At 39.1% G+C, this 144,179-nt stretch overlaps 6 protein-coding genes across 7 annotated transcripts; 2 read left to right on the top strand and 4 right to left on the bottom strand.

The window, feature by feature from the left end:
• Positions 1-60,633: 60,633 nt before the first annotated feature.
• Positions 60,634-62,440, bottom strand: LOC129721975 (retinol dehydrogenase 13-like). Its single transcript, XM_055675120.1, has 3 exons — positions 62,224-62,440; positions 61,891-62,157; positions 60,634-61,722 (listed from the first exon to the last, which is right to left on the bottom strand). Exons 1-3 carry the CDS (start codon positions 62,292-62,294, stop codon positions 61,071-61,073), a joined length of 990 nt encoding a protein of 329 aa, XP_055531095.1. The 5' UTR covers positions 62,295-62,440; the 3' UTR covers positions 60,634-61,070.
• An 8,102-nt stretch (positions 62,441-70,542) lies between these two features.
• On the top strand, positions 70,543-115,562 carry LOC129720707 (uncharacterized). Of its 2 annotated transcripts, none has more exons than XM_055672312.1 (7): positions 70,543-71,644; positions 109,353-111,037; positions 111,102-111,349; positions 111,412-111,606; positions 111,661-112,048; positions 112,920-112,945; positions 113,012-115,562. In XM_055672312.1, the coding sequence occupies exons 1-7, from the start codon at positions 71,479-71,481 to the stop codon at positions 113,316-113,318; spliced, it is 3,015 nt and encodes a 1,004-aa protein (XP_055528287.1). In that variant the 5' UTR covers positions 70,543-71,478; the 3' UTR covers positions 113,319-115,562. The 2 variants fall into 2 exon arrangements, with proteins under 2 accessions (XP_055528287.1, XP_055528286.1); XM_055672311.1 differs by having other exon boundaries at positions 112,851-112,945.
• Positions 115,563-118,645: 3,083 nt separating this feature from the next.
• LOC129720708 (protein lethal(2)denticleless) lies at positions 118,646-121,417 on the bottom strand. The gene is made up of 3 exons (XM_055672313.1): positions 121,230-121,417; positions 120,529-121,164; positions 118,646-120,469 (listed from the first exon to the last, which is right to left on the bottom strand). The coding sequence occupies exons 1-3, from the start codon at positions 121,270-121,272 to the stop codon at positions 118,980-118,982; spliced, it is 2,169 nt and encodes a 722-aa protein (XP_055528288.1). The 5' UTR covers positions 121,273-121,417; the 3' UTR covers positions 118,646-118,979.
• An 8,179-nt stretch (positions 121,418-129,596) lies between these two features.
• Positions 129,597-131,611, top strand: LOC129720710 (lethal(2)neighbour of tid protein 2). The gene is made up of 2 exons (XM_055672314.1): positions 129,597-130,007; positions 130,096-131,611. The coding sequence occupies exons 1-2, from the start codon at positions 129,713-129,715 to the stop codon at positions 131,349-131,351; spliced, it is 1,551 nt and encodes a 516-aa protein (XP_055528289.1). The 5' UTR covers positions 129,597-129,712; the 3' UTR covers positions 131,352-131,611.
• On the bottom strand, positions 131,596-132,541 carry LOC129720711 (L-seryl-tRNA(Sec) kinase). The gene has a single exon (XM_055672315.1). It carries the CDS (start codon positions 132,539-132,541, stop codon positions 131,630-131,632), a length of 912 nt encoding a protein of 303 aa, XP_055528290.1. The 3' UTR covers positions 131,596-131,629.
• Positions 132,112-133,147, bottom strand: LOC129720712 (mitochondrial import inner membrane translocase subunit Tim10B). The gene is made up of 2 exons (XM_055672316.1): positions 133,013-133,147; positions 132,112-132,940 (listed from the first exon to the last, which is right to left on the bottom strand). Exons 1-2 carry the CDS (start codon positions 133,031-133,033, stop codon positions 132,590-132,592), a joined length of 372 nt encoding a protein of 123 aa, XP_055528291.1. The 5' UTR covers positions 133,034-133,147; the 3' UTR covers positions 132,112-132,589.
• Between the last annotated feature and the right edge of the window lie 11,032 nt (positions 133,148-144,179).

Raw genomic sequence — 144,179 nt, 5'->3', positions numbered from 1 at the left:
ACGATGTCAGCATTGCAAATTGTTTCTCTTAAAACGCTCTGAAAGTCATTTAGAGACAATTTTGAGATGAAACTTGAAATAAAAAAGTTAGAGCACAAAATGTGTTTTTTGTTTTTTCAATATAAATCGGTTGTTTTCAAAGATAGAGAAAAACTTTTCTCTACAAAGTCACTTAAAATAAATGAAGCTATAACATTGCAGAACAAGTTTTTCTTCTATCTATAAAGATAACAAAGTTAGATACTTGATTGCATCGAAAATGTTGGTCACCCTAATTTTTGATAATTTTTCAATAAGCACTTTATCATATGTAACAACTTTGTAGAAAAAAGTTTTTCTCTGAAATGTTTCTATAGAGCTCTAGACCCAAATTTCCCCCTAAATTTGGTTTCAGGACCTTTGTGCATTGTGCAGTGGGGCGACTTTATGCAAAGGCTGGCCAAGCAAAATAGTAGGAGAGTGGTATTCAAGACACGACCGCATGACGTTGACTACCGTATTCTTATATTCCATTAAAACAAATAGTAGAGGGAATTGCAACGCTCCTATTACAAAACTTCGAGGCACCAAAAGGTGCCAGTTGCCGATTATATTCTTGTTTTCTGGGTAGTCCGTCCAGAATTCCAGCCATTTTAGTATTTTGTAGTAGCCATGTACTACTAACAGCCACCAGCATTACGGGTGAAACCGGCACGAGATGACCGGTACTCTTTTGTCTTTCCTCCTTTCAGCTGCTAACACCTGGCGTCCGTATGTAATCGGTACGGTTTAGTAATGAAACTGATGGGGTGAAATGTTCGAACGGTACCTTTTATACCAAGGCTTCGTCAGTTAGTTAGAAAGAAGGAGGGGCTAAGTAGATAATGGATTGACAAGGAACGCAAAAAAACATCGGAAACAGAAAGTGACAACAACAATAACAACAAAGTCAGATCGATTGTATCCGTTAGTGTCGACTGTGCTTGGGAAGGGAGGTAGTGATAGGCTGCACGGTAGACAATCGATATTAATTATTCATTAATTTTTCAATAGTGTATCTCAAAAAATAGTTTGTTTTCGTTACATAAATTTAACCGTAAAAGAAATTCTGATCGATTGATGCCAAAACCTCGAAAACCTGATTATAGATGACTGCAAAATAAGCGTTCAAAACGTGACCACTTTTCCCTGGTTTTCCCTGGTTGAATTACTAGATTTTCAAATTCAGGCGCCTAACTTCGATATAGACGTTAGTCAACGTCAAAAAGTATCGATAAATGCGACAGAACCATGGTATCTACATAATTTTGGAGTGCTGAACATGAATCCGGCGTCCATTATTAATTTGGGGCCGTCGTGCTCCATGTAATCCAATTTTTAATTATTTTTTTTTGCACTTCCCCTTACGTTTTCATCAAATAAAATTATATGATCTTTCACCACAAGCAACGCCACTAGACGTCCTCCTCATTGAAAAAGATTACATAATTTTTGGACGACCCCAAACCAAATAAAAATTTAACTGATTTTTGTATTAAATCTAAAACAACTTTAGTAATACAAACTAATTACAAATCAAAACAGTCATCGTCTTTCTCTTTTTTCTTAATCTTTATAACTGTGTTCATCTTCCTCATAAGCTCTCCCTGATTCAACAATTGTTTTTTTCAATAGAAATATTACTTTATCTGGAAGTTTCTTACAATTACTTTTTATCTTTTCAAAATAAGTGTTAACTATTGGGGAAGAAAGGCGTGAATGTCTGATACGAGGCGATAACGGTATGATGCCTGTACTGAAGTTGTCAGAGCAGAGCAGACTAAAACCGACGTTAAATAGTGGCTACCAAGGAGGCAGAAGTGGATAGGATAAGTACTATGGATCTTGAACTTTTTGCATTTTTATAATGGTTAGGGGAAAACGGAGCAAGGTGACTTACAGACGGATAGCGGTTCGGTGAAATCATGCTGACCAAATCATACACTACACAATCACATCAAAAATCGCTTTTATAAGCCTTACTAAACATAACGGAGATGTTCTTTTGGTACCTCATCTTGCTCCGTATTCCCCTGTGTGGAAAGGTTCTGAATGCGAGCTTTGCTCAAGAGAAATCAGAATATGTATCCGTGTGGTTGTAAGAATTACGTGAGAGATACACAGACGAACTGGCCTTGTAATCTAATTAGTGAGCCTGTGTGTTGAAAGTAGAGATGGTCGGGTTTGATGTTTTTTAAACCCGTACCCGACCCGAACCCGATTTTTTTTTTCGGTCGAAACCCGAGCCCGACCCGAACCCGAAACTTTTTTTTTTGTTCAAACCCGAACCCGACCCGAACCCGAAAATTTTATTTCTTTGAAACCCGAACCCGAAATTGTTAAACCCGAACCCGACCCGAACCCGAGATTTCATAGATTTTATAGTCGGGTTTCGGGTTTTCATACCCAAACCCGACCTGAACCCGACATTTTCAAACCCGTACCCGACCCGTACCCGAAAATATATTTTGCACAAAACCCGAACCCGACCCGTACCCGACACTTTCAAAAAATCGAACCCGTCGGGTACGGGTCGGGCTCGGGTTTCGGGTTTGAAAACCCGAAACCCGACCATCTCTAGTTGAAAGATCGGCGGGGCGCACGCCGATGGGGCGGCTGCCACACCAAAAATTGTACAGCTCGCCTGTTTTGATGTTGACGGTTGCCTTGACGGTGGGTGCCTTGTTGGTTCTCTGACATACAGGTTCACTATGATCTAATGAATGCGTGAGGGTGTTGTGTGAAGTGACTAGCGAACCTATACATTAGAGAAATGACAAGACACTCACCGTTAAGACAACTGTCAACATCAAAACGGGCGAGTTGTATCATTTTGCATTGCCGTTATCCGTTTTGATGTTGACAGTAGCCTTAACGGTGAGTGTCTTGTCATTTCTCTAATGTATAGGTTCGCTAGAAGTGACTGATGTTGGTGTGCGTTGCGTTGCAGATTTTGCTTTCGTAGCGTGCTAGATGAGAGGTTTTTTTTTGAGCAGCAGTTGCAAACAACATCCGCTTGCTAGCTGTGTGGATTTGTCCGCAGATCACAGGTTATATATTTATATACATTCAAATGCAGATATTTGCAGTTTTTCTTTTGGATCTTAAGCAGATTCTTTCTAATTTTGAATTATTGAAGATCTTTCTAAAGCATATCTGGCACATTTGGCAGCAATGTGGCATGAAACATAAAAAAAATCAATCCTGCTACCTTTCTTGAAATTTACCTCTCAAATATAAGAATGCCATGGTATAATCTGCGCTTCTCATATCTTTATGATATTTTCATCATTCAGCAAACTCAAAACAAGGCAAAGGTTGTGGGTATTTCGTCAAGTTTCATGATTTTTCTAGCTTTTGAAAAATACTGTTACATATATTAAATTTTTAAGTGATTATCTGATGTCTCGTAAGTCTGCGTGTTACGAGCCTATGCCGGTCGGATTCCGATAATGACAATTTTGGCATTTAAAAAAAAACCATGCAATTTTTTTTTTTTAATTTAATGGGCTTTGGATGCATGTAAATTTGCCAGTTTTTGAATTCATTAGGATACTTAGCTCATTCCAAATTATATCACAAGAGAAAAACGCTTTGTAGATCTTATATCCTCTAAAATTGCGGTCGGCTTACAGTTTCCGAATAATGTTTAACGTCTTACGAAATAAAGCTACTCATTGATTCGTGAATGGGTAAATTAAGGTGTTCATGAGCAGAAACGCGTAGAGTCGTACGATACGTAAGGTAACCGAAATTACTTAACCTCCACGATTCGCTTGTATCTCGTCACTGCAAATATGATGAGGTTTCAAACATGTTGGCACCTGGCGCGCTTTCGTGACTTCATATATCAAAGATCGCACCACTTACCTCGGGAAAGTGCGTGCACGTCGGGTTCAAAATTAGAAGAGTCGGTCAGTTCCTCCATTAGTACAAAGCTCGTTATTCCCGTCGTACTCCTCAAATCCTTAATCAATGAAACAAAACGTCTTTGATACATAGAAGATAGGTTCGCGAAAAATATCTTAGTGGACGAGGGCCCATAAAAACCGCCAAGAGTTTTATCGTATGTAGAGAAGAAACGCGGCAAACAACTAACACAAAATTCCTATACCCGTGATGCTTGTGGAGTGTGCAGGAGTATATCCGGCCTCTAGTAACAACAAGTATCGAACTAACACCCCTTTCCTTCCTTCCTTTGATCTACGTTCTGGACCGGCAGGCGTCGGTACTGATCAGCATGCAGGGGTTATTGGAGATGCACATCGAAAAGCTAAATCCCAAGCAGGAATCACTAAATTCGATTTACAACTCCAATCGATCCTGATCAGTAACGAAGTGGCAACCGGTGGTGATCAATCAAGCTCAAGCTAAAGCTCAAGCTCAAAATAAGTGTTAACTATTGGATCGGTAGAAATAATAAAACGATTGAATTTGTCATGATTAGTATATGTTCGACAATATTTGCGAGACTTTTATGAGTTGCAGATATAACGAAGAAAACCGCCCTAAATTTTTTTAACCTCGTTTGAATATGATAGTGGTCAATCTAGAGACCAAGATGCAATATTTTAAATTTTGAGTATTTTCACCAAAAATTGTGAATTTTTTTGAAAACTGATATATGATTACTGGTGGCCTAAAACGGAAAAGATGATTGGAATGAGATCGACATCTCTTACCATTTTTGAGTAATGGGAGCAAGCAACCCGCGTAAAATAGACTTTACTTTTCGCCGATCCAAAAATTTAAAGAATTAAATGCTTTTTTTTCACACGCGACGGATCATCTCGAATGGTACGGAGTTTCTTCGAAAAAAAACTAGAAAATAAGCAGAACGATTTTTTTCCCGTAATTTTATCGCGGCCGTGCTGACAGTTCAGCTGTTACACTTTTGATATTCTGTAAACAAACACACTTGTGCATGGCTTTAACATTCACTGTTTGTTGTTGATTGTAAGGCGAATATTTTTTTTTTATTTTAGGCACATTTGTGCATGGCCCCAACAGCTTGCCTATGATATGTTGGTTTAAGTCCAGATTGTGTAGTAAATTTAGCATTTCACTGAAATAAGCCGCCCCTGTGTGTGGCCCAATAGCATTCTATTGTCTGAAGGTTTGATTCTGTCTTAATTCGCACACTTGTGCGCAGTCCCAACAGCATTCTTGCTGTCTGTTGTTCTAAATCGGTATTTGTGCAATCAGTCGACCGAACAAAGAATAATTCGGAAATAGCTGAAAAAGACGGGTAGGAACTACATATATGATCGCATTCAACGTATTTTCCTCTACTGACAAAAATCTCCTTCTGAAATAACCGATTTTTCAAAGTCACTCTCAGTTTCCAAATTTATTTATTTTCCATTGTAAAATCTTAAACCATTTTTTTCAGTAATTCTAAAGTTCAGGTAATCCCCTAGCAGTCATCTATTGGCAACTTTTCTCTATCTCTTGTCATTATTAAGATAAATCGAATTAAAAAAAAACTTCAAATCTTTTCACACGTTAAACTTGATACTTTTTGATTAAAAAAAGTATGCAAATCTTCTTGGTTTAGTAAGGTCTACACTCCCACAAAGTTTCTTCGAATTCTAAGAGAGTGCTATCAACATCTGATCTGGTTGGCGAGAAATCCATTTATTTCTTCGTATTTCATTGAATATTATTTTTCAAAATAAGTAAAATAAAATGGTGAGAATCATACAAGTAACGAAAAACTGTAGGAGAGCAAGATCGTGCCAAATCACCGATGGTCGAATATCGACCATTTTTGATTTGAATAAAACTTTGCACACGTATTTGGCTTAGCAAACTGAGCATTTTCCACAGATGGAGCGATTTTTCACACCCATGAGTTACATTCTAAAAGGGCGTATGCCTTTTGGCATAGGTTTTATTCGAAGCATTGTAGCCCAGAAACCGTTGGTTGTATAGAAAAACTGTCTGAGAATGAGTTGTAGGGAATTAAAAATGCACCATAAAATAAATATACACTGTAAAAAAAACTTTTTTTCCGACCAAAAAAAATTAAAAATAAACATTAAATTTCAATTTGAAAAAAAAAGAGTTGAGTTTTTTTTATTTTTTTTTTAAAGAAACTTGACGTTAATACGCAACTTTGAAAAAAAGTCCAGGATGGAGAAATGAAAAATAATTTTTTATGGTAGATTAATTTTTTTATAAAAATTTTAATTTAAACATTTTTCAAAATATTTGTATTCTGATGACCTTAAAAGATGCAGAGAGTCATTTTGAATCAAAAAGCTCTTGGTAGTAAACATTCTAAAGGCATCGGTTTTCGAGTTATTTTAAATTTAAGCTCAATAAATTATTACTTACTTTTACTTTACTTTTTCGGCTAACGGACCGTTCACCGGTCCAGGGCCGAACGAATTAGAGATGTCCAGCTTCTTCTGTCTTGGGCAGCCGTTCTCCAGTCTCCCCGTACACCAGCAGATCGTGCATCTTCTTTCACCGCGCACATCCACCGCGTGCGAGGCCTACCACGGAGTCGACGGCCTCTTCCCGGTTCTCTACTGAAGATAGTTTTGGCGGCTCTCTCGTCAGGCATCCTGGCTACATGTCCAGCCCACTGAAGCCTGCCTCGCTGTATTACCTTCACTATATCAGCATGTTTGTATACCTGGTACAACTCGTAATTCATGCGTCTGCGTCACACTCCATCTTCCAGTTTACCGCCAAGTATCGATCGCAGAACTTTACGCTCAAAAACTCCGAGCACTCGTCGATAAGCTTCCTTCAGCGTCCATGCTTCATGTCCGTAAAGGGCCACCGGGAGTATCAGCGTCCTATACAGCGCTAGTTTTGTGCGAGTTTGCAAACTACGGTTACGCAGTCCGTAGCAAGCCCTGTTCGCAGCTGCAACTCGTCGTTTCACTTCACGGCTCATAACGTTGTCACATGTCACAAGCGTACCAAGATAAACGAATTCGTCAACCACTTCAAATCGTTCCCTATCTATCTCCACCTCAGCACCAACACCACGGGGACTCCCACGCTCTCTGCCAGCTACCATGTTCTTCGTTTTGGCAGAGTTAATGACAAGTCCCAATCTCGCTGCTTCTCTCTTAAAAGGTACGAAAGCCTCCTCCACGGCCTTACGGTTGATACCGATGATATCGACGTCGTCCGCAAAACCAAGAAGCATGTGAGATTTCGTGATGATCGTACCGTTTCTTTCGACGTTTGCTCTTCGTACTGCACCCTCAAGAGCGATGTTAAACAGCAGGTTGGAGAGCGCATCCCCCTGCTTCAGTCCATCCAACGTTACGAGAGCGGCTGATGTCTCGCCAGCTATCCGCACGCACGATTTTGATCCCTCCAGTGTCATACGACTCAGCTTTATTAGTTTCGTAGGGAAGCCGTGTTCCAGCATGATCTGCCACAGCTCGTTTCTTTTCACTGAGTCGTATGCCGCCCTGAAGTCCACAAACAGATGGTGTGTCGGTAAGTTGTACTCCCGGAACTTATCGAGGATCTGGCGCAGGGTGAAAATGTTGTTCTGACGCGTAGCCGCAGTGAGCATGCGGCTCCTGGCACGGTTCTTCTCATCTGTCGCTCTCTGGCACTCGGCATCGAACCAGCCGTTAGGCTGTCTACCACGCGTCGTACCTACCACCTCTCTCGCAGTCGTTTCGATGGCGCCGTGAATACTGCTCCACAGCCCATTTATGTCTTCCACTCCTTCCTCCTGCTGTTCTGCGATCCGTTGATCCAGCTCTCTGGCGTATTCTGCTGCCACGCCATCAGCTTTCAACCGCTGAATGTTGAAACGCGTCGTCCTCTCTGTGCAAGATTTCAGCACGTTCGACAACCGTGCGCGGATCTTACAAACGACGAGATAATGGTCAGAGTCAATGTTTGGTCCCCGAAAAGACCTAACATCAGTAACATCCGAAAAGTGCCGACCGTCAATCAGTACGTGATCGATCTGGGAGCAGGCTTCTCCATTTGGATGCCTCCAGGTGTGTTTCCGAATATTCAAACGTGGAAAATAGGAGCTACATTTGGCCATTCCTCTGGCCGCGGCAAAGTTTATCAGCCTCAGGCCGTTTTCATTGGTTGACGAGTGGAGGCTATGCCTTCCAATGACCGGACGGAATAATTCCTCCCTCCCAACCTGTGCGTTTGCGTCTCCGATGACGACTTTTACGTCGTGTTTTGGGCACTCGTCATAGATTCGCTCAAGCTTGTCATAGAACTCATCTTTGACTTCATCGGATTTGTCGTTTGTCGGTGCGTAGGTGTTGATTAAACTGTAGTTGAAGAATTTGCCCTAAACACGCATATACGGTCATCTACGGTCATCTATTTCCCAGCACTACGAAACCGACGCCCCGTTCCGCTGCTTTGCCGCCACTGTAGTAGATGTGGTACTTTAAAGAAGTGCGTGCAATAGGGTCTACTGCACGGAATTCCCTTTCTCCGGAATTTGGCCACCGAACCTCCTGAATCGCTGCGATCTCGACTCCCTGCCACTGTAGTTCTCGAGCAAGCAAGCCAGCCCGCGCCGGTTCATTGAGAGATCGGACGTTCCAAGTACCCAATTTCCAATCGTTTACCTTAATCTTTTTCCGTGTTCGTAGCCTAGGTCTTTGCCGATTGATCCGTTCCGTATTTCAAAATTCGTTGTTCGTGGTTGATGAAAGGTTTCGGTATGCTACCTTACCAGGGTCGCGATACCTACATCCTGCTGATGGGGCTGCCATCTTAGGTGTAGCTGGCGGGATACAGCATTCCATTATTCAGCCGCCCGCTCCGGGTCAGACGCTGTTGTACGCCACCCCTATGGGGATACAGCCGCGTACGACCCCCTTCCCAGTCAGCATACGACCATAGTTTCCACCGGGGTTGGTTACCCGAGCTCCGCTAAGGTTACTCGTATTCCGGTCGGCACCACGTGGAGGTTGGGATAGGAGTTGCTGGACAGAGGTGAATGGCCACATTAGGGTCTCAAGTTACACGTGTCCAACCTTTTACCAACCCAATAAATTATTAATATTTCGGAAAATACACTTTTTTTATTTGTCCTTGGTTCTCCAGCAAAAACCATACGTTCATTGGAATGCCTCATCAAAAATAAACAATTCATTCTTTGACAACAAAACGATTAGGCGAACGGTTATCAAGAAAAGAGTTAAATGTTCTAAGTGATATAAATATATATAAGAATCAAATATTTGTTTTCGAGTTTTATTATCTTAGGAACATATTTTTTATGACATAGATACTTTACAGAACTAGTTTCTCCTTATATTTTATATACATGATAAGTTTGTTCGAATGTTTCATAAAAATGTTTTATAAAATAATATGTTTGTCGTGCAACACTACCTACTTGTTTACTAACAATAACTGTTTGTAAAGTACGCAACCAATAACTACTGGGTCACCTATAATATCTGTTTTCGTATATAAATACGATTGCACTATTCCAGATGTGTAAGTAACAGTTTGCATTTTGTGAAGATGAATAAAGTGAAAATGGAATACACCAAGCCCAAATGCTGTAAACCCTTTCCTGATCATCAGTGCTCATCAAGCTTACGCAAATTAAACGAAAACGTTATTGCAAAATTAAAAATATTTTACAGTCAAGCTCATTTTGATACGTCTTTATCAATTTGTGATTCGTGTAGTTATTGGAATGATAGTCAAGTCACCATTCATCCCTTCGTTGTTTACTATTCAGAATCTGGAACACTTAAGAATATCAGCTTCATCATAATATCGGAAGTACTCCATCATGATACTGTTGCGGTTCAGGTGTTCATTGCCAAATTAATGAGTTTTTTGAAAACAACAATAGAGTGGAAAAAAGCGATATTAATGTCTGATGGAGCTGCCTCACAATATAAAAATAGAAAAAACTTTGCAACAAAATATAACGTCGATGCAGAGTGGCATTTTTTGCGACTTCTCATGGTAAAGGCCCATGCGATGCAATTGGTGGCATATTAAAACGAATGGCAGGAAATGCAAGTTTAGCTAAAGAACATGAACATCCCATTACAAAACGCAAAAGAATTGTATGATTGTAATAAAAATTCATCAAAAATGTCATTTAGTTGGGTATCATATAAAGAATATGAACAAGGAGTAACATAATGGAGCAATATTTTCAAAAAATCTATAATAATAGCTGCCACACAAAAGTATTACTCTTTTGTTCCGATTTCAGAAAATAAGATACAAACGAAGCTGTTTTCAAAAGATGATTTACTTATGTTGTATATAAAATATAAGGTGGGCTATATATATATATATCTATATATATATATATATATATATATATATATATATATATATATATATATATATATATATATATATATATATATATATATATATATATATATATATATATATATATATATATATATATATATATATATATATATATATATATATATATATATATATATATATATATATATATATATATATAGATATAGATATAGGCTATATATATATATATATATATATATATATATATATATATATATATATATATATATATATATATATATATATATATATATATATATATATATATATATATATATCTGATTCTTATATATATTTATATCACTTAGAACATTTAACTCTTTTCTTGAGAACTGTTCGCCCAATCGTTTTGTTGTCGAAGAATGAATTGTTTATTTTTGAGCAAGCATTCCAATGAACGTATGTTTTTTTCTGGAGAACCATGGACAAATTAAGAGAAACGTGTATTTTCCTAAATAATATAATTTTTCGAGCTTAAATTAGAAATAACTCGAAAACCAATGCCTTTAGAATGTTTACTACTAAGTGCTTTTTGGTTTTAAATGACTCTTTGCATCTTTTAAAATCATCAGAATACAAATATTTTGAAAAATGTTTAAATTAGAATTTTTATAAAAAAATTAATCTACCATAAAAAATTATTTTTCATTTCTCCATCCTGGACTTTTTTTTGAAAGTTGTGTATTAACGTCAAGTTTCTTTAAAAAAAAATAAAAAAAAATTCAACTCTTTTTTTTTAATTGAAATTTAATGTTTATTTTTAATTTTTTTTGGTCAAAAAAAATTTTTACAGTGTATATTTTTTTATGGTGCATTTTCAATTCCCTACAACTCATTCTCAGACAATTTTTCTATACAATCAACGGTTTCTGGGCTTTATGTGAAGAAAAAAAAAAAACGGTTTCTGGGCTACAATGCTTCGAATAAAACCTATGCCAAAAGGCATACGCCCTTTTAGAATGTAACTCATGGGTGTAAAAAATCTCTCCACCTGTGAAAAATGCTCAGTTTGCTAAGCCAAATACGTGTGCAAAGTTTCATTCAAATCAAAAATGGTCGATTAAATTTTCGCGTATTTCTAGGCGATTTGAAATGATTTTGCTCAGGAGCCTCTTCTTTTCAAAAGCACTATACCATTTGAGGTACTACCATATTCACTTTTTGCTCAAAATACCATTCTATAGGAACTCTGTTACGATACACCCTCTTGACGCTTGTTATTAGAATTGGAAATTAATACGACCTTGCGACCCTTCATCATCACAAAAAAACCATCGATCAATTTTATTATTCCAGTTCACTAATTACGCCTTAGTAGGTCAGTCAGATGCTGAAGGGACGGTGACCGTCTGATCAAATTAGAATTTTTTGTTGTGTTCGTTAATCTGAATACAAAAATAAACCATTCCACCTGTGCCCTCGGAAGTTGAAACGGAAAAGAAGCTGGTCGGCCTTGCAGTATCTTTCCATAACCGATGCGTAGCTATTAATTCGAATTTCGCTCTCTTGCCAGCTAATCATTTCCGTGTATCATTTGGCCTATCTATGCGATACACAGCTTCATCCAACGCCGGGGGCCACCGAGTGAACGAGACGTAAATTGTCAGTCCCTTACGAAGATGGCGAAGGTCGCGCGGCTTCCAGTTTAACAAAAATATATGTATGATTGGGGGCGTTCATTTCAATGATAGAAATAGTAATTACCAGCAGCGTGGTTTACGGTGTGCGTGGGAAAATCAGATTCGATTGAGCACACCGTCAGCATCCATCTTCCCCGGAGGAACGGCCCATGCTGATGTGTAGCTTTAGTATGACTTTGCAGTTTTAATGTTCACAATTCAAGTGATGGCAAGCATTTGTTGTTTCTCAAAAGATAACTTTTTATTATTGTAGATCTGTGTACGGGTAGAATGGCGTAGCACGATCTACATCTACTTTCAAAACGAAGGCAGAACATGTATTGCGAAAGTTATCAAGTCGCAAATTGTGGCTCTGTACATTGGCATCAACATCATTATTGTTAGTGTTAAAAACATGTTGATGGGCTCAAAATATTGCACCACACCAATAATCCACCGTTCATCTTTATATTAATCAAGCGTCATAATAAGTAGTTTCATTTTCTTTATAGTTCTAAATCGACACCCTCCACTGGCTAACAGCCGCATAAAAACAGCATTCAAAGCAATTGCTGCAATTGTAGCTCTTCGCTGCATACACGTAAATTGACGCTTTTCATCTCAAACAGGCCGCACAATCGGTGAGAGCGACCTGGTCAAAGCCACATAGAAAAAAAATGAAACTATTTCCTCCACCAACCGAAAAGCCCACAGCAGCATCATACGGTGTGGTGTAGAATTTTCTCATGGCCCCGCAAGAAGCTTGCAATGAATGGCGAACAAATTGCAATGCACAGCCTCTGTAGGTACGATCGTGCATGCTTTTCATCGCCAGCCAGCACGTGAGAGATTGCACACTGAACCGAAGAAGTCCAACATTTTTGAAGTAGAATACTTCTCTCAGGAAGTTCGGCTACATAGGTATGTGAAATGAAAATCTAAAACCGAAAAAAGTGAAAAATATGTCCAATTTCAAATGCTAATAAATCGGTTAGTATTCGATGGATTTCCTTCGTTCTGGCAGCAATAGATTGGAAAATCTTCCAAGATTCTTCCCAAATGAAGAGAATTGTAATTTTATTATTCAAACTATTGTACTATTGGAAATAGTCAAGCCTTGTCTAAACGAAAAATTCAACCTCTGGTTGGTCGTTATATGATTGCTTCCCAAGCACGGTCGACATAATTATATACCTTGCAGTTTAAAATAATATGCTATTTGGCCTATATAAGAGCCTGTTTTAGCCGAAGCCGCTCATAATAGTTCTAGACAGCGACAACAGCAGTCATCCCTTAGCAGCAGCAGTAGCAGAGCAGTGGATATCAGCGTTAGCGGATAGCGACCACAGCACAGCTGTGGAGTAGCAATGGATACCGCACTAGTTGCAGCGGATCTCAGCATCGATAGCAGCTGGACCAGCTGATGCAGGGACAGCGGATACCAATGGCAGCGTATAGCGGCCACAACTGTGGCATGGCTACGAATAGCGTAGCAGTTGCAGCGGGTATATCTGACCATGAAGCATTTATGCAATAATTGAATGAAAATTGCAATTGCAGCAATCGGCCTTTTTCAAGGCTACTAAATGTTTTTGGAAGAGCATAGTGAATGGTTATTAATAAACTGCAACTGAGGTTTGATGCTGGCAAATGCACAATAATGTGATGTTTATTACGATTTGTTGATACTGTGCATAACAAGCGGTATATACGAAACAAATCCGATTTCAAACAGAAAATTTCGGTACGTTCTGCTCACGATGCTGAGTCTGTTTTAGAAAATTCACAACACTTCATTAACAAGGATGTAGCGCCTTGAAGAAAACGGTTATGGTTATACATCACAGCAGAATTTCGACCTTTATACTCATGTCTACCATCGGCAATATCAAACACGCAACAATTTACTTCCATGCGACACGGGGACGGGAACATTTTCTTCTTCCAAGCCGCACAAAACGACACAATACATATTATAGCTTAATGAATTGCCTTAATGAGAGCTCTATCGGTCCGGCTCGAAATAATGTCCACAAGAAATCGTTTTTGTATATCTGTGTTGCGAAACTGAGAAAATCTGTAGGAACTGAAAATAAACTGAAATGAATGAGATGTATTTTTCGTACATGAGTATTACGCCATAGGAAATAAAATTTTTCGAACGTTGTAGAATGGTATAACTGGAAACAATTTAGCCACACCTATTTTTCCAGTTATATCATGCAACTGAAGTTTGATGCTGCTGCAAATGCACAGCAGTGTGATGTTTATTACGATTTGTTGATACTGTGCTTAACAAGCGGTATATACGAAACAAATCCGATTTCGAAATGACTGACACGCAAGCAGCCAAGTTATCTTTCTTGTAAAAGTATTCTACTTCAACCTTGCGGTCGTGGCTTAGCACACAACCCTCCTGTGATTTTTTTTCTTTGTTTCTCCACTAATATTTCAAACGCATTTTGCAATTGAAATTTTTAAATTGCACAAATCTATCTATTAATTATATATCTCATTTCACTTTTGTTTGGCGTTTGACTCACCTCACCATCACCATTTAAGATTCCGCCTCGTTCCATTCGGTTGATTTCACCAGCTCTTCAGCGCATCCGAACCGACTGATTCGCGCGGGTGGCCGGGAGGGGGACTCATCTCTGTTGTATGTGGCGATAATTGCTGCATGTGATTGAAACTGGATAGTTTAACAATGCCAGAGATCAATTGCATCGGCGGTGTTCCGCATCTTCTTCTGCGGGTGAAAGCGGTTTCAACATTAACCCTCGAGGGCGCAAAATGGAAGACAAGGATATCATTTTAGTCCGTGAAATAAGCCGAGGCCTTTTTATCATTCGTTGAGTGACGCTGGTGATTTATTTTTATGATAAAACTTGAAAGAAAATGTCACATTCAGTGTTTATTTTTAGCATATTTTGTTTTATTGGTGTCATATCAATTTAATTTATTTTGAAACGAAACTTTTTAACGGTATCAGTTCACACCTCACGGTTTGGTACTGAAACACATTATCTCATTGGCAGGTGGGTGCTAATTTTTTTTGGTGAGCTTCGCAGATCATAATCCAGCACTGCAGACCATAGCCGTGTGCAGTTTGGGGAAGGAAGGCGGTTTTTTCGGTTCGTTGGGTGCTAATAAACAGAAACCAATCAAAAAAAGTAATAACAATAAAAAGAGCTAAAACAAAAATAGTATTGAGTAGACATTTCCACATTCGATCAAGACACTAGAAAGTGGGGTTAAGAAGAAAAAGAATCAGCATATAAAAAAATTAGAGCAATTATAACGCTGATCGATAAAAACGAAAAATATTGACCCGAGGCTCAAAATAGTTGCCTAAAAAGATTGTAGTCTTTTTAATCATGTGTGTGAATTTAGTAGCCTCTAGTGTATGCAAAAGTGTGTCAAAGTTCGCAGAAAAATTGCTCGCCGGTTTCGTCGCTTCTATGTTGGCTTACTGGCTTTCCAGTTTAAGCTCTGAAGCAAAACCTATGTAACCCTGCGCAATTTGAAATACAAAACAAATTAGAAAAAACCTGAAATTGAAACTTTTAAATCCTTTTAGAATACTGGAAATAAGAAATAAAATTTTTAGGCACTAACTAGTCCGTATAAAATACAAAGTGCGAGGAAAAAAATAAACAAAACTCACCAGGAGTTAACAGACCGTAAATTGGCAGGAATTTAAGCAAATTCAGTAAGGCCCTTACGGGAGTACATCAAAGACACGAATGCTAAATTATTGAGCGAAAACTTTACAAACTAACAAATAAAATTAGAGCACGCTGCAAATAGGTAGAGTTATCAGTTCTTGGCAGTCTAGTAAAATGTTACCGTGTGTTCGATCTCCCTAATTGATTACTATTTTTTTATGGTGAGGACAATTGGATGCAGATGAGCAGCAGAAATAACATTTGAGGCATTTAACACTTTTGTGTAAAATCTCGCTCCTAGGCGCCTTCCACCAATTCGGGAAATGGCTAAGCTCGTATTTAGGAAGAAGATTTCATCGCAATTTAATAACAAGTCAGGAATTCCTCAAGGAAGCAAAATGGGGCCCTTGTTATTTGCATTTTCTTTTCAATGACGTGTCATTGCTGCTAGGCGATGGTTGCAAGCTGGTGTATGCAGATGACTTGGAATGTTTCTGGCCGTTCGAACTATCGAAGACTGCCATCGTCTACAAAAAATTTTTGAATATGTTTACTAGCTGATTTCGAAAGAACTGGCTCATGGTTAGTATAACCAATCGCGAAGTTATAATTTCCATCGTATTTTAAAACCGGAACTAAAGAGGGTCGATCATGTAAAATATCTAGGTGTTCTTCTTGTCACTAAACTAATATTCCACCTACATCACGCAACGATAACTACACAAACATCAACTCAGAAAAAGCTGGATAAGCTACAACGTCTGGCATGCCTATCAATAACTGGAGCATTGGCCAGCGCACCATTCAAAGCCTTAGAAGCTCTTTTGTATCTTCTACTTTTGCATCAATATGTGCAACTTGAAGCGGAAAAAGGTGCTCTCAGACTCAAACGCGTTAAACTTCTTCAGGAAGGGGATCTAGAAGGACACTTACGAATCCTTGAAGATTTTCAACTGAACAACTTAGTAACAATGTATGAAGACTGGATGGAATCCAAGACTAACTTTAATATTCCCTTCAAAGTGATTGAATCCTCTCGCAGCGAATGGGAAGAAGGGGGTCCTAAAACTCGCCCAGGATCACTCTTGTTTTTCACAGATGGCTCTGAAATGGGTGAGTCTACTGGTGCTGGAGTTATTGGACCAGGAATTAATATATCAATTCCAATGGGACAGTGGCCCACAGTCTTCCAAGCTGAAATAAATGCTATCCTAACATGCACAAATATTTGTTTGGCTAGAAAATATAGATATGCCAATATCTGTATTTTGTCTGATAGTCAAGCAGCTCTTAATGCACTCAAAGCCTACGCATGCCAGTCAAAGTTAGTTTGGGATTGTATTTTATCCCTACGACAACTAACTGTAACAAACTATGTAAATCTATACTGGATGCCTGGTCACTATGGTATAGAAGGAAATGAACAAGCCGATCTCTTAGCAAGAATTGGCTCTTCAACTGCATTCGTCGGACCGGAGCCATTCTGTGGGGTTTCTACATCCTGCCTGAAATCAGAGCTCAGAGGCTGGGAAGCAATGATGATTGGTGCCAACTGGAGGGCTACCTCCAATGCAAGACAATCTAAACTATTCATTACACCTTGTTATAGAATCACCCGCAACCTCCTCAGTACAAATGAAGCTTATCTGAGTACGTTGACTGGCCTACTGACTGGACACTGTCCGAGTAGGTATCACCGTAAAAAATAGGTAAACTGACAGAAGACATATGTCGCTTCTGTAATCTTGAAGTTGAAACTGCGGAACACCTACTGTGCCAATGCGGCGCATTATTTCAGCAAAGATAGCGTATTTTTGGAAAAGGTGTCCTTACGCCTAACGAGGTATGGAATGCTGAACTAACAAAGGTAATGAACTTTATCAAAGAGGGCATTCCTTCTTGGGGGAAATGCAAAGTCCTAGGGCGACTGTCACTGATACCCATAGTGATGGAACGAACTGACAGCGCATATATATTAACGCGGAGTATACCACAATATATCTAACTAATGATAGCAGTGGTCATAAGCTCCTACAAGGGGAAAAACGATGATTTCAAAAGCTACACGCCAGTTTGGTTTCATATCGAAAGTAGCCCGTGTTTTCAATGATCCGCATTGCCTAAAGGCGCTTAACTGTTTATTAGTACGTCCGGTCTGCTTTCCACACCAGTTAACTTGGATCTTGCGGATTGAGCGTATTCAAAAACGATTCGTCCGTATTGCACTACGCAATCTCCCCTGTCGTGATCCTGCTATCTTACCTCCGTATCTAGACCGCTGCCTCTTGACTGGTGTTGATACACCTGGGTGCCGTCGTCGATTGCATTAAGCTGTGTTTATAGTCAAATTTCTCCTTAAAGAAATTGACTCACCGAAGCTTTTTTCTCGAAGCACAAACTTTCATGTATCACGGTCAACTGGGTTTCTGCAGGCCTCTTGTCATCGCGCATCGCTTGGTTATAATGAGCCCGTCACCGCCTGTATTAGAACTTTTGCTTGTTTTGAACACTTGTTTGACGTCAACGAATCCTTGTATGAATTCGTACAGAAGCATGAAAGAACGAATATTTCATGAACTTGACACTCGAATATTGTTGTATATCTTAAGATCTTGGTTAGATAAACTGTAGAAATAAATAAGCATAATAATGAACGTTCCCGTACCACCGGAGCTGGTTCCTGGTTATTTTTGTACTAGGAGGAGAGCGGTTAGTAAAGTCAAGTAGTTTTCGACCGGATCGTTTCTACATTTGAGTTTCCATGGTTTGATTTTCCTGCCCATGGTGCACACGGTGAAGACAAGCATTTTTTTTTTTTTTGATTACGGAGGTGGATTCCCGTTGATTTCTCTGCCTGATTACAGGATTTTGAGAGTCGAAAAGGAGCCTCACAGGAACTGATTCATTTTATGCAACTATATACGGAAGGATCGACGGGACTGTGGGTTGTGTTTTTTCGGCCGAAAGCGAAGGTATCGAATACAATGCAAATTTCCAGTGATCTGGTTAAATGATTTTCAATCGTAACCGAGATTACCAAAGCCCGACCGAGCAAACTGTGTATTTCGGTGTCAAGCCTCAAGCAATCGTAAGAGATTGCTAATGCTTTTGAGTTTTTTACGAAGGAGCAGCATCATGTGTACATTTCAGCTAGCGTAGTAGAGATCGATGGCTTGTTCACTGAGTCGTTCCAAAACTTCCAGCGCCACCAAGCGCTTTAGATTTATCTTCGGTTGGATTATTCATGGAGGAAATTCTGTGATTATCTTCCTGCAGTAATATCAATTACCAATAGATCAATTCGCATACAAGCAACTGAGCCGTTGAGAGCAAAAGTAGTACATGTGCCATTTTTTCACTTTTTGTTTTTTTTTTTTGTATAAATAATATACCATATCAAAAAAAAGCCGAGATTTGGTAACTTATACCAAAGTTATATCCACAATAATTTTCAGGTTTTCCTCTCCTACGGTATTTATGGATCCGTAGGGCAACTGGTAGTCTACCGATAGTTGAACCGTGTAGTTATTATCGGCCCAACAACAATCCTATAGATACCAGGGTATTTTCCAAATACCAGGTTTACCAAACGCATATACACTAGCGCCACGAAGTGACAGAATTCCTTAACAAACAGATCATCATCCTATACTGTCCATAATTCAAAAATTGGATAATATGCCAGAGGCATTAAATCGAGAAAAACGAGAAAAAATTAGGATGAAGGTAACAGGCGCTGTGGACCTAAGTTCTACTTTTCGTCCTATTCGACCACTTATTTGCCGCCGAGCGCTAGTTAGATTTAAACTACTGATCGTTTTCCATGGATTTAGTTTTTTTGAGATTTCGTTTGAACTAAGGTCCAATACCATTATAGGACGAAGTTCTGGGCTGTAGGAAGACTTGTGGTCGTTGGGTACCACAGCCACATTGTTCGCAACGTACTACTTGACTGGCGAGTAACAGCACAGGTAGGTCGTAGCCGCTATACCAGTTTCCGTTGCGAGTTGATGGTTTTCGTAGTGATGAAAATATATTTTTTCAGACCACACGTGCATACTGCATATGGCATGCCAGACGAGGTATTTTTCAGAAACTTCGATAGTATGACGATTTTGAAAGTTTTAGTACCCTGCTTTTCTCCTGCTGCTGTATAAAACTCCTGTTCCGGATCCCGCCTTCACATAACTTTCGTCGTCCATGACAACACAGTCAAACTTTGTGTGCAGATTCGTTCGCAGCATTCGGCACCGTTGCTTTGCCGACAATCGTCAACAACCCGGCTCGGTTCTTGGCCCGCTGCACAGTAGGTTGGGATTTCGCTCATATTTCATCGCCACCTTTTTCGTCGTCGTTGCCACGTCCGCTGTCACAATTGCTTCCAGGTTTCCTAGAGGCCGACAGACGCTCCCCGAAAACTTTTAACGGTTTGCCACGGTCGATTTGGCCACTCCTCTTGCTTGGACGTCATTTTGAAAACTGGATAGCCAACAATAAAAACTCATCGTAGAAACCATTGTATATACAGGGGGTAGACAAAATGATTGAGACAGGCAAAATTTTGTCAATCTTTAAATAGTCAGAGCTTCACGAAAAATGAACCAATTTAGATGTAACCAGTTTCATTTACTGGAAAACTATTCTAGTTTCCAAAAATTACTAGGGAATTCAACGGGACCAACGGACACCGAAAATATTTCGGATTTTAGAAGTGTGTGTCAAAATGTGCATTTTTGCAACTCTTAGAACTTTTTCTGACATCTTGTTTCTTTTAGGTTTATATGTTTTCAATAAACTAGCATTTATTCCGAGTTCATTGGTACCCGAAGGTTGAAAATCTGTCGAGAAACCATCGAAATATGAATTAAGAATAGTATGTTTTTTGCAGTTTTTTCGCTGTTGGGTACATAGTGCACGAAAAAGTGTTTGTTAGAAAAACTTTTTCTCTTTAAGAGTTTGCACTGTGGTTTGTTCTGAAGAGTTTTAGGCCACTAAATTGTCTATCTAAAAACCTTCATTTTAAAAAAATCTCAAATAACCGATATTTCTAATATCAGTTTTTGTTTTTTCAAATTTTTATATTTTCAGTGTATGATCCAAAATTTAATTTTTCAATATTTTTAAATAAAATTTGAGATAATTTTCTAGAAGTTATCCATTGACAATCATTCTCTACCTCTCGTCATTATTTAGATATGTTGATTTATAAGAAAGAAGTTTAAATACTTCAAACCTTTTCAAATGTTAGTCCAGATAAATTTTCAAAAAAATGTTTGCAGAGTTGTTCTTTTACTAAGGCTTACACACCCACAAAGTTTCATTGAGTTCTGCTAGGGTGTCCAAGGAAAATTGTACGCAACAAGAGAAAAAACAGCCAAAAACAATACCCATACTTAATCAATCCATATCTCGATGGTTCTTCGACAGATTTTCAACCTTTGGGTACCAATGAACTCGGAATGAATTCTATTTATTGGAAACATATAAACCTAAAAGAAACCAAATGTCAGAAGAAGTTCTAAGCGTTGCAAGAATGCAAATTTTGACATACACTCCTAAAATCCGGATTATTTCCGGTAGCCGTTGGTCCCGTCGAATTCTCTTATAATTTTTGGAAACAAGAATAGTTTTTCAGTAAAATAAAACCGGTTTCATCAAAACTGGTTTATTTTTCGCGAAGTTCTGGCTATTTAAAAATTGACAAAATTTTGCCTGTCTCAATCACTTTGTCTACCCCCTGTACCTACCTTCCAATTTCAGGTTTTATTGATGCTTTTTTAACAGAAATAGGGCAATTCCACTGCAATATTACACGAAATACTTACTTTTTAGGGTAAATTAGGTTCCAATCGTTTCTATTTTACATTATTAACACGTGTGGATCATATTAGCCTTCAATATTGCATAAATCCTACGAAAATTGAAAAATACATTTGGGGCCATTTTATATAACTCGTTTCGTAAAAAACAATATTACGTACCAGTAAGGCGGCATCCATAAATTATGTAACGCTCAAAGGGGGAGGGGGCTATCCTTGAACGTTACGATTTGTTACAAAAAATCTCTGGAGAGACTCTCCAAAAACTAGCATTTTCATCAAGCAAATTCTTCTACAACGTTACGTAATTTTTATTGGGGGGTTGGTTTTTGCGTTACGTTTCGTTGCATATGGGGGGTGGGGTTCAAAAATTGGGTGTTTTACGTTACGTAATTTATTAATGTCACCTAAAGTACTTTTCCTACGAGCAAAGGTCTTGGAATTCAGCAGTTACGTAAAATTACTTGATCAATTTACTATTCAAATCATTTGAATGATTTTTTTGAACCTTAGTCGAGGCGGGTCAAAATAAGCCATGAGAAGATAAACAAACGTTGAAACTATGTGAAAACTGTTTTTAAATTCAAGCGACTAAAATGATTAATTTTGAAAGGATGAATACTGTTTTTTAGCATCAGTTTAATAATAATTAAAATTGCCACCAATAAAACGATTGTCGATCTAGTTGCACTGCGCATAACAACACATTTGCGCATGCGCTGGTTAACAATTGTCATAGCAATAGACTTGCGCATGCCCTTTGTTGCGGCTAATTTTCACCCTTTGCTGTGAGGCTTTTTATACACACATATGCTGTTTTAACTTCAATCTAAAGTCTTTCTTGAATAACATTGTCCATCCTCGATCATCTATTGATAGCTTCTTTCAAACGTTGGTATATTTCCTCCACTCTCCCTACACCAGTTTAAAGTCGTCTAATTTTTACGCGTTGCGGACCTTCGTCACTACGGACAGTTTCAGTTCTATTAAGGCCCGCCGATCGATGAAAAATGCAAAGCATCCTGTGAAATATAAGGGAACCTTTCAGTAATTCATCCGAAAAATCTATTTAGATTACATTGGTGCGGATCCCTTCTTACTGTTACCAGTTACCTTCAATGAGTTCTTCACGTTAGAGTACGATTGCCAACTCTTAGATCTGGTGGTATAAGTGAGAATTGAGAAGGCTGCGAGCTTGGTTCAAGGAAATTCTGAAAAAAGTTGCCCTCAACATTCAACATTGCAATTAAAAAAGAGAAGATTTTTTAGAACAATAGAGGCAGCAAAATGATATATTATAGGTCGAAAGATTACACTGGTCGACAAAAAAAAATTCATTCCAAAAGCTCAAACCGGAAAAAATGAAAGATTACAGCTATTCAACCATTCCTATGAATTTTGGTGCCTCTAGCCATTACCAAAACGCGGAAAGATCGAAGCAATCCATGCTTCGCGAAAAGACGTCTTTTTTCCGCGTCCGCGTTTTACTGAAAAAAATGATGGAATTCGATGGAAAAAGTGAAAATGTGAACAGTTCACTAGAAGTGTTTTAAACAAACGACGCGATCAGTTGAAAGATGAAAACGAGGTGAGCTGGTGGAATAAAGAATTTCGCTTATAGAAGAACTGCGACTTTAAACTATCCGTGTGTGTAATCATCTGACTGTATACTCTGAGGCGATGTAAACAAAACAGTGGTTCGCGAATAACAAAGTTGAGAAAAAAGTTCGTAAAGGAGTTTGTGCCTAGTTTGCTGCTCGCCCAAGAGCCCGTAAAACAAATTGCAACGATTGTAGGATGCCACCACCGTTCATCGTATCCAACGTTCACTCCTTGATGGACCACGTCCACGGAACCCGGGAAGTGGCCGTTCATGGTCCGCTCGCACACCGAAGGTCATCAGATCAGTGAGAGACAAAGTGAGGCGAAATCTGATACTTCAAAATGAGAGTCAATCCTGTATCGGCTCGTAAAAAAACTAATTTTAGTGGTGCAATTGGGACTACGGAATCCCGTGTGATAGAGGAAGTGAACATTAAAACGAAACGTAAGGTAGGGAACATATTCTAAGCAGCTTTAGGAACCGCCTGTGTATTCAGACAAAATACTCGAAATGTGTTGGGTGAAACTCAAACAGTAGTATATCAATCTTTTCGCTATCGTTTTCTCTGTCGAAACTTGTTTTCAGATTGTAAAACTAAGTTAGCAAACTTTAACAATCATCAATCGAAGTTACCAATCGAGGGACACTATTCCAATCACCCCGAACCTATTTTAAGCAGTTTCCATCTGTTTTGCAGGTGTTTTTTTAAAGCACCCGAAGTGGCTCCTGTATGGCTGCAATATAGGTCGATTTGTTTCAATTGCAATTGTTCACAGATTTCTTTGTGTATAACGGTATTACTTATATTCGTGAGGCAGCTAGACAATCAAAGTTTTCGTTTCCATCATTGAAATTGTCGATATTGATCAAAATGCAGGAGTTTGAGGCCTGTTTTCTTCGACTGATTAAAATAGGCGCTACTGCTTAAGCCGTTCCCTACCCTAGTTTAAAAGTGATAATTTTGTTACATTCAAAATTGTTCATGCATAGAAAGTGACAATTGAAAGTAGCGTCGCTTGCTTTCCACATTAAGACTTGCATGGAAGCTTGTGTGCAGGCCGAGTGGACAGACAGTGCGACTGTTTACATCGTAAATGGAGCAAATGCATTGCAAATAAAGTTTAATTTTTTTTTTGCTTATATTTTTAAATTTATCATTATTATTTTATGTTTGATTTTCTCAGTGTTGCAATTGCGAAGGCGACCGATTGACACATTATTTATTACAAGTTTAGCAATTTGTCATCAGGTTTTAGGTAATATTTTGGTACATACATAGGTTATATTTTGGTACGTATAAATGGTAAGATTTATTCATTTTACTATTTAGCACTCCTCTTGTCAATAAATGCTATTAAATACGGATCAATTTTTTTGATACAAATGTATCAAACGAATTGAAAGTCTGATAATAATAAAATCATTGAGATTCTAATATTATTTTGAGGCGGGGCTTACCGATTGGAAAATTACTCCGGAATGTACTGCAAGTACTCAGTCATTCTGTAAAGGGTCTTTGGAAGGTCGGTAGTGCTAACACCTTCTAGAACCCGAAACTAAGATAGATGCAGAAATGAAAGATAATTGCAACTGTCTTTTTTTCACTATATCACTGCCAGACAGTGGGATCTAGAAAGGTTCCACACACACATACACTCTAGCCGTTACCAAAACGCGTCAACTTACGTGAGAGTTCGCATAGTAATTGTTCACCGGGTTCGTCGCTTTAACTTTATGTTAACGAGAAAACTTATTTAAGTCTCTGAAAAAAGTTCAAGCTGGGGCTGAGAACACAAAAATTCAAAAAAAAGGTTGAATATTCCTTTATTTTTTCCGGTTTGAGCTTTTGGAGTGCATCTGCTTTGACCAGTGCTGGAGTAAGAACATTGTGAAGAACAACAACATTTTCGTGCGTCATTCCAGACGTCATATCGATTGTCTAAAAGAAACGTGAATGCAATTAAACCTCATGAGAAAATCTGAAACGTCAGCAACCATTCTAGTAAAAAGTTTAAATCGAGAAAAAAATGGTTTATCTTCGTGTGAAACTACTCACGAATTTAATATTTTCCAAACATTATTCTAAACGCCAGTTGTTTTTGTTGTTGTGCTTCCAGTTGTTACAAATAGAAAACAACACAACCAGCGTCATTGTTGAATAATCATAAATCAGCCGCTTTTTATGGTTTGTCCGTCCGCAATTGTATTTTTACCTCATTTCTCAGACTTTGTTTACGAAAACCGATCCAAAGCAGACAGATCCGGCCGGCCCGGACCGTGTACAGCTCGAAATAATTTATAAGACAATTTTCTTGTGAATTCCTTCATTAGCCTTATTTGTGCATCGATCGCACAGGCCCCGAGGGGTTTGGTTTATTTTTAGCCACGAGTAAGATCCGGTCCGCTCTTTTTTGGGACGCTCTTATCCCACAGCTAATGGCTCTGTGCTGTCCAATGGATGCAATCAATTACCAGACGGTGCCGGCAGCAAGTTGCAGAAGTGTCATGGAATGGATTGAAATACGAATTCCTTCAACAACGGTTGATTTTTGATTAAATTTCTTCTGTTAACTATAGTTTATAGTTGCTTTACATTACTTGAGAGCAGAAACCTCAATTTGGCTCAACATACTGTATAATTAATTAAATTACAATTGCAGACAAGCTCTGTCCCGTCCGGTGCTTTCGTACTGCACAGTGGATATAGCACTTGAGCGCTGCTGGAGCGTGAAATTATTCCGAAAATAAAGGATTCACCAATAAAACGAGAGACAAGAATTCGACGCAAGTGAGTTTTCGGTCGCCAGCCTCCGCCGGGCCACGTTTGCAATAAATTTCGTCAAGACCGGAGCTAAAAATAGCCCCCGAACTGCCTTGAAGACAGGCCTATCAGAAGGTAAAACTTGTTTTCTCGCTTCCCGTTTACAGACCAAATATTATCGCGAAGGTGCGCTGCAGAATACAAACGAAAAATCGAAGAAAAAAACGAACAACGTTGTTGGCCGTTGTTGTATTCTTCGTCTCATAGTGACGCACTGAGTGGTCACAATTTCCCATGCCTCGAGTTCCGATGTAAGTTTATCTATCTAAAACAATATTGTGATTCATTTAATTTCTCCACTACTAGAAGCTCAATAAAACAATACTTGTTAGTTTGGTGTCCAAATACATAATGCTTTTATTTTCTAAACGGGTTGCTATGCTCAACATTCTACTACACCTCTTCCTTAATGTAAATTTAAAAATTATTTATGATCTAGATTATTTCAATTCAATTACGTAACATAATCTTTCAGTTGTTCTGGCTTCTGATGTTTCCGTACATGGCGATGTCGTATTGGTCCCAATGAAGTTTTAGAGTATTCCAATCTTCCATATTGAGAACATCCTCATCGGCTCCCGTATCGATGATAAAGCGAAGATGTACTCCTCCAACTGCTGCGATTGTTGTACGCTTTCCGCGAAGATGAAAGAGCTCTCGAATCTCTAAATTTTTGGTAACGTCGTCGACTTCCCTTACAAACTTAGGCTTTTGATCTCCAAGGTTTCCATGATTACGTCGATCGATAGGTTTCTGAATTCGTTTATTGTTTGTAAACGGATTAGACTGTTGAAGATGGTTAGATGGTTTCCCATACACCTGGAACACGATAAATTGAACTTATTTCCGGTTTTCTGCAGCGTGTTGATCTCAGTTCCGTCAGCTGATTTGAAACGGAATTCTTGAACCTGCTTATTGACTGTCTCATATGTACGTCCAATTTGCAGCATCTCGTCCAGAGTAGTTTTTCGTTCCAAGTACTTTGCCCTCAACTTATCGGTTTGTGTCGCAAAAACAATTTGTTCCATAATCATGTTGTCCAATTGATTGTCGAAACTACACACTTCTGCCTGAGCTTTCAAGCGCAGCATTGTCGGAACTTGAACCTCTCGTAGCGTAATAACATGCGTGGCGAATAAAAATCTTGCTTGCATTGCCACTTGATATGGATCTTCCAGCGCACCGCCATATTTTTGGCAATTTTCCTGACATCTGGTCCTCCAAAGCATACTAATGTTTTGTTTTTCGTTTGTATCTTGTACTCCCTTAAGATCCAGGTAAGCTACAAACTACGCTTTCCATTCTTCCCAATGAGAACTGGTGGATCCTTCTCCGAATTTGCAAAACGGAACGATGTTGAAAGTTAATTGTGAAAATCGTGAAAATATAAAACGCATTCAACAGTGTGACCAACCGCGAATGTTTTGCTGTGACTATGGTAACCATGGCATATCTTGCAAGGTCCAAAATTGAGCAAACATTACATTTTCCAATCAACATGATAGCGATGTTTTGCTGTTTCTATGGTAACGAATTTTTTTCGTTGTTTGTTGATTCCCTCCAAATGTGAACAGATGTGAACTATCATTTTCGTGAAATTTCCTTCATTTTACTGAGAATCAAACTGAAACTCCTTTGAACTTTCTTTAATTCTTACAGCGGCCTGGAACCTGTAATTCCCTTCGCCTATACTTTTATCTCAGTGAACTAGAATCTATCGTTCCTTGCACTGGATGCAATTCCGCTCATCTCAACGGACTAGAACTTCACGTTTTATAAGCTGAATGAAATTTCTACTCTTTTTTCCGAAAAACCATTTTTCTTAGTTCTAGAACCAGAACTTCCAATCCAACCAAACCAAACCAACCAAAGCCAAACAAACGCTAATCGAATGTTGGACACAAACTCACACTCACTCACACACTCAGAGTTTTCTCCTTGTATGTTAGTCATAATTTACGGTGATATTAAATGCCTACTGTTGACATCCTGCTGAACACTGAATAGCTGCTTCACGGTTCTTCCGAAAAAATGTTCTCAGTTCAAAGAAAACCTTTTCTTCTTGATCCTCGTCGCCAAATGTAGAAACTCAATAAAACAATACTTGTTAATTCGGTGTCCAAATACAGAATGCTTTTATTTTCTAAACGGGTTGCTATGCTCAACATTCTACTACAATGATTGGTTTTAAAAATCTCTTTACAGAGATTTTTTTTTTATTCTCACTTATTTTCCGTCGGTCTAGTTCCGCCACTGTTGTGGCCAATCACCGACGCCCAGGGAGGCGACTCCACACCCAGTACCCTAACTCACGACCCGTTTATTAACGGACCGGCGCCAACGGCTTTACTTCTTCATGCGATGGAAGGCGTGATCCCAGAGATTTTTCGCCTCAGAAAATCTCCCGGTGTCGGCTAGGATTGAATCTAGACCAGTTGGGTTGATTGTGAGTGGATCACGCCACCTCACAACCATCGACACCTATGTCGGCGGTGGGATTCGAACCCAGGCGTCGAGCGTGGTTCTTTACAGAGATGTCATCCGGAATCCGTACCCAAATGATATCAATCTTAGCGGTGTGGATGATTCCATTCTCCATTCTCCATCTGCATTCCACCGAGGAGGGTACGCAACATCTTCCGCTCGAAAACCTCAAGTCTCATTGCCGTAGAGGACTACCGGCCTAATAAATGTCCTTTAGGTGGTCAATTTGGAGCGGTGGAAAATTCTACTAGATCGGAGCATTCGAGCACATTACGCGATTTCCGGAAATTATGCATAATCTGCCATAGCGATGAAAAGCTGATGTGTAGGCATGCAAGTATTTGAGAGAGTACCGTGTAGGCAGCGTTCAGCAGAGTTATTACCCGGTAATTGGGGCAGTCGCCTTCTTTGTAGATGGGGCGCACAATACCTGCTATCCACTCCTCTGGTACTCATTATTCCTCCCAAATCTTGGCAATGACCCAGTGCACGAATCTAGCCAATGTTACTCCACCGTATTTCAACAGCTTGCTGGGAAGTTGATCCACTCCAACAGCACTATTGTTGTTCAACCGGCCAATCTCCTCCTCCACCTCCAGGAGATCAGGGGCTTGAATCCTAATGTCTGCTGCTCGTGTACCAAAAACAATTAACATATCGTCCTCGTGACCTTCCGATCACCTCACACTCGGCCGTCCGTCCGAGTTCCTTCATATATCGACTTTTGACATGTAGCCTTTGCGGAGACTGTTCAGCATCTGGAAGAACTTCAGAGCTTCATGCGCTACAACTCTTCCATGGCTACGCGAGCTCGGTTCTCTTGTTGGCGCTTGTCCTTCGGGGCTGAGTTTTGGCTGTTCCGTGCTCATCGGTATTGTACCACGTTCGCTCGCGTACGGTGTTGCAGCATTCTCGTCTGTGCTGTGTTCTTCTCCTCGATTAACTTTTTGCATTCGCCGTCAAACCAGTCGTTTCTATAATCCGAATCCAAAGGCCTTATATATAATAGCAGTACTACCTATGTCGGATCAAATGCTCCTCTAGTCATCTTCAAGAAAAGTTGTGTCAAGCTGCTCTCCGGGAGTAGCGCTGCCTCAAACTGTTGCCTGTATTCCTTTGTAACTCCGACAGTTGCTCAATATTTGGTTACAGCGTTCGACTACTAGGCTAGCTATTTCGTGTTCGTGAAGAACCTGCCGTCGATGTGATTCTCTCTCTGTTGGTCAAGTGATCTCCACGTTTTGTGAATATCTTTGCGGGGAAAAAGGTACTTCGGACTATCATAACATTTGCGGTAAAAAAGGAATCTTTTCGGATGGTGATAAAAAATAACTATGACAGATTATTGAATTTGATAAATTTCATATGGAAGGTAATTATGCTAGCTTACTTGCAAAAAAAATCTACACCCTTGCGAGCGGCCTTCTGCCAGTTAACTGGATTCGTCATGGCGGACAAAACACGCATGAAAGCTTCAGGTTTGCACAGAAATCTTCGATTTGCTGTACGTATTTGGAGACTTTAGGCGGGCTCGCCTAACGTCCCTAAGTATAATTCGCCGTTTATCTCCTCGGACGATCGCTTCGAGTAATGGGCCGACGTCAGACCCGGGCAAAACACCGCGTCTTCGGCCTTATGGTATTTCTGGATGAACGACGCAACTTCCGACAGGCACTTTGTACTATAAATTTCCCCGTTCACGGTCAATCCGGAGTGAAAAAAGAGCGATTGTCAGCCACAGCAGCACCTCTTGGGGAACTTGATGTGTGGAATGAACGTCATCTCAATGCTCACTTCCTTCGTGGAGGAAGTAAAATTCGAAGTGCCCTGCCAGTCGTTGCCATCCAGGGTGAGACAGGTCTCGTCTTTCGTCACCACCGCGACGTCGCGATTTGCCGGAAAAATCGACTTTACTATCTTATTTAGGCGCTGTTGTTGCGTCATTGTTTGCAGTTTTGAGACCAATGGACGGGACAGCCGCTTGCCAACATGTATGTCCATGTTCGCCAGGTACTTTTTCACTGTTTGGTCGGTTGCACCGACCTCCCGGCCAATTTTCCCTCGGTCTTCCTCTTCAGCATCCTTTGGAGCTTTTTGTCGCTCAGAGTAGTCGGCCGTCCGAAACCGGGCTGTCTTTCGATGCTCTGTTGTCCAATAGTGCCAATATTTTGTAGATGCCAGAATGGGCGTATCCGGCGTCCAAAAAGTGCCACACGATGTCCATTTTCGACGCGGCGGGGTACCGTTCTTTGAACGCGCACAATTCTGAACAGAGTAGCTTCACTTTTTTCGCCATCAAGGTTAGAGTTCGACCGATAGAGCTGTCTATTTTATACTGTTGACTCATGGGTTACTATGATTGATACTGCATGGATAGTTTCGTCAGTACGAATGAAGGTAAACCCATGAAAAGTCGGCAATTTTCGTCCATTTTTCTACCGTATACGTTACTACGAGAGGCTGCAAAGTTCACGCACCGATGGCCATTACTAAAGATAGTCAGTGGTAATAAGCGGCAAAAAAATTGAAAATTCGCGGGTGACAAAATAGAAAACATTCAAAATTCGCGGTAATTTCGCGGTAACTTTTTTTTCAGCGGATACTACAGAGGTGATTTTTTTGGTAGAAACAAGAAACAAATGTTTTTTTTAATTTATTATTCGGTCATTTAACCGTACGATCCATGATTTTTCGCATTATTGACTAAAAATACATAGTGTGTCAAATTGTCTTCAGTCATATTTTCATATCTACAGTTTCCGGAAATCGATAAGGAAATCGGAAATCCGGGAATCGATTGCTAACCGGAAAAGGAAAACGTCCACGATCCGAATACCCAGCAATTTAATAATACCAATCTCACTGTCAGGTATTTTTGAACATGCTTGTTTGTACTTTGTTCATCTTGCAACTTCGATTCGACTGCACACTTTGGAATTCTGTCATGCAGGTCACAACCGTAAGCGAACCGTCCGAAACAATTTGACCCAGGCTGACAAATTCGCATTGTAAGAGAGTAATAGTACTGTTTCATCTCCTTGGTTATGCCGGAAAAGGCTTTCCTTTGTCATAGCGATGCCCATTAATCTTCAGCTTTGTGTGTATTGCTGGTTACCATGAATTTCGCAGGTTTCAAATTGGTATGTTTCATGATAAACGTAAATTGTTGCTGTTTATCATTACTTTCGCGGCATTTCGCGATTTATTGTAAGTTTCGCGGCCGATGCTGGATTTCACGGAATTCACGAAATCGCGATTTACCACTGTCCCTAGCCATTACCATTAGACACGGCGTGCAGCCTTTCTAGCCGGATTACCGATCTTACTTTGCCTTCTGTCTTACCTGAACATTAATATCCACGATGACGATTTTCACGTCCCGTCGCGAGTAACTATCGTAGACTTGCTTCAGCTGCGCATATAACGCTTTCTTCTCGTCGTAGGGTCACCTTCAACATTTATATCAACATATTATTATCATAAATCGCCTCTAACACCTATTACGGGAGCATCCTCGTCGACATCACACATCTAGAGATGGTCGGGTTTGATGTTTTTCAAATCCGTACCCGACCCGAGCCCGATATTTTATTCCGGTCGAAATTCGATCCCGGAACTTTTTTTCGATCAAAGCTGAACCCAAAAATTTTTTGTTCATAAAATCCAAACGCCGACCTGACGTTATGAAACCCGAACCCGAGATTGAATAGATTGAAACCAAACCCGACGTGAACTCGACATTTTCAAAACCAAGCCCGATAGCACATAAACTGTACAAGAAAGAAAATCTAGAACCAATTTCAAAAACTACCAAGACATATGCAGCCAACTTAACCTTGCCATTCATCCCGCACAGGAAGAATTTAATCGTAAAATCGAACCACAAAACTGAAAAGTAATAATTTCCCAACACGAATGCATTTTGATGGAAATGTAGGCGATAACTCATCCGAAATTTGTAATCTTTTTGCAAACTTCTTTCAGGAAGTCACACTACATTCTTCGAAGAAGATCGCGACCGTGAGTTCTTTGCGTTCATCCCCGAAATCTGCAATCATGTGTCTGTCAATCAACTTTCTCAACACGAAGTCTTAAACGCATTTGAAAGCTTAGACGCATCAAATGGGCCTGAACCTAACGGAATTACTCCCATGTTCTTGAAGAATCTTTCTGAAGAACTCACAGTTCCAATAGAACGTTTTTTCAATTCATCTTTGAAAAACGGGAAATTCCCTGAGGGATAGTTTATGTGGTGCGTGTTTTGAAGGTGTTTTTTAATGTTTAATCTTGAAATCAAAGTGATTGTTGATGTTAGAAGGCAAAAATGCAGAGTGACGTTGCTGTGTGAAGTGAAGAATAGGTTAAATCATCGAATCATCGACAGGAATTCGATAAAGTTTAGAACTGCTTTCGGCCTTTAAAAAGCCATCCTGCAGTAGCTTCATGGAAAATATAACGAGGGATAAGTATCATGTTGCAATATGTTTTTTTATCTGATAAAAATTTCGCTAAAGACTTAGTTAATTTTTTACCGGTTTTACTGCTGTTATTGCCATGACCTGTCTTATAGAGTAAAATTGGTTATATATAATACAGTAATTGTTGTCAAGTTGTAGTGGCGGCAGATTTATTCAAAATGCGCTTTTGGCGGTGTAATTTCAGATTCCCGTTATTTGAACTCAGTAATTACATATGCGCAAATATTGAGCAGCAGCGCGCCCCTCGATTTGCAACTTGCTGCGATCGCAAATGTCTCTCACGCAGGATCAGGGATGCCGGTTTTGCACCGATTTCTTTTCAGTTCAAACAACTTATGAATAAGCGAAATGAATACTTTGTAATTTCGAGCAAAAGCATCTGGCATCTTTTCGCAAGATTGATCCGATGTAACCTGAGTTCGTTTCTTTCCGCACAGGCTTTCAGCCCTCGTACTGTCTTTGTTGTGAGTGGGAAAAAGATAGTGAGAACGTTTTCGAGTCTTGCTCTCTTGCTTTGGGAACCCCTTTTTTCTCACTCACTGCTTCGACCGGTCGGTCCATGTCAGAAAATGATTTTCTCTCTGATGTGTAATAGCAATGGATGTGAATGATGTGATGTGAGATGTGAAATAATCTGAAAAGTAGCAACAATACTGACACAGAGAATAATTATATCGTTCGGATTGACAAGTTAAAATTACGCGTAAGGCGAGTGTGCGGTGTTTTGCCCACGGACAAAACAAATTTTCATAGTTTTGTTTTGTTTTGTATTGAAACCTGTGAGGCATATATGAAAGAATTGCTTGTGTGATAATATCCTGGAAGATTAAGACATAAGTTTTCAGGTACAGCAGCGGATTCGATGGGACAAACTTTATTTATTTCATCTCAAAGCGACCGAATCATGAACACCATACACTTTTAAATAATTTGAGATTACATATCTAAATGTTGGTTATTTTTTGACTAATGTTGTTATACTAAGACAATTTGGATGATTAGGCTGGGGTTTTGTAAGTTAGCATAGAACGAATCTACGACAACAAAAGTAAATAAGATTAGACTGGCATTTTACAATAATTGAAACTTTATTTTTGGCGTTTCTTCGTCCTACTGGGTCAATGCGGATCTGTACAGAAATAGAGAATCGATATAAAGAATAAATCGCATGCGGTGTAGGGCTTGAACTGGCAGATTTTACGGTGCGCCTCGGATTTTTTGATTTGTTGGGCTTTGGATGCACGGAGCCTGTCAGTTTTGTGCATTTGGTAGGTGACTGAGATAAATGTATAGATTGGAGTATGTTACATACTTTAAATACCCAACGCTGTAAGTTGGCCGTTTTATAACCAATTGGTAGATGCGTATTCAGTAGTTGGCTCTCTAGAGATTTGTGTCGCCACCGTGTTCTTTAGACTAACTATACTGGATTAGATAAATTTGTACAGTTTGATAAGTTGGGAGTTATTAATCTTCAAACACGCTCACTCTTACAAGACAGAATAGGCAGTTTTACAATATAGTTTAAAAAATTTGATAATTTAATATTCGCACACGACTAGTATTTGATCGTATTGCCTACCATGCCCTAACTGGTCGGTTACAGACATTTTACCCAGTTCTATGCTTTTATTTTATGATTTTTCTAGCTTTTGGACAATTGTAATACACATTAACAATTTTTATTTAATTGCACTGTAACCGTTATGGTCGGGCTGACGAAAGTCCACGACTAAATTTTGATTGCGCTGGTTTTGGCATTTTTTAATGAACTTAACACTCTGTTTTGTTCGATATGCATACTTGCACTTTTCCTAATTTTTAGGCTTTGAAGGCATGAAACTTTGCCAGTTTCCATATTCAGTAGGTATCTTAGTTTATTTACTTAAAAATGACATCACCAAAACTTCCGGCATCGGTAGTATTTGGCATGCCGTTAATTTATTTATTTTTCTTACAAATCCCCTAGCTTTTGACAAATATTACTATACAAAAACGTTATTCAGTTGCGCTGAAATCATGTATGGCGAAGTGACGACCTCAACGACATTATCTTTATTGTGATTAGTTCGGTGTTTTGTGATTTAATTTGGAACTAGCATATGTTTCATTTGCACAAGTTTCACAGGCTTCGAATTCATGCAACTTTGCCATTTTACAGATTAGATTTAGAACGCGTCGAGCCTGTTTTCGCAATAAGCGGTCTGTCGGGGATTTCGCGCGCACTCTCGTGGTTGTGCACAGTATGCCTCTTCGAGTACGACGGCTTTACCTTTCAATGATCGCACGGTGTAACAGTGAGATGTTCGGGAGGTCTTAGAGATTCCGTCCGAGTTGTTTTCTATTTAGCACCAACTCTCGAAAAATTATATTACAAGAGAAAAATCACAGGAGGGTTGTGTGCTAAGCCACGACCGCAAGGTTGAAGTAGAATACTTTTACAAGAAAGATAACTTGGCTGCTTGCGTGTCAGTCATTTCGAAATCGGATTTGTTTCGTATATACCGCTTGTTAAGCACAGTATCAACAAATCGTAATAAACATCACACTGCTGTGCATTTGCAGCAGCATCAAACTTCAGTTGCATGATATAACTGGAAAAATAGGTGTGGCTAAATTGTTTCCAGTTATACCATTCTACAACGTTCGAAAAATTTTATTTCCTATGGCGTAATACTCATGTACGAAAAATACATCTCATTCATTTCAGTTTATTTTCAGTTCCTACAGATTTTCTCAGTTTCGCAACACAGATATACAAAAACGATTTCTTGTGGACATTATTTCGAGCCGGACCGATAGAGCTCTCATTAAGGCAATTCATTAAGCTATAATATGTATTGTGTCGTTTTGTGCGGCTTGGAAGAAGAAAATGTTCCCGTCCCCGTGTCGCATGGAAGTAAATTGTTGCGTGTTTGATATTGCCGATGGTAGACATGAGTATAAAGGTCGAAATTCTGCTGTGATGTATAACCATAACCGTTTTCTTCAAGGCGCTACATCCTTGTTAATGAAGTGTTGTGAATTTTCTAAAACAGACTCAGCATCGTGAGCAGAACGTACCGAAATTTTCTGTTTGAAATCGGATTTGTTTCGTATATACCGCTTGTTATGCACAGAATCAACAAATCGTAATAAACATCACATTATTGTGCATTTGCCAGCATCAAACCTCAGTTGCAGTTTATTAATAACCATTCACTATGCTCTTCCAAAAACATTTAGTAGCCTTGAAAAAGGCCGATTGCTGCAATTGCAATTTTCATTCAATTATTGCATAAATGCTTCATGGTCAGATATACCCGCTGCAACTGCTACGCTATTCGTAGCCATGCCACAGTTGTGGCCGCTATACGCTGCCATTGGTATCCGCTGTCCCTGCATCAGCTGGTCCAGCTGCTATCGATGCAGAGATCCGCTGCAACTAGTGCGGTATCCATTGCTACTCCACAGCTGTGCTGTGGTCGCTATCCGCTAACGCTGATATCCACTGCTCTGCTACTGCTGCTGCTAAGGGATGACTGCTGTTGTCGCTGTCTAGAACTATTATGAGCGGCTTCGGCTAAAACAGGCTCTTATATAGGCCAAATAGCATATTTTAAACTGCAAGGTATATAATTATGTCGACCGTGCTTGGGAAGCAATCATATAACGACCAACCAGAGGTTGAATTTTTCGTTTAGACAAGGCTTGACTATTTCCAATAGTACAATAGTTTGAATAATAAAATTACAATTCTCTTCATTTGGGAAGAATCTTGGAAGATTTTCCAATCTATTGCTGCCAGAACGAAGGAAATCCATCGAATACTAACCGATTTATTAGCATTTGAAATTGGACATATTTTTCACTTTTTCCGGTTTTAGATTTTCATTTCACATCCCTATGTAGCCGAACTTTCTGAGAGAAGTATTCTACTTCAAAAACGCATTGTAGATCTTATATCCTCTAAAATTGCGGTCGGCGTACAGTTTCCGAATAAAGTTTAACGTCTTACGAAATAAAGCTACTCATTGATTCGTGAATGGGTAAATTAAGGTGTTCATGAGCAGAAACGCGTAGAGTCGTACGATACGTAAGGTAACCGAAATTACTTCACCTCCACGATTCGCTTATATCCCGTCACTGCAAATATGATAAGGTTTCAAAAATGTTGGCACCTGGCGCGCTTTCGTGGGTTCATATATCGAATATCGCACCACTAACCTCGGGAAAGTGCGTGCACGTCGGGTTCAAAATTGGAAGAGTTGGTCAGTTCCTTTGTTAGTACAAAGCTCGTTATTCCCGTCGTACTCCTAAAATCCTTAATCAATGAAACAAAACGTCTTAGATACATAAAAGATAGGTTCGCGAAAAATATCTTGGTTGACGAGTGCCCCTAAATACCGCCAAGAGTTCTATCGTATGTAGAGGAAAAACGCGACAGACAACTAACACAAAATACCTATACCCGTGGTGCTTGTGGAGTGTGCAGGAGTATATCCGGCCTCTAGTAACAACAAGTATCGAACTAACACCCCTTTCCTTTCTTCCTTTGACCTACGTTCTGGACCGGCAGGCGTCGGTACTGATCAGCATGCAGGAGTTATTGGGGATGCACATCGAAAAGCTAAATCCCAAGCAGTAATCACTAAATTTGATATACAACTCCAATCGATCCTGGTCAGTAACGAAGTGGCAACCGGTGGTGATCAATCAAGCTCAAGCTCAAGCTCAAAAATGGGAAATTCCCTGAAACCTGGAAATGTTCTCTTGAATTCCAAAACTTTTTGAATCACTTTTAAATGACAAAATTTCTCAGCAAATAGAAAACCATATCACTAGTAAACAGCATGGCTTCTTTAAAGGTCGTTCAACGACCTCGAATCTTTTGGAATTTGTAACTTTTATTCTCAATGCAATGGATAATGTTAGGCACGTAGAAGCCCTTTACACTGACTTCAGTAAAGCATTTGACCGAATCGACATATTATTATAAATCTTCAAATTGCAAAAAAAATGGATTGGCGCCTTAACTTGAGAGTTGGATCCAGTCATATCTAACAAATCGCAAAAAAATAGTGCGCTTCCAAAACAAAATTTAAAACCCATTTTATTCACCTCTGGGGTGCCCCAGGGTTCGCATTTTGGTCCACTTCTTTTCGTATTGTTTGTAAATGACATTTTACTCATACTCAAAAAAATAAACATATTAATCTACGCAGATGACATGAAACTCTTCAGGGAAATCAGAAACTATAGCGACGCAGAAGCATTCCAGAAAGAATTAATGTCTACACTTGGTGCAATATAAGCGTACTCCAACTCAATGTCAAGAAATGTAGCACAACAACATTTAGTCGAAAAATTCAAATACCACTTATTGTAACATCTCTAGGAACTCTAACTATACAATAATGCAAGATTGTTGGGGCTTAGGAGTAATCTTAGACACCAAGCTAACCTTTACAGAACACTATAACTCCATCATAAGTAAAGCAAATGATATGTTGGGCTTTATTAAGCGTTTCAGCCACAATTTTTGAGACCCGTTCACTATCAAACTGTATATAACATATGTTAGACCTCTTGTAGAATATTGTAATCTCATACGGAATCCTTATGCTGCTGCACACGAAGAACGTGTAGAATCAGTCCAGAAACAGTTCTTTCTATACGCGCTTCGCAGCTTGAATTGGACTGCATTCCTTCTGCCATCGTATGAAGCACGTTGCATGCTCATTGATCTGCAAACACTTATACAACGCCGCAAATTTGCAATACTATTCTTCGTTAATGACATTGTTTTAAATCGTATACACTCATCTGCATTACTGTCACAACTAAGCTTTCATACACTTTCACGGCATCTTAGAGCAAAAAAACTTTTTTCAGAAAAACAGTGCAGAACTAATTATGCAAAAAATGGTCCCATAAATCGAATGATTTATGGTGAAACACTATAAATAACAACTGTAATGAAATATTGTATGTAGTCTACATTTGCTTGACGAAATAAATAAATAAATGATTATCTTTTATTCGCCAAACCCGAAGCCAACGCACACACGACACTTTCAAAAATTTCCAACCTGACGGGTACGATCTACATTGTCGCACATCACCAATGTACCCGGAAAATCAATTCGTCGACTATTTCAAATGATTCCCCATCTATCACCACCATAGCACCAACATCGGGCAACTTTGCAATCATTATTGCATAATTTAACCCTCTAGTGCCCAAGTTAATTTCTAGACGGGCTTCGGAAAATTCACTATGAATCATTATAAACACTTTTTAAGTATTTATTGAAGCTTTTTAGAGGTTTGACTGAAGCCCGCCAAATGGCGGCATTGGGCACTAGAGGGTTAATGCGCCTCGACAGTCGCATAGATAGTGTTGCGATGAAATATTGTTCTCTGCGTTGAAATATGATATATTTTCATGTCATGATAATATACAAATTCATAAAATCAACGGGCGCAACGAAGAATGGACACGATATTGGATTTGAAAGCATGTCTTCCCAAATGTTTAAATGGATGAAACACCTCGCAGGAGATTACCGGTTTCTTCCCCTCTGGAATTGCTATATTTTTTCTCAAGCTAAGCCCATTCTTCTCGTTCTCGTTCATTTTTGTCGTAAAACAACCAAAAAATTAAACTAGTTCATAAAACACGGACATTTAGTTTTATTGAGATAATGTACCTATATGAAATAAAATAATATCTAACAGACAAGTTGACTTTTATATACGCCTGTTGGAGATCCCACACTTACGACTTGGGTTTATAATTTTCCAAGTCAAGCAAATGAATTACACTAAGTCACTTTTTACGCGTTTTTTTACGCGGATCCTGGAATTTACGCGGTTTTTTTACGCGGATTCCGGAATTTAGGCGGTTTTTTAACGCGGATTCCGGAATTTACGCGGTTTTTTTTTTACGCGGAACGTATCCTCCGCGTAAAAAGCGACTTTAGTGTATTGAGAAGAAGAGCATCTAAGAACCTGGGTCTTGTACATATTGATGATCCGTCTATGTCTAATATAATTTTAAAGGAGATAAAATCAATACGAGTAGAAGTTTTCACAGGCTCCTACTGGGTTTTTAGTCATATTGCATTCTCAATAAATTGTTTAATTCACAAACTCTTTAAGTAAATGCTCTCTTCTCGTACATACATTCGACTGAAATTTCAATAAGAATTTTTGTTGCAAATTGAACTCCGCGTTTAATTTTTTTTTAAGTTTATCGCCAAATATCCATTACCCAATGTGAAAATACATCATCAAAAAATCTCAATTATTTTGCCTATTTGTACTTGTGTAAAAATTTGATAAATAATAAAATATATAAACGACTTCTGACAGTTTTAGTCGCTCAACAAGTTGATTTTCTTCCGACAGTTTGCGGTTCACACGACCACTGTGCGCTGAGTCCGTTTGTTCACCCCGTCCGGATACGAACAGTACAAACCGATGGGCAAAGTTATTCTGGGGTTTCTCGTTCGGTTGCGTTGAAGTCTTCTGTGACCGATTGGTGCTAATGATAAACTTGTACCAAGCTCTGGAGTTAATTTAGGGTAGGGAACGGCTTAAGCAGTAGCGTCTATTTTAATCAGTCGAAGAAAACAGGCCTCAAACTCCTGCATTTTGATCGCTATCGACAATTTCAACGATGAAAACGAAAACTTTGAATGTCTAGCTGTCTTACGAATATTAGAAATACCGTTAATCACAAAGAAATCTGTGAACAATTGCAATTGAAACAAATCGACCTATATTGCAGCCATTCACGAGCCACTTCGGGTGCTGAAAAAAAAACGCCTGCAAAACATATGGAAACTGCTTAAAATAGGCTCGGGGTGATTGGACACTATTCCAATCACCCCTCGATTGGTAACTTTGATTGATGATTGTTAAAGTTTGCTAACTTAGTTTTACAATCTGAAAACAAGTTCTGACAGAGAAAACGATAGCGAACAGATTGATATACTACTGTTTGAGTTTCACCCAACATATTTCGAGTATTTTGTCTGAATACACAGGCGGTGCCTAAAGCTGCTTAGAATATGTTCCCTACCCTAGGTTGAAATTTCAATCGTTTCGTTATTTATACAACTGTTGTTTTTAAGTTTCATCTGACGGCATAAAACGTCAATGGAAACACCAACACTGAGAGTAAACAATCCTTGACCTGATCGTGAGTTTAAAACGATATTTCTATTGTGTGGGAGCCGGTCGATAGACACGCCGATCATCACATGAATGTAATTATTATGCGTTCTAAATAGGTCTCGTTAGACAAGCCGATCCTACCCGCGATCAATCGTAAATGTCAGTTTGCTCCAGGGTGGCACGATTTCCCGTGCAATGAGGAAGTACATGACTTTAAATACTGCCACCAATTACTGACGCTTATCGACAATCGGCGGCCATCCCGGAGTGCAGGGTGTTATCTTTTAATCGGCTGAAGCTAAAAGTAAGCATCTGCCTGTCCGTGACTAGCTCCTTTGGAAGCACATACAAACGAGTGCACAATACTAAGTACTTCCAGCTCGGTGGTTCGCAATTTGAATTGTATTCAATTAGCTAAACGTTTGCTATAGACATGGCGGCTGCTGTGGAAGAGAAGGCAAGCGTGCACAACCGAGGGGAGATGTTCCTTAATGTCTTCCTGGTTTAGATGATGCGCTAGGGAAGCTGCTGGTGCTGTTGAAGATCTATGCTTTAGGATCACGCGCTCGGCGAATGTTCACCTCCGCGCTCAGTGACAATAGTGCCTTTAAATGATGGGAGAAAATCTATCATTTGATTGCTGTGTGCGAGCACCTGTTTAACTGCTTGTCGAAACTGGAAATAGACTCCGGAGTGGTTCGATTTGATTACCACTAGAACTGACCGGTCAGCTCGGTGACACACATGTTGGATAAGTAAATGCATTTTTTATGATGTACGCATTCTGGTTCAATACCGCCACCGTCCAACGACACCGGTTTTCCATGAACCACAACCGAATGCCGTCATGGGCATTTGCAAAGATATTCATTACTCGTCGCCGTATTCCAATCATCATCTCGTGGATATTAACCATACAAGATTGTAGCTAAGCACTGGCCGCGTACCATCATCTACTTGTTCACACCTAGAAGGTGTCTGCGGAGAGTTTCCACCGCAACGCGATTCTACACGGTAAATCATTTAATATTCGATCGAATTGAGTGGGCAACGACTGGGATTCTTTACACTGTGGTCTTATTGGGATTTTTTTTCACCTACGTGACGTGGATTTCTCCGTTGTTGAACATTAGAGATTTCCCGAAGCTTCGAGATTAAATTCATGTATTTTCTTTGCTAACTAGTTCTGAAGGCCAATCACGCCACGATTCACGGAACCTGCAAGGGGAAGCTACCTGCCATCCGATTACAGCAAAGCGACAAACACGCGTGACGTGTTGCTCTCAAGATCGGATCGAATAAATTCCTGATTACGGTGATAACTTAACCTGCATAGTAGATCACAATCGGTAATTGCAGCTTAAGCCTGAACAATTGCCTTCTTTCTCTCTCTCTCTCTCTCTCTCTCTCTCTCTCTCTCTCTCTCTGCGCTCGCGTTGTGTTGAGATAGGTCAAGTGGTTGCCACGATGCACAAAAGCCTCACGTTGTTTCGCGAAATGTATCCGTATAAATCTATCATCCTTAACTTGTGTCTTAAACACAATAAACCTGCCATAGAGCGACACATTATATACGGAATTCATCACCGGTAGCTAACACGCGGGGCAAACAGGAACGATCAGTCGTATGTATTCCTTGATTGGCGACTCCGTGACGTCCAAGTTTTGACACCCTGTCGCTAGCTGATTACTGTAAGGTCACCTGGGCTGAGGAATTTGAAAAATGTTGAAGCACAAATAGTGCCGAGCTGCTTACCTTTTCGAATATCTCAAAATGCACACACGTTGCTTCTTCCTCCGGACAAACTGATCGGTTAGGAGCGAGTCTCGATTTGAATAATCGAGAAAATTTTTATGCTAATCGCGCTTTTTGCACATCGGTTGCTGCAGACAGAGAATGGACGCCGTGCGAGGCAACTGGAGGTGCACCAAAGCCAGCGGATGGTGACTTCCAACATTTCGCGTGTCTCTTTTTTTCGGGGGAATTTTTTCACGTACTATGACGCTTTGGATATAGTTTCACCGCGACATCACGATCTTCCTCTATGTCGCGTCGTCAAGGTCACTGGGATGATGGAGCCAATAAACTATTCGCGAGCGTTTCGATTGGTTTTGATTGGAATTTCAAAATTCGTCGGTGGCCCAGAAATATCGCCAGTGTAGCGCCAACTTATGCAGTTTATTTGTTTACCGTCAATGGACAATATAGTTTATGTAGAATGATGTTCATCGAGTACGATATAGCTGATCTAACTTTGCTCACCTTACCTAAACTGTCAAACAAGATAATCATAATGATCGGTAAAAACCACCCATTAGTCGATTTAACGCTTCCACGGTCCTTTGGGTCCCTTCCGGTAACGTAAACAAATTAGTCATTTGTTTGTGATAGTTCCCAAAACAGGCATTCGACTACGATTTAACACAAAACAGTGCTAACTTTTTGGGAAAATTCCATACGCTCTTTAGAATCTAAGAAGCGGCAGCCCCTCTGCATCCGCATCCGCCGCTGACATTTTGATGATCAGATATTTTACTGTTGCCACTCCCTCCTGCGCTTGTGACTTTATTGTTTGTGAGTTTCGAGCGGAAAGAGGTTACGTAGGTCATAACAATTGCTTCTATTCGATAATAAATTATACCTACTATCGATTCGATCGGATATATAAGCAATTCAGAGCGAAATGGAGAAGTTTAATTATTTGCAACTGATTTTATATTTTTTTTTTATTCTCGCTTATTTTCCGTTGGTCTTGTTCCGCCACTGTTGTGGCCAATCACCGACGCCCAGGGAGGCGACTCCACACCCAGGACCCTAACTCACGACCCGTTTATTAACGGACCGGCGCCAACGGCTTTACTTCCTCATGCGATGGAAGGCGTGATTCCAGAGATTTTTCGCCTCAGAAAATCTCCCGGTGTCGGCTAGGATTGAATCTAGACCAGTTTGGTTGGTTGTGAGTGGATCACGCCACCTCACAACCATCGACACCTATGTCGGCGGTGGGATTCGAACCCAGGCGTCGAGCGTGGTTGGCGGAGACGTTACCAACCACCTTAGGCCCCCGCCCTATCGATAGGCATGATATAATTTTTATGGTTTAATGTTCAATTTCATTATTTAATCGTCTAAATTTTTGCTAAAACTTTACATAAATGTTCCTGTACGTTTAAGATGAGGATTCGTGCTATTAGAAATTGTTTTTATCACGACTAACTTTTCAAAATTATTGTTGTTACAGCAGTTAACATCATAAAATCACAATTTTTTGCATTTTGGTGTACGATTAGCTAATGTTTTAATTGGCTACTGCAAGAATAAAAGAAGTTCTTCAAAAAATGACTGAGTTATTAGCATTTAAAATTAGCCACAAATTCGGAATTTCAATTTGCACTCCTATACCAAAAGACGTAATTATACGTCAAAATTCTAATAGTCCAAAATCTTCAGTGTATATAAACCACTGCGCCAAGTTTCAACTAAATTAAAAAAGACAAACAAACAGACAGACAGACAGACAGACAGACAGACAGACAGACAGACAGACAGACGGACAGACAGACAGACGGACAGACAGACAGACGGACAGACAGACAGACAGACAGACAGAAAGACTGACAGACAGACAGACAGACAGACAGACAGACAGACAGACAGACGGACGGACGGACAGACAGACAGACAGACAGACAGACAGACAGACAGACAGACAGACAGACAGACAGACAGACGGACGGACAGACAGACAGACGGACAGACAGACAGACAGACAGACAGAAAGACAGACAGACAGACGAGTTGTAGTAGATCTCACACTTCAGGTTTGCTCAAAAAATTTTCGATGGGACACATCTGGGGGACGCTGGGCGGTTTCGCCGACTTGGGTACTACATAGATATCCATCTCCTCTAATTGCAACTTCGAGTAGTGGGCCGACACCAGATCCTGCCAGAACACCGCGTTTTCACCCTTATGGTATTTATTGATGAACGACGCAACTTCGGCTATCTGGCTATCGGCTATCCCCTTCTCACTGATTGTCAGTCACAGCAGCAACTTCTTGGCGAACTTGGTGTGAGAAATGAACTTCAGCTCGGAGCTCACTTCTTTGGTGGAGAAGTAAAATACGAGGTGCCCTGCCAGTCGTTGGCATCCGTTTTCGACGCGACGGGGTACTGTTCTTCGAATATGCACACTTTTAAACGGAGTAGCTTCACTGTATTCACTATCACGGTTAGAGCTCGACTGATAGCGCTGTCAAATTTCTGCTGTTAACTCATGGGTTGCTGTATTGATGCTGCATTTGTAGTTTCATCAGCGCGTGAAGGAAAATCTATAAAAGAATCGTCCATTTTTTAATGCGAACATTAAGTAAGTAACCACAGATAAACAGACGTGCCACTTGATGACGATTTCTGCGTCCAGAAAATAACGATCACACTAAAATCATTATTTTCGCGGGGAATACGTAGCGCGTAAATTCCAAAATCCGCGTAAAAAGTGCGTAAATTCTGAGATTCACGTAAAAAACACGTGACATCTGAAATCCGCGTCAAAATGCTTCATTTGCTAAAGGTTTTTAATCACTCCTTCAAATACTTTTGAAAAAGAATTAATAGCAATATTTTTTCCACCTGCGAATCGAGCTGAAAATCAAGGAAAAAAATATAAAAAGTTAGGCCAAATCAGTGAATATTCAGTGATTGGATTAAGTAAACTCACAACAAGAGTTCACACCATTGGGCAACGTAATGCTACTCCCCAAACAAAACTAAACTCATCGGACACTCTAATTAAACTATTTGAAGATGAAAAACCATTGAGAACTGCCTCGTGAAAAAAAAACTTTTCTAGGAAATCCGTGTATAAAAACCGTGTATATTCCGAAATTCATAATCTTTTAGCTCTTCGGTTTTTGCTATTTTTCTACCTCGCTTTACTTATTCAATACTTATGATCAACAGTTTATTAAAAAGCTGTTAATTTTGAAGAAAAAGGTAGGCTGAGAAAGAGTAACCTAAATCAACGACAATTATATAGCACTCTGACGTCACGCACTCTCAGGCTAAGTATTCTCTTTATTATGTGAGATAAGCAGAGCGAATATTTACCGTTTACTTCCTGTCATCATGAGCGCTGCGTGTAGCAATTTTGTAGATTACACTTTTGTTTTCTCTTTTGTGCTGTGTTTCTGCTGCTCGCAGAAAAACTAACACACTTGCTGCTTACACCACAGCTGAGCGAACCAAGAGTGCAAAATCACTCTAGAGAGAATACAGAGAAGTACTCCGCGGTGTGCACTGCTGAAAAACATTCGATAGCATTCGTAGAGCAAACACGCTTGACGGACGGCTTGATTTAATTTTTTTTAGTTTCGAGGTACAAAGTAAACAACGCAAAATACTTTCCTACCTAGATTTTTTTAAAGCATTACCAATTTTTTATCTCTCAGTAGTAATATTTCAGATTACACTTCCGTGTTTTTGCATGCTCTTCATATACACACAATTCGCTGTTTACTTCAAGCTAGTGCGTCACTTTGCTCACCAATGTGAGAGCAGTTGATTACGCAATGTAAATTAATCTTCTACACGACAATGTTTTTCTGAAGAGAAAAGACGCTGTAGTAGGGATATGTATCGGGAAAGTAATGAAGAGAGAGAATAGGAGAGAACATCGTAAAAGATTAGGTGTTTTCCTGCTATCATCAGCGATGCCGCTTACTATCTGAATAAACCGATGCATAGATTAGTCAATAACCAATTCAAGAACAATATTAGAATTGTTGTTTATCGCATGACATAAACAGCAGGGTGTCAATGAAAATCGACTTTTGAGTTTCGTTTAGCGTTAGATCCCGTCACCATTTGAGCTGCCTATGTTATTTTTCATCGGTCGAAAAATGACAATTTGACCGTTTAGAGGCACGACCTCCCGAAGTCAGATTGAGCTAAACTTTACATGGAAACTTTTTTCGAAAAAGCTAACTTGTAAACCCTACCGATGAACGAAATTCGAAGATAAAAATTTTTCCATACATTCAATTGGCACCCTAATAAATAGTAATGCAGATTGCAGAACCCTTACTTTGAGAAAAAATTTGAAAATCGAAGGCTTGGGTAGTTGGAACCGCGAAAACAACACTTACACTTGACACCCAAACTATCCCAAAACACACAGATGGTATTGAGATTTACTCGAAGATGCATGCATGGATAATTCTTCCTTCTTCTTAGCGCAAATAAAATAAAGGAGTTCAAAAGGTCAAACCAATCAAATTCCTAATTCACACCATATGAAAGATCGCCATCAGTATGCCGCCGTGTCGAAGATACCTGTCGCCAAAAGCCTTCGGCATGAATCTCATCCGCGTCAATAATGGCATTAATCGGCAATTCGGGCCAGATGAACTTGCCGCCACATACAGGCGAAATGCTTCCGCCATCGCCGAACTACACAAGAAGCCATGTCAGAGATGCCATATTATATTATCAGTGTAATCCGACAATCTGTCGCCACACGATAGGCGAGACGATGCGGTTTTAGCAGCGGGGTTTGGCCATACAACAATGGCAAACATCAACAACCGGGTTCGTCGTCTTCTTGCGGTGCGCAAATATTCCAGCACTCGGGCGAGTGTTGTTATAAAAATCTTAACGAATTTATAAGCGCGATTAAGCCAGAACCGCGCTGGAAAGTATCGCGTCGCCGCTTGCGATCGGCAACCAAAATGCCGAAATTACTTTAAATTTACATAAATATTCGGCGCGTCGTAGCTAGTTTCGTGCTCATCACCGGGAAGAAATGGGCGCCTTCTGTTGTGACGTAGGAATGCAGACTCACCGGAGACCGGAATTCGTGTGGTTATTATGTTGACGAAGAACTGGCGTCAACCGCTTTCGGCGGGTGTCATCTTGAAGGGTGTGGTAGGAATTCTTCGCGATGCATCAGTTATTTGTTTGTTTTGAACTAACTCACAAACTTACGAATTGTGGACCAGTTTGAGGAAAAAGTACCGTAACTGATTCGATTGATATCTAACATCAATTTAATCCATCTAATAAACATGAGAAGGAAAGAATGTATGTATTGTAATTTGAAAGGAATTTTAGCAGCTTTCTATCAAAATTTCAACGCGAGAATATAAATTTCATAATCCCATGTCTGGTGATCATTAGCATCATTTTAAAATTCAAACAAAAAATCAATCATTTAAACGCGCGCACTTAATCATAAAATCATCCCAACTAACCATCAGCTATTTAATCGGCGGACGTGCGGTCAACCCATGCTGTCATGCATATTTATTCAAAGAAGCTTCAACAATCCAGATGAACGGCGCCTCTTGAGTGAAATTTATTGTCGCCGCCATTAAACTTCAGGACGTTTCGTCCATCACCATTTTCACTCTTCGTAAAACTGCGAATTATTAGCGGAATGGAACTATAAAAAAGCTAGTGCCCTGAAAAATGGGATGTTTTGAGTTATAAAATAAATCTTCAGGTAGTTAGTGTGACTGTTTTGTAGCAAATTTCAATTGTAAAATGCTTCACAAATCGTAGAATACTTAACTCTATGTTCAAAATATATTAAACTTTTTGTTTCATACATGCATCGTAAACAACGTATTCAGACCAGCAAATTGAGGAAGTAGAAAATATTATTACATCGATAAGCAGTTACTTATACTTTACTAAATATTATGGGTATTCATGTCGACCTCGTAAACAAATACCCAGCCGTAAAAATACTCACCTCCATTGACGAGTAATGGAAGATACACAGTTTACGGCTGGGTATTCGTATACGAGCTCGATGTGAAGACCCCTATTATCTGGCACCAACCCGCCAAACAAACCACCACCTAAATATGATATATCGACCATTTCGTCGCGCCCCAGATGACGATTTGGCCTTTCCAACACTCCCGGTTGGGTGTTTGCAGCGCAGTATTTTGTGATTCCGGCTATTTACCGGTCGCCACCAATATCGCATTAAGCGATAAATCTATAAATCGGTGAATCCCAAAGAAGCTTTCAAATTATTATAATGGTGCCGAAAGTGTGTTTCCTATGGTTTCCATACCATCAAAACCCGCGCCTGATTGCTGGCCTACAAACTTTTGGTATTCTATATGCAAAAATTTCAACCTAACAGAATATTTTACCATACTCACATCACATCAGAACACCGAACACCTCCGCTGGGATTCCGACTGCTGTGGAATGCATCCAATACAATATAGGCACAAATCGAGCACGTCAATCGATCAAGCCGCATCCATCAAGCGGCTCAGAAACAGGAACCGGTTCGAGTTGATCCGGTCGTGTCCGCGTTCTTGCGATCGGAGAGGTGATAATGTTCTAGATGAAAAAAAAAATGCGACCTTACCACCCGCAGCTACGTTTGTCGTCAACAGGATCATCTTCGCGAAAAGGTCACCAGGGGCGTTTTGCGGCACTATCATCGGCCCCCCAAAAGCGTTTCCGCACGCGGTATCAAGATGTAAACGAAGACTAGCAGTAGAAAATTATTAAATTGAGGTGTCTAGACTTCAGTTCTGACTGAGTATTATTGTTAATTTACAGCAAAACTCTACCAGTTATAGGGTAAGCGCTCCATTATTCATCTCAACAGCTAGCTGCACCTATATTCATCTTGTTTCTCTTATTTGTCCATTTACCGTCAAATTTCTACAACTTTTTGGAAGTAAATCTATTTGATTCCCGATTGTGTCAAGTGGTTGAAAGTTTTTCGTTGAAAATATGGTGAAATTTGACGATAAATTGATCAAAAAGGCGTGATGAGATTAATATAGGTACTGAGATGAATACAGGAGCGACGAAAAATGAGAAGAAAACGGATTTATACGGCACGGAAAATGCTGTATCAAAGTTATTTTAATTATAGGCTTTGACATTCATTCAGAGGTCGACTGTAGATTTTAATATGTCGTGATTACGGCTTATCATCAAAAAACCCATCTAGAACGACTCTTTTTTGATTCGTCCCGACGTTTGTTTTGCGTCTTTTTCAAGAGAATTTTTTTTTTATTTATTATTTTTCCCTTGAAAAAGACGCAAACCAAGCGTCGATACGTCGGGACGAATTAAAATAGAGTCGTTCTAAATGAATTTTTTGACTGCTAAGCCGTAATCACGACATATAAGCTTTGCAATTCGGAAGCCGTTGTGGTGAAAATTATTATCATTTATATTATTTATAGGCTATGAATTATAGTATAGCATTTTTACCATTTTCCACTATTTTAGTATTTTTAAAAGCTTCAGTTAGAGCTTTTGAGGCTTGTTACAGGGTCAGGTAGTTGAACTGCTACATTACTTCAACACTCATTATTACGTTGCGCACAAAACTTCTTTTTCTACTTCTTCTATCGAAGCAGCTGATATTTTTTGTTTTTTGAAGTAGAATACTTCTCTCAGGAAGTTCGGCTACATAGGGATGTGAAATGAAAATCTAAAACCGAAAAAAGTGAAAAATATGTCCAATTTCAAATGCTAATAAATCGGTTAGTATAAGATGGATTTCCTTCGTTCTTGAAGCAATAGATTGGAAAATCTTTTAAGATTCTTCCCAAAAGAAGAAAATTGTAATTTTATTATTCACACTATTGTGCTATTGCAAATAATCAAGCCTTGTCAAAAAGAAAAATTCGACCTCTGATTGGTCGTTATATGATTGCTTCCCAAGCACGGTCGACAGAATCATACACCTTGCAATTGAAAACATGCTATTTGGCTTATATAAGAGCCTGTTTCAGCCGAAACCGCTCATAATAGTTCTAGACAACGACAACAGCAGTATTCCTTCCTTAGCAGCAGTACTAGCCCTGTGGTTGGTTACCACGTCTCAGGAGCAGTGCGGTTCTTCTCAGCGTGTGTCGCCAGACTGCCATTATTCCCCCCGTGTTGGGGCAGCATGAAGATTGCCATCAGGAAATCCAATTTTGAAAATCAAAATGCCTTTTTCAAGGCAAATAAACAAGTCATTGGAAGTTAATAATTTTTTAGGGATGGGAAATATCGACTAAAATGGCTATCGATAATTATCGATAAATTTCCTAATACCATCGATAACTATCGATAATTATCGATAGTTTGACAACTAGAACCTGATGAAGAAAAACAACAAAATGTTGCTCCCGTTGTGGACAGGAACAATATTTAAAAGTTTATTCGCACACATAATTCGCACTTAGGCGAAATCCTGTCGTTGTCCGTATAAGGTAGAGTGAGCGAAAATGAGTATCCCTCAATTTTCTAACAATTTTAAAGAGGATTTCATGTGAAAGCAAACAATCATCGAATTCTCTTTAAACAAAGTCTAGGCCAATATATTTTTTCAGTTCTGGCATCATTGTGGAGTATAAATGCCAATGCGAGGAAAAGATCAATAACTATCGATAACGCGGAAAACTTAACGATTCTATCGATAGCCGGCAACTATCGATACTATCGATAATTATCGATAGGTTTCCCATTCCTATTTTTGACAACGCAAGCAAGCATTCTGTGTTGAATCCTAGCAATTTTAATCTGTCACACCCGTCTAATTTACTGAATTTAAAATTGCTTCCACAGTGCATGCTGTCCGTATATCTTAATTCCCCCACTGTTAGGGCAGCTCAAAGGTTGCGATCAGCATCCGATTTTGAAATGCCTTTTTCAAGGCATAATAATTGAAGGTTAATAATTTTCTGGCATCAACACAAGCGGACATTCTGTGCGGGATGCAATCAAATTTTGATGTAGTTGTCCAATTTTCACTTTAGTTAGTAAACCCCCCACTGTAGGGGCAGCGCAAAGGCTGCGATCAGCATAACCGACTTTGAATAACAAACTGCCCTGTTAGAACGCATACACAAAGACAGTTAGTTCGACTATGCAGAGCTAATATGAAGTCGATTAAATCAATCAGCATGAACAGAAATCGTCGTCTCCCAGCTGTCAAGTTGCAACATGATGCAACACGCAACAGCGAGCAAACGAAATCACTTGATGTTACAAACCGCAATAAGATACGGGTAAAAACAGATGCGTGAGTGAGAGCACCATCGGTGTTTATTCGCTGGATACAAAAATCAAATGCGAATTGTGGAATAATTCGTCTGAAGAACATTAGAGAATGGTAAAACTGAACAGAAAGGCGTGGCCTATCTCGTAGCACCCTTCGGCTATAAAAGAGTTTTTTTCTGGGAAAACTAGCTACATTCATCAGTCGGATGGTGAGCTGGATGAACCGTCCACAACGTTGACAGCAGTAGCAGCAGATATAAGCACTCAGCAGTAACAGAAGATAGCAGCGGGTTGCGCCTGTGGCTGCCTTCAAATTAAACAAATCACTTGCCCTGTGGTTGGTCACCACGTCTCAGGCCTCTGCCAGGCTGAACGCCAACGCGAGCGATCGGGCGAGATTTTTGCCGTACATCAGCCGGTACTTCCTCTAATGGAAAAGTTGGATCATTTTGTTCAGAAGAATATTACTGTCGGTAATATTACACAGATGCGATTGCATTATATCCGATATGGAATTGAACAATTGTTCTTTTGAGGACAAATCAAACACTTAAATTGAAGAGTTAATAGCTTTGGGTACCAGTAGTAGTATGGTAACAGCCTCAGCGGTGTGGGCAGTCGGTACTTCCCTAAGGCCGATGTTATAAGGAAGTAAATGGAAGCGGCACGGCGAAACAGTTCGGGTGTGCTTAGACGCGCGTCATTTTTCGTTGTTGATATTATTCCCCACATGAAACGACGCGCTTTCGTACGATAGCGGCGGTATTAGCGGTAGATGCATTTGCCAACACTTACTCCAGTAAAGCCGTGTCTAATTTTCAATGTGAAAACACCTTTCTATTGTATTGACCGTGCGCATTAGGCCTCTGCCAGGCTAAACGCGAAAAGCTGCGCGAACCGATTCGCCCGGCCGTAGGTTAATGTACAGCCGTAAGTGGAGCTGTGTAAAAGTATTCTACTTCAACCTTGCGGTCGTGGCTTTGCACACAACCCTCCTGTGATTTTTTTTTTGCATAAGAGACTAAAGGAAAAAAATAATTCTTAGAATTTATATGGGCAGTTGTCCACGGAGGGGGAGGGGGGGGGTCAAATAAGTATAAGGATGAAATAAGTAGGCGACAAAAAAAGGATAGCGATAAAGTTTCTTTTCTTGGTAACTATAGATGACAGAAACAGAGCCAAGAAAGAATTAAATAGAGATATCGGAAAGGTGAATTTTTTCTGTCCGAGGTTTGAGAAGATTTGGTTTAAGTAGAATTTGTTTAATAAAATCAATCTAGCAACCGAATTGATTCTGGCAAAGGTCTTAAAGCCTTTGTGATCGGACTTCTGGAAGTCGTGCCTCAAAGCTGTAATAGTTTCACTTTTTTTAACGATGAAAATAAGTATGAAATTTCCGATATCGAATTTTTTATGTCAATGCCCAAATGTCAAATGAAATGCATGAATCGTCGAAATCTGGTGCTGTCTTGTGGTCTCTAAACATGTTTGTTTGAAGAATCGACGTTTTAGGAGTCAGAAAGCTTTCGGACTGGAAAACTTCAAGGATTTTGACATAGGAATACATCTTTGTTTTCTATACTAGAGTATATTTTTTAAAATTGAAAATATGTGATAATTGTTTTATATAATGTTTGACAAACATTGTTACTTTACTGCTTAGTGGTGAAAATAGGTGAAAAGTTCCAAGGTCGAGGATTCCTATACACTTTCCTCGCTATTGCCTTACTTCTCGAGCAGGGATAACAATAACGTGGACGGAATAAATTAGGCATATTTTACATATTTTGACTCAGCAAAATGTTTTGTTTCGTTTCTCATTCTCGAGTCTGCGTCGCTAGGCATATATTGCGAAAAACTACTCTTAACTCGAGATTAATGACTGTGTGTAGAAAATTCAACTCCATTCTTATTCGTCACACGGTAGCGAGTGGAGCCTACAGTATAGCTGTTAGAGGTACGCGACATCAGGAAAATAGAGCACTGCGGAACTCCTTACCTTTATTCTGCATACTGCAGCAAGAGGTACCATCGAATACTGCGGGATATTTTGCTGTCACAGCTACCGGAGGGCAGAGCGGAGAGCAAATTTATTATGTGCGGCCACGGGAAATATGCAATGTTTCCGGTGGTGCGATCATCAGCGTTCTGTAACACACATTTCTAGCTAAAAATTATGGAATCGGTTCTTTTCAGAACTATGAATGGTTGAAGATAAAAGTTTCACTGCGAAATTGAGTGATTTTTCGGTTCAATTGTTCCTTTGTGCCTGGTCGAACACCGTTTTCGATCCAGTATCACAAATTAGGTAATCTAGAACCAGGGTGATTTTCGCATCAGGAAAGCACAATTTTTTTTTTTTTTTGTGCTCATGTCAATCACTCAGTAGAATCCAAGGTGTTTTGTTTCATTTCTCATTCTCGAGTCCGCGTCGCTCCGCCTACATTGCAAAAATCTACGCTCAACTCGATACACAAGCGTGTAGAAAATTCAACTTAATTCTTGTTCTTGACACGATAGCAAGTGGAGATACACGGTATATAACAGGCGTAGTGAAATATGTTAAACAAGAGTTAAAATCAATATATATTTGTCCTACATCACCATTTCATGCAACCCCTAGGGCGTACTGCATAGTATTTTATTCAATTTTTGAGACCACACTAGATCTCAAAGTTATATGCATTTTCAATACACTTGGATTCAAGAACAAATTCGATTTCGACAAATTCATATCGACAATTTCTTTGCTTTTTTTCACCGGTCAAAAAAGTCAGTTTATAATGAATTGCAGGTCAAGTTTCGAATCGGAATGTAGCACCAAGGCTTTGCTTTGCTTTATTTTGAAGAAAAATCACTATCATTTATTACCCTACTTCTCAATCACCATGGATCACTCCAATGCTTTGATCAATTGCATACTTTGATTTATGCGATACGAAACTATAAACACAGACAGACGTCCAAGCTGAGTTCCAAACTTGTGTAAAGTTTTTTGTAGTAGCAATCCGTAACCAGATAGCGCTACCAGTGCCGCCAGCCTCGTACACCAGTGAAAAAAAATGTATTGTAGCGATAAGGTCACCAGGCAGCGCTAGTGTACAAGTGATTCATAACGCAATTTACTTTGAAAATTTACACGGAAATTTTGATCAATGTTGTTCTTGCTTGGACGTCTGTCTGTGCTATGAATTAAGATAAAACGCCTAGGGGCTAGACACCTTTTTTCTCACGAAAAATATTTCGATAATATTACTCGATATTGGTTGATATATTTTGATATTTATCGTTTATCTGTCAATTGGGTCCTGAAGCTGTACCAGTTTTTATATATCATTTAAAAAAAAAACCGCTTTTTCTGAGCAAAACGTGATTTTTAAAAAATGTTTATCGTATTCCTTTGATTTTAAAAGAAGAATGAAAAAACTGCTCGAAAGATCTTAGTTGACGTTTCGCCCATGTACGGTATATGAGAGAACTGTCATTCAAGGCATTTCGAGCAGTTTTTATTATTCATTTAAAAATCGAAGGAAAACGATAAACATTCTTTTTTAAATCACGTTTTGCTCAGAAAATTGCACTCTTCAGCTGATATATAAAAATCAGAAAATCGTTTAAAACTTTAGGACCCAATTGACAACCCTCCAACGATAAATTGAATATTGGGAATATTTCGCAATACATTGGATAGTGTCTTGCCCCAAGTAAAAAGCATTATCTTTGCGGCAATTCCGGAAGGCAAGTCATCCGTTTTCCTGAAAAACTGCCTCAGCAGTAGGGTGTCCCAAAAAAAATCGATGTTGAAAAAGTCAATTGAAAGATAATGTTATTTATAGCATTTTTGTAGAACATTTCGACTTTCTAAAAAATTGTTTTCAGGTTGCCCAAACGTGATTTATAAAAAAATGACATTTTTCAGCTACAAACCCACTCTTTTGCACTTTTTTCAATTCTGTTCGATTGCTTAATTTTTCCATATATTTTTTTATTTTTGTGGGGTTGTTTTTGAATATTTTGCATGGTTCAGTTCAGCATTGCATTCAGTTTTTTGTCTCCCAGAGCCCATTAAACATCGCAAAAAAATTAATTTTTCTAATAATTTTCAGATAAAACCTTTCAAAACACAAATAAAAGAAAACTTGAGCTAGAACTGAAATTTTCATTGCAAAGCGGGATTTACCACGAAAATTTACATGAAAAAAGATACTTGCTATCTTATCGGGGAGCTGAGATATTGGCATTTTTCTATGTGATGGAAAACTATGCATTTCAACAAACATGTTAAATAACTGTTTTATTTTGGGAGATAAAAAATAACAATGTTCAGAAAACAAATGCATTTTTGGATGGCTGATAACTCAGTAGAAGGTTTCAAAACATGGAAAAATCTGCGAAAAAAGTTAGAACGAAAATTATGATTTTTCGTGCCTTCTAATAGAAAACTCAATGTTGCTCGTAATATGTAAGAGATAGAAACATGATGTCTCCGGTAAAGTTTCTTGTTTTAAGATAACCTAAAGCTTTGTCGAAGACACCTTGTGTCTATCTTATTCTGATTAAAAAGTAAATTTTTTATCTCACTTATTGGTGGATTGATCATCCTTTTTTTAAATATCCTGAAACTTCTCCGAACATACCTCACGGCTATAATCAACATTTCAATCACTATTTAGGAAATTATACGCACAAACGGCAAAATAAAACACTGTGCAATGGAGATATTGAGCTTTAGCGGCGTTTTTGACAAAACGCATAGTTTTCCATCACATGTAAAAACACCGATATGTCAGCCTCCCGATAAGATATCAAAGATCTTTTTTCATGTAAACTTTCGTCTTGAATTCCGCTTTGCAGTAAAAATTTCAGTTTTTGATCAAAAAAAAAATTTTATATGTGTTTTGAAGGGTTTTATCTGAAAATTGTAAGGAAAATTCACTTTTTTGTGATGTTCAGTGGGCTCTGTGAGTCAAATAATCGAATGCGATGCTGAACCAAACCATGCAAAATATTCAAAAACAACCCCACAAAAAAAAAATATATGTAAAAATTTAGGAATCGAACAGATTTGGAAAAAGGGCAAAAGAGTGATTTTGTAGCTTGAAAAAGTCCTTTTTTAATAAATCACGTTTGGGCAACCTGAAGACGACTTTTTAGAAAGTCTTAATGTTAATGCTATAAATAACATCTTTCAATTTAAGGCTGAGCTGCCGGTATCCGCATAACTGTCCCATACTGATTTTGGTCACTTTTGAGTTATCATCGGGAATCGACTTAATTGTTATCATATTTTCTGGGGAAAAATTAAAATTGATACTTTTGTATGGAAAAACATGGAAAAAATACCAAGTTGTTTTTGTCCCATATTGAAAGTACCCGCATTACAGTCCCACTGCATAGTGGTACAAACTGCAAACATATAATTTTGCTCCAGATTGGTGTATATCGGATTATTTTAGGCATATAGAAGTATGTCATTTAATTAACTAAACTAATGTTGTTTTTCTGTAGTACAATCTACGTTGCCAATGATACTGCCGGTTGCTGGTTGAATTTATATGTGATGGGATAAAATATGCGAGTACATTTGAAATGTACCCGCGTATTTTGTCCCATTTTGTCTTTTTTTCAAGTTATGTAACGTAAAACCGATTCCATCCATGGTTTTTTGTTCTCAACGATAAACTTGTGGTGCCATGAAACTGTTATGGTCATTGGTTCTGGATGTAAATGCTGCAAATCCGAAAATTCACGGATAATATTAAATCGCCGTTTTCTCAACATGTTGTTTTTCATTATGGGACAGTTATCCGGGTACCGGCAGTAGAGCACCTTGACTTTTTCAACATCGATTTTTTTTTTGGGACAGCCTACTCAGTAGTCTAGCTTCACCCCCTGGCATCGTAATCTTACTACCTATAGTTTGACAGTACTTCCATTATGACAAGCCTCATGATGCTGAGCCCCAAAAAACAATGACCGCAAAGGGAAGACAGCAGACGTATCACTGTACATTCGCGGTTACGAAGCTAAAGAAAATTTGAAGGCTGTTTGCACCTACTTGAACTCTCATAAACGATTGTTAAAATGTGTGTGATGACAAAACCATTTCCTTCCTTCTTTTTCTCATGCAAAAATCCATCAAATATCACCTTCGAGCTCTCGAATAGCAGTGTGAAGCACAGCACTGTAACATGCTATTTCATTCCCACCTATACAAGTCCGCACGCAGATTACGAACGTGCCAGGGAAGTGAGCTATAGTCGTAGACCCGACGACATACCATCCGTTTGCCTGCTAAACTGCATCAGTAGTCTGGATTCTCCAATCTTTTCACCAAATCCATTAGCTTGGGTGTCTTTTCCTCGATCTTGAAATTGTCGTGCTTGATTCCAGTGGGAACATAAAAAAGCGAATAGAAGAAACGCGAGAAAAGGTTTATAAATACCAACCTAGGAATATCAGCTCTTTGCTCTATCCTGAAGCTCTTTGAGCTTGTCGTGTTTGAACCCACTTTCTCGTTCTTCAAGCAGTTTATCGCAGACGAACAACATTATTTCATACCTGAGTGATTACGGCCACTAATCTCCTGACTGATCGGCATTCAGCAGTGAACATTGACTTCGTTTTCAGCTTACTCTGACATCCCGCAAGGTAGCCTATTCGGTCCATTGATTTTTATCGTTTAAAATCTGTCCACGTGGTATGTGGATGGCCCCATACCAGCTTGGAACTCTAAACAGAGACAGGGGTTCGGAGACAATTGGCATGGACCTAAGCAACGAAATAAGGACTACGTTCAGAAACTCGGGATATGGAACTGCAAATCGCTCTTCTTACCAAGATGCAACAGGATAATCTATAATAAGCTATATTCACGCAACTTCGAAGTCCTAGCTTTGGAACTTTGTTGAACGGGACAGAGAGTATGGAAAAGCGGGCACAGAACGGCTACTTTCTACCAGAGTTGTGGAACCACCAACTAGCTAGGAACGGGCTTCTAGTGTTGGGCAAAGTACTCATTTCCCCCGCAAAGATATCCAAAAAACAAGCTGGAAATCACCCGACTACCAGACATCGTCGGCAAATTCTTCTCTGATGTCATCAACATCCGCACCTACCGCAGTGCGAATTTAGATTCGGACCACTTCCCTAGTAGCTATATGCATGCGCTCAAAATTATCGTCACGCCAACGCCTGAGTTGAGCGCCGCGACCAAATAACGAGCAACTGCAGGACGCCGGAGTTGCACAGGAATACGCACAGCAGCTGAAGGCAGCGTTATCAGGGAAGAGCAGTTTGGTGCAGCTACTCTTGAAGATGGCTGGAGGAACACTCGATCTATCATAGGTAGCACTGCTGTAGCGCTACTAGGTACACGGGCTCCAAATCATAGAAATGACTGGACTGCAACACTGTACGAGAGCGATCGAGGAACAATACCAAAGAGCACTCAGTTTTCCAAAGAAAGAAGCGCCAACAAGATCGCGTAACAATGGAAGAGCTGTACCAAGCTAATGAAACTCCGAACTTTCACGCGAAGTTGAACAGTACCCGCGAAGGCTACGTGTCGCAAGCCGATATGTGGACGGCAACCAGAACCACCATCCGGAGGAGTGTGAGGTGATCGAAAGGTGTAAACAGCACTTCAATGAGCATCTGAACGGTGCGAGGACGGTATAGAAATTGATTTATGTGCCAGTGCCGAACGCAGCAGGATTCCAGCCCCTTATCACCTGGAGGCGGAAAAGAAGATTGGCTGGCTGATAAACAATAAAACTACTGGAGTGGACCAACTTCCCAGCGAGCTGGTGGAGAATTCACCGCCGCATGAAGTACTCCCCGTGGCCCTGTGGTTAGCGATGTCGATCAGCTGGCTAGTTGACCTTCTACAAAACACTGATCAGACCGGTAGCCCTCACGGCCACGAAAATTAGACCATGCTACAGGTGGACCAATGCGCCCTTGGGGTCTTCGGAGTGCAGGTGAATGGTAGATCGAGGCGGATGCAGATGAACCACGCGTTGCATCCACATGAACCACACGGAGAACCACACATCGTCCAAACAGTGAACATCAGGAGACCGAATTGAATGGAAACGACTTCTTCGGACAACAAGGGGTACTTCGGTTTGGAGCGAACTGGTAAGGTAAAGCATCTATAAGTTTCAGTTAATAGTAGCTTCTTTGCTACTTTTGTTACATTTTACATTGCTTCTTAAATTTGCTACTGTTTTTATTATATCTAAAACCCAAAAGGTTATATGTTACTAAAATTGAGAGGTTAGAAAATTTTCAAAAAAGAACTTATTTGAGTATTGTTTCCTGGAATCAAAAGGAATAGAAAAAGGTGGTTCAAAGAGCGGTGGGACAAAACATGCAATTTACAATCATCCATTAATTTTATTTTAAAATGTTATGGTCTGGTGCCACCACCACAGACCAATGAAAGAAATAACATTGTCTTCCCTTTCCGTTATCAAAAATGGTGTTGCCAAGTCCACACGATTAGGAATCCCGGAAAAAGCTACTTTTCGCTTATGTGTAAAAAACAAAATCTCCTTCCAAACACAAAAATTAGTGCCAAATGCAAAGGTTTTGAAATCCATACGATAAAATTCAGTTTACACTTTTATTTCACCAGATTCACTAGTACTCAACACGTTACGGTTACAGGTTATTTTTAACAACGCCCAATCACTACAGTTTTAAAAACAATAAGCGAAATTTTGCAAAACAGGCTGCAAGCTAAAAATAGCGATTCTTAACTTATGCAAATTGGTGCTCTTTTGCCGACACCATCATTTCAAATCTACCAAAAAAAAAGATAAATTCTACGGCTCAAGAATTCTGGTTTAGTTATTTTTACCGCCCATTCTGGCGCCAGTATGCGCTGCATATTTAACAGGGAGACGCAAGCACCGAAATTAGCCGATCTCAAGGTGATATTTGTTAATTTCTTCCATCCACCTAAACACCGTTCGCGTTATTTCTGCAAATTTGGTTCACTAAAAATGATTATGTCTTTGCTGCCTTTCTTCTTGATGATCCGCTGTCAGGAAACCGCAGCCGTTCCAGTTAGGGTACCAGTCCACTTCTCGCTAACAGCCCACAGCCATTGTGCTAGTTTATCATCTTTGGCCTGATCGGCGACATCTTTCGGGGCACAATCGCTAAAATACTGGCCTGATACTTTTTCCAAATCCGGATCCAATGCAGCATACACCGATGTCTGAGCGCCGAAAATTGGCGTCTTTAGGAATGGCCAAGCAAACGGTTTAATCAGTATGCTCGAAAACCAGCTGTTGAAAAGACCCATGTGTCTCATCAACTCCGTATCTACAACCCCTGGATGGACAGCATTAACGGTCACTCCAGTTCCTTGTAATCGTTTGGCCAATTCTCTTGTAAATAGAATATTGGCTAACTTACTCTGCTCGTAAGCAGTGGCTGGATCGTAACTTTTTTCACTATTCAAATCCTGCACGTTTATTTTGCCACGTGTATGGGCAAGACTAGAAACCACAACAATTCGGCTAGGTGCCGATAACTTGAGCATATCTAAAAGCAAATTTGTTAGCAGGAAATGTCCCATATGGTTGACACCCAGCTGTAATTCGATCCCTTCCTTCGTAAGGGACCGGGGACAGCGCATAACGCCTGCGTTGTTGATTAATATATCCAAACGATTTTGTTCCTGTTTAAATCTGAAATAAAAGGATCCTTATGTAAAAAATAATATGATAACAGAATTCAGCTATAGAATTATGGAAGCGAATTCTTAGATCTTTAATGGTATGCTGAATTAGTTGCCTTCTCAATTTTTGTTAAGTATAAACCTAGTTCCAAGTAAGTATTCATAAATCTATACTCACTGTTCCGCAAACTTGCGCACCGATTGCAGCGAGGACAAATCGCACTGTCGACAGTACACGTTAGCATTTTTCGTCTCCAAGACCACTTCCTGGCGTGCTGTTTCGCATCTTGTCATATCTCGACAGGCCATATAAACGTGAGCGCCCCGGCGGGCCAGAAACATCGCGGTTTCTTTACCAATGCCGGTGTTGGCTCCCGTAACGATTACAACCTTTCCATCTGCCCGAACGTCACCACGCTTGAATCGACCGCCTTGCATGTAGTCCCTTAAAATGGCCCAAAAACAGATTTCGCAATATCCTGCTTTACATATTATCTCGATTTTTACTTACTTCAACATCACAGCACCACCAACGAGAGTCCCGGTGACGCTCATTCCTAGTACAAGCTTGCTCCGAAACATTTTTAGTTCTTATTCACATGAATTATCTGGTTATTTTACTATCAGAAACATTGTTTTTCAACAGTTATCCACATGAAAAATCGATTTGGTTTCGTAATTTGCAGGTTCGCACTGATTGTTTTGAACTTTCACGTTATACTGACGTTTCTCCGGCTCACGATTTTTTTGGTTACGTAAATTGTTGCAAACATTTATTGAAATATTTCATTGTACAGTTAACTCTTTTTCAGGCTAGTATGCATCTGATCGAAAATTGGGGAATGTAAAATTCCCTGTGGTAGGCACGATGCGTCTACACGGAAGGCAGTGAAAAACGCAGCAGAAGGCGGTAGGCGACTGCCTTTTTTGGTAGAAGGCGAAGTTGGAAGGTTTTGGTTAGAAGGCGTCCCAACGCCAGGCGCGATTACGCCTTTTAAGGTGGAAGTGCGTCGAAGCCATAAATGGCCGACTTCAAGCCACCACGTGGTCAACTTCGAATTTACAAATGCTAACCACTCGGGAATAGGTGCATTTACCTACTTGTGGAAACATATCATCATGTTTGTTATGGAAAAAATAAAATAGTGTTTAGATAACGCATTAACTATTCTTTTTACGCGGCTTTCTTTACGCGGATTCCGGAATTTACGCGGTTTTTTTACGCGGATTCCGGAATTTAAGCGGTATTTTTTTTGCGCGGATTTCGGTTTCCCTTCACTCGGAATGCATAATTAACGCTGGTTTTTTTTTACGCGGATTCCGGAATTTACGCGTTTTTTACGCGGATTCCGGAATTTACGCGGATTCGGGAATTTATGCGGTTTTTTTACGCGGATTCCGGAATTGACGCGGTTTTTTTACGCGGTTTTTTTTACGCGGCATGTATCCCTCGCGTCAAAAGTGACTTTAGTGTATTTTTATTCTGAGCTTACAGTCATTATCATGTTTTAACATCGTTTTTTATTGTTGAATCCGCCACCGCCTAACAAGCCAGTCGTCGTAGGTTCGAGTCTCGCCCCGGGGAGACAATTAGTGTCAGTAGGATCGTAGCGCTAGCCCCGCAATTGTCCTGTACACTTAACAGTTGGCTGCGGAGTCTGTGTATAGTGAACAAAAGGTCGTGTTCCGAATCGGAATGTAACACCAAGGCTTAGCTTTGCTTTTTTACTGAACTAAAAAAAATTCAGGAAAAATGTAGAAAATATGAAACTTTGTTGAACAACTGAGAATCCTATCCTCAATCGGTCCAAAATTATAAAGTATATATTTTACACGAAATTTAGCATTTTACACGAAAGTGTCGTTCGGAGGAATTGTTAGAGCACGTAAAACGCCCTTTTTTGTTGAAGACCGTACATCTTCAGGACTTTTCTTTACAAAGTTATATCATATTTTAGCTTATTTTTACGATAAATTCAAGAACGTATAAGTTAAAAACAGGCAAGTAAAATCATGATGTCAATACTTTTCCTTGAAGTTAAGCTGAAGTACTATAAACTCTTGTAGATTTCATTTGTCCCAATCCACCCATTATAGAGTTCGGCGTGCATATGTCACAGTAGGTTTTCATATATGAATAGTACTAACTTTCTGTGTTAAGAGATAGAGGAAGGTGTTTCTTTGGCAATATTTTAAAACGTGCAAAAATATGAAACTTTTCTAAACAAACAAAATTCCTACCTTCATTGGGTACAGAGTTACAGAGTGTTGTATATCAAAAGTTACTTAAAAGTTAGTTTTTTGTACTTAAGTTGTGTTAGTTACATTTTAGAGGAAAACGTTGTTCTAAAGGAGCATCTGAGCATACAAAAACAAAGGTTTTTGCTGAAGACCACACATTTCTAGGACTTTTCCTTATAATTATAACATATTTTAGCTTATTTTTTCGATAAATTCGAGAACATATAGAATAAACGGATGGATCTTATAACAGTTTTGAGTACTTGAGCAAAACTCCAAGAAAAAGTATTGACATCATGATACCACTCATCCCTTTTTTAGTGATTCGGCCAAATTTCAAATAATACCACAACGACGAATTCTGTCCTCTCGTAATTATCTCATTTACAGTACAAGCTTGTACAGTCATGACACTTTTGCAAAAAGAAATGAATTTTTCAAATTCAAAAAATACTGGTACTTTTCAATAACTACTAATATTTCTAATAACGTTTGAAGAAACCTCCCGCTTCCGTTTTGCGTTACAGTCTTTCTTCAACATGCGTAGCATATTTGCTTATATCATATCTGTTGATTTTTTTTTTATTTGGGGGATTTGTCAGTAGCTTAAGTATTTATGATAAATATTAGTAAATAATGAGTATGTGTGTCCAATCACAAATGGTGACTTCTCAACACTGTTAGAAATTTGTAATTTTAATTGTTAGGATTTGTTTGCTTTCGCAATTAGAACTTATCATTCGTAGGGATTTAAACCTACTTGTCAGAAAAGGGGAAGTAAACTTACAACTAACTTAATTGCTAACTTATTGGCTATAAAGAGAGCTTATCGTAGCAATTGAGGATTGCAACGATTTTTGTCGAAAATTGTTAATAATTTTATTTGACATAGCTTCTAATGGTTCAACACCAGTAAGTCTATGTAATTCGAGTGTACCAAACCAAGGAGGACGCTTCAAAATCATTTTCAGAATTTTATTCTGAATCCTTTGGAGCGTTTTCTTCCTTGTTGAACAGCAACTTGACCAGATCGGTACAGCATAAAGCATTGCTGGTCTAAAAATTTGTTTGTAAATCAAAAGTTTGTTCTTTAAACAAAGTTTAGAGTAATTTTTGTATTTTTCCATAATTTGGGAAAATATGCAATTTTGAAGCAGCAATTGAAAATTTTCACTAAAAATTCCATTGTGCTCTCAGGGAGATGTTTGATTAGTATATTAAAGATTCCATCGTCACCAGGTGCTTTCAAATTTTTGAAATTTTTAATAATTGATTTAATCTCATTCAAGTAAGTTCAATTATTTCTGCAGGTAAAAAATTCTGGGAAGAAATTAAATCAAATTGACGTGTGACTTCATTTTCAATTGGACTCACAAAATTCAAATTTAAATTAAGAACACTCTCAAACTGCTGAGCAAGCCTTTGAGCCTTTTGTTCATTGGATACAAGAAAACGTTCACCATCTTTAAAAACTGGAATAGGCTTTGAAGGTTTCTTAAGAATCTTCGACAGCTTCCAAAAAGGTTTTGAATATGGTTTCAACTTTTCAACTTTAGTCTCAAAATTTTGATTTCTCAGAAGAGTAAATCTATGTTTAATCTCTTTCTGTAAATCTTTATAAATAGTTTTAAAAACAGGGTCACGAGAACGTTGATATTGACGTCTGCGGACATTTTTCAAACGAATTAGAAGTTGAAGATTTTCGTCAATTATTGGTGAATCACATTTCATTTGAGCCTTTGGAACAGAATAATTCCTGGCATCAACAATTGCACATTTTAATGCTTCCAAAGCGGAATCAATATTCACTTCGTTTTGCAAATCAAGCTCATTATTGAAATTTCTCTCAATATGAGTTTTGTATCTTTCCCAATTAGCCTTGTTATAATTAAAAACAGAGCTCATAGGGTTTAAAACTGATTCATGTGATAAAGAAAAAGTTATTGGAAGATGGTCAGAATCCAAGTCAGCATGTGTGATCAAATCACTACATACATGACTTTGATCTGTAAGCACCAAATCAATTGTTGAAGGGTTTCTTACAGAAGAAAAGCACTATTCGGAGACAAAATAGAATAGTATCCTGAAGAACAATCATTGAATAAAATTTTGCCATTGGAATTACTTTGAGAATTATTCCATGAACGATGTTTAGCGTTAAAATCGCCGATTATGAAAAATTTCGAACGATTTCTGGTGAGTTTTTGTAAATCACCTTTAAAATAATTTTTGAGCTCGCGTGTGCATTGAAATGGTAAATATGCTGCGGCAATAAATAAAATCCCAAGTTCAGTTTGAACTTCAATTCCCAAAGTTTCAATAACTTTCGTCTCAAGATGGGGAAGAGCACGATGTTTGATTCGGCGATGAATAACAATTGCAACTCCACCGCCGGAACCCTGAATCCTATCATATCTATGAACCACGTAATTGGGATAATATTTTAATTTTATGTTAGGTTTCAAAAATGTTTCAGTAATAATTGCAATATGCACATTATTTACTGTTAAAAAGTTAAAAAGCTCATTCTCATTGGCCTTCAATGAGCAAGCATTCCAATTTAATATTTTAATTGTTTTATTTAAAATCTTTGCTTAATTTTAAATTAGAAACAATTTTAATAGTAAAATTTGTGCCTATTTGAATGGCTTCAAACATTGATTTTGCCTGCAACATGGCGTTCTAAGATCGAACATTGCCTGTTGCAAAAAAGAAAGTTTACCTGCCGTAATAGGCCCCAGGCAGTTGACATTAAAAAAAATATTTTCGGCAGCAATATTAGCTGGAGTAACAGGTGTACAATTATTTTCTAGCGTGTTTTGCTTACCCATATTAACGGTCATTTTCGAACTACCAACATTAGGCGGTAGAATGTTCGAACTACCTGTAACCTGTGCATATGTTAAACGGGTATGCAAAGGAGTAGGTAAATTATGCGTCACTGGTACGCTTGGAGAATTTTGTTTACCTTGCCTTGCCTTAACAATTGCTAAACGGGCTGGGCATTGATAAAAATTCGACATATGGTTGCCGTTACAATTCGCACAGCGGAAATTTTTACTCTCTTTCACAGGACATGTGTCCTTTTTGTGAGAAGAGTCTCCACAAATGAGGCATTTTTGGTCCATGTTACAAAACTTTGAACCATGGCCATAACGTTGGCAAACACGGCATTGGGTGATATGCTTTTCACTTCCGCCAAACTTTCGATATAATTCCCATTTTACACGCACGTTATATAAAGCATGTGCATTTTCAAAAAAATTTAAGTTATTAACCTCACTGCGGTTAAAATGAGTTAAATAATATACAAGGGAAATTCCAGTTCGCTGACTGTTTTCGCCTCGTGCTTTTTGTTTCATCAGAATTACTTGGGTAGGTATACCAAGTAATCCTGTCAAAGTAATTTTGATCTCATCAACGGTTTGATCGTTGGTGAGACCTTTCAATACGACCTTGAACGGCTTGGCGCTCTTCGTATCATATGTAAAAAATTTATACATCTTTTCAGTTAAATACTGAATAAGACGATTCCAATCTCTCAATGTTTGGGCCAGTAAACGGCATTCGCATCTTCGGCCAATTTGATAAGTAACTTTGACGTCGGAGAGAAACGTAGAAAGTTCTCTTTTAAAAATATTAAATTCAGAAGCAATAGTTACCACAATAGGTGGAACTTTCTCCTTTTTTACAGAAATTAAAGCTGTTGATATTTACTGCGTTACAACCATCGCTCTCACTTTCACGGTAAACGTCTTCTATTTTCTCCAGCCGAGTACCAATGATAGCCTCGACGCTGTACTGCTTTTTGGTCACTCTGCACTCTGAGCCCACTCTAGCTTTAACAATATGCACATCGTTTACAATTTTGTATTGGACTTCGCCAATAGCTGATATCAGGTAAACAGGGTTACTGAATCAGGATATTAAAAATAGTTAGGTTACTGTTAGAAACTTACACGTATGTGCACTTGCACTATTCAATATTACCACGCTTGCCAACATCTCGGAGCTGTCGACCATATAAAAATCCACTTTCGGCAATATGTTAACATAAGCTTTCGGAATCCCGGCTTGCATATTGTGATAATTTTTAGTAAACAACAACTTTTTTTTTTTGAAAATCACGTTTTGCTCAGAAAATCGCACTCCTTCAGCTGATATAGAAAAAACAGATAACCGTGTAAAACATTGGGACCCAATTGAGAAGCCCGCTAAGAGAGTTTCGCTTTTCAAATTTCATTTCATTCTGTGTCATAGACACAAAACGTCAACATAGAAACATTATGTTTGTTTTCTTTGAAATTTAATAACAGTTCTGTGTTTTTTTAGTTGTAGAAAATAGTGTAATGGTCGAAACACTAAACTTTATCGTTTAGTCGGATAAAACCGATTTTTTAGTAAAAACATTGGGGCTCAATTGGGTTGTTTAGCTATATCAGTTTTTTTACATTATCTGAAAGAGCTGCATTTTCTAAGCAAAACGTGATTTTCAAAAAATTTCCATCGTTGTCCTTGAATTTTTAAATCACGAATTAAAACTGCTCGAAATCGTTACAATGACAGTTCGCCCACCTTTTTACGTACGAATGTGTTAGTGCAACCAGTTGAGGAAAATATTTACAAATCGCTGTTTTGTTTGCAATGCTATGTTTTTAGGAGCTTGACAAATATTCAAATATTCAAACACTCATTATATGTTTTAAACTTGTTTCTGAACATTTTTTTTCATTCGTGATCAGAAACCGAAAGAAGCTGCTGAACATAATCGACCAAAAATGGTAAAAAGTGATAAAAGTCAAAGCAACGAGATGCGATGATTTTAGTTTGGAATAAACTTTACAAGAAAGCAACTTTACACGGGTTTACACGTTTACTAGTGTGCGTAGGTGAAAAGTCACTTATCTCCATGTACCAAGTGTCATTGTAGCGATTTTGAGCGATTTTTATTCTACATTTAAAAATCAAAGAGCAATGATATAAAACTTTCAAAAAATCACGTTTCGCTCAGAAAATTACACTCACTTTTAGCATTACACTTTTAGCTGATATATGAAAATCAGAAATGCGTGAATAGCTAAACAATCCAATTGTATTTCCGTTAATCGCTGAAATTGGTCCAAGCAAAGATTCAAAATTCTGGGAAAATGAATAGGCTGGCAGCTCTGTTTGATTGAAGCAAAGAGTTTGAAATATTTCATGACACGTTGACAGGTCGCTGATTTTGAACCCGCTGCAGTAGTGTGATTCTTGTTCGCGACAACGAAGCTCAAAGAGATTTAAAGGCTGCTCAGGGAGCTGCGTAGCCGCAAGGTTACAGAGTCCGCTTTGTCAAGCGGATGGTCATGGGTTCGAATCTTAGTAGAATCAGGCCATCCGATGTCAAAACGGACTTAAGCATGGGTTTATTCTCAGGCTCCTCACCAGTTACCCTTCCTTCACGCTGAAATCCACAAATACCTTTGCGTAAACTGGCCAGAAGGACGCACGACGAAACTTCTCCAGGGAATTATAATTGGTGGTATTTGGCAAGAGGAACGAGTATCGGTATAGTAGAACAGTAAGCGTGTAAGGAAGAATAGCACATTACACACAAGCACTGATGGACAATAATAATAAGCATGCCACTTCTCAATAGAGGTATTGCTATTAACAGAAATGCGGGATACAGCAGACACCCGGGCACATATATCTCACAATAGATCTACGATTCTGGTCGCAGTGAGGAAGCCCATACAGGAAAAAAAGGCTGCTCACACTCACGTAAACTCTCATATAGATTGTCAGAATATGCGTGTTGACAAAGGCAAAAATATTTCTTCCCTCTATTCTCTTATGCAAAAAACCAAACAAAAATCAGTAGCTTCGTAGTCCCGAATTTTATACCTAAACAACTTATTCACACAAATGATATTTTGATGTAATTGGGTAATATTATACAGAAAAACATTTGTTATCAGCATGATGTACTGTTTACTAAATTTTGAACCAACCTATTGCATTCTTGTTATGTTTGATTATAACACATTTCAAAATGGCGAGTCTTATTGGATGTATTGTGTATTTGCGTGCCTGTAACTTCAGTTGAAAATGTTTACAAACACAAACACACTGACATATTTTTGACAGTCGGTATATCATAACACAAACACATGCGGCCATAAGCTGTGCGATGTATTTCTAAACTGCACTGCACTCAGCGTTGCCAGGTATCCAGATTTAGCTGGATTATCCAGATTTTTGAACATGTATCCAGGTAGACAGCTTTGATGTCCAATTATCCAGATTTTTCATGGATGATCCAGATTTTATCCAGATTTTATTTTCTCTGTTCCGCAAAAAGGTCATCACTTCAATTTTGGCGCGAAATTTTGCAATTTTGTCACCACAAATTTTGCGTACCCCAAGACTTTTATTCGAAAAATTAACCTTTCACCCCACGATATGACTGCCAGATTTTTTCCAGATTTTTATTTTGCCTTTTCCAGATTTTTGAAAAAATGACCTGGCAACGCTGACTGCACTACACAAACATCGAGCGAGCAAAGCGAGTAACAAAAGCTAGTGGCAAGTGATTCGGTCGCGGTGCGTCGTGGAAGGAAGACCTGCTATTGCGTCGGAAAGTGCCGTCGTTTTTTTTTGCTGCTGGTACATATACTACCAGTACTGCAACCACCGCTGGTTGCCGTGTGTCGTTGCTGCCAGTTTTTGCTACGAAAAGAGGTCGAAGCTTCTTTCCCTCTCGATTGCTGTGGAAATTTTTCTTGAAAAAAGTTCCGAGTGCTTCTGTAGTGAAAACTAGGCGGATTTCACGGCACTCAAATCCCTGACGCGAGGATAAAATCGTGGCAAAATCGGCGACTTTACCCAGCATATGGCCATCCACATCACATTCAGTGACGGAATTTTTCAACACTCATCGAAGGAATTTTGATTTCTGATTTACTGCTCAATCTTATTGGAAAATAGAACCTGTATGCGATATACGTATACCTATATTTATCAGAGATACGGTGCTGTCAGTAATATTCTATCAATCACTACGAAACGCGAAGGTAGAAATAGTGTATGAATTATTAAAACAAACACATTCGTGGCAAAAGTTGGAATTCCGAGGGGAAATCACGGTTGGCACCCACACACGGGAATTGTTTCCGAGCAGTAACAGTAATACCTAGTGGAAGTGCAGGTGAAAGAGTGCATTGGTCCGTCAGCACGCGAAGTGTCAGTTTTTTTATTTATCTAAGCCAAGTAGTGTCGAAACAGAAAAATACGGAATTTCCTGCCAGCCCACAGCCCGTTCCGCAATACAAACCGCGTGTGCCAGATCGTGCAAAAATAAGTGGTCTCATTGTTTAAAGATAAAAGTTGTTAGTAGAAAAAAAGCATCTGTGATTGAAATTGAATTACTCTCTGCCCTTCGAACGGGTTTGGGTAGACGACAAAGCGTTGTTCAATCGATCGGCGTTAGCTCGAGTGGGAGCATATCTACTGTTGTAGCAGCAGATTCCAGCGGAGATCAATCATGGAGTCGATGGAGTATGAAATGGCACGTAATATGACGCTGCTGTTCTTTCTGGAACGATTGCTGGATCGGGGCGAGCCCCGCACCCTGCACGACCTTTCCTGTCAGTTTGGAGCTCGCGGTTTCACCAAGGAAATGCGGCAAATTGCCGGTGGCAGCCAGTCAGGTTAGTAGTAGTTGCAGCATCCGAAAAAAAACGATGCCAAACAAACAATCTGATTCGCACCTTTTTCGGGAGAAATCGTTTGTCGATAGGTGACGACGCATCTGAATGCACACCGGTGCATTTGGTCACGTTACGTGTTTGTCATCGAATTTTTTATCTGGAGAAGTGTTGGTTTACTTACTCTTTTTTACATTCGAAAAAAAAAACAGTCATCAGTCAAATTGATATGATATAAAATTAATTTACATTTCTCTACCGACAATAGTTCTCTAGGCCAACAAGTGTGCATAATTGATTTCTCTAATGTGGCCCCATTTGCTTGCATTAATCGAAAGCCCTAGTTTCTTGCAACGCGTCCTGAGCTAACAACTCCTGTCTTGTTACTTATTTTATTATTGCATGTTATTTATCTTATTATTGCTATATCCATCCACTTCCCTCTATCGTTCATTGCCGCCGTTTTTTTTTTTCGTAGTCTCTATATAGCTGCCGTAGATTCCATGTCCGTGATGATCACGCAGATGGTGCGTATAATGATAATGGCAATGGCTTGACTTGGCTCACCGGAGTTGACTCGATAACTGCACCCCGTCCATACCGCCAATATGAATGAGCCCCACTCCCTCCTCCATCACCAAAAAATGTCTGTACTTTGTTCGATACGCATACCACACCGTCTGTATCGGTACTTCCACTTTACCCCACCGGCTATCCTTATCTTGTTTCTTTATTGTTATAGTTTTGACCACGTAGCAGTCGATTGCGTTGATTCGCGAAGATCCAGGGCGCTTCTTCGGCATGTATCCGCTTCTTATATTGCTTCGGTTTATATACAATATTTACAAGTGCGCTCAGGTTGCGATATCGAAATTTCTCTAAAATTAGCACACTGTCGGCGGATAAGATAGCTCGTTTAATGTGGTTCAGATCAAGTAAGGAACCCCAGCATACATGAACCGCAACGCGCAAATCAATTTTACCGAATTTCATATACTACACAAATCGCTTATATAAGCTATTGTTGTAAGGACGCTAGACAAAAATGAAAACAGTCTCCGGCCCGAGAGTATGCGGAATGGAATGATATGACTTCAGACATCAAACGCTGCACGCGTTTTTTCGAATCACTCACCTGGTTTGGCTGGCTGGCTGGCTGGCCGTGTCCTATTGATACGGCTTGTGTACAACGAAGACCGCTAGCAAAATTGATTGCGTAGGAGTGAGGAACCTCGGAGAAAATGTTGTAATTGTTGTTTATATATCGAATCCTCTCGTTCGTCTGATAACACGCCGATGAACGGGGTCGAATCATCAGCACGTGTTTGTCAGCATTAGGTTGACGCGAAATTTACCGAGAAAAGATTTTAACTTATCTTTTTTGATTGAAATATACATGTTTAAGCTTTCCCTCAGATCTACATTAATTATTTTGCTCTTAAATTACTCGTTGTTTTGAGTCGGATATTTTTTTTATCATACCGCAGGTGATAAAAGTAGAAATGAATTATATAAAATGTCGGTGTCACGAACGAGTTTTTTTATACAAATGATGCGATGGGTATCAGAGTTGAATTCATTTCTCTCACGGGTAGAGTTTATGGAACGGAAAGTCGTAAAATTGGAAACAATCAGAATAGGTCATTTTTACAGAAAATCAGCATCAAAAATTCATAACTCGTAAACCGTTATTATAAGAATTCATTGCTTCCAGTGTTAAAAAACAAGTTTCATACATTTTTGCCCTGATCTTTACGGGATTAAAATTGTAAATCTTATTCAATCCGGTTGAAAATAGTTCAAGCCTAGAGCGGTGGAGAGGTTTGCTTGTATTACGGTGACAATAGCGAATATCCCTTTTCTCTTGATAACAAGAATTAATGAATTGTAAAATATTATAATAGACATGAAATCTTCGGAAATGTTTTCTGATTGTTTGGAATCGATGCTCCTGTTACCTTATGTATATTTTATTTTTATTAGTGCCTTTTTTGAATACGTCCATACAAAGCAGTCATGCAAAACGAAAACCATAAAATCATATCTCCATCAGAGTCAAACAACTCTGCAAAGTCGCTAAATCAGAAACGATCGATTCGAGTCGATTTGCGAAGTTATGAAAATACCTTGAATTTAGTGGATTTGCTTTGAGCGTTTGCAAAAAATGCAAACAGCAATCGTAGAAGCTGACCTATTTCAGTATCCTAACACATTACTGGCAAATGTCCAAAAACAGGTTCTAAATAATCTAAAATATATCAAAACAATCTTTATATAAGTTTAAAATACTTGAAACCCAGAAAAAATCCTAAAGATTTAAATTCAAGAAGTTATAGAATGGTGACAATTAGATCCACAACCGTAATACCATTAATGTCCACATCAAACATTCGCCGTCTCCAACCTTAACTGTACAATATTGATCATCAGGCTATAAATGCTCGGTGACATTCATTGCCTAAATACATAAATTAGTTGAAGCCTAAACGCCCTTCTTTTGTCGGTATAGGCGAACTCGCCGTGTAAAGAAACGATAAGCAAAACACAGAATGAATGAGGCATTTGTTTGATTTTTTTTCGCAGTCGTTCTACTTCTATAGTTTATGCAATACACGCTACTCACTAGTTGTGTGTTTCTTTTCAAAGATAGGTGACTCGTACTATGAAGCAAAAATAGAAACAAGCGCGCACACACATGTATTCATTTAGGGTACATACTACGTTCGTACTCGATCTTAAACCATCGCGCACCGGCTAGTCAAGTTCATTAAAATGCTGACTGCGGACATCGCAAGAATGCGTGTCACTGTCATACAGCGGCATCTGTTGGTTGGTGGTTCTCCACACGAAGCAACAGAATATGCGTGAGAAGGAAACTTTAATTCGAAGCATACTTCGAAGGTTTCTATGCTGCGTACCTACGTACTGCTGACGACAATTGATTGTGATAAAAAAGCAGAAGAAGACTACCTTCATTATCGAACTACGGACGGAATGAAGTTTACGTAACGCGAGACTCGCCAATTATGGACGGGGCAAGCGGTTATAGAGTGAGAGGCGTAGCAAAATACTGAGCATTCCTGCTTCGGGGATGTCGTAAATGAAGCCGCGCTTTTGTATACAAACAACCGGAGGAGTATTAAAATTATGAAAATATTGACCAGTTGATGACCGAAGCAGTGTACATAGGGCTTAGCTAGTCTAGTATCTGTTGCTCTAAATGTTACCTCACGTGGATAATTAAATTAAATGACATACTAAGTAGGTACTTTGGAATGCTTACGGTGGGTCCTTTTTCTTCTTTCATCATGCAACATTATATCCGATTAGGTCATATTACTTCATACTTTTTAATGTTTTATTTTGCAATCAAGAAGGGTTAGAGGAAAACAGAAATCTATCGATGATTTGTCCACAAGAATTTTGAGATCTTTAGAACAATTTAATTATTGCGTGCAAAGCAACTGGCAAAAAAAACTATTTTTCCAAACAATCTCAAATTATTCCTGCTGAACATAAGTTAATAAGGGGCCGCCACAGATCACAAGAATAGAAAAATCGTCATATTAGAAATATACCTTACGTTAGGAAAAACTGAAAGCTGCTATAAAAAATTTATCCCAAATTAAGCTTAAAAAACTTTAAAACGTCTCTAAAAGGTAGAAAAAAAGCATATAAAAGTTTATGCCTTTAACTTAAGAAACCAGAATAAAACTCCGTATACAGCTGGAACCACTCTGAAGCATTTACTAAAATTATAAGTGCATGATTTCAAGTTTAACTTGAAATGACCAGAAACGTCAAAAGTACAACTAATAACATAACGGTCAAAATTCAGCATTACTATCGGCCGATATTACTAAAGAAGAAAAGAAAGCGAATCAGAATGGACTATTTAGTGTAGCTGAAAGTGGTTTCCATAACCGAAATAACCAGAAAAGCGGTATAAATTGTTGCAAAGTGGACAAGAGCAAGGTAAAAATTGATTTTCAATAAGTCTCAAAAATTTCATAAAATCCATATGAACCAGAAAAACATAAAAATAAATATAAAAATTCACTAAATTTGACTGAATCACTCCTAGAAGCTAGAAAAGGCAAACCAAATGATCAAAAATGAGCCCTAAAATAACTAAGCACTTTAAAAGTTTAGGGAAAAAAACCCAAAAAGAATACGGTTCTAAACGCACATCAAAAAGCTTGAAGATAAAATAATCTTAAACGAATCTCCAGCATCTAGAAGACAAAACGACCAAAAACTAGCATGATCAAAATCCGGCCAAAATAGCTAAGAAATATAAAATAGTGCAAAAGTCGGAACCGAAAATAATTCCAGATTGAAAAAAGCCGGTTGAAAGCGCAGAGCCTCTGAAATAAAAAAAACAGCTTAAAAAATAATCTCAAATAAGTATCCAATAACCTTTTTTTTTCACATGACGTTTATTTGACACGGCACATAAAATGTTTAACGGGGCCAGATAATCTTATTTCTAGAGTATCTTCTTAGCTTAAGGCAAATCTTTTATAAAACTAAAACTAGCATGTTTTTTTTAAATATTCATTCGATTTGTTGTATAATAGGCACTATGATGCTTTTCAAAAAGACATAGATCAGCATAGTTATAGTTATAAAGGTACGGAGATGGTTTGAATCTCGGATTTGAAGGGCTTTTGCTTTGTTAACAGTGATGACGTAGAACTCCAAAAACATTGTGGGAAAAACAATGTTCGGCAAATTTTTGCAAGATTTGTTCACATGTTTTGAAAATTTTTGGCTGAAAATGCCTTCCTGCGCATTAAACAATGGGGAATACCGTTTGCATTTGCTTGTTGACCGTGAGTTTCGTCGCAACCCAAGCACGTGCTTTTGTTTACCCTTTTTGTGCTACTAATAAAGACAAATGTGTTTCTTCTTCACCTTTTTATTTGTTTATAGCATCATCTGACTGGATCACGCCAGGGTAAGTCTCTCAAAGCCAAACGGATAAATCTTCTCTGCACACGTTCTGATCTAAAACTCCAAGACAGCTGATGCGGGTCCAAACTACGCTTGCATTTTCCGGTATGGGACGCACTAACGCTTTAAAGCAATGGAGATCCTTGAAATCACATCCAACCAAGTTTTCTAGTGGCTTTAGAAACGATCGTTGTGCGGTGTCTTTCAAAAGTCAATCTTTGGTTGATAATAACTCCAAGATCGTTTACGTGGTAGACTCTGTTAAGCACCATTCCGTCAATTGCGTACATAAAAGTTATCGGTGATTGAATCCGGTGACATGCAATCACTTCGTATTTTGCCGTGCTCAGTGTCAAGGCATTTAGTTTACACCACGTCACGAAGCAGTCCAGTAGGGACTGTAAACGGTAACAATCTTTGATATTACGAATCGTCAAATAAATTTTCAAATCATGAGTGTAAACAAGTCTGCAAATAATTCCTAGAGTGCTAGCCGCGTCATTGAAAAAGATGATGAAAAGTAGTGGCCCAAGATTACTGCCTTGCGTTACACCATTACACCATTACACCATTTGTTCGTGAAGGAACTAGAGACAGTAGCGCCTAGCCAAACCTGGAATGATTTCAACCACGTGACAAAACGTAACGAAACTCCCACAATGGTCGATGCGATCAAAAGCTGCTTTTAGATCGGTGTAAATAACATCGACTTGCGCTTTGCGTTCAATTTCAGCGATACAGTTCGATGTTAAGTTCATGAGGTCCGTTGCTACGGAACGGCCAGGTATAAATCCATGCTGATCAGAGGAAATGTAAACTTTCGTGCAGTTCAGGAAAACAGTTCTCACAATAATTTGGAACAACTTAGATGCCGCACACAGATTAGTTATTCACGATATTTTTTTATATGTTTACGTTCACCACTCTTGAAGATTGGAAATATATAGAAGTGTTTGCGAACCATGGGAAATTTTCCTTGCACCAACGATTGGTTAAATATACAGCAATATGGTGTAGCTACCTCATTGCTACGATCCTATTGACACCAACAGTCTCTCCTGAGCCGAGACTCGAACCTACGACAACTGGGTTGTTAGAACAGCCTTCGGGTGATTCAAAAGATGGTTTAAAAGGCAACTACACCAAAAAAAACTAATACTAAGATTGAAGGAAACCATATCAAACCTTATTCAAAGTGCTTAACAATTTCAGCTCAAAACATCTAAAAATAATTCGAAAGGCTTGAAGGAATGAAAAGGACTGAATACCAATGAACAAAACGCTCAAAGACTTGCTCAGTAGTTTTAGATATGTGTTTTGCGTGTCCCAATAATTCCTCCCAGCATTGTTTTCTTGTAAAATTCATCTAAGAAAAGTTAAGTACAAAAGTGTTCTGAACCAACTGCTACATTCTTACGATATTAGTAAATGATGCGAGCGAGAGGCATAAAACAGACTTCTCAGTGCAGTACACTTTTTAATGTAAATATCATATATTTATATAAATTTATAAATATTTATAAATATCATGTATTTATACACAAAGCGTGTACTCGTATGGTCAGTGGGTTTGGTTCGCAAGACCGATGTGTTAGTGTTGATTCCGTGCACTCCCATTTGTGGATATGAAGAGAATGAATGCAAACGGCAAGACGAGGATTTGCAAATTGAGCGCGGTAGACTCAGGTAGACTTAGATTCAGTTCTGTCCAAGCTTCGAAAAATTACTGCGGTGCGACACTATACTGAATACGAAACAATCGTTTCATATATAAACTAAAATATATTTTCAGTGCAATGTTCTAGGTTGAGGCACTAGAGAAAATGCACTAGCAATATCACATCACTCTTATTTGTTCAATTTACCGTCAAGTTTTATCATATTTTCTAAGTTAATCATTTGGCTGCTCGACTAAATCGAGGGGTAAAACCATTTGCCTTGAAAATTAGGGAAAATTTTGACGTAAAAATATATTTATTTGATATATACTGTCTGCCGGGGTGAGGTTAAGCCACGGGGGTGAGATTAAGCCAAAAAGGGAAATGTTTAAATGTTAAAACTACTTGAGATTTCTTGAACCTAATACCTCAAATTCAATACTTTATGAAACATGACATATTTATTCACAACTTCAAATGGAATATAGATAATGTCAGTGAACTGTTTCACTTAAATAATGTTTCAAAGTACAGGGTGAAAAACATGCGCAAATAACGTTATCCAAAAACGTTCCAGGCAAACCAACCCGATCAAGAAATCACATCAACTTACTGCTCAGCTAGTACGTTAGGATGTTGTCTCCAATGTGTTGAGGAAATATTATGCATTGAACCTGTGTTGACTCAGAAAATAGTGTTTTTCCAAACCGTACTCTTTTCGAGCCCTTTTGGGGTGAGATTGTGCCAACCTATAATGAACGGTACAGTGTGCGGAATTCACATTCACGACAAAATTATATCAGAACACATCAAAACACTTCACAATGACTGATATTACTTATGGAATGTAACAAAATTGTGTACACGTATTTTATATAAAATAGAACTTTTAAAGCGAGGAAGGAGGGTTGTTTCCAGCGGTTTTGAAATCCCCAATGGAATATACATACAACAATGACACATAAGAATTGAAACGAAAAGTCTTCTCAGGCTTTATGTCCTAACGTTTTTCCTTTCTAAGCTAACTGGAGACGCTACTATGTGTATAGAGACTGTCTATAAGCCACGTTCTCATAACTGGTTACTTCAGATATCGATTTGATCCAGTCATACATTTTTCTGTAATTTATATGAAACGTAGTTTCTGGTCAACCCCTTACAGCCCCTGTTATTCATGAGAATTATTCGTAGATGCACTACTGTTCATTAAACAGCTATTAAATAGTTTATTAGCAAGATTATAGTTTATTGTAACTTAACCATATTTGCGGTAGTCGTTAACTAAGCATTTGAGTGTGCATTGGCGCGATTTAGATCAAACTCATTGCCTAAATGTGTGCATTACAAGCTAAGAAACAAGAATGTATCCTTGTTTTGGCACAATCTCACCCCGGCAGACGGTATAAAAATATATTTTGGGAATAATTTAAACAGTTCGTTTTATTTTGTGCAAATATCGAAATCAACCCACAATGTAGGAATTTGAAAAAACAAAGTTTCAAACACAGAATCGTTGCTTCAGAGCACACATGCTTCATTGATTTGAAAAAAAAAACCAATGGTATGAGTGTCCCTTGTCGCTAATTGGTCAATTAAATTCATGTACGTAGCATCACTGAGCTTTCTCAATGACACTTTAAGTTTCCCAGTAGACCGATTCAATCAGTGTGCGAAAACTTAAATCGAAAAAATAAGGGGTTTTCAACCTACGCAGCAGCACACTTTCATGTACTGATTGGGATCGTGCAATTAAAACCTCGTAAAGTTGCTTGTAAAGTGCCTATCGGCTAAAAAAGGTTTTTTTTTCACGTAACGAATTCACCTGGTATGGGTAGCTAAGTGAAAAGGTAGTACAGCAGCCATGCAGCCAGATTACATGAAATTTTCGTGCTGAAATCGCATTTGTTGGGCTCCACGCAGCTTACGACGTTACACCAGGCTCTGAATCGTCGCTCTCACGCTGAACGCTCGTAAAGTTCAACAGAACTGCATCTGGAATTTACTGCCCTCTGCAACATGCCGCGAATGCTTTACCCTGCCATTGTCACTGCCATTTTAATCCTACGACAATTGAAAGAGAATTTGACCGTCACAGCTTGTAGACAAACGCGGTAGCGCACTTTTCTCGGTAAATTAGAGCAAACGAAAGTACCCAACTAATCTCCATTAAGTTGTCACTCTAGCAAAATCACTAAGGCGGAAATCTTCTAGAAAATCTCGTTTGCAATTTCATGCACGTCTGAATTGCATTAGCCTAGCTACCTAATCGCACCATGAGGCGGGGAAACAGGTATCAAAACGTAACTCAGTCGAATAAATATTACCGATACTGTGTGCGCCACGATTTCCGCCAACAAAACGAGGGTATCGGAGGTGGCTGATTTCCATTGCATGTACCTGAATAGCAAAATTGTGGACGACCGCATCATAAAAGAGACATCAACAAGTAAACGCACGTCTGCGGCATAAATTCGAGCACTCTTCTGTTGGTTGCAAAGGCGTGCATGAACATTGAATAAATTGGCAGCGTCTTGAAATGTTAAATCGATGTCGGGCTGCTTTCGCCGGGAAATAAACTTGTAAGGTTATTCTAGAGGAGCGGGTCAAAATTGGTAACTGTTGAAAGAACTTATTTTATTTTGGCATGCACGCAATTTTCGAATGGGGTCGTTATTATTTAAAATATTAACCATAAGCCAGAAATATGAGAAAAAAATACCCGAAGCCCGGCGAGGAATGCTGAGCTGATATAAACATTTTTACTGGCGCTTAGGATACCAACTTTTACAAGCGAAGAAGTGGGCATCAGCATAAAATATACAACAGAAAGACGGGTGGAGTGTTCGCCGATGGACTGCAGGCGAGTAAATATGATCGTAACTATGCTCTTGGTCGCATCTTTACGATGCTTGACTGTTTAATCGTACTAATGGCGAGGCAAACAAACAAACACGACCACTGAATTGTGTTCTCCATAAAACGTGATTTGATTCACTTATCAAAATGGAAAAAGTTAGGTAAGTGTTAGTTTTTTTTTTAAATTTTCAGTGAGGTATTTTCTAGTTAGAAAACTCTAATCATATTAGAGCAAACATTGGTACCTTGAACCGAGGTGACTTTGATCACTTTTCTTGAGTATTTCTTGGGTATTTCAAGAATATAATTGTTGAAATGATTTTGATAATTTTTAAATGTGTACTGGCAAAAGTTTAGTAACAACTTTGTCGTTTCTAAAATTGTTCTGAAATTTTTACATAAAATTTTATTCTGGGGTGACTTTGATCACTTCATTATTTTGAGTGAAACTTTATTATTTTGATGTAATGAAATGGCCAGCAACGACTCAAAAAAAGTTTAACAATACAAAAAAACATTCAGGAAGCGTGTACAGTATGTTTTAGTGCATGTTCGCGGTCCATATATTTTTTTTAGAAAATACATGGATGGTTGTTCACGGAGCACACTGTTTTCGAAGCTGCAAAAACGTGATCGAAGTTATTTTGACCCAGAAAAATTGATTTTAGAGGCGTAGTGTCTTCAGCAAAGTTGATCCATCAATTATTCTCCATTCTATAGAAGTTTCAATATTGTGATACATCCACCCTATTTCACTTTTTTAATTTTTGCATATAAAAATTTACTTTGCTGGGCAAAGTTGTAGCACATTCTATAAGAAACACCTTGTCAAAGACACCATACTTCTATTTGCCTATTAAAATGGACTTTTTTGAAGTTTTCCATATAATATTTATTAGTGATTTTCTACAATTTTTCAATGTTCTACAATGGTGTTTGCCACAGCAAAACAAACAGTTGCACTAAAGAATTTTTACTTTCATCTCTTATATTTCATTGGTCATTGACGGTTTTTATTAAAATAACGCATCACCAAAAACTTATGCACGTGATTGCCCTACAGTTTAAACTTGCATGCAGCTAGTTGTTTTGTATTTGTTCAAACCGAATGTTTCTGTGCAATTGCTGAAAACTCATTTTATTCGCAATTCATGTTTTAGCAATTCATGTTTTAGTAGGAGTCGAGACATTTTTTGACCCAATCAGTAGTAGTTACCTTAAAAAACCCATGCACTTAACGAATTATAACGAAAAAATATATTTAGTAATCAATGTCAACTCGATGATTCAAGACACCTCAGTTTACGGTTTGTTGAAAAAATAATATCGAAGCGATACATTTTTATACTCCTCCGAAATTTTCTAAATTTTTGATTTAACATGTAGGGTAGCGAACGGCTCCGACAGTGGTTTTCTTCGATAGGTTCTCTGCAGCAATCTTACGCAGAAACCTGCCGAAGCATTTCGCTACCCTACAAAATTTGGAAACTTATCAGAGCGCTCACAATCAAAATCTCCAAACAATCTATTTTTACGCTGAGAAAAATTTGTTTATAGCGCGTTTCTGTATTCCACAAGCCTACCTAGTTTTAACCTGAAGCCCAAACTCAACTGCTGTCAAAATCTTTCTTTATTCGCTCGATTTTGACCCAGTGTTGACCTGGTAGTACCTCCGAGGCGCACTGTAAAGTTTGTCAACTCTAGCCCACCACTGCATGGGCTTGGTTCGTAAACAACTATCTACCAATGTCATTTCAAAATTTACCATAAACGTAGATAGTCAAAATTTTCCAAAAATATCCGTGAGTTAAAAAATATCAAAATGGAGGTGATTACATACAGGGAATCAAAAAATTGCTTCGTACAGTTGTTGTAATAATAAAAAAGTTATAAAACATACATTTAATCAATCAACAGAAAAATCATTTATATTTCATTTTGTAGTAAAATCACTTCCTCATGCATACGCATATTTCGAATCATCAAATAATTCATTCCACATTAACAAAAATAATAAAAACAAAAAATATCCCCAAAAACGACGTCAAAAATTGTCCGTACACATTGGAAAATCCTTCCAGGTTAATCGCAAATACCAGTTCAATACTTGGTGTGGCCTTCTTTTGCATCAGTTACACTCTGTTGACGTTTTTTCATAGACTAGCTTACTTTCGTGTTGTTGCCGAAGAGATTTTCTGCGATTCTTCCATCAAAACGTTCTGAATTAGGTGCTCCAGGATCATCCGCTCCAAATGGTCCCACGAGTTTTCAATTGGGTTGAAATCTAGTGACTGAGGAAGATGCGGAAGTGTCGACTTGACGTCGTAGAGGAGGCATTCTTTGATAAGATGCGTGGAATACTTAGGATCGTTATCTTGGACGAACTTGAAGTCGAATCCAGGACCCAATTTCATCGCGCTCGCTTTGAAGTGCGTTTTCAAAATGTCCAAATACACGAATCGATCGATAGTGATCTACATAGTACTCAATATATGTGAGATTTCCAGGGCCACTTGCACTGAAGGTACCCCACATCATAACGTGACCACCCCCATGCTTGACTGTTGGTCGCAATCTCTTTAGATACAGTTGGGCTTATGCCACACTCAAATTTGTCAACCAGACCCAAAAATGTTGAATTTGCTCTTGTCCGTAAAAATCACGTTCTGCCAGAACTCTTCTGTACGGGCGTTTTTTACACAGTGTATGTGTTTGCGAATTTATCAATACGTTCAGGCGTGATACACGAATGGCGTAACGCAAAGAATCTAGATTTCAGACCCCCTTCCCCCTATGTAAAACGTTTGCATTAAAAAATGGAAAAAATTCCCATTTTCAATGAGTTTACGTCAGCGAAAAATATGACAGTTTTATCACTCAGACAGCAACTGTTGGATAATAATCAGAGCATCGAAAGAATGCCCAGTTCTGGATGCCCGACGATTCTGAACGATAAGGTGCAAAGGATGCTGAAGAGGAAGAACGAGGGAAAAGTGGCTACATCGCTGCGTGCGCTTGGTCGGGACCTCCCAAACAGTGAAAAAGTACTTGGTGAACATGAGCATACATGTCAGGAAGCGGCAGTCCCGCTTACTGGTCTCAGAGCTGCAGGCAATGACGCAGCGGCAGTGGTTGAATAAGATGGTCGAGTCGATTTTTCCGGTGAATCGCCGGAATGGACGACGAAAATTATCTCACCCCGAATGGCAACGACTGGCAGGGCACTTCGTATTTTGCTCCACTCACGAAGTAGGTGAGCTCAGAGGTGAAGTTCATCTCACACACCAAGTTTCCCAAGAAAGTGCTGCTGTGGTTTACAATAAGCGAAAGGGGTGTCAAAGCCATTTTCATCAAGAAATACCGTAAAGCCGATGACACGGTGTTCTGACCGGATTTGGCGTCAGCCCACTACTCGAAGCGATCATTGGAGGAGATAAAGCGGATGAAGATCCATGTGATACCTAAGTCGGCGTACCCGCCCAACGTCCCCTAGCTGCGTCTCAATGAGAATTTCTGGGCAAACCTGAGGTGTAAGATCTACTATAACAATTTAGTCGCGAAAACTGAGAAGGAATTGAGAAATAAAACGAAGAAAAAAATCAAAACTCATGTTCCGCTTAACTACCGAAAGGCCGCTCGCGAGAGCGTAGAATTTTTTGCATGTAAGCTAGTATCTGTCTTAGTTTTTTTAATTACCATCCGTTAAAAGTCCATTTTTGTAATGCAAACGTTAATAATAAGTAACGTTAGATAGTACTCCCGCACCTAAACAGACAAACTGTCGCAAACTTGTCAATTTTGTAAAAAAATACCCAATTTTTAATTTTGTAAATTAGTTTTATAACGGTCACAAGTGTACCCCATCCTTCTCATTTTGATGTGTTACGTAGTTTGGGTACGACACCTTAGAATTAAAATTTGACTATGGAAATGGCGTGATATAAACAATCTCAGAGTTATGCTTGAAAACAGAATTTCATAAAAGCCACTAAAACAGTACATAAAAGTTTCAACGTTTAAAACTATATCAAGTAGTGATATAAATGAGCTGAACGCTATTTGCCTTTCTCCTAGAAAGGTATAGCAATCACTGAAAAAAACAAAGGTATGAAAGTGCTCCAAAGGGTCGAATCTCGTATATCAATCTACTTAGTTCGACGAGCTGAGCATTTTCTGTATGTGTGTGTGTATGTATGTAACAGTCTCCCAATCTCACTCAATTTTCTCAGAGATGGCTGGACCGATTTTAATGAAACTAATTGCAAATGAAAAGTCTAGTTGCCCCATAAGACCCTATTGAATTTTATTGCAATCGGATTTTTAGTTTCGAGGTTATGCATCAAAATGTGAAAATCACATAACTTCATTATCTCAAAAACTACACAACCGATTTGAACAAAATCGGTATCAAAAAAAAACGGGCTTGTTTTTTGAACCATTTGTAAAATAATTTTATAAGGATCGAACATGTGGTTCAAAAGTTATGTAAAGAAACGTGTTTCAAACACTGTTAAAACTCACTCACTTTTCTCAGAGATGGCTGGACCGATTTTCACAAAATTAGTGTCATATGGAAGGTCTTGTTGCCCCATGAGACCCTATTGAATTTTATTGTTATTGGACTTTAACTTTGTCCCTTATGTATAATAGGCTATGACAAGAAACAGGTTTCTAAGACTGCTTGAACTCACCCACTTTTCTCAAAGATGGATGGACCGATTTTCACAAAATAAGTTGCAATAGAAAGGTCTAGTTGCCTGATAACATCCTATTGAATTTTATTATAATCGGACTGTAACTTTGTCTGTTATGTATCAAAATGTAAAAGTTATGAAACTCCATTATCTCAGAAACTACACAACCGATTTGAACAAAATAGGTATCAAATGAACGGACTGTCTTCAAAACCCCTAAATAACGAATTTTATGGTGATTGAACATGTAGTTCGAAGATTATAAAAAGAAACGTGTTCAGAAAACTTTCAAAACTCAACCGTTTTGCCAAAGTTGGCATGACTGATTTCAACAATCTTAGTTTTAAATTGAAGGTTCAGTTGCTGTATTGGTACCCATTACATTTGATTATAACACTGGTTGACAAAATCGAAAAAAAAAATGCTGCTCTAAAGCTCACAATAGTTGCCCTAGAAAGAAATAGATTCACAGGAAAAGCTATAATTTTTTTTTAGTTTTACCTTCGGGCCACGCTTGTGTTGACCAGTGTAATCGGACTTTTATTTTAACCATTATGTGTTAAATTGTAAAAATATTGAACGTCTATTCTCTCAAAGATTTCACGACTTATTTAAAGAAAACATGGGTCGAACGAACAGGTTGTTCCTCAAAATTACAAAGAAACAAAACCAAATGGCTGTTTAAAACTAGCTGCTTTGATCAAAGTTCGAAATTAGGACATGATATGATAGAAAAGCTATTTAATTAGTACAAATATTACGTCAAACTTCAAATACTATGCTCCAATTATTCCCTCAAATACAACAGCAACGTTCTAAAATCCAAAGAGTGGATATACCTTTATTGGATTATATTTGGCAATTGAAGGATGTTTTCCAGAAACCGGAAGTCGCAAATTCGGATTTCAAAATAAAGTATGGAGTTGATTCCTGGCCTCTGATCGCCCCGGGTACTCAAAAACTCACATTGCGTAATGTTTGCCTCTTTTAGACTGGTTTCCAGAAACCGGAAGCTACTGTCTAGTAATTTAAAATGGCGTCCGAAGATAATTTCTGTCCTCCGGGTATTATACCGCTACCCCAAATCGTATTGGTCATCTGGATTAAAAATGGGGTTTGAGGTAGGATTCTGGCCACTGGGTATAATCCAGGTTTCAAGAACCCATATTGATTGGTATTTGCCCATTCATTGAATGCCCCTCAAAAACGATTAGTTATATCAACTGCGTTGAAGAATTCAAATTAATGTATAAGGAACAACATTTAATTATAAATTATTTGAAATCTACTAACTAAAGTTGACATAAACAATCTAAATATTTATACGCAGTATATGAGTGCAAATCGATTATACCTCGATTAAAAACAAAATCGCATCATATATTTGAAAAGATACGATGTTTTTTGCAAGTATATGTGTTAATGTATGTTCATATGTGTGTGAATGTTATATTTTGAATGTTCGGTATAGTTGTGTGAACAAAAACAAGAGAATAAACAAATCCAGCAGAAATTATCAAAGTGTATTTTTAAGTGTTGGTGTAAATCTATTTTAACAAATAATAAGTTCGAATGAGAAAGGCTGAGTCTCACCGCTAGGTGGATTAATTTAGGTTTTTTTTTAATAAAAAAAATACGTAGCTAAGTCAATGAATAGACGAATAGATTCTGCCTACGGACTCTGTAACCTGCAACCTGTTATTTATCTACAAATGAAAATACTCGAACGACCAAATCTAGAACGAACAACAAATTTCAAATTACTGAAAAAAATTTTTCCTTGATTTTGTATGTGAAACTTTAAATTACAATATTAGTTTTGATGTATAATAAAGGAAATATCAGAATTTTATTAGGAAGAAGTTTTTAAGCAATGTTCATTTAAGGTTTTTCCCCATAATAGCCATATTCCAATAGTGTCAGCTCACGGCGATCGACCTTCTAAGCATTCGTTTCCGAGATATTTCAAATTAAAATTTTTGAATTATTTCCAAGAAATAAGATGTGGGACCTCTTCGGCCTCTGCCACTGTAGCGCGACCTCATGCCGGAGAGAACGGATTCGCATTACATCGGTATCGACCAGTCTGTTGCAGGTTTTGCATTAAAATGAAGCAGAAAACTTGCCGAAACAGTCCCATACCGTACTTTTTTTGTAGATACAAGTTTTGCAATACGAGCCTGCATTTTTCAGTCTCATGTCGCCCTGCAAGTTTAATTCGTTTCACGACTTGGTTCTAATACGCAGAAGAGTTGAAAATCCTTTTTCGCAGAGATATCTAGAAAGAAGTTTTAATTACCTGTCAAATTTACCAAGAGCTTCGCAGTCCCCCTAGATAAGCCCCTCTCGGTTCCCTTGCCGGCCGCAGATTCCCGGTTGCTAAACACTGCTTTAACATATTTATTGTGCTAGTTTGCCATTTTTTAGAGAACATTTACTAATTGCTTAATTTGCAATGTGAATTGTTGTTCCAATCAACGATTTCATACAGTTTTAATGACAACATCTTACCAGAATTTTTCTACGACCGCGATAATCTTTAGATAAAAAATCCGCCCATTTAAACTGTGTCACCTTTATGTTTTTTTTCTTTTTCGTCTGAATACCGCATTCCCTTTTCTAGTACCTAACAATTGAAACTGAAACCAGACTTGAAAAGCCGTTTCGCCGATTCGAGGCCTTTGTTCGCGATGAACCAACGGTTCTCACATTCCTTATGCAGCGGCAGTGGCAGTATTTAATAAAATTGACAATTGTATGTAAAACATCAAACTGCTTTTTTTGGCAAGGCTTCTCTTTCGCCAGAAGCTGAAGCAACTTCTTTTTTATCCTCCCACTGCACCCGCGCAGCACCGTTTGTAGTGCTGCGTTGCTCATTTCGTCGCCTCTTACCAACAATAATTAATACATCATCTTCACGCGAATCCACCACCCACCAGCACCCAGAAAAATATGAAAAAGAAACGCACGGAGAAGCCACGTATAAAATTGCCATGACAAAATAGTACCTAGCTACCTCTGTATGTGGTGTTGGTATGTGCGCTGCTGCTGCGTTCGTATAAATGCATCTCGAAACGACGATCGCGGGCATAATTGAGCTTCAAATCACGTCCAATTATTGGTTTTCGCTCGCCGCGAGTGGCGACTGATGATGACGAGCCGTATTCGTGGCCACAAAAAAAAACTTCTTTTTTTCGATTTGGCACCTCTGATCGCTAAAGATTCGATCGGTTGACCGGTTTGGACTGTGGCATATTACGAAGCCATTGTGTACAAGTTTCACGTTGGCGCACCAATCAATAGATGCTTACAGGAGCGTGTATGTGTGTGTCTATGGGTGCAGTATGTACTTGCACGCGGAGCTTGAATTTTATACATTGCGAAAAGCCAAACCATAAGACACCGGCCGTACGCCACCCTAACGGGCGCGCTGCCGGTGGGCGGCATGATTTTTTTTCCTTCGTCCATTCCTCTCTGGCTTTCTTTCATGAGAAAACTGTTGCTTTCGTTTGACGTTGACAGATTAACCTACTTGAAAGTGCTGGATTTTCTCTAGAGCGGCGAGTGATTATTGATTCGTGTGCTTTTTGCTTTATTTGGGATCTTCAATATACATTCGGTATGATGTGGCACAAATTCTTTGTTGCATTTTATTCCCCTTTAAACAAGAGCAGCTAGTGTTTGATGAATGTCACTTCGTATTAATGATTCACGTTCAAAAATAGATTAATACTATAAGGGTAATACTTCTCGCTGCCCTTGGATGGGATTTGCTTCGTCGTCCAATCTCTCTTATCTTGCTCTCGTTTGCTTACCGACCTCCGCTATTTGTTTCCGGCTGCACGCAAGCTTACCTTCCCGCAAGATCCCGCAAAATCCGCACGGTACAATCGAAAGTCTAATCGAAAATTTTCCACTCTGCGATGCAACGCATCTCATAAACTGCAAGACGAAATCGAAGGTATTCGTGATGCTAATTTGCATCTATCGGTTCATTGACCAGTTTGTGTGTGTGTTTTTTTCTTTTTTATTTAGCTCACTACATCATCGACTCGTCAAGGTTTCGGCTGGAAAAAGTTTGTTGTTTTTGCTCAGTCTTGCAAAGCAACACTGGACCAGGGGTAGCGAGTTGTAGTTGTATAAACAATTACTTCAAGAGGCTAGAGCTTGTGAGTTTACATTAACCGAAGTGTTTTTCTTTTTGAGATTCAAAATAAAGTTCATCAACGTATGGTTCAACTAGCGTGATCAATGCCACGCGTACACTTATCTTTTCTCTTATCTATTGCTTCATTTCGTTAGAATTTAAACTTAAATTTAAATGTTTATTTTTAAAATTTTACCTGCAGTGTATTATAAAAAACATATCATAAAAGAAACCTGTTACAGCAAACATTGTAACTGCCACGACAGCCACACAACAAACCGGATTGCCTTCGGGTGTCAAACAGCACCTTTTTGCTGCGTCTCATGAAGGCCACGTCAACCCAGTTCCAGGTACCACTTTCTCAGCTGTTGCCAGCGTTAGTGGATAGTGGATACACCCGAAGACCCGCGAGAGCGATGTTAAGTAATGGCTAAGGGGTAATTGATGAAGATTGAAGTGACGCAGAATTTGGTTGGAGTGGTTTCCAGCTGCTACTAGGCTTTCTTGGAGACTCTTTAAACAACGGCGTTGTCGAGCAAATGTTTCGACCGTTGCCTAATCTCCAGTTTTTAATTTGACCGAGTAATTATCATGATGTGAAAGTGCGTTTCTTGTACACAAGTAAACACTTATCAATGACCAGTATTTTCATATATGTACTGAGCAAGTGTCTGGAATTGACGTTCGAAGTGAAACATAAATGAACACGAGATATAATTTCGATCTGGAATGCATGGTAAACCTATACAAACAGTACCATTCTGTAAACTAACCTAAGATACTTTTCGAAGCATTGAATAATTATGTCAGATGTATATGTACTGAGTCAAAGGATCTTGAAGTTTTGCAAAAACTGAATTTCGCAGATTGAAGTTACCAATTAATGAACAAAAATAAAATTTAGGAAAAAATCAAAATATGACCATGTCCTGAAAAAAATCTCCTAAATTCTGCTCTTATCTGGAAAAAATTAACAAGCCTAATTTATGGGGAAGTAAAATTAGAATAAAAATCTTAAATCTTATGTACTTACTGAATCTTTTTTACCTGCGAATCCCAAAATCCTATTCATTTGCTTTACTATTTGCTTGTAAATTTTCAAACTACATGTGAAAAACAGCTAGTTTCGGAATAACCTTTTCTCTCTTCTGAACTAACACCATTTTGAAGGAAGCTCCGTAGCCGCAAGGTTACAAAGTCTGCTTTAACAAACAGGTGGTCGTGAACTCGAAACTTGGTGGAATTAGACATTTAGTCGTCAAACGACTTCAATACGAGTTTATTCTCAGGCTTCCTACTGTACTTTTCATTCTCGCGGGATTCTACAGTACCTCTTCCTTCTTGATGAAATAGCCCCATTTATAGTTTAAACTGGTCACGGGAACGAAGAACAGTTCTTTCCAGGGAATTATAATGATGGCACGGTATTGACCGGAGGAACTAGGTTTCGATGAGACTATTTCCTCTTGGCAAGAAATACCTTTACAATAAAACTGCGACCATAAGTTAATCTATTGTGGTATGCCCCAGCCTACTCTCACACTGCGTACGAAGTTTATTACCTCAGCAGGACTTCTGCTTCAAATATCGGCAGATTCTACATGTTTCTTTCCGAAGATTCCGCATTCTGCGTTGTATTAAGGGGTAATATCTACCAAATGCTTAAATACTACATGGTTTACAGCCCTAGGGGTTGCATGAAATGGTGACGTAGGACTAAATGTATACATTACATGCTGCGCTAAACTGTTCATAGGCAACACTACCGTTTATTTTTGATGGTCATTATTGTAAAACTAACGATGCATGTATACATGAAAATTTTACACTAGTAGTAGTTGCGAAAATTCTCATAACTCTTATCTTCAAGCATCTATAGTTCTGAAAAGAACCGATTCCATAATCTTCAGTTAGAAATTAGTGCTACAGAACGCTGATAATCGCACCATCGGTAGCTTTGAATATTTTGCTTGACCGCGCATAATAAAGTTTGCTCTCCGATGTGCCCTCCAGTAGCTGTGCTAGCTAAATATTCTGCAGCGTACGATGGTAACTGTTGCTGCCGTATGCAAAATAAAGGTAACATGCTCCGCAGTGCCTGGAAGTTGACTCGTATGCAGCTCTCGTTTCTCAATGTCGCGTACCTTCAACAGCTGCACTGCACTCGCTATTGTATAACAAACCAAACTGAAGCTGAATTTTCTACACGCAGTCTTTTGTATCGAGTTCAGAGTAGATTTTTGCCATTAGGGCGTGGCCACGCAGCTGAGAGAAAGACAAACAAACCAAAACACTTTGTTGAGTCAAAATATGTATGTGTGTTGAGTCAAAATATGTGTGTTTCCTATACTAGATTACATTTTGTGAAATTGAAAATGAAACTGGCGAATGTTGCGTCAGATTTCAAACGGTTATAGCAAGCGAATGACTTAATGCATCTCAGTCATCTATATGTCGGTGGATAGATAAAATGTGTAACAATTGTTTGATATAATGTTTAACATTGTTGCTTTACTGCTTAATGGTGAAAAAAGGTGAAAAGTTCCAAGGCCAAGCTTTCCTTAATGGCAAAAATCTACTCTGAACTCGATACAAAAGACTGCGTGTAGAAAATTCAGCTTGTGATTCATTATCAATCAGTCAGATAATTCTCTGCTAGCTTGTTGAGCAGTACAGTAGTTTATTTTCGCTCCGTTCGTTTTGTACGTTCGTTCGTAAGTTTATGTGTTCGCGTTGGAAACCGACGCTACGGTGAACCCGGTGAACGGTGAATATTGGTAAATCAAAAACCAGTTCCAGTACGGGGAAACGGCCTCGGCCTGACAATACGCCTGATCCTGCGGCTAAAAAGCTTTTGGCCAACAACAGATTCGCTGTCCTGGAAAACGCCACAGATCCCGAAGTAGTGAAAAAGGAGAAAATCCCGCCTTTCTATGTGAAAGGCTTCCCGGAAGCACCACGTGAAGCAATTGTGTTTTATATCGACAAAGGACTGAGATGCATCATCCGCATGTGCACTGAGGGATACAAACTGATGGTTCCGTCGTTGAGTCATTACAAGGCGGTGCAAGTGATACTGCAGAAACACAAGGTGGAATATTTCTCCCATGACATCGAAGCAGAAAAACCCCTCAAGATTGTTCTCCGCGGTCTTCCTGACATGGAAGTTGACACCCTGTTGGAGGAACTGAAGGCAAAAGGACTCAAGCCAATCCAGATCCACAAGATGACGCGGCACAACAAAATTCGGAAGTACCGTGATCAATTATATCTCGTAAACCTGGAGAAAAATTCAACGTGCCTGGCGGACCTGCAGTCCATCCGAGCACTTTTTCACATCATCGTAGCCTGGGAGCGCTACAAACCAGTGCACCGTCACCCACTGCTCTAACTGCCTGCTGTATGGACACGGGACTAAAAATTGCCATATGGCGTACCGTTGCATCAAGTGTGGCCAAACGCACGCCCCCGATGCCTGCCAGCTGATGGAGACCGCCGATCCGGTGTGCGCCAACTGTGGGGCTGCCCACAAAGCAACCAGTCGAACGTGCCCTAAACGCGCAGAGTTCATCGAGATTCGTAAGCGGGCCTCCACCAACAACCAACCAGGTCGCCGAAAGGTGCCGCCAAACAACACAAAGGAGTTCCCTGCCATTGGCTCCCGGCAGCCCATACCTTTGCTCGCCCCGCTACCGCTGAATCCAACCACCAAACCAGTCACAGCTGCCTCTTCGTATGCTGAAGCAACGAGACCCGGTAGCCGTTCACCCCCACCAGGTCTCCAAGGGAACTCGTCCGCAATGACTTTCTCCCAAGCTGCAACTGGCACAATTGAAAACGAACCCATGCTCACCATGGAGCAATACGTATCACTGGTCGTGGAATGCATAAACATTTTTCGCAATTGCAAAAGTAGAGCTGAACAACTGCAGTCTGCGGTGATGATCGCTTCCAAATATGGACCGTGAAATCATCATGATTACTAACTGGAACGCTTGCTCCATCAGGAACAAGAATTACGAGCTAGTTGACTTCCTCAACGCACACAAACTAGACATTGCAATCATCACGGAGACGCATCTCAAACCTGAGGTGAACATCTTCCTTCCCGATTCCCGAGCATATTCTTCTGGAGGAGGTGTGGCTATTACTCTTCGGCGTGAAATAAGCTGTCATCTGCTACCGAGTTTTCAAGGTCATCGAGGCCGTGGGATTGGAAGTGACCACTGGAGTCGGTCCCATTACCATCATCGCAGCCTACTGTCCCAAGCAAGTCAACGTAAGGGATGGGTCGGCAACGAACCTAAGAAGCGACATAATCAAACTGACTCGGAGGCAGGGGCAGTTCATCATTGCGGGTGATCTCAACGCAAAACACCAAGCCTGGGGTAACAGTCGACGCAACCAAAACGGTCTGATCCTCTTCAACGACCTACAAGTAGGACACTACAACATCCTAGGTCCGGCCGCTCCCACCCGGTTGAGCAGATCCGGAGTACACGCAACCATCGACCTGTTCATCTCCAAAATGGGCAACATCACCGACCGGGTTGTTCACCAAGAACTCAGTTCAGACCACTTCCCAGTGGTAGTCGAAGTTGGATCCTCTGCTAACCGAATCCAAGTCTCTCGGCGTAACTACCATCGAGTCGATTGGGCGCGGTTCATCGCTGGAACAACGCAATAGACTACAGCGTCCAGCTTGAGTCCTCAGAAAACATCGACCAGTGTCTTCAGTCCATCGATGAGGCGTTATCCCAGGCTCGGGATCTACATGTGCCAGCTTTCAGTCTGGTGAGTAACTCTCTAAACCTAGACAACACAACCAAACGGTATATCCAATTCCGTAATGCTATTAGACGACAGTACCAGCGCTCTGGCCTGACTCACCTGAAGACCAATATCAATCGTCTTAACAAAATCATCAAAGCCAGGTTGGTGGATCTAAGTAACAAACATTTTTCTCAACATCTTTGCTCCTTCCCAGTCCGTGGAAAGCCATCCACAAACCCGGTAAGGACCCTACCAACGCTAAAAACTATCGTCCCATCAGCCTATTATCGTGCATCTCGAAGTTATTCGAGAAGTTGATTCTTAGTCGCTTATTAGAATTCGTAAACCAGAATAACATTTTCCTCCCAGAACAGCTCGGGTTTAGGCAGGGTCACTCCACCGTTCACCAACTGACTATAGTTACTCAGATCCTAAGGCGAAACAAGTCCGTTAGTAAAACAACTGCCATGGCATTGTTGGACATTGAAAAGGCGTTCGATAATGTCTGGCATGATGGCCTGGTGTTTAAGCTGCAGCGATTCAACTTCCCGATCTTCCTCGTGAAGATAATCAAGAATTATCTGTCGAATAGATCATTCCAGGTCTTCCTCAACAACATTCCCTCTGATACGTTTAACGTAGATGCTGGGGTCCCACAGGGTAGCCTTCTTGGTCCCATCCTGTTCAACATATTTACCTCAGTACTCCTCCCCTTCCGGGTGGTGGCATCCTGTCTATGTTTGCAGACGACACTGCCATTAACTACAAAGGTCGAGTGATTAGAGCTTTGACGCGTAGACTACAAGAGGGTCTGGATGTTTTGTCCGACTATTTTAACAGCTGGAAGATCTGCATCAATGCAGCTAAGACCCAGGCTGTTATATTCCCGCATTCAAAATCAACTCGACTTGTTCCACCTGCCAATGTGAGAATCCATCTTAATAACACTTCCATCGAATGGACTCGGCGACAGAATCGTGAGAGGAATCGTCTCTACGATCCGGACAGAATATTTTTACGCGGTTTTTTACGAGGATATTTTTTACGCGGTATTTTGAATGAACGCGTATTTTTAGGCGTGGGATTTCGAACTACCGCGGTTCTTCAACGCAGATTTGATTTCCGCGTATTTAACGTGGTTTTTTACGAGATACGTATTTCCAGCGTAAAAACTGAGTGTATAGCATAACACTAAGAAAAACGTGTCGTAATGTGTCTATCTCTTATCCAGATGAAATTGGAGAATCTTACCAACATCATAAAGAATATTATACTCATCACGAGAGACGGTAAACTTGCTCCCGTTTTGGATCAAATTGCGTTTATGAGAAAGTTAGTCATTTCTTTCTCAGAGTGTTCTACATCCTAATTTAATCCTGTAACTTGGTTATTCTACTTTACAAAACCTATGTCTGGAATTGATATTGACCAAACAATCGTGTAACTGATGCTTAACAAATAAAAATTTCTCTCTTAAAAAGATTCTTTTTCAGCAGTCCATATTAGCACTGATTATGGTTATAAGTAATAACCGAAATATGTATCTGCGGACGATTTCAGCGGTATTCGATTTTTTGTAGTACTAGTAGAATAAAATGGAAAAATTGCCTTTTTTGGCTTCCTCTGATCTGAACCTCAAATGATATGATTCAGAAAGACCAGAAATCAAATATATTTGGGTATCACCAAAGTAATACTGCGACTGTACATGGACCTTGCGTCCTTCTAGCATCAAGCCGAAGTTGTTTCAACCTATTAGAATGCGAAAGAAACTTCTTTAAATATGCGAACAGAATTACAAATTTGAACAACTGATTCTAACGAGGACAGACTATTCGACATGACTGACGTCCCGGTTAGAATAAACTCATATATACGTTAAGCAGGTATTAGACGAAGCAAATATTTGCTATTTTTGGTACGATTTTTATTTGCACAAAATTAAATCTGTATTGAAAAATAGCAAATATTTGCTTCGTCTAATACCTGCTTTAGTCGCACCCATAGGTTTCGCGTAGATTCCCTAGGATTCCTCACACTGGAATCGTAAAGCTTCTGCAATAAAAAATCCTGACGAATGAATTCTCAAGAATGCCCTGTATATGGGACTGGGATTCGTTTTTCAGTCTCTGGGTATGATCCCGATTCCGGAAACACCCAAATCGTATGATATTCGGCCATTTTAGGCCTTTTTCCAGAAACCGGAAGTCACTATATTGAATTCAAAATGGCGTCTGGAGTTGATTTCCGGTCTCTGAGCATTATTACTCATCCGGAAATACTCATTTTGGGAGGTATTCGGCCAGATTTTGTTATGTTTTAGACACCGGAAGTCACCATTAAGGAAATCAAAATGGCGTCTGAAGCCTCGGCGCATCATCCCGGTCCTGAAAATACTCATCTATAATGGTAATCAACCTTGTTTTATTTAATAGTTTCTAACGGCAATAGAAGCTCCTCTGGAATCTATTCCGGAAGGACCATTTTAAAGCGATATCACTTAAACACTCAAAAGCTAGCCTGTGGAAGTAAGTTTAAGAACTTTGAACCATTAATTGTAAGATTTTGTTCAAATATGCATAAAATTCCCCAGTTTCGGAATATATCCCTTACAAACCGAATATCCGGCTATGAGAGAATTTTTCGGGGCATTGCTAACGCTGATTTGAAAGTAGATAACTTACTGAATCTTTTGGTGCTACAAGTATCAAATCAAGTATCAAGTATCGAATGAAAATTGCAAAAGTTACAAGTACTTTAATTTAAGGTACCCAAGAACCCCGTCGAGCATATAACGGTTGAAGTGAGAAGTTTCGTATCATAAGAATTCTCCTAAAACGATTCTCCTTTAAGAATCCTAGCCCCATAAACAGGGCATTCCTGAGGATTCCTTTTTCAGAATTCCTCATCAAGGATGCTTCACGATTTAATGTGAGGAAACCTAGGGAATCCGAAAGATTCTTGTTACACGATTCTCATTTAAGAATCCTAACTCCATAGACAGGGCAGTCTTGGGGATTTCTTTTCCGGATTCCTAGGTATCCTAGGGAACCTGAAGGATTCTCATTACACGATTCTCATTCAAGAATTTTTGCACCATAGACAGGGCATTCCTTTTCCATTCAGAATTCCTCATCAAGGATGTTTTACGATTTCTATTTGAGGAATCCTAGAGAATCCGACGGATTCTCATTGCACGATTCCCATTCAAGAATCCTAACCTCATAGACAGGGCAGTCTTGAGGATTTCTATTCAGGATTCCTTATCAAGGACGATTCACGATTCCAATGTGAGGAATCCTAGGAAATCCGAAAGATTCTCATTACACGATTCTCATTCAAGAATCCTAACTCCATAGACAGAGCAGTCTTGAGGATTTCTTTTCAGGATTTCTTATGAAGGACGATTCACGATTCCAATGTAAGGAATCCTAGGGAATCTGAAGGATGCTCATTACACGATTCTCATTCAAGAATACTTGCACCATAGACTGGGCATTCCTGAGAATTCCTTTTTCAGAATTCCTCATCAAGGATGCTTCACGATTTCTATGTGAGGAATCCTAGTGAATCCGACGGATTCTCATTTCACGATTCCCATTCAAGAATCCCAACCCCATAAACAGGCAGTCTTAAGGATTTCTTTTCAGGATTCCTTATCAAGGACGATTCGCGATTCCAATGTGAGGAATCCAAGGGAATCTAAAGAATTCTTATTACACGATTCTCATTCAGGAATCCTAGCCCTATAGACTGGGCATTCTCGAGGATTCTTTTTTCAGCATTTCTTATCGAGGACGCTTCACGATTCCAATGTGAGGAATCCTACGGAATCCATGCGAATCTTATGTGTTCGTCCGGGTATCCCTGCGCCGTAAAGTTGTTCTTCCTGGGTTTTATTTTCCTCTTCTTCCTTTCTGTCATCTGATGTATGGCTGCGCCTAGCCTCTTTCGCGATATCAGACACGCGCTGCTCAGCGACTTTGACACAGTTGGCGCCCGATCCCACGCAAAACTCAAACTTGTCACTCATATTTAAGTACTTTTGAATATAACTCACAGTTAAAAATTATGGAAAAACTCAAACAAAGAATGTACACAACGAGAACGGCTGATCAAAGGGAAATTTGATGCAACGACCTCTATACTTCAAATTTGAAACACGATAACGATCATAGGGCACTTCTGCTAGTTTACAAAGCCTCGAAATAAAAAGAAAAACGAGCATCGCTAAATTAAACGAAAAATGTGATTTTGAAGTATAAAAGCGGTTCGGTAAAAATTGATTTAAACGAACTTTGAGTTTAGATCTGTACTTGGGCGATGGAGATTTTGATTCTTGGATAGTCTTAGCATGATTTAGGCCAATAAAAAAAATGGGGAAAAAAATTTTTTTGGTGGATATTACCCCTAGGTATTCGCAGAGTAGATGTTCCGAGGTTTCGCTTTCGATGCGACAAAAGCGAAATGTATCATCATCAAGTATGTCTAGCTTCTTGAGATGACACATACTATGCCCTGTGAATAGGCATGGGAAGATATTCGCTCTTAGGGCTGTGCATGCTTTATCAAGTTTGCTTTTGCATGTATCAGCATGTTTTCCTTCGAGACATCAGTTTTAATAACATTCTTACAGCGGATTATTAATTTGTCTGTTGAAGGAAGTTGCTAGAAACTCTTCAGAAAAACTTCACTATCGAGACATCAACATTGTCCAGGCTTATAGTGTTTTGTTTCCATATTTTATATATTTTAATACTCATGATGTTTTCATCATTCGTGCAGTTTGTTTGTCCTAATAACAAATCAATGACCAATGGAATATTTAAACTTTTTATTCAGAAACGAATAGCATAATATGACCAGGATTTGTTATTCGTTTCTGCTTGGGTTAGTATTACACACGACTGGTTTTTAGTGAAACCTTGCTCAAAAATCCATCCATATGACAGTTTTCTATTTTACTACCAGTGACTAATTTTTTATTTATTTATGAATGTGGTTTATTTTTCAATGTTGATTTGATGAATGAAAAGTTTTTCTATGCTTATGTCACTGCGAGAAGAAATAGTCTACAATATTTTGCTTGTGATCAAAAAGGCGACTGATGGTGGATTTTATTCAAGCTAGCGCGATCTGTGTATAGGTGGCCGTTCATCAAGGAAGTCTTGCCATTAAAAGACTTTATTAAATTTCTAATCTCCACCATATTGTCATTGGTTTTACCCCAACGAATATAAAATATCGTTTGAGGTTTTTTCCGTGAGAGAAGTAGTAGTTTCACAGCAACGTGTATGAAAGGTAAAAAAAATCCTTGTTATCTTGATGCAGTTGTAAGAAAATAACTGTTAAGAAACTGTTTTTTATATTAATTTTATTGCAGCAAAAATATTTTGAGGCCAAATGTAGTACACTGAGATTGAATATCATGATTAAAATGATAATACGTCGATAAAAATACTACTTGAGCTGAAACTTGTGGCTTGTTATTTTAAAATTGAATTTTTTATCAACGATCCCAAGTGGAAAGGAATGAAAATTAGCTCTCATATTTACGCCACTTCCAAAATTAAATCTGACGAAGACAAAAGATTTCTTTGCCGACGAGAAACACCTTGTGCTTCCCGATTTCGCTAGCTTCGTACAGTTAAGTGCCTATCAAACGGTTCTACCTGAAGCAGGGAAACTGGTGAAAAGGTGACTTAATTTATGCAAATTCGAGCTAAACAAACTTCGAAAAATATTGATGGCTGGCAGGCAGGCCAGGCTGACTGGCCTCCGCGTCATTGTAGCCGTGTTATGTGGCCTTCCGCGTGCTTCTTTCACTGGATTCCTCGTACACACCGAACACAATAAACAAGTGAAACAAATAAAAACAACAACAACTCTGCTATTTGCCAAATTGAGCACTGTTGGTGGAGAAGTAGATATTTTACTCTACGGTACAACGATCTATTGGCGTAGGATGAATCATGTTTACAAGTGCAACAAAGGAGCTGAAAGCGAAAACTTTTCGTTTGTTCTACTATTTCAATCTAGCATGTGATTTCACAATCGTGGTGACTTTGCAAAGCAATTCTATGTAATTTGTTTGAACCACCCTAACTAACTTGTTCGAGAAAGACGGCAGCCACAGAAAGCAAACGGAAAAGCGAAAAAGAAATTCATTAAAGAAAATCAATGCTCGATTTTGCGTGGCTTTCATTTTTCCTGTTTAAGACTCGACTGGGGCAACGACGACGGCGCTGACGACTACGACGACGACGATGACCGGAGAAATGAATCGATACATAACGTTATTGACTCGGTAACAAACAGTGTGCAGTAGAGCAGCAGGTGGGGTCGATCAGGGCAAACTTTGGAGGAGTGGAGTGCAAGCGAGTGGAAAGCGAAGGTGGTCTTTTTTTTTTCAACATACTCCTAAACCCATAATTATCGCTCATCGTAATACTGACCAGCCACATACCTAGTATCAACTTCATAGCTGACTAAGCGTTGGTGAACTGCGATGCGCTTTGCACTTTGCAGCGTGCGAAGAGAGCAGAGAGGTGTTGTGACAGTACGGTTACGGTTGAAAAAATTCGGTCGAAAGAGATAACTTTTAATTTCGCACCGAATGCGCGCGAATATGTAACGGATGTATATTGTGTTCGAAACTACATAGTAGTACCTAGCTGGGATTGGTTCCTTTTGGTGGCCTTTCTCTACGAACACAAACAATGTTTGGATCTGCCAAGTATAGTTATTACAAACTTGAACCTACCCTGACGTACACGGATTGGTCAATTACTACTCAAAAAGTAATGACTTCATTTGGGCATGCTCATATGTTATTATTTTCAACAGTAGAGGCTCGTTATAGTGAAACCTGAACTTACTAGTTCGGCTTTAAATTTTAGACCATGTGGTGTTACACAATTGTAGCGCAAAACATCCGAGTTTCAAAAAACAATCTAGAAGAATTGATTCTAATTACTGACTTTTCAGGTCTTCACAGACAATTTGATATGTTCTAGTCTAGTCTTTATCGTAAAAATTTGTAATTTTTGGCAAATGTTAAAAAAACATGAAACGTAAAGATAGAATTATGTGAAAAACATTGAAATTTTTTCACATGAAAATGTGTTTCTGTCTTATTAAGAAAGTGTATTAAGAAAGCATAATGGATCGTAGCGCTAGTACAGCAATATAGTACGCGCTAACGGTTGGTTGCGAAATCTGTGTCTGACAAATGGACAGTCGAACTCTAGGTCGGAATGTCAAGTGAGCTTTGATTTTTTGTGAGGTAAAAGCCAGTTGTCGGTTTTCTTCCATTTCGTGGTTTTTCCAAACTCCTTGTGATGAATTAAAAGTTTTTTCATATAAATTTTGCTGTGGCCTTTCAACTATCAAATCAATAAGTAACATCTGTCGTGCAGACTTCCTGATAAGCCTTAAGTTGTCGAAGAAGTTGAGATGATACAGGAAATGCAAAACTCCCTGATGGCTAAGAAATTTCCCACATGTACATTCCGACATCTCACAGCAGGATTACATTGTTGGAATCTGTAAATGTCAACTGTTTAAAAAGAAACCTAATCAGTTTGATTGCTGTACAGTTTTGAATGAAAGTATTTTTTTTTGTGGGTTTCTTACGAAACTTTGTTGACGGATAAAAATTTGTTGAATAATTCCAGAATGTGGCAGCAAATGCTTACCAATCTAGGGATTACAAGTACGCACTTAATTGTTTTTGCAACAGAACTACTGCAAAAAACTATCATAAAATTCGGTTTTGTTTCCAAGCGGTACATGAACCTTTTGTCTTCAAAACGTTTTACGAGAGTTTTTCGAATTTTGTTTGCCGCGTGGAATTTCATTCTTAAAAATACTCATGCGAATTTTCACCCCGAATGCGGGGCAAAAGTTCGCACAGAACAGTATGAACAGTGTATTTTATTGCTATCCTTAATGAGAATGTTCTTTTTTTGCTAATTTTGCACCGATTCTTTTCAGCTGCGTTAAAGCGATGCTCTGAAACAAATTTCTTATTCCTGAAAATCCGGTTTCGTGATGATATGTTCCAAAACTGAAGGATTTAATTATTATTTGAACAAAATTTTAAAATTATTGATTCAAAGTTTATAAAATTCCTTCCGGAGAAGATCCCAATGAGGCTTCTAGAGGCCATAGAATCAGTTAAATAAAACAAGGTCAAATACCATCCAATGTGTGTATTTTTGGAACCGGGATGATGAGACCCAAAAAAAGACGTGTTTTTTATTGAGAACGATACAGCTGCTCCATTTCCTCACACTGTAGCTCTTTCAGGCGGCGATTTTTATACTAGGAAAGCATAGGTCTGCTGTCTTCGTTTCTGTTTGTATTGACTTACGTTATAACGGGTCCTTTGCTGCAGCATCGATGCCCGCGCTGTATTCTTCTCGTCTAGAATCGTTTGACACTCCTCGTCGACCCAGCCATTACGTCGATTCCTCTCGACAAAAGCATTCAAAAGCACCTTCCGCTGCGCTGTTAATGGCTACTTTCACCGTACTCCAGCAGTCCTCCAAAGGGGCTTCGGTAGACTCTCCCTCATTCAACAACGCTGCCCCGAAGCTTTGCGCGTACTGAGTAGCGACTTTGGGGAATTTAAGTCGCTCCAGATCATGCCGTGGCGGCCGACGGTAGCGGATGTTGTTGACAACCGAAGGTCTTTGGCGCTTTTCGACTATAGAGCTAGTGGTCAGAATCGATGTTTGCGCTATGATAGGTTCGAACGTCGATAATATCCGAGAAGTGTCTTCCGTCAATCAAAACGTGATCGATTTGTGTTGAATCTGTTGTGGTGATCTCCAGATGTACCGATATGGGAGGCTACCCTAACCAACACGCTGAGAATCCTGAGTAGGAATTCCCAGGATTCCTATAACTCGGTGACGGAATCGTGAGAGGAATCCTCAAAATCCAAACGAATCGTAAGAGGAATCGTTTCTGCGATACGGACAGAATATGTTCGAATTGCTTATGGAAAACCTAAAGAATCCAAATTTTGGAATCTCGGCGACTCGGCGACAGAATCGTAAGAGGAATCGTCTCTACGATCCGGACAGAATGTTTTTACGCGGGTTTTTACGAGGATATTTTTTACGCGGTATTTTGAATGAACGCGTATTTTTAGGCGTGGAATTTCGAACGTGGTTTTTTACGAGATACGTATTCCCAACGTAAAAAAACTGAGTGTATAGCATAACACTGAGGAAAACGTGTCGTAATGTGTCTATCTCTTTTCCAAATAAAATTGAAGAATCTAACCAACATCATATAGAATATTATACTCATCACGAGAGACGGTAAACTTGCTTCCGTTTTGGATCAAATTGCGTTTCTGAGAAAATTAGTTATTTCTTTCTCAGTGTGTTCTACATCCTAATTTAATCTTGTAACTTGGTAATTCTACTTTAGGAGTATACAAAACCTATTGATATTGACCAAACAATCGTGTAATCGATGGTTAACAAATGAAAATTTCTCTCTTAAAAAGATTATAAGTAATAACCGAAATATGTATTTGCGGACGATTTCAGCGGTATTCGATTTTTTGTAGTACTAGTAGAACCGAATGGAAACATTGCATATTCTGTATATCTAATTCTATTCTACTAGGACGCTCAATGTAACATTTATTATATATCAGCCAAACAAGATTCCCCTTCTTGGCTTCCTCTGATCTGAACCTCAAATGGTATGATTCAGAAAGATTAGAAATCAAATATATATGGGTATCACCAAAGTAAACTGAACACTGCAACTGTACATCGACCTTGCGTCCTTCTAGCATCAAGCCGAAGTTGTTTCAACCTATTAGAATGCGAAAGAAACTTCTTTAAATATGTGAAAAGAATTACAAATTTGAACAACTGACTCTAACGAGGACAGACTATTCGACATAACTGACGTCCCGGTTAGAATAAACTCATATATACGTTAGTCGCACCCATAGGTTTCGCATAGATTCCCTAGGATTCCTCACATTGGAATCGTAAAGCGTCCGCAATAAGGAATCCTGACGAAAGAATTCTCAAGAATGCCCTGTATATGGGACTGGGATACTCGAGTGAAAATCGTGTTATGAGAATTCTTCGGATACGAAACCTTTGACTTTAACCGTTTCATGCTCGAAATTCTTATATCTGTTGTGATTTTCATTTTATTTCGATGGCACCAAAAGATCCAGTAACCTATCTACTTCGAAATTAGCGTCAGAATTCTCTCATACCCGGAAATCCAATATTCCGAAAACTGAGGAATTTCATGAATATTTGGAAAAAATCTAACAATTATTGGTTCAAGATACATAGAATTACTTCAACAGGCCATTTGTATGGTTTTGGGTATTTTGGTCCTTCCGGAATAAATTACACTGGCGCTTCTAGTGACCAACAAAATAAATAAATAAAACAAGGTCAAATACCATACAAGATTGGTATATTCGGAACCGGGATGATGCTCCTAGACCGAAAAACGACCTCAGACGCCATTTTGAATTCTGAAATGGTGACTTCCGGATTCTGGGAAATATAAATACCTGGCCGAATACCTCCCAATATGAGTATTTCCGGAATCTAAATTATGCACAGAGACCGAAAATAGACTCCAGACGACATTTTGGAATTCAAAATGGCGTCTGGGTCGTTTTCTAGTCTCTGGGTATGATCCCGATTCCGGAAATACCCATATCGGATGATATTCGGCCATTCAAAATTCCCCAGTTTCGAAATATATCCCTTACAAACCGGATATCCGGCTATGAGAGAATTTTTTCGAGGCACTGCTAACGCTGATTTAAAAGTAGATAAGTTACTGAATCTTTTGGTGCTACAAGTATCAAATCAAGTATTGAATGAAAATTGCAAAAGTTAAAAGTACTTTAATTTGGGGTACCCAAGAACCCCATCGAGCACATAACGGTTGAAGTAAAAGGTTTCGTATCCAAAGAATTCTCCTCACACGATTCTCCTTCAAGAATCCTAGCCCCATAAACAGGGCATTACTGAGGATTCCTTTTTCAGAATTCCTCATCAAGGATGCTTCACGATTTCAATGTGAGGAATCCTAGGAAATCCGAAAGATTCTCACTACACGATTCTCATTCAAGAATCCTAACTCCATAGACAGAGCAGTCTTGAGGATTTCTTTTCAGGATTCCTTATGAAGGACGATTCACGATTCCAATGTAAGGAATCCTAGGGAATATGAAGGATGCTCATTACACGATTCTCATTCAAGAATACTTGCACCATAGACAGGGCATTCCTGAGAATTCCTTTTTCAGAATTCCTCATCAAGGATGCTTCACGATTTCTATGTGAGGAATCCTAGTGAATCCGACGGATTCTCATTTCACGATTCCCATTCAAGAATCCCAACCCCATAAACAGGGCAGTCTTAAGGATTTCTTTTCAGGATTCCTTATCAAGGACGATTCGCGATTCCAATGTGAGGAATCCAAGGGAATCTGAAGAATTCTTATTACACAATTCTCATTCAGGAATCCTAGCCCTATAGACTGGGCATTCTCGGGGATTCTTTTTTCAGGATTCCTTATCGAGGACGCTTCACGATTTCAATGTGAAGAATCCTACGGAATCCATGCGAATCTTATGTGTTCGTTCGGGTATGTTGGAAGCAGGTTCTACGTATGTGTATGTTCTTGGAGGTTCAAATTCCTAAAGCTCCTAAAGAGATGGTGTAACCATCCCTGTATGTATGAACCAGGGAAGGGAGCTTCCAGTATATCTCCTGCAGCGCAACAATGTCGAACTCGCGGACCCACAATAAGTCGGAAAGAATGTGTGTACTTCTTAAAAAATTTAGAGACTTGCAGTTCCATGATGCGAATTTTCTAATCGTTAGTCCGTTTTCGTTGCCTAGGTCTATGCCGATTGTTCGATTGTAAGGCCTATACCAACCCCCAGTCTAGCCGGAGAACTATCGTGACAGCACTGTTTAGAGTCCCACGCTGGCACCATGACATTGATCAGCCGCTTCTAACATGGAAAACAGACGCTGTTAAAAGCCGCACCATTTTGGTGAACAGGCGCTGGGGTTGTAGAAGCATTTCCTCTACCGCCGAGATATGGTTAACACGCCAATGATCACGACGCACTTTCTCACTAAGCTGTTGCCGGATGACAACATTGCCCAAGATACACTAAACATTCGCGTCCATGTTTAAGCTGGCAGTCTATAATGGTCTTATGACTCGTGGAGGGGTAAGATAGGAACTTGTAAGGACCGGAGCTGAGGTTGACGCTCCTTCCAAGTTGTCAACTCACCATTTAAATCCCCCTCCATGACATCTGTGACTCAAAAGTATAACGTTATAGTAAATCAGCGAAATCATACTGTCAAAACTCTATAACATAGAGACTACGAACTATTCCGTCATGACGGGATAGTTCATAGCCTATTATTCCGTCATGACGAAATGAATCTCCAGTTATTAAACGATTTATATTTTAAAAGTACCTCCAGTTTTTTTCTGCGATGAAACTAGATACACACTTTAACAGCAAATAATAATTTTAATCTTTTACCTCTTCGGACCTCTCAGATGGTCTCGAGGTACGATGCTGGCCTTACAAGCCAGTCGTCGTAGGTTCGAGTCTCGCCTTGGGAGAGACCGTTAGTTTCAGTAGGATCGTAGCGCTAGCCCCGCAATTGTCCTGTACATTTAACAGTTGGCTGCGAAGTATGTGTGTGTATAAAAAACAGAAGATCAAGTTCCGAAACGGAATGAAGCACCAAAGCTTTGCTTTTTTTTAATCTTTTGCACTATTGCGTTTTCAAACATTGTATTTTAAAACCGCGAGTGCAATTCAACAACCTACTCATCGGTTAGAGTAAGAATATTATGGAATATTCCATATGAGACAGTACATGCCATAAAACAGCGTTCTGTACCATCGATTGCAATTGCTTTGTTAAGTATTTGCAACCCTTTGTTAGGCAAATATTTTTCTATAAAAGGGCTTTTGATCACCTATTTGTGAAGTTATGTAAAAAAATTGCTGTGTCTCCCTTTTCTGGATTTGAATATTTCAAGTTGAATTTGAAAAACTTCTTTGAACAATTTTTTGAAGCACAGCTGTGCATATTAATAAGGTCTCTTTCAACGACGGTATTTTTTTTTCCTTGCAGTTTCTGGTTCATTTAACTAAAGTTATCAAAAAAGCTACAACTATACTAAATATTCTTAGTTTATTCTGCCGGAAATTTCAAAGATGACCTTGATTAGATAATTGAGGTAGAGCCGCATCAATGAGTGATATGCAATTTCACGTTTCGCCTGCCTTGTTTGCTTTAAATTCTACCGTGTCTGGAGAACTGTAAAATTATGGCCTACCAATCTTCTTAATTTGCCTACTAACTTAATAACCCACAGATAATTACGAAAGTGAAACCCTATGGGAAGCAACAAAAAAAGCTAAGAATGACAAACAAACTTCTTCAAAGTGAAAAGTCTATTTTGCTTTTTTGATGCTACGAACAATGATAATTCGTTTTTTAGGTGTGATTATCAAGTTTTTCCTTCAGGTTGCGCAGTTACCCGCCAAACAGCGTGGGAACTACAAACATGAAAACAAAAGCGTAAACAGTATTCGTTGCTTTACTGTTTTTAGAAAACTTTCGATACAAAAACTATTATTTCCTGTAAACAACCATAAATTAGAATATGTTTTCTGTTTTGAAACTGCAACTTAAGGGGAAATTTTCCAAGCCTGATCATAATATCTTTAAATTCAATGAACCCCCATTCTCACCGCGACGGACGAAATCCATACACGTGGTAAATCTTTCTGCATTCCATGTTTCCAGCTGAAGATCGTCTCCAATTTTTCACCTCCCGTTTCTTAATTATGTTTGCCCTGTATCGGTTTCAGGTTTGAAGAGCAACCCAAGTACACAGTATGTACTCTATTACTGCATGGTGTGCAATGTATGCGTATACTGACTTCTAATCTTTTAGGGTGTTAATTATTTTCAGATTCATCGAGCCATAGATTTGAGAAAATATAGTAAAACTTAGCTAGCGATGTTACTGAATATGAAACACCCTGCGCTGAGCTGTGTTTGTGCTCCGGACGGGTTTAACTGGAAGCAAACCGATGATGCCAGTAGGTTATGCACGCCGACCACGCTTATCTGGTCTTCTAATCTGCTCCAATCGACCTAATAAAGCAAACAGCTCTCGTTTGCGTCGATACGGACGTGTGCAGTTGCAGGCTTGTTTTATGCTTCCTCGCAACCCCACATGCAGGCAGAGGCTAATCGAACATGATCTGATAGAGCTCAGGCATGGTTGGTGGTGGTGTTGTATTTAATTGTTGTTGCATAATTTATTTATTCGGTTTACTAACTGTTGAAGATGCAGTTTGTGTAAACAGCGTCTGTGTTCTGGATTTCACTGCAACTTTCTCTGTTCGGTGAAATATCATGACGAACGATATGTTGACTGCCTGTACATGTAGTGAAATTGAAATGTACGGTTTCATTAAAAGCAATAGCACCCACTTTATTATGCTTCCTGTCATAAATCTGTATTGAATTAATCTTTTTCATTTGTCTACTTGTTCCGATTTCAGGACTGAAAAAGTTTCTCTCGAACTACCCAGCGCTGTTCCAGATCAGCGGAGACTTTGTACATATCAACAGCTACAGCGCTTCGAACAACCTGGACGATCCATCAATCGGGAACAAGCGGGACTACATCCAAGAGGCAAAAGACTACTTCAAACACAAACTGCTGCAGTACGGCAAAGGCACGGAGGTGCCGATTCGCAGTCTACTGGGCCATCGCAGCCAGGCATCGCCACAAGTCCGTCACATATCCGGACAGCACATCCGTGAGTTTACGGAATTTTTGCTGAAACATCCGGACACCTTCCACGTGGTGGACGGAGAGAATGTGGTTTTGGTCGGGTGCGAAAACGAGGAAGATGTTCCTGCTTCAGAACGGCTGCACCTTCCGAACTCCTTCATTGACACTCAGGCTACCCAGCAGCTGCTGGATTCGTTTGCTCAAATCATAGAAATTAAAGGACCGATTATCGTCGACCAGCTCTTCCATATGGTAACTTCAAACTTCCCGCAGGAGCAGTGGTACCACATGTTCAAGACTCCCGATGATTTGAAAACCTTTCTGAAGCTCTTTTCTGACTGCTTCCACATACAATCCAATCTAGTCACACTATTGCAGAAGCCAAAGCTGTCTGATTCGCACATTCGGCAGGCTCAGGACAAGCTGAACATTATCAATACCATATTTGGTCCCGGAAGCACTGGCACCGGGGGAAGTGGTGGTAGTATAATCGGCAGCACGAATGGCAGCAGTAACACAAGTCGGACAGCCTCACCGAAAAACATGATAGGAGATTTTAAGCTTAACGAACCGGTTTCGGTTGGAATTGGAACCAACAATGCGGTCAATGTACTGAATAGCAACAAAAATGAACCCACCAGTGGGTTTGACAGTTTGCTGATAAACAATGATTTTAAAATGGAAAACCTTTGCTCCAAAAACTGCCCGTCACTCTCAAATACGCAATACATAAAGGGTCAATCACAACAGCAGCAGCAGCAGCAAAACTCGAACTCAAAACAAGAAGCAAATTCTACCAACCCTAGCACCGAGAAGGCGAATCTTCTCAACAATAATTTGGCTGTGAATCCGAAAAACCAAACGCTCAAGCAGCGAATCAATAGTTTGGTGATAAAAACGCTCGCCGAGAACCTGGAAAAAGACAAGCAATCGATGTCTGCCATTCAACAAAACTTTCACAGTGGCGGCGGTGTGGGCCCCGGAACTATCGGCAGCGGGGGAAGTATTCAGGCAAATAACAATCCTTCCCCGCATCCCGTCTCGCCAACACCAGCCAGTCCCGTGCACTCGAACAACTACTTCATAGGGGACACATGGAAAATAAAAGTCCTACAAAATACTCGTGTCATTTCTACGGTTAAAGAGTCCTTGTTTGTGACGCAAGCCATCCTCAAGTCGGCATACGAAGACCAGGCCGTGATATCGTTCGACTGCGAGGGTATCAATCTGGGCGTTCGCGGTCAGATCACCATGATCCAGCTGGGGACAACCCGGGGGGAAGCGTTCATCTTCGACGTAGCCACCTGTCCGGATATGGTGGCCCACGGTGGCATCAAGGAGATTCTGGAGGCCGAAAAAGTGATCAAAGTTATACACGACTGTCGAAACGATTCGGTTAATCTGTACAACCAGTTTCAGATTATGTTACGCAATGTATTCGATACGCAGGTAAATGTTAACACGCTTTGCAATTGTGAAGTTTATTTAAACCTGCTTTCTTTCCCTGGTTTAGTCTGCCCATGCCGTGCTTCAGTTCCAGGACCAGGGTAAACAAGTATACAAAGTTAAAAACGTTTCGCTCAACACTCTTTGTGAGATGTATAACGCCACCGTTAATCCAATGAAGGATCAGCTGAAGAACGTTTACCGTCGGGATCAAAAGTATTGGGCCCGAAGGCCACTAACCCGTGATATGTTACTGTACGCAGCAGGTGATGTGCTGATTTTAATCAACGAGCAGCTTTACCTCAATATGGCTTCGTAAGTGTCAACATTCTGAAATAGATTCTGACGAATAATAAATCACATTATCTTATATTTAGATCAATTAAACCTGAATACCGAGAGCTTTTGTCGGAGTTGTGTACTGAGCAGATTTTAATGTTAATCCGCCCAGTGGACGTGAAAATGCGTAAAAAGCAGCGAAAGGTTCGTTCGGAAATCCAGGACCTAAAAGCAAAGTTAAAAGGTGCCAGCAAAAATGTGGTACTGAGCAACCGAGAGATACGATTACTTAGGTCAGGTTCAATTTTTTACACCATCGATTTGGGTTCTAAATTGCTCTGTTTTAGGTATATGGATTTAACCGAGGAAGAAAAGGAAAAACTCCGAGTTTCCTGCAAAGTAGCCAAAAAGTTAGACAAGCTAGAGAACTTTGACCGGGATCGCGGTGACGCCAGCGATTCTGACGACGATTGCGATCCGACCGAGCAGGATTGCCCGAGTCTGGAAAGTGTACCATCGGACAACTCTCTGTCAGGAGTAGGCTGTGGAACTGGTGGTGGTGGTGGTAACGGTGGACCCGGAACATTCTCTCCGAAAAATTCCGAACCGCCCAGTTTGACGGAATCGATGCAGCTGATGGACGAAATTCTCTCCAACACGACCATGGACCGGATGGCCAAGATCGACAAGCTGGAGGCGATTCTGTCAGCCGCTACGCTGCTGCCGAACGATCAGGTGAGTTTTGTACCCCGCCGCCCCTGGTGGAGTTTTGTTGACGTTTGGAGACTGGATCGGTTTGAGTGCTTGTTTTGGTTTCATTTTTTTTTTCTTATTTTGGTGGTGGAAGTCTGTTTTGTTCCACAGTAGTTACGGCATGTTTTTCTGCATACTTTTAGTTATGAAGCGTCAAAGGACACCCAATAGCATGCCTGCTTGCATCACTCTATTCTCGGTTGTCTTAGAAATTTGGCTACACGAACAAATTATATCAGCCTAAACATATTGTTAGAACTTGATAACTTTGCCTCCTTCTGCTGAAAATATTTTTGTTGTAACGCATTTTGAGTTTTTAAAGAATCTAGGCCTTATATTTAATGGTTTCTTGAAATATCGCACTCGTTTCATTATTTGAAGCATAATATAGATACTGATATTTCTATTCTTACTGGAGTCCTCCCGTTCAACTATTGTACTAAAACCTGTACATGTACAGCCTTTTCCGTTTTTTGTCGAATCTTTCCTATCTGCTTCAACTGGGATGCGTGGCTTTGCGTGTAGTGCTAGTAAGAACGTTTACTCATTCGCAACCGAAAATTAATTCACTTTTTTCTGCTTTTTTTCTCCTTTTCCAACTTTGTGTTACCCCCACCCCGCAACTTGTTCGATTTTGTTTCCGCCTATCCGAACCTCCTATCCACATTGTGCACGTGTCGTACCAAAACAAAAATAAAACAATACCCTTACACACTCGAAAACCTGTACCAATTAACGCCTGCCATTACCGAACCAAACCGACAACGAAACAAACAACCGCCAGTCTTTCACTGAGACCATGAACAATTTCAATTCCAATACGATAGTAGTAACTAACGATAATATTCTGCAGCCGGCGAAAAAGGAGGAAACCAAAGGGTGAGTTTATCTTATCATCGCTTCAATAACTGATTTTTTTCTAATATCTCTTAAATATCTCCTCAGACGACCACCAAAATCGTTCTCAGGCAGCGCCGGTACTGGTGGTGCGTCGAAGGTGTCATCCCGTCTGCAGCAGCACGGACACCAGCCGCCGCCACCAGGAGCGGCGGTACCAAAGGCCGAAACCAAAGAGGCCGCCTGCCAAACACTCAGTACTGGTGATATTGTTATCACGAAAATTTTCTTCAAAGAAGAGTTGGATAAGAAATCCGAAAAGACGCTTACTTCGAGTCCCAAGCGAAATGGCGAAACCACGGCAGCCGAGCTGGCAATGCAGCAGCAACAACAGCATGCCCAGTTGCAGGCTTGAGGGCGGGACAGCGAACAAATGGGATCGACCGTGCGATCCAATGCGAACGGTTTTATTGTTTATTATCGGCACCAGAAAAGTTGTGAGTAAGTTAAAGTGCTTTTTTTTTGTTTTCGGAGGTTTTTTTTTTCTCGATTCAATGTGGATATCAAATATCTATCGCGATTAGAAACTGCAAATTTTACGTGAGACCGAATGTGAGTGAGAGCGAAAAGAGAATAGGAAGCAAAGCACCACGCGAACGAAGCAATAATTTATAACATAAACACGTATATATTTTTACTGATGGGTTGAAACCATATTTATGAAACTCAACATTTGGCGATGCGCAGAAAATTTATGCGAAAAGTTATCAATTGTACAGTCATTAATCCGGATTGGTAGGATCGAGTTGGATGAACCATTATCAATATTATTTTTTGATAGTAATATATTTAACAATCAGAAAGTGAAAGTTTAAGGAATGGCAAGCGAAGCTATTTTCCAGAACCACTCATTAGCGAGGATCAATTTTTTTGTGCAAGGCAGTGGATAGAATAGAAATCAATTTTACGCCTATTATATTATAGTTAACAAGTGAAAAGTATAAAGTGAAATGTTAGATGAAATTTGCTTCTATTATACACATACTAGAAACGGTACTAACTTTAACAAACATTATTAACATTTGATGAACTTTGTGAAACATTTTCATGGAACGAAGAAAATCTATATACACGCAAAAAGTGAATAAAAATTGTAAAAATTCTAACAGCAAAAAAAAACAAATGTTCATAAGCGTATGCAAAAAAGGAAAAATTGCGCGGATGGGCTGACCACTCTCCGAGGTGTCGTGCATCTCAAAACGAATTGTATAACGGTTCAGAAATTATCCTGATTGTAACTGAGAGCTGTTGGAATGCTCAAGACAAGTGGCAGAGCTCCAGGATAATATTTTTTGTACATAAATTAAACATTGCTGCGCACTCATATACTGTGGCATATTGGTGTGCATGTTTCACGTATCAAGTGAAATTCAAACTGATCAGAAAGAAAGCAACTCGATTTCATCGCAAATTCTGCACGCTGACACTGTGCTGCCCTGTTCTGTTTGAATTATGTGCTCGTTAGTAAGTTTTTTGTTACTCTGTGTATAGTTAATATCAAATCTACTCAGTTACTTCCATTAATATCCCTTTCATGTCATATTTGTTGAGCATGTGATTTTACAACAAAAGATAATTATAAAAACTAGCCATTAATCCTTTCACCTATTTCGGAAGGTTAGAGGATAGATTAAACTTTAATTAAACACAGTTGGGCAAGTAGTGGGTTTCAAGTTATTTCTCGGATTAAAAACCGGATGGGTTAAGACAAACATAAACTTCTTATATTGGAGCAAAACACTGCTTCGATACTAGAGTAGAATTCCCTCAGTCGAATCAAAATTATACTTTATTTACAATGCTCAGATAGATAAGATTAAAAGGAATACTTTTCCGAATCGCTACTATTCAATTAGTGCTTCCGAATCAGTTTCCTGATCCAGTATCTAGCAAATCTGAAAATAGTGATCCGCAATAACGGAAGGGCCGACATAAAGGCGAAATGATTTGCTCAAATTCGATCCACTAGCAAGCATAAAATGGCTCTTTAAACGACGGATCGCACCTAGTATGGATAATACAATCACACTATATCAAACTTGTAACCAAGGTTGTCAAAAAAAACTGCTACTTAGGACGAAGGCGTTCAATACACATTTTAAAGCTCCTGTAGAAGTAACAACACTCTATACGAAATCGTCGGTAACTTATTACTAGTACATAATTAGAGAACGCGATACGTAGTGCTGCAATTCATAGTGCTGTTAGTAGACTGGTAAACGTGATATTTTTGTGCTGTATTTCAACTTAGACAATAGATTGAACGTATTTCACATGGATTCGCTTTTGTGTTGATCGGTAAGTTTGTATTTATTTCCTCTCTTTTATTGGCACATTTAAAAAATGACTAATACTAGAAGGTAAAACTAATCAACAAAACTAAGCAAGCATTCTCCTAGATTAGTGCCTTTTGGAGATAAGTTTGAATGTTATTTTCCAATTGAGTTAACGTTTAGGTGTGAGTTGACATGTTCTATACTTAACGCGTTCTTCCCTCTTTACTTCTTAACCTACGATTATTTATACTAACAAGCACCGTTTAGAAGTGTAAGTCAGGATGTTTAGTCAGATCAACGGAATAAATTTTGTATTCAAACAAGATGTTGCTGGTTGGTTGTTTTTTTTTTTACATTTATATACCTATTTGTAGTTGATGTATCACTCAACAAATGATCGCGTTTCACAAAAAATATCACACTAGTCAATAACGAGATTATTCACATTTCATTTATTCAGAAAGAAGTCATGAAGTAATCAAATCAGAAATATTACAAGAATTACAAGAATTCGTTTACTTTCATTCGATCGAAGCAAGCTGCGAACACGAACGCTTTATCTTCTTTATTTGTTTCAAAAGTTTCAGGCCAAAATTGACTGTTCTTTATTTATTGTCATATAGGTTTATGTTAGGGTTAATTTCCTCAAGAAGTTACCAATTGGTTTATTTTAGATTCATCTAAATCTTTAGTGACAGAAGTTATGCTTCAAATGTGCTAATAGGAATAAAGTGTTGCGAGTGCGGTGACAGACTTGCTGGGTAAGTGTTTAATGTGGTAGTGTGAAGAAGCCACCAGGTGGTCACCACGTGGTCGACTACGAATTTTCAGTGCCATAAGACTCGGGAATAGTTAATGCGTATTCTGTGAAAAAAAATTTTTTCTCCGTACTGCACCTTCGAGGGCGATGTTAAACAGTAAGTTGGAGAGCGCATCCCCCTGCTCCAGTCCATCTAACGTTACGAACGCGACTGACCGTATGTACGTATGTCACCTTCTACAATGTCTTAAGTCGTATGTCTTATCTACAAACAGATGGTGAGTCTGCAAGTTATACTTCCGGAACTTACCGGTTATTGGCTGCCGCTCTTCAATCTCTGGAACATCGTATACTCCACGCCAGATCTCGCTTCACCTGGTCCACCCGACTTGCCCCCTACGCCCTGGTCGGCTTTTTCCTACCAGACTTGTAGTAAACACCATCTTCGCAGGGTAGTTGCCCGGCATTTTTGCAACATGCCCTACCCAACGTATTCGTCCAGCTTTAGCCACCTTTCGAATACTGGGTTCAGCGAAGAGTTGTGCGAGCTCATGGTTCATCCTCCGCCTCCAGATTCCGTTCTCCTGTACGCCACCACAGATCGCCCTTAGTATCTAGTCGTTCGCAAACTCCGAGCACTCGCAGGTCCTTCTCGAGCATTGTCCAAATTTCCACGTAGAAGACGTTTTTCCACGTTCTTATGAGCGTTTTGTACAGATTACACTTCGTACGGGGGCTTAGTCTGTTCGACCGCAATTGCTTGTGAAGCCCATACTGCCGTTCTACGCATAGTTGTCCCATGTTACTTTTGGTCGATTTTCGTTTTTTATCACAAATGCGTCTATTTTCACGTATGTTTTTGAAAACTTTTGAAAATAACATTGTTTGTTCCGAAAATCTTGAAAAACTATACCAGTCTGTTTGTCCCATCGATGATTTTCTACACATATTCGTCCCACTAGATTTTTTCTGTTCTAATTCATTTATAACTTGGGAAGGGCTACAAAGCACTAAAGATTTCTCCTAACAACGTTTGGTACATTACAGGTTTCAGAAATTCGGTACCGAAAATCACTTTGCTTGATTATTTAAACGCGGTACGTTCATATCTTTGTTAGGGATAACTAAGCCATGTTTGCTGGTTTGTAATCTGAATACTCTTCCTTTTCGAGCATAAAAAAATAAACGCATGAGAATCATACTAAATGGAAGTTGTAAGAACTGTCTTTTGTATGTTGCCAAAATGGTGAAAGCCCAACAACGTTCAAATATGATAGGAATGGGCAATCTAAAAAACAATTCCCCTTTGTAATAGTAAGTCATCTGATACTTATTCAATTAACTAAACTTTCATCTCGACTGTCATCACTTGCGTATAAAGACAACAAGATTAGCGTGATCATTTTCGTGACAGGTTAAACAGCCTTGTATCCCCAGTACGAACTTTTTATCGGGAAACATCGCATGCACGTGGTGGGACTGATATGCGTAGAAATTACATATTGGAAGACGAATTTCTCGGCATTATTGTCCCAGTGGGTATATTTATGGAAAAAAAATGTTAAATCGAAAAACCTTCAACTAGATTTATTGAAAACAGTCTATTGCAAGGTAAAACTGGTTAGAAGCCCATAATTGCATTTGTCACATTGACGCAATGCGTAAAAGTATTGTAAAACTTAAACATCGCTTTTCTCGTTTGCATGATGCGCAAACGGCAGCATAGTATGCACGACTTTTGCTGATAATACACCTCCGGATCTCACGGCTGGTATCATTGTCCTCAGTCACCAGTGAGCTAAGATAGACAAACTCCTCGGCTACCCGGAGTTCGTCGCCGTCGATAGCAATACTATTGCCTAGGCGTTGTCGGTCGGCTTCGGTTTCACTGGCTAGCATATACTTCGTTTTAGACGTATTTATTTGCAACCCAATCCTCGCTGCTACGCGTTTTAGTCTGGTGTACTGTTCTGCCACCGCCGCAGTTGTTTTGCCGACAACGGACATGTCATCAGCAAAGCAAACGAATTGACTGGATTTTTTAAAAATCGTACCCCGCGCGTTGATATCCGCTCGATTCATTACACCCAATATTGAATAGCAGGCAGGCGCAAGCCTCTGCAAAAAAAAAAATAGCGTTTCGGGGAAACGGCCATTAATAATTGGAATATCTCAAAATCAAACGTATTTTTTTGTTGTTGATAAACTGTACTTTCAGAAAAATACCCCTTTGATGCAATGAAAATGGTGCTATGCACTTAAAAATAGATCCAAACTTCCCTCATTTTTCTCGACCAAAAAGGTATTTAACCCCTTAACTTCACCTATCGTTGGGTCTGAAACGTCTTCTACGTTTGTCGCACCGACGGGATCACTTTTTCCGCCGCTTTGGTCCTCTGCCTGGGCGCCATTTAGGTGTTCGTCGAAGTGCTCGCCCCTCCCCCCCCCCCCCCCTTTCCATGCTTCGCCAGTGACTGTAGAATTAATAATTAATTTTGATTTTGGTAAGTTTTTTTGGAAAAAAATATGAGAAGGAAATCGAGTCTTCATGCCGGGACGAAGCACACAGTCGTTCATGTTTCGGAAAAATGACAATATATTCAATTCTCCAGAAAAAAAATCTTTATATTTTTCTTTCTAAAAAGTCAAAACGTTTTATCTGATTTATACACTCGTTCGCAAGTAGCTCTCATCGCATTTGTGTGAAAATTGCTAAACTACTTGGCAATTATTTATACATTTTTATCGTTTCTAATAAAATCTTATAATAACGAAGTCAACCAGTCAAGACATCCCGGATAAATGATGCTCTTATCCCTAAAACTAGTATGTGCGTGAATAAAGCAGCAATAAAACAGTGTTTGTTATTGAAACATTCGAAACTCTAAGGCAAGCTCAACAATATACAGAAAAAAAAAGAAGTTCGAGTTTTCTAACCAACAAAGCTCAAAATGTAGCTAGGAAATTGTCTAATAAATGATCAGTGAAGGCTACTGCTGGGCCCATTGCCCCCTCCGGCACCGGTTGGCGTTGTGCTGATGAGAAACCTAAGAATGGACGTCTCCGGAGTGGTTGGATGTCCCTGGCTTATACTTATCGAGTTCCGTCTGCTTCGGGGTGTTTTAGGCTGTCCAGTACCATCAGTCGACCCGCATCGGGATGCCCTTCTGCGAGGTGTAGTGGGTAGATGCTGATGGCTATTGGACGTGGACGGACTATCGTCCGAAGTCTTCAGCAGCTGTAATCGCGGCGATTGCAGCAGCGAGACTTCGTCGGATGCACCGCCGGATGACAACGTTTCGACAGATTTGGCAGCTTGCAGTAACTTTTGCTTTCGTATTTTTGTTAACCAGTCAACATTCTCCTTCAGTTTGCGCTTAGCACCGATGTTAGTGTTGACGTTGACTAAGTGAGGGGCATCGCCATCAATGACGAAATTCGGCAGGTTGATTGTTGGAGATGATAAACCATTGGAAGGTTTTTGGTTCGAACCATCAATTTCCGGCGATCTGAGGTTTAAATCTGACATCGTCAAGGGGGATCTGCAGTTTGCCGATGATTTATCGTCACTTTCTTCCAAAATAGTATTCAGACTTCGAGAAGTCGAAGAACTCGATGCGATTTCTAATGCTGCAAACCCTGAAAATTTGTTATTCGTATTCGCAGGACTAAACAACCTGCGTCCCCGCGTTTCTATATTTGGTCGCTTGATTTCCAAACAAGATGTTGACAAATCATCCTGTTGATCAAAACCAGCCATCTCAACAAAAGTTCGCTTTCCGGTGACCTTTTTCTCGACGGTGTTTGGGGTCTTTTCATTCCGTTCCATAATCCGTCGGATTGACCTTGGTGTAAACTCCAATGATTTCAGTCTCACTTTAGTCGCTTGCTGGCGATATTTCTCGCAATATTCCGCTTCTCCCTTGTAGTTTAATTTGTCATCCGATTCGATCTGCTCCGGTCCTATTCGCCAGATTTTGTGCCTTGCATCATCGCTGCAAGTAACAATCCGAATATCGTTATGGGACTGCATCCAGGCAACACTGGTCACTTCAACGGTGTGACCATTCAAACGAGCCAATGGATTCGGATTGTCCACATTCCAGATGTAACTCTTTTCATCACTCGATCCACTGATTAGATACTGTCCGTCCGGACTTAAATATGACTTAATGTAAAATGTTCCATTTTTGAAACCACTATACCGTTGAATCGGTTCCGTGGCATAACTCGAAACATTATAGCAGTAAATGTGATTGTCCATGCAATTCACGTAAAGTCGCTTCCGTGTGACATCGATTAGAAGGTTTGTAAAACCTTTTAAGGTCGTCGTCCCTGCATACGGGAAACTGTACTTTGGTAGTGGTTCTCGATTGTGGCTGGTATAGTGTCTCCGGACATCCCAAACTTTAATTATACCATCTCCAGCGCCGCATGAAATCAGCGTATTATCATCCTGAAATGCTAAACCTGAACAAAACAATTTTTTGTTATGAAACAGCTTTATGCACTTAGCGTAATCCCCATACCTGTGATACTACTGCTGCACCCATTCGGCGGTATCTTTGGTGTCGCCCTTGTTCGCTTGCGATACGCCGAAGGCGTTCCCGGACCTCCGGCGTGACCGCTAAAGATGCAACTATCGGCTCTAGGAGCCAAATTTGAGCCGAGCTGTGCTCGTATATCCCATAGAACAATTACACCATCCCGTCCTCCGGTGGCGAAAACCGCCGGATCAGTCCGTCGAAAAGAAGCCGTTTTAACGGACCGCGAATGTCCATTGAACACCTGACTGCTAACCAACTTCGATTCCGTCAGCTCCCACAATCGGGCCGTATGATCGCCGGAAGCGGATACCAGCTTCATATCCCCAGGCATCCATTCAATATCAAACACCGCATTCAAATGACACTGCTCTCCCTCCAGCGCACGCTCCCCACCCGGCTCCTTGTTTGGTAAATTGGTATCTTGAATTGCCACTTTTCCATCTTCATTGGCAATCGCCAAAATGTGTTCATTTCCTTCACATTTCGAAAATTTAGCTGCCAAAATTGGTGGAGCAGGATTGAAATCCGCGGTCAGTACCGAAGGGCTAATCCCTTTCCAGCTATCTTGTTCATGAACAGCCAACCGCGTTAACACCGAATCATACGAAGTCAAAGAAGCTGCAACGGAAAAAACCGATTTCATGATTTTTCCTGGAAATCTACGCACAATTACTTTAGCTTACCGTAACCGTACTGGCGGTCCAATAATTTGATAACCGTATTCATCTTGCTGCACTTCGCGTGCCACCCTGCAAAAGCATAATCTTCCGAATGCAAGCTGGCGGTTACTTAATGCGGGAAAATTTTGGGCGGACTTTCTTTGGCGCTATTTAACTCATTGACATACCCGATGCTGACCGACTGACGATGTCGAGGTTCAAAACAAAACGAGAAATAACCAACGGAAAATACGGACGGCAAAAGAGAACGCCGATGACAGCGGACAGCGCAAAGAGAATCAAAATCAATGCAATGAGAAGGTGAGCGTGAGTTTTATGACGTCATGATTCTCAACACATTGAATCACTACTGCTGTGTTGAAAAAAATCTCGAAAAAAATATCGCTTTGGACGCGTTTTGGATGGATTTTTTTCAAAACACAATTTATCTCCGGCAAGGGTGAAAACAAGTTTTCAAGATTTAGCAATATTCTTGTTTTGTTTTTGACAAAAACCTTAGAAGCGATTTTTTTATCAAGAATTATTGCGGGTGGGCATAGAATCAAACTACTTTTTTTGTGTAAAATACGTCTATTCTCACGAAACTGAGCAATTTTCATTTGTTTTTAAATTCAGTTGTTAACTTTATTATATACGATTGAAATGATTTAAATTTGCAAATGTCACAACGATTATTATTAATTCTACTAGGTGCATAAGCGAAGTGACCCATAATTGTAGTAATGTTACATTTTACCGTGAACAGTTGTGGCTCCGTCCATGTTTTGGTTGTTCTTATTACTTTTGCATGATAATACATCAAGACTCAATAAAATAACTTATTATCAAGCTTTTACAACAAGAAAAATAATTTTTGAGATGTATTTTGACGATGTTAGAGAGTCAATGATTTTAAATGCCAAAAGTGACCCATAATTGTGTCTGTTACTATGTAAGTAACATTTTTCTTCTCAACTGATTCACACACATGAGCTGCAGTGAATCTGATTGTTGATTGAAAGAACACATCAGAACACAGGGATAGATAGCAAAACTTCGATGGTCGATAATTTCTCCAATTTTATATTTATTTTTGAACATTCAAACAACACATTGAATGACCCATACTTGTAGAGGATATAATCGCAGATCACACTTACAAGTGTGACAAAAAAGTGCGAGTTTGCACACGGAATTCTGCTTTTGCATTGAATCTTTTTAGTGTCATTGTGTTTATTCATTATTCAAAGCTGGTTTCCACAAATACAATGGTAATTTTTTCAAACTCAGAAAATGCAGAGAATTTTAAAATTAAATTTTAAAATTGGAAAATAAAAAGTTGACCGATCTGTCGGCTATGAAATAGAACCACAACGATGGTGTTTTCCTATTCATACTTCTCTGGACTGGAGGTTTCAACGTCAACTATATGTCGTGAATGGAAACCGTACCTGTACACCAATATGTCCCTGTCAGCAAATTACTTGTTCGTGAATATAATAATACGAAGAGAAGACTAATTAGAAAGTTAATGAATAGATGAATAAAAAATAATGACAAATAAACAGATAAATGAATAGTTAAGGAAGAGTGGATAGCCGCCGGTTTTGATTATTGAAGTCGTATAACGAATTGGTAAGCTTTTTAGAGCGTGCGCGATCCGGAGCCAAATCATGCCACTTTTCAATTCTGCCTCATTTGATGACCTGCCTGATACAGTTTCTCCACCCTTCTTTCCTTCTTTTTCGTGATGGGTATTTCCAGAGCCGGATTTATGGGGGGGCCCAGGGGGCCCGGGCCCCGGGCCCCCACATTTTTAGGGCCCCCACAAATCGACAAAAAGATTTTTCTTTTTAAAAATGAGATTTAATCAAAAGTTCGATTTACAGTAAGAAAATTTGAACAGACCACAATCACAACTACATCCATAAGAGTTCACCTTGGATTCTCTTGGAATGACACACATTAACACACCATTTGAATCGAACCAGCGCGCATTAAACGCCTAGAGTTAAAGTTTAGCCGACTGTCACTAAAAGCGCCAATCGAACTGTGAAAACTCGTTCCAATCGAACATCAGCAATGTTAAAACTATGATGAAAAAACTGTTGACTGTTTGATTGGAACTTTTCAGTGACAGTCGGCCAAACTTTAACTCTAGAGCTTAAGCGCGCATGGGAGGTAAAGCAAAGAAAGAAAATAATCCACAAGTTTTTTTTAATGCATTGCTTTTGCTTACTTGTCCGAATCAGGGATACCAGATGTGCTTTTCAAAATGCAGATTTTCTGAGCTCGTGTGCATATTTTATTGACCTGCAGATGTGTGTAGTTTTTTCCTAGTTTCTGTTATTGTCAGAGTCGTCTTATATTTGCGCCGTCTTTCTCAAATTGTGTGCAAATTTTTGCCTGTGTTTCGCATTTTTTTTCAAATTGCGGTAGTTTTTTTTCAGGTATCAAGAAAAAAACTTGGAGACGAAACTTATTAAAAATAGGTTGCGTGCGACTGTGAAGAATGAAAGGCAGTCAAACTTAGCATTATTAAGTTTCGAGTACGAGTATACTGAAGAAGATGAATGTTGATTATTTAATTAATAAGTTTTCTGCAAAAAAACTCGTAAAGCATAGTTTACAGTTCCAAGCGAAGTGAAAAATTTGACAAGTGAAAAAGCGTAAATTTTCGCTTGCGAAATCTGTCGCGAAAACCCGTTTGTGGAACACGCAGGTATTTCACCACCCTGCAGTTTACAGTTTAAGTGGAGTGAAACTCACGAGTTTACATTCCGAGCGAAGTGAAAATTGGCTGCAACTGACAGAATAGAAACGCACGCAAGTTTTCGCTTGCTGCTCCTTTTTTCACTAGCGCTTGCATGCGTGAAAGAAATAAACCCAAGTGAAAAAGATGAGATCCACAACCATCGATTTCGCTGGATCGAATTTGTTTACAGTTCCAAGCGAAGTGAAATTTTTTGCAGGTGGCATTTTTCACGAGCGTGAAAACATGAACATGTTGTATGAGATTTTCACTTCGCTTGGAACTCTAAATAACGCTTAAGAAAAAATTCTAACAAATTTTTGGTAATTTTTCAAAAGCAAATAAATGCTTTTAACTCGTACGATGAAAAACAGTTTTGTTTTAATTTGGGCCCCCCACTATAACTGGGCCCCGGGCCCCCACAATCGTAAATCCGGCCCTGGGTATTTCAAACTCCAAAGCTCTTCAAAGAACGCTACCTCTGTCGCTTCTTATTTTGTAGCCGGAAAAGCCTCAGTCTCGCAATTTGTATTTTGTTGTTTATAGTCCGGTTACCTAGTCATCTTGGCGCCAGGTTTGGGTTCGGGCCGGGAGAGTCAGGATCTCTGCCATCTTTTGCATATAGGTTCGGCTCAGTGCTGGTCGAGTGAGCATCCGCATTTTCTGATCTTGGTGCATCCGTACCATTAGCGTCTGGCCCCGGTTTCTTGCTTAGCTCCTTTTTTTCTTGTAGAAGCCTGCTCAAGTTAATAGCACATTTCATTCTCTCTGCTGTGCAGATAGTTTCTATTATGCTTGAGGATAGTGGGCTCTTCCATACCATATGTGACCACTGGCGTGATCAGATAATGGTATAGGGATTTAATCGTATTCCATTCCAACCTATGCTTAGGGATACCATTCGTCCTGATTAAGCAGGACATGTCCTGATTTTGAGATCCTATTTGGACGTCCTGATTTATTTTTCATATTCTAGCATTTGTCCTGATTTTTATAAGACATGCAATTACCTGCAATCACCAAGCTCATATTGCAAGGCACAAGTCGGTAAGCTGTTAACAGAAAAGTGAATGTTGCCTGAGATTAGGAATTGTTGGAGATTGCCCAGTATTTATTTTCGTTTCTGGTTGCCAGTTCGAATTCGTCGCTGAAAAAAATAAAAACAAAAGGATATTTTCCTCTGATAAAATTCTAAAAGTAACATTTTATGAGGTAAAATTGTAAAATTTGAAGTGATGACCGTTTTGCGAGCTAAAGAAAATAAAGGGGCCTAAAATAGTCAACGAGGTGAGCAGCGACTTACTCGCCTGACCAATTTAGATATAACAGATGGTGAGTCTGCTGGATCTCGGACGAGTAGCTCGTCTGCGAAATTGCTCCACTCAGCTGTCACCAGCCAAGTTTCACTCGCGTTTCCTAACACAACATTTTGCTCGTCAGTGACTCTAGGCGAGGAAAATTGCTTGCCTCGTTTCCTTTAATCGGTCCCAAAATCTGAAAAAATCTGCATTATTTTTGAAATATCTGGGAGAATAGATATTAAACCTGTTTATCTTGATACATGTTCAATAATGAGGATAATTCAGATAAATCTCAGTACCTTACTACACAACGCTTAGTGCGTAAATTATTTCTTTAATTAAGCCCGAGTAAAGTGAATAGTGTTAAACATCTGACAATTTTTATATTAAATTTTAAACAGTTTACATGTGCTGAATTCTTTGGAACCATACAAATTCCTAAAAATTCAAAGTTGCTTGATAAAATTGGATCGTTCGAGATACGTGTTAAAAAAATTAACAACCAAATCGCATTTTGAAGTGCAAATCACATACCACCAGTTTAATTTAAAAATAATTTAGATCAAATTTGTGCCGAAAAAATAGATGTCCTGATTTGTACCTCTGACCAGATGGTATCGCTACCTATGCTCCTTTATAAATGCGCAAAGATAGGAGAAAGCTTTGTATGCCTTTTTGATGTGCTCTGGAGTAGCTAGGCGACTGAAAAAGCTGAAGTGATGTGATGTATAAGCCGACCGATGCAAGTAGCGGAATAAGAAGATCTAATAGCTTTTCAACATCCTCCTCGTTTCTGCAAATCAGGAGTATATCATCTGCATATCCTCAAATGCAGGGAAGAGTAATATCTGACTCTTGGTCCATTCGTACCTCAGGCCAGAATTCCTGAAGTGATTACAGAACGTGATACATAATTCCTTTTATTTTGTTCACATTTATTGTGCATATGAATGTTGTTTCGAAAAAACGCGCTTTCGTTATTCTGTTAGTCACTGCCTGAACTATTCCCATATCTTAAGGAGTTACCATCGCTTTGGACGTGTCAAGCCTACCGAAGGCTTGCCAGATGTTCACCGAAAATACGTTGGTCATTCGGCAGCCTTTCGTCCATTTCGTAACTTGGACTCGGTCTCATTTGACTTTTATCCTGCTCAACAGCATATTGGCGTAAATTTTATAAATTGTCCCCTGATGTATGTGGATATGAATGCTACTCTTCTATTGAAAACCCTCGAGCAAGAAGTTAAGTAGCGCACGAATCGCTACATAGTTTCCTAAACCGGTATTCTACTTTGATAGCAGTTCCCCTAGCAATACTATTTTCGGCATTTTCATCCATAAATACAGTAAACAATTCGAAATACTCCACTTGCAGCCGCAGTATGATTAAATGAGATCAGAACGTCACCTCCGAAGCAGACATCAATTATTTTGTTGTACAATACTACAGCCGTCGCTGCTATGATCCTGGCCACCCCGGTAATTTCTTCCTGATGAAGTTGTCAAATCGCTTCGGTCGTTGCCTCCAACTGTGTCTATTATTGAAGCCTCGAAATCATGAAAATTATCAATAATGTAGTCAACAGCCTGCTTGCGTAACTGCATTACTCTCTCGTAGTGTGGCTCCGAATTCACATCCGTGTAGAAGAATTGGTATACCAAAACAGAGAAGAGGCATCTTCTGGCATTTTCTTAAGGGGCCATCCATATTCCACGTGGACCCCCCCCTCTCTTTTATGCAGTTGCTGTTATGCAGGAATCAAACTCAAGTGTACTGCACTGTTAGCAGGGTTTATGTGCAACCGAGAATAAATGTGCAAGCAAGATTTAAAACTCACTTGAATACGATTGTAGTCACACTGCCTACTCTATTTTTCTGTGATCGCAAGCTTAGCTCAATGAATGAAATCTTGACACGTTTTAAATTGTTTTGACCATAACAGAAAAAAAATATTGATTTGAAGGAGGGGCGTTCCACGGAAAACTTTATTTAGTTGCACCCAATGTACAGATACAAGATCGCAGTACCAAAGAAAAACCGAAGACGACAATGAAATGGTGGTTAAACGTACTTTACAATGAGTATTTCGTCGTTAAACGTGTTTTACAGTGAGTATTTCGTCGTTTTATGTTGTATTTTGCGACCTTCAAAAGAACCTTACTCAAAAATGTAACGTACGATTTAGACATTTTGACTAGAGATTCAGTACGCCTTAAAGAATCGAATGGTGTGCTGAGATTATTCGGTGCAATTTTTATAATAATGGTCTGTTTGAGCGCCTTGAAAAAGTCTTCATATAACTACTAATCGATATGTTAGATAACTCAAATGTACTGTGTTTTTATGGTATAAAAATGTTACAATCATTTTTTACTACGTGGTGATAATTGAGTAAAAGTTTCAAGGACGAATATCTCTATACATTTACATACGATTGGGGCCTTACGCTAACACAGACATCGAAACGGTAGTTGGAACGATTTCAAACAACGAAATATGTGAAACCATTGAAATCCTATGTCAACTTTGTCGTCTTATGTTGGATTTCACCCTCCAACTGTTTCCTTTTGCAGCGTTTTTCGAACCAACACTTTTCAACATTTGTTGTTTCTGGAATCCGATTTCTTCGGGTACGTTGGAATCCATTCCAATGATATTGTCGATTTTAACAGAGCCATAATAATTGTTCCAAGTACACATAATGATTCCAAATGCGGGGAAAGGCTTTATGTCATTGTGCGTTTACTTCATGGTCACTCATGAAAACTTCGGCTAAAAAAGGACACAGCTCGAAAGAGTTTGTTACGAAACGAGAAATAATTGTGTTTCATGCAAACTTCAGCTACAGCAAGATATGCCTCAATATAATTCGACACGATACAATACACTTGTATCGTAGACTTCTTTGTCCATTATCACTACCACGTTTTCTTTGTCGGCACGAGGATACACAACATTACATTTTTTAAGTTTTTGAACGGTGTTCCAAGTATCAGGTCTTGTGCAATTTGGTTTTTTGACGCTCATTTTTGCACGGGAGATACACTCTGCAACATTGTGGTGTAGCAAAGCCTTGGCATAATTTTTCAGCTAATGTTGGGAATTCAATTAGTAGATTCCGAAACCCTTTCTGACACAATTTTGGTATTCTGATTCTTTCTAAGGTGATCCTGCAAATTTGTACCTAGAAAGGCTAGGCGTAAAGGTCTAAACACAATTGATACGTTGCGGCTGCGTTTGCGGCGATTTGACTATTAGTCCATACATTTTTTGTCAAATTAACGTCAACGCAACGCAAACGTATCCATTGTGCTTGGGTCTTAAATGGCTTGGCACTTGTAGCAGAGAACGATGATCATGTATACCGCCAAAAATTGTATTGATTTCTAAGCCAAAATTGTAAACAGGTTTCTAAGCCGAGCTAAGTTTTTTGATTTATTAGTTGGAGTTTTTGTCACCGTATAATTTTATTCCCTTTGGATAATTTATTTTTCTCGATGAATTATACAAACAGTGTTTATTTTACATAACGTTTCGGCCTACTGTTATTCAGCCATCGTCAGATATGACAAAATAATATTCTCCTACCACCAGTGTGGTACTCAGAGTAAGTAAACCACACTGGTGGTAGGAGAATGTTATTTTGTCATATCTGCCGATGGTTGAATAGACCTTTTTTCGTACGAACGTATTAGTGCCACTAGTTTACAAATAGCTGTTTTGTTTACAATGCTATGCTTTTAGCAGCTGGACAAATATTCAGTTGAACACTTATTATATGTTTTAAACTTGTTTTTGAATATTTTTTTTCGTTTGTGATCAGAAATCGGAAGAAGTTGCTGAACATAATCGAACAAAAATGTTAAAAAGTGATAAAAGTCGAAGCAACGAGATGCGATGATTTACAGTTTGGAGTAAACAAAAGCAACTTTACACAGGTTTAAACGTTTCCTAGTGTGCGTAAGTGAAAAGTCACTTATCTCTATAGCAGTAGGCCAAAACGTTCTGTAAAATAAACACAGTGTGTGTAATTCACTGAGAAAAATTTAGCGACATGTTCAGGTTCAACTTTTTGATAAAAATTATATAAATAAGTTTGCCATTCTAGAAAATCTGAGATTGACCAACAATAAAAATGCGTTGGATTATAACGTAAAACCAAAGATAAATAATTCACAAATAATCCATCAAGCACGTGTTAGGTCTTTAACTAATACAAATAAATAGTATTCTAACCACACCTCTTTTTTGACATTGCCAGCTTGTATTGAGAGCCAACGCGTCATTTTTGAACTCACTTGCGGCGACGCTTCAATCGCTATTTCATTATTCCTCTTCATTCGTACACAAACGGCGTGTCTGCTGGTCACTGTCAAAAACACCTCCCACACGTCCCACACCCCCAGCGAAAGATCTTTCTCCGTCGTTACGGGTTTTACGGTAGTGTTCCGCAATGGCACCACCAGGGGCCAAAAACAAATCAATTCGGAAACAGGAGAATCGAAAAGCATCAAACGAATGGACTTGGACTCGAGTGCAAAAGCAGTACTTGAGTGTGCACTATGTGAAGTCCCTGATCTTTGACCCGGCACAACTGCCGGTAGTGTCTTGGTTTATTCTGGCCGCCGAGTTGCTGTTGAATGTGTTTATTGTTCGAACGGTTCCGTACACTGAAATCGACTGGAAAGCGTATATGCAAGAATGTGAGGGCTTTTTGAACGGAACCACAAACTATGCCTTGCTAAGAGGTAAGTTCGTCGTGTGGCGATGGATTTGGAGAAGCTCGTTTCTAAAAATAGAATAGCTCTAGCTGACAAGCTTGTTGGGTTCTTTCAGGTGATACTGGTCCGTTGGTATATCCGGCTGGGTTTGTGTACATCTACAGTGCGCTTTATTACATAACATCCTATGGGCAGAACGTTCGATTAGCTCAGTATGTATTCATTGCAATATATCTGCTGCAAATGGCTGTGGTTCTTCGGTTGTACAGTAAAAGCCGGAAGCTTCCCCCATACGTACTCCTTATAACCACCTTTACATCGTATCGAATTCATTCGATCTACGTGCTGAGGTTATTCAACGATCCGATAGCGGTGTTATTCTTGTATCTGGCCCTGAATGCACTTATTGATAATCGTTGGACCACCGGAAGCATTTTCCTGAGTTTGGGAGTTTCGGTCAAGATGAATATTCTGCTATTTGCTCCGGCTATTTTACTGCTATTTATCACCAATTTGGGTTACTATAAAACATGTCTGCAGTTGATGGTATGTGGAATGGTTCAGGTGGTGCTAGGAGCACCCTTCCTGTTGACATACCCGTGGCAATATCTAAAAGGCAGCTTCGATTTAGGACGTATTTTTGAACATAAGTGGACCGTAAACTATCGTTTTTTGGATCGAGAGGTTTTCGAAAACAAGCTGTTCCATTTAACGCTGCTTGCTGTCCATGTACTGCTACTGGTGGCATTCGCCTCACCGTGTTTCAAGTATTTCCAAAATTATTGCCGGCTTAGGCAATTGGAAATAATGCTAGCTCCGCAAATTGCCGCCAAAAATCGAGAGGTAACACAGGAAAGCAAAAAGAAAGACAAACCGAAAAAGCCTCAGCCCAAAAAGGATGAACCTTTGTCCAAGGAGCAAGAAAAATTCCTAAAATCATTTGAAAAAGGCATAAAGAAAATGGCCAATCAAGAAAGCGCACCCAATGGGGCACCCGCTACAGCAGTAACCGACAAAGAAAACTCCGCAAATAAGAAGTTTTCCATCCATTTTGATAGAGCGACACAACTGGCTTTGCTGCCGATTTTCCTCTCGAATTTCATCGGAATCGTTTGCGCCCGCAGTTTGCATTACCAGTTCTACGTCTGGTACTTCCACAGTTTACCCTATCTGACATGGTATACCGAATATACCACCAGTTTAAAGTTTCTGTTGCTGCTCCTACTAGAGTTCTGCTGGAATACCTATCCCAGTACCGCCGTAAGCAGTCTGATCTTGCACACGTGTCACATCATACTACTAGTCGGAATAGGAAAGAAAATATTCCGAAAAATCCCAGATTTGGCACAAATCAGCAAGGCAGCCGAATGAAATCGGGTGACTGTCTAAACTTTACCGAAATCTACAGGTTTTTAACAGGATTCGATTTATGGTTTGTGTTATGAGTTTTTTCTACAATACTTAGTGTAGTGAGCTAGAGTGTGACCATAGAGTTCATTTATTTGAAACATGTTGAGTGTTTTTGTAAGAAAGTAATGGTAATCTTGAATTTGTAAATTGTTCAAGGCATTTAATTATGTTTTTTTGCATTTTGTCGGATGACTGAAATAAAAACTTTTAGCAATAACAAACGATTTTATGAACAACGACTAATGGTTGTTCTCGAACAATTTTCGAATATTCTCTTGGTTGGGTTCATTTATATCTATTTCAACTAAACCATTTCTGGCATCGCTCAGAATAGTTTTCCTTTTACGGTTCAGTTCTTCGAAAAGTTTTTTCAACTCGTTCTTTTTGTTGCATGAAGTTTTTCTACTTTGTATAACATCGCCTACGATCTTTCTTAGAAGCAAGTCTAGCTTATGAATAACGCTTTGCTCTGCTGGTTGGGTTAACGCTATGTCGCTAGAAGGATGTTCGGGATTATTAAGATATTTCGCAATAATTGTTTCAATTTCTGCAAATTCTCGAAGAGGATCGCAGGTAGAAAAACAGTTTGCTTCCCATTTGTAGAATCGTTCATTTGGTTGTTCCAATCGCATTGCCATTCGCAAAAGTACGTCCTGCGGAATTTGATTTGATCGCGCGGCATTTCTTGCCGTTGCAACTGATAGAGGAACGTCGAAAAATATTTGAAAAAATCCAGTGCTATATTTTCTGGCCATTTTTAAAACATCAAAACGCATGCTTCTGTAGTACATGTTATCGTCTAAAACGAAGAGATATACCGTATTTGGGTTGACATTATTCATATCGATTAAAACGTTTGTTCTGAACAGGTTCATCAAAATTTCATTAGCTTCGTGTAGGGTTTCAAAATTTTGCATTCTAACCGCTCTCACAATCATTTCTATGCATTCTAGAAGCTGCTTTCTTTGGGTTTTGCATAATCCATTCTCGAAGTCCTGTTCATTATCAAATCGAATAAAATCATCAAATGATATTCTAATTACCGCGATAGGCGACTGCTTCTGCTCCAAGTAATGCTTAAAAGCTTTGCAAAACGTAGTTTTTCCAACCCCTGGGAGTCCCACCAATACGCTTATACAAATTTTACTCATATCTACTAATCGGCTACTACTTACTTATAAACTAGAATTGCTGCGACCTTACTTTACGTCTGCCGTCCCAGCATCTGGTGTTTCCACCGTTACGACACTGGATGCAGTTTCCGCTGGGGCAGGACTTTGCTCTTGTTGCTGCTGCTGCAACTGTTGTTGCTGAGCCTCCAACAGTTTTGCCTGTTGCTCCTCAAACTCGACCATTCTCCGCTGGTTAATTGCTCCTTGCACACCAACGTAGACCTGCATCAGCCGCTGGTTCACATTGGTGAATTTGCCGACGCATGCCTCCGAGCAGCGAATTTCACCCGGTGAAAGGTCACGGCCGAAGAAATTGTCCACGCAGGCGGTGAAGCACAGCTCCGTTACTTTGTTGTATAATCCAAGAAAATCTTTCAGCTGTATTATGTTGAAATGTTTACTGATAGTATAGTAGGTTTTCTGTACAAACCAATGTTCAATGATTCTTACGTTTCTCAGCTCATAGTCCATAATATTTTCAGGCCTTAAAAACTTTTTTAATTTAAATTTAAGGTCTTGGAAGATTCTACCTACGTTTTGTTTAGAAACGCGATTGATTTGACATTTCTTGCAGTGCAGCACATGTGCGAGACGGTACACACTAACAATGCGGTACCTCAAATTAGGTGAAAATCACAATCATTTGACTGTTGCATGAAAACTTGCATGGAACGAATGGAACACACACGCTCCTTTAATTTTACTCTAAATTGAGCAACTTTGACTCCGTTTTACAATGTCTATTAAAACGTCAAAAATTGAGTAAGTTTCGTTTACCGAACTGACTAACAGTTGCTCAGATTGTCATAATTTTCTGCTTTACTCTTTTTTTGAGTGGTATTGAAAACATTTAAAAACGTTTCGCTAAATAAGTTGTTGTTTGGAAAAACGTGTTGTATTGTTGTTTGAAAAAAAGTGTTTTTTATTTGTGTATTAGAGTTCCTCCAGGTATGAGAATGGTTATGGATTTTTTGGCATGTGTACTATTTAAAACCGCAAGTCACAGTTCCCGGGTAACAGTGAACCGTATTGCTGCGGTTTTTAATGAAGCTGCTAAGGCAGAAGATACACTAATGATTTGATAAGGTTTGTTTTTTTATTACACATATGTATATGCAAAATACAAAGAATTGAAAAAAAACTTGTGATTTTGTTATAATTGTATGCAACAATCCTTTGGCAATTTCATTCATAAAAGGGATCAAAAGTCAAAACGAGCAAACTGAGTAGCTTTTACTCAGTTTCATTTCAAAGCGGTTTTCTAAGAAGATGGTGATTCCTACTCAATTTCTGACACATGGTGACAACAAAAACAATATCGCACGCTAGCCTTGGGGCTAATGCGGTCTCGATCAACTAGATTAGTTGAGAGAATTCGTTATCGATATTGTTTTTGGCACATTTTGTATGTTGTAGGATAAGTACAACGATACACCGTGCCCCAGTGCTGAGTCGAGAAAATTTCTAGCTAGAAAAGATCCTCGACCTGATCGGGAATCGAACCCGATATCACAACCGTGTGAGAGCTAGCCGACCGACATCGCTAACCACAGAACCACGGAGACACATGGTGACTCTACCCATAAATGAGTAATATCATAAAAACTCTGTTCAGAGTAGGTTCACTTTTAACGAAAGTGAGTGACATCTCACTCAGTTTAGAGCTAAATTTCACGAGCGTGCAAAGCATTCTACGGATGGATGGATGGATAGCTTTTTGTGGGTGCGGAGGCGTTCAGCATGAGGTAGCAGAGCAGGGCGGCTTCGGTGCTGGGGTCGTGTTGTAAGGCTGTCTTTGCGCTCCCGGACATTTTACAGATTACAAAAAAAAGGATTCGTAATTTTGCCTAGTAAAGTTAAAGATTTTACTTACTAGAACTTATTTATTAGTTTTACTAGTTGACCCGGCAAACTTCGTCCCACTCATTTTTGTTTAAATAATTTTAAACATTCCAAATTGATTGATTGTTTGCGATTTCTCGACTACTTTGTGATAAGGTCGTATGTCTAAACGTAAACAAAACGAGTGAGAGTTATATCCCTTGTATTTCACAAGCACAAATCATCTCTCACTCGTTGTGATTACGTTTAGACATACGACCTTATCACAAAGTACTCCCGATTTGTTTATAGCACATACATCACAGGGAACAGACGTTCATCTAAGTTTCAAAAGATGTGTAAAAACTTGCAACCGTCATTTACCAGTAAATAGTAATGCTCCCGCTATGTGGCGCTCTCGTCACTTACAAACAGAGCACTAATATCGATAAAATATCGATACGGCAATATGTATGCAGTGCAACCACATACATGAGACATACGTAACACTGGCGTTTTTTTCTGGTACACGTTGCCCCATAGTATTCCGTACGTCGTCCTTTCCAACTGCTCGACAAATAATGAACAAAATGAATTTTCTTTTTCTCGGCCTTATCGAGCCCCAAAGAAAATCCCATAAGGAACTGTCAAAAAGTTATTTAAAAAATCAATGCAGCATTTTTCGAGTAGGAACGAGACAAGTGCAGGGCTGCGCAGGTACACTGCCTTAAAAAACAACTCAAACAGTAATTATATTCAGAGGGTAGTACCATTCGAGTAGTTCATTTTGTACCAACTTTTTTGGAAGATTTCTTCCTGAGTGTTACGTATGTCTTATGTATGTGGTGATACTGTCGAGCAGATTTAACAACCCCGTGATGTTATACTGTTGCTTGTCTGCTATCTGCCTTCATCCGCCACGTACAGAATAACTGCATATGTATAGGGATACCATCCGTCCTGATTTAGCAGGACATGTCCTGGTTTTGAGACCCGTTTGGAGCGTCCTGATTTATTTTCCATATTTTAGCAGTTGTCCTGATTTTTCTGAATGATGCCGGATGTTAAGAAATGTTGAAGATTGTTCAGTACTTTTACTTTGGCTCCGGAACGAAACGGACTCATTTCGAACGATTTTTTTTCTTCGGTTGAATTTTGATGAGAGGGATTGGGTTGTTTCGCTATATCAGTTTTTAATATCATCTGAAAGATCTGCATTTTTTCAGTCAAACGTGATTTGAAAAAAAAATTCTATCGTTGTCCTTCGCTTTTAAAACTGCTCGAAATCTGCTCGAAATCGCTACAATGACAGCTCGCCCATATATACACTGTCATTGTAGCGAGTTAGAGCGAATTTTTATTCTTCATTTAAAAATCGAAGGATAATGATATAAAGTTTTAAAAAACCACGTTTTGCTCAGAAAATTACACTCTTTCAGATGATATATAAAAATCGGAAATCCATGAATAGCTAAACTACCCAATTGTATAGTCGTTGCAACCCTCAACTACCTGACTTTTGGGTCTCAAAGCTATCCAGCTTTTTACGCGCCATGATGGCGGTCGCTATAATGCGTGTTCGTAATATGCGAACCTCTCTGCTTACGTCAGCTTCGGGATTTCTGAGGAATTGGCAACACAAATGTTGCCAGATTTGTTTCTCTTTTGATAAAATACGGTGAGGACTACAAATTGACGTGAGCAGAGTTTTCAAAAGAGTGGGTGATTTAATACGAACTTTGCATTTTAGCACCCGTCATTATGGCGCGTAAAAATCTGGATACCAGTTTTTATATATCATTTGAAAAAGCCGCGTTCTCTGAGCAAAACGTGTTTTTCAAAAAATGTTTAACGTTTTCCTTCGATTTTAAATGAAGAATAAAAAACTGCTCGAAATGTCTTAAATAGCATTTCGCGTATGCACGGTATATGGGAGAACTGTCATTTAAAGTATTTCGAGCAGTTTGTTATTCTTCATTTAAAAATTGAAGGACAACGATAAACTATTTTTAAAAAATCACATTTTGCTCAGAAAATCACACTCTTTCAACTGATATATGAAAATCAAAAAACCGTGTAAAACTTTGGGACCCACTTTTAAAAAGTTTACGTGTGCTGAATTTTTTTAGGTATCTACGCCTAATGAATCAAAGTTGCAAAAATGGATCGTTCGAGAAGTACTTTGAATAAATAAATGAGTGTTTAGGCGTAATTTGAAGTGCAAATCTCAAATTATGTGTTTAATTAATTGGCACCTCAAAAAAAAAAAAAAAAAAAAGAAAACACCTCATATCAAATTTGTACCGGAAAAAGTTGTCCTGATTTTCAACCCCGGCCAAATGGTAACCCTACATATGTACAATACGCAACCGATAAAAAGAAGAATTCGATTGTCTTCCAAAACACAAAACTGTACGTGTTAAGTATTATCACATACTTAGACATACGTAACACTGGCGATTTTTTTTGGTACTCTTTGCCCCACATCACCCGGTACCAACACCAGTATGAACTGCTCGACGAAAAAGAACGGAATGAATTTTCTTCATAGCGGCTCTACTCGAGCCCTCAACAAAATCCCTTACGAAACTGTCAAAATTCGCATTACGAACCAGAGACAGGAAGAAACTTGAAATAAAGGCATTCGCAAGTTTTGCGCAAGTTTTTACACATTTTTTGAAAATAAGATTAACGTCTGTTCTCTGTGGCCTAACTTCGATATCCAGCTTTTTACGCGCCATAATGGCGGACGCTATAATGCAAAGTTTGTAATAAATTACCCACCCTTTTGACAACTCTGCTTACGTCAGTTTGAAGTCTCCATTCAATTTATCAAAAGAAAAATATATCTGGCAACATTTGTGTTGCCAATTTTTCAGAAATCGCAAATCTGACGTAAGCAGAGAGGTTCGCATATTACGAACACGCATTATAGCGACCACCATTATGGTGCGTGAAAAGCTGGATAAACGTTAGGAACCATTCAAATATTACATAACGCGGAATTTGACGATTACTAATACCCACCCACCCCCACGTAACGCAATTTTACATGTTTGACACACGCAAAGTAACGCTTCGTTGAGTTTTGTTATCATTGTAAGTTTCGCATTAATCACGAAGTAGTCCGGATATATTCTCTGGAAGCTAAAAAACACTGTTTGTCCAAGATATCATACCACTAACGACCTTTGCGGCTTTGAAAAATTTTCTTTTTTTTTTTAGAAAATTTGACCTTTTTTCCCATTTCTCCATGATCAGACAACCCTCAAAGTTTAGCTAATCTTCCGTAATTTGCATAAAAACGAGCTTTTTAGGAAAATTATGTACTTTACAGACGCAAAAAATGAAATTTACAACTAATACAAATAAACAATTACATAGCGGTTTCTAGTACATGAAATAAAAAAAAACATACACAGTTTTACATCGTGAATAACACAGTACAACGATTTATTGCCTTGGCTTGTATGTACGATTTTTTTTTGTATTTTGAATCAAAAGCAAATTTTCTCGAATTTTGACCTATTTCAATTTTTGAGAAATCGGAAATTTTTTATTGTTTTCTCGACGCTATTATGTTCAAAGCTAAATGTCAAATTTTTAGGAGTTTGTTTGCTTAATAGCATTTTCCCACCCATTTTGAAAAAAAAAAACAGACCCTAAATTGGTCAAAAACTGACTTGAGGTCACGGTGATTCTACGAAAACAGTTTGATATGGTTTTAATATATTTCACAAGGCTAAATAATGTCAAATACGTAGAGCGTTAGTGGCTCCGTTACTATCTAAATGTGGTAGTCAAATTATGAAAAAAAAGTCTCAGAAATCGATTGGCAGGCCTCTGATCCACGTAATGTATGTCAATTTACCCCTAATTCCCCTAAAATACTGAAATCTACTTTATCTTGACGTAAAATTAACTTATTTGAAATCTGTTCAATGTAGTATCAAGAGTGTAAGCGATACTCAAAGATACAATAACAAATTGTCTTCACATGATCCTCACCCTTCTGCGCGGAGGGAATCGCATTTTTGGACAGGCTCGGTACGAATATCAAAATCTTGCTTAAGCTATGATACAGAATCATCGCTTCTTCGTTTAAGTAAATTCATTTAAAATGTATTTATTATGCGTTTGATATTTCCTTTGTCATTAATCGCAAAATTGTCCTGTTAGCCATTTCTGCAGGGTGTCAATTCGTCAATGTGGTTCTATAGTCAAAGTTGTTTGTTCTAAGCTGCCGATATTTCAAATTTGTTTTAAATTGAGGTATACATGCCTAATGTATTGCAATCACTGCACATAGTACTTTAATAGTTTCCAACGACAGTTTAAATAGGAGATTAATTTAATGCAACTTAAGGTGACTGATATCACAGTGCAATACTTGCTGCCATTTTTGTGCTCCGACGATATCCACCATACCATCGAAAAATGTTTACACTGTCAAAATTAATGTTAAATCGCGAATCACTTTGCATTTTGTTTGTATATAATATCGATATGGCATTTAACTTGTTGATATTTCATTATATAATACTCTACTTCACATGCAAATTTAACGGTAATTTAAACATGAAAATCACCTAAGAATTGTTTGCTATTGTTTCTGTGGAAAAATGCTGATTTCATGTATATGTTTTCTGGTCGAGTATGCCAGATGACATAATTTTGAAAATTCGTTATTTCATTCATAATTTGTATAAAATAAAAAAGCGGACATCAAAATTTCGTATGCAAAGAGGCCAATTCGTATAACGTAGAAAAATCTCCCATCTCCCACGCACCAGAACAACAAAATCTTCCCCCTGTTTTAATTCAAACCTATCAAATTCATCGTATTTTGCGTGTTTTTTTATTTTGTTCGAATGATTTTCACACGCAAAAGCAAACACACCGACGCGCGGCCATCACGTAGCTCCTTTACACCTTTATAGATTGACAAACATAAACTCGTTACTGTTTCACTCTTTCAAGTCTTCATTCTGGCTTCTCCCCTGCCTTCCCCAGCCGCTTCCCCTCGTTAGTTGTAATGATATGGATGGTGGCCCTTTAAATTTATGTTATATACGAAATAAATTCAAGGTCAAATTTTATTCTTCGCTCTCTTCCCGCTTCGACGGTGTAAATATGTATAGCACACATGCCGGCCGAAAGTGTGACACACATCGATGGGATGGGACATCAGAAATAAAACCTGCGGATGATTGTTTTCAGTTTTTGTTTTTTTGATCAAGTTGAATAAAAAAAATTACATGGTAAGCGTAAACAAGTGGTTGACATTCTGATACGTTGTTTTCTAGCACTATTATCGAATCAACAAAGTTTCGAATTTATGTAAATAGATGTTATACCATATCTATGGTATCAACCTCTGCCGAATTTCCAAGTACAATTGATTGAATTACGTATGACTGCTAGAGAGGAATCATTAGATAACAAAATGGAATAAATTTTGAGCGTGGGTAGTATTGTGTACAATAAACGATAAAAAGTTGACTAAGAATAGCAACGCGTTCCGAAGAAGAGCAACTTTGTTTTAATATTTCGCCTGAATTCAACTTGACACACTTCCACTAGAGGGCGTCACTGTTGCGTGGATCTTCCGTAGTCGGTGAAGTGGTGGCTGCTTTTTTTTTACGCGACTGAAGGACAGAAGGCACAACTTTGTCGATTTACCCGCGATGGGTTACGGTTGTTGTTGTTTTTTGAAGTAGAATACTTCTCTCAGGAAGTTCGGCCACATAGGGATGTGAAATGAAAATCTAAAACCGGAAAAAGCGAAAAATATGTCCAATTTCAAATGCTAATAAATCGGTCAATTTTTGATGGATTTCCTTCGTTTTTGCAGCAATCGATTGGAAAACCTTCTAAGATTCCTACCAAATGCAGGAAATTGCAATTTTATTATTCGAACTATTGTACTATTTAAAATTGTCAAGCCTTGTCAAAACGCAAAATTCTATCTCTGATTGGTCGTTATACAATTGCTTTCCCAAGCACGGTCGATAGAATTATAGACCTAGTAAATTGGAATGCATTATTTTGGCCTATAAAAGAGCCTGCATCTACCTAAATCAGTCATCGTAGTTTCGAACACGGACCAATATGGTCTTCACTTAGCAACAAAGGTAGCGGATAGCAGCAACATTGAAAGCTGCAGCGGATATCAGCTGCGGTAGGTGCAGTGGCACCTAGCCCATCAAGAAGTTGCCTTCGTGTGGCAGCAGTAGCAGCCATAGTGGCAGGACAACTGGCAGGCTGGGTCTGCTGATGTTATGCAGCAAGCGGCACGGTCTGCTGATGTGATGCAGCAGCACTTTCTCTAGTGAAAAGCTGCCTTCATGTGGTAGCAGACGGCATCAGTAGTAGGTGCATCAACCGACGTTTTCTCCAGTGAAAAGTTTCCTCATATAGGTTCATATAGACACTAACGTTTTGGAATACTGGCATTCAATATATGTGAGGCGTCAAATTTTCAATGTGAAAACAGCTTTATGCTGTGTTATCAGAAAGATGCCTTCTTCCCACTGCTAGAGATAGCATCAAAATGCAATCAGTATCATATCCGATTTTAAATATACACTTGTGTACTTCCTCCAGTGAAAAGCTCTGCCATATTTGATGATTTGCGCCATACTCCAAAGATGATTATCTTCATCTACATGCATTCTCTGACTGTTATTACGTGTTTGCGTCGCTTGGAGAAAGCGAATGACGGCGCGATGCGATTCGGCAAGACGAAATGTCTTGAAATGTATAGATCTACTTCGCCGTATAAAGAGCTGCACATTTCTTTACGGCAAGGCGAATCGCATCGCGCCGTCATTCGCGTTCTGCAAAACCGTAGCCTTTGTTCCGTTTCTGTTCAATTATGTCGTATTGAATGTGCATATTACAATTCGTAAGCACGTCAACTTCTCATTTGCGCAAAATTTTAAAAATATAAACTTCATTCAAAATATCAAATAAAGAGAAATTACAATTCTGCCAATAACGGTTAACGTTTATTTTTTAGAAAAAATGACTGACACGCAAGCAGCCGGGTTATCTCTTCTGTAAAAGTATTCTACTTCAACCTTGCGGTCGTGGCTTTGCACACAACCCTCCTGTGATTTTTATGTTTATTACGTAGATTGTATTTACCTTCCCAGTAGGCGTATAGATAGATAGTGGGCAGGTTCTCAAAACTTGTTTATTCTGCGCTAAATCCGATTAGCTGTTTCGATGTTTGCTTATTTTGTTATCTTCCATTTTCGTTCCGGTCCGGTGGATAGATAATTGCTTTAACGAGTCCTTAGTCGTGAGTGATTGATTAGGTTTTAATTGTATCGACTGGGAGATGGTGAATGTAGGGTGTGAATTTGTACAAGGGAAGGATACAATTATGTTTTTCACACGCACATAAGCAATCATAGGGAAATTCACCCAACATGTTAATGTTTCGATTGACAGAAAAGTCAGTAACAAGTGATCAAAAAAATTGATCAGCGTTGCTCCGTTTTACGGTACATGTCTGATACCTTACAGTATGTATTATACAAAAAGCGGTAATCGAATTTAGGAAGTTAATGACAGTGAGAAGTATACATTTATTTAAACCACTCTACTACCCTAATGAAAATAGGGTCAACCTGTTGATACTTCACAAAATATTTTCAATATTCAATGTTATGAAATAATCATCACTGCATTCTTGGATACACCTTTTACAGGATGGCAGGAACCAGGGAAATGCAGCAATGAATTTACTTTTCGATCAGGGAAGATGAGATATAATCAGTGAAATTTCTGACCGAAATGCGACTCTTTAAAAAATGGCCCTCTAACGTGAAAGCATATTTATTTTAGCGTAAAAAGCTATTGCGAGACCTCTACTTTTTGGTTTTATATCTCATCGAATACTTTTTCCACTGAATTTAAAATTGAGTTCATCCACGTTGCGCATTCTGTGTACTGAGAACTAAAAATATCAGGGAAATCAATAATAATATATCAGGGAATGCTAAGGAAAGCCAGGAAACTTATCTTTGAAAACAATTTTCGTTGCAAATCAAAGTCCATGTCGTCAAATTTAGAAAATAATATTGAAAAATATCAACCAATAACATTGAATATTCAAGAGATCATTTTTTTGTGAAATAAAAGTGTCTTGGAACAAAAAGTCAGCATAATATACCTGGGACATTCCATACGAAGCACAGTGGAGCACTTAGAACACCAAACCTGATCAAAATTATTTTGAAGGTTTTTTTGACTGGAAACGTATCATGGATCGAAAATATAGTATAATAAATAGTCGAGACTAAAAAATTCATGAAATAACCCACCTTTGTGGTTTGTTATTTTTGATGTAGTTCGGATTGAAAGGTAGTTTGTTCTCTACTGAACCTTTATGAATGAAACATAACTGTATTTCAGATCAGTGAGGTTCGGGGTTAACACTATTTCGATTATTGATCAATCTGAGCCTTCAGAAGAATCTGAAGAGTCACAAGTATTATCATCATTGTCCGTGTACGAACATTTCACTCGCAACATTTGCATTGCTTCGGACGAAAAAGTTTGACCGTTTTTCTTGGATTTTGGCTTAGAACTCGTGATCGAAGGATCCGAATTCAATAGCAACCTGTTGTGAATGTCTCAGAACACTCATTCATTACATAACAAAGGTGTGTTCTTGTAACTTGGTTCGGATGATCTGATGACACCTGTTTGACCCAAAACATACAGGCTTTCATTTGCAATTGGCTGTTTACATTGAAACTCATTGATACTCAACTTACCTCATAGATTATGACATATGTTTGTATGATTGTTTAAAAAAAAAAAAGTGAACGGTACGGGAGCATCGAATGCAACAACAGAAAGCTAAAATTCTATCGATTTCAACCAGCTGTAACAACGGTTAACAATACTTCTGGATGCCCATAAGCTGTCAAAAGATTCAGTAAGTATCACTCTTTAAAATTAGATTATGCAGAACATGGTTAATAAACTTTTGCTTTGTTGACTTTTGATCAGGTTTTTACTCGATTTACTCCTATGTGCGAAGTTTCCATGCCAGTTGGACACGATCATCATGGATTTGACTCAAAATAGGGTAAATTATTAATCTAAGTTCCTTTTGGAAAAATTCTCAGTTCTGATGTCGATTGGAATACCCCCCGCTCTGTAGATCCCTTCTCTTTTTGTTGCAAAAAAACGATTTTTTTTGTTCAAAATCTCTTTATTCTTTCTTTTTCAATTCATAGACGTGAGATGTCCGAAGAATACTGATAGACGATTTTTGAAGAAAATAAATCAAGGAATCTATTAAAAATAAAAGTTTCGGCCGGAAGTGTTGCCATATGAATTATTTGGAAACCCCTATTTTTGTTAACACAGGTGTGTAGAATGATGTGCCTACTTTGTACTTTGTTGGCGCACGCTCTTCAGTTGTCAAAATGGCCCCCACGCAAGTAGAACGACATTTGAAAATTCGGCACGCGCACCAAGATTTTCCGCTTTTGTCGCATAAATTGTTAGCGAAGAAGCTCCTCATTTGCCTCCTCGTTTTGCCTCAAACGACGGTGTCTAAAGTGATTACAGTGTTTGAGGAGAGGTTGATCACAACTCGGAAGACTGGAAGTAGAAGAAACCGCACCCCGACGGTCGAATAGACAACCAAAGCGATGAAGAGAGCATACACGAGGAATCCAAACTTATCGAATGTAGCAGATAAAGTCGGAGTGTAACACACCACGGTGCAACGTGCCGAGAAAAGAACTGGGCTGTCAACGTACAAAAAGGT

Source organism: Wyeomyia smithii, chromosome 2 (genome assembly GCF_029784165.1).
Source record: "Wyeomyia smithii strain HCP4-BCI-WySm-NY-G18 chromosome 2, ASM2978416v1, whole genome shotgun sequence".
Lineage (NCBI taxonomy): Eukaryota > Metazoa > Arthropoda > Insecta > Diptera > Culicidae > Wyeomyia > Wyeomyia smithii.
This window is presented reverse-complemented; position numbering and strand designations above follow the sequence as displayed.

Bases quoted from the DNA above. Each gene is read 5' to 3' on its own strand.
- LOC129721975 (XM_055675120.1), bottom strand. From the start codon at position 62,294: ATGTTTCGGAGCAAGCTTGTACTAGGAATGAGCGTCACCGGGACTCTC. The intron at 62,158-62,223 runs GTAAGTAAAAAT...GGCCATTTTAAG, and splicing joins GGTGGTGCTGTGATGTTGAA to GGACTACATGCAAGGCGGTC. The intron at 61,723-61,890 runs GTGAGTATAGAT...CTTTTATTTCAG, and splicing joins GTGCGCAAGTTTGCGGAACA to ATTTAAACAGGAACAAAATC.
- LOC129720707 (XM_055672311.1), top strand. From the start codon at position 71,479: ATGGAGTCGATGGAGTATGAAATGGCACGTAATATGACGCTGCTGTTC. The intron at 111,350-111,411 runs GTAAGTGTCAAC...TCTTATATTTAG, and splicing joins CTTTACCTCAATATGGCTTC to ATCAATTAAACCTGAATACC. The intron at 112,946-113,011 runs GTGAGTTTATCT...ATATCTCCTCAG, and splicing joins AAAAAGGAGGAAACCAAAGG to ACGACCACCAAAATCGTTCT.
- LOC129720708 (XM_055672313.1), bottom strand. From the start codon at position 121,272: ATGAATACGGTTATCAAATTATTGGACCGCCAGTACGGTTACG. The intron at 121,165-121,229 runs GTAAGCTAAAGT...TTTCCGTTGCAG, and splicing joins GGACCGCCAGTACGGTTACG to CTTCTTTGACTTCGTATGAT. The intron at 120,470-120,528 runs GTATGGGGATTA...TGTTTTGTTCAG, and splicing joins GTGCAGCAGTAGTATCACAG to GTTTAGCATTTCAGGATGAT.
- LOC129720710 (XM_055672314.1), top strand. From the start codon at position 129,713: ATGGCACCACCAGGGGCCAAAAACAAATCAATTCGGAAACAGGAGAAT. The intron at 130,008-130,095 runs GTAAGTTCGTCG...GGGTTCTTTCAG, and splicing joins AAACTATGCCTTGCTAAGAG to GTGATACTGGTCCGTTGGTA.
- LOC129720711 (XM_055672315.1), bottom strand. From the start codon at position 132,541: ATGAGTAAAATTTGTATAAGCGTATTGGTGGGACTCCCAGGGGTTGGA.
- LOC129720712 (XM_055672316.1), bottom strand. From the start codon at position 133,033: ATGGACTATGAGCTGAGAAAC. The intron at 132,941-133,012 runs GTAAGAATCATT...AACATAATACAG, and splicing joins TGGACTATGAGCTGAGAAAC to CTGAAAGATTTTCTTGGATT.